The sequence below is a fragment of the Hypanus sabinus genome, unplaced genomic scaffold, assembly GCF_030144855.1.
Source record: "Hypanus sabinus isolate sHypSab1 unplaced genomic scaffold, sHypSab1.hap1 scaffold_605, whole genome shotgun sequence".
In the NCBI taxonomy this organism is placed as follows: domain Eukaryota; kingdom Metazoa; phylum Chordata; class Chondrichthyes; order Myliobatiformes; family Dasyatidae; genus Hypanus; species Hypanus sabinus.
In genome coordinates, this window is record NW_026781461.1 from 1,029 (window position 1) to 145,207 (window position 144,179).

Here is a 144,179-nt window from a genome sequence, read left to right on the forward strand (position 1 = left end):
GGAAAAGGGAGAGTCCGAGGGAGACGGGACAGGGTGGTGAGAAGCGGGAAAAGGGACAGTCAATTGAAGAGGAGGGGGGAAGAGGAGCGATATAAGGGAGAGTCAGTTGGAGACGGGAGAGGGGGGAGAGAAGCGGGAAAAGGGAGAGTCAGTTGGAGACGGGAGAGAGGGGGGAGATGTTGGAAAAGAGAGAGTCAGTGGGAGACGGGAGAGAGGGGGAGAGAAGCGGGAAAAGGGAGAGTCAGTTGGAGACGGGAGAGGGGAGAGAAGCGGGAAAAGGGAGATTCAGTGGTAGACGGGAGAGAGGGGGGAGAGAAGCGGGAAAAGGGAGAGTCAGTTGGAGACGGGAGAGGGGAGAGAAGCGGGAAAAGGGAGATTCAGTGGGAGACAGGAGAGAGGGGGGAGAGAAGTTGGAAAAGGGAGAGTCAGTGGGAGACGGGAGAGGGGAGCGAAGCGGGAAAAGGGAGAGTCAGTTGGAGACGGGAGAGGGGAGAGAAGCGGGAAAAGGGAGATTCAGTGGGAGACAGGAGAGAGGGGGGAGAGAAGTTGGAAAAGGGAGAGTCGAGGGAGACGTGAGAGGGGGGAGAGAAGCAGGAAAAGGGACAGTCAGTTGTAGACGGGAGAGATGCGGGAAAAGGGAGAGTCAGTGAGAGACCGGAGAGGGGAGAGAAGCAGGAAAAGGGAGAGTCAGTGGGAGACCGGAGAGGGGAGAGAAGCGGGAAAAGGGAGAGTCAGTTGGAGAGGAGGGGGGAAGAGGAGCGATATAAGGGAGAGTCAGTTTGGGACGGGAGAGGGGGAGAGAAGCGGGAAAAGGGAGAGTCCGAGGGAGACGGGACAGGGTGGTGAGAAGCGGGAAAAGGGACAGTCAGTTGAAGAGGAGGGGGAAGAGGAGCGATATAAGGGAGAGTCAGTTGGAGACAGGAGAGGGGAGAGAAGCAGGAAAAGGGAGAGTCAGTTGGAGACCGGAGAGGGGAGAGAAGCAGGAAAAGGGAGAGTCAGTTGGAGACGGGAGAGGGGAGAGAAGCGGGAAAAGGGAGAGTCAGTTTGGGACGGGAGAGGGGGAGAGAAGCGGGAAAAGGGAGAGTCCGAGGGAGACGGGACAGGGTGGTGAGAAGCAGGAAAAGGGAGAGTCAGTTGAAGAGGAGGGGGAAGAGGAGCGATATAAGGGAGAGTCAGTTGGAGACAGGAGAGGGGAGAGAAGCAGGAAAAGGGAGAGTCAGTTGGAGACCGGAGAGGGGAGAGAAGCAGGAAAAGGGAGAGTCAGTTGGAGACCGGAGAGGGGAGAGAAGCAGGAAAAGGGAGAGTCAGTTGGAGACGGGAGAGAGGGGAGTGAAGCGGGAAAAGGGAGAGTTTGTTGGAGATGGGAGAGGGGAGAGAAGCGGGAAAAGGTAGAGTCAGTGGGAGACGGGAGAGAGGGGGGAGAGAAGCGGGAAAAGGGAGAGTCAGTTGGAGACGGGAGAGGGGAGAGAAGCGGGAAAAGGGAGAGTCAGTTTGGGACGGGAGAGGGGGGAGAGAAGCGGGAAAAGGGAGAGTCAGTGGAAGAAGGGAGAGGGGAGAGAGATGCGGGAAAAGGGAGAGTCTGTTGGAGACGGGAGAGAGGAGAGAAGCGGGAAAAGGGAGAGTCAGTTGGAGACAGGAGAGGGGGTGAGAGAAGCGGGAAAAGGGAGATTCAGTGGGAGAAGGGATAGGGCGGAGAGAAGCGGGAAAAGGGAGAGTCAGTTTGGGACGGGAGAGGGGGGAGAGAAGCGGGAAAAGGGAGAGTCAGTTGGAGACGGGAGAGATGGGGGAGAGAAGCGGGGAAAGGGAGAGTCAGTTTGGGACGGGAGAGGGGGGAGAGAAGCGGGAAAAGGGAGAGTCAGTTGGAGACGGGAGAGGGGAGAGAAGCGGGAAAAGGGAGAGTCCGAGGGAGACGGGACAGGGTGGTGAGAAGCGGGAAAAGGGACAGTCAATTGAAGAGGAGGGGGGAAGAGGAGCGATATAAGGGAGAGTCAGTTGGAGACGGGAGAGGGGGGAGAGAAGCGGGAAAAGGGAGAGTCAGTTGGAGACGGGAGAGGGGAGAGAAGCGGGAAAAGGGAGAGTCAGTTGGAGACGGGAGAGGGGGGAGAGAAGCGGGAAAAGGGAGAGTCAGTTGGAGACGGGAGAGGGGAGAGAAGCGGGAAAAGGGAGAGTCAGTTGGAGACGGGAGAGGGGGGAGAGAAGCGGGAAAAGGGAGAGTCAGTGGGAGACGGGAGAGAGGGGGGAGAGAAGCGGGAAAAGGGAGAGTCAGTTGGAGACGGGGGAGGGGAGAGAAGCGGGAAAAGAGAGAGTCAGTTGGAGAGGAGGGGGGAAGAGGAGCGATATAAGGGAGAGTCAGTTGGAGACGGGAGAGGGGAGAGAAGCGGGAAAAGGGAGAGTCAGTTTGGGACGGGAGAGGGGGAGAGAAGCGGGAAAAGGGAGAGTCAGTTGGAGATGGGAGAGGGGGGAGTGAAGCGGGAAAAGGGAGAGTTTGTTGGAGACGGGAGAGGGGAGAGAAGTGGGAAAAGGGAGAGTCAGTGGAAGAAGGGAGAGGGGAGAGAGATGCGGGAAAAGGGAGTGTCTGTTGGAGACGGGAGAGGGGAGAGAAGCGGGAAAAGGGAGAGTCAGTTGGAGACGGGAGAGGGGGTGAGAGAAGCGGGAAAAGGGAGATTCAGTGGGAGAAGGGAGAGGGCGGAGAGAAGCGGGAAAAGGGAGAGTCAGTTTGGGACGGGAGAGGGGGGAGAGAAGCGGGAAAAGGGAGAGTCAGTTGGAGACGGGAGAGATGGGGGAGAGAAGCGGGAAAAGGGAGGGTCAGTGGGAGACGGGAGAGAGGGGGGAAGAGGAGCGGTAAAAGGGAGAGTCCGAGGGAGACGTGAGAGGGGGGAGAGAAGCAGGAAAAGGGACAGTCAGTTGTAGACGGGAGAGATGCGGGAAAAGGGAGAGTCAGTGAGAGACCGGAGAGGGGAGAGAAGCAGGAAAAGGTAGAGTCAGTTGGAGACGGGAGAGAGGGGAGAGAAGCGGGAAAAGGGAGAGTCAGTTGGAGACGGGAGAGGGGAGAGAAGCGGGAAAAGGGAGAGTCAGTTTGGGACGGGAGAGGGGGAGAGAAGCGGGAAAAGGGAGAGTCAGTTGGAGACAGGAGAGGGGAGAGAAGCAGGAAAAGGGAGAGTCAGTTGGAGACGGGAGAGAGGGGAGAGAAGCGGGAAAAGGGAGATTCAGTGGGAGAAGGGAGAGGGCGGAGAGAAGCGGGAAAAGGGAGAGTCAGTTGGAGAGGAGTGGGGAGAGAAGCGGGAAAAGGGAGAGTCAGTTGGAGACGGGAGAGGGGGGAGTGAAGCGGGAAAAGGGAGAGTTTGTTGGAGACGGGAGAGGGGAGAGAGATGCGGGAAAAGGGAGTGTCTGTTGGAGACGGGAGAGGGGAGAGAAGCGGGAAAAGGGAGAGTCAGTTGGAGACGGGAGAGGGGGTGAGAGAAGCGGGAAAAGGGAGATTCAGTGGGAGAAGGGAGAGGGCGGAGAGAAGCGGGAAAAGGGAGAGTCAGTTTGGGACGGGAGAGGGGGGAGAGAAGCGGGAAAAGGGAGAGTCAGTTGGAGACGGGAGAGATGGGGGAGAGAAGCGGGAAAAGGGAGAGTCAGTTGGAGACGGGAGAGGGGAGAGAAGCGGGAAAAGGGAGAGTCAGTTGGAGACGGGAGAGGGGAGAGAAGCGGGAAAAGGGAGAGTCCGAGGGAGACGGGACAGGGTGGTGAGAAGCGGGAAAAGGGACAGTCAATTGAAGAGGAGGGGGGAAGAGGAGCGATATAAGGGAGAGTCAGTTGGAGACGGGAGAGGGGGGAGAGAAGCGGGAAAAGGGAGAGTCAGTTGGAGACGGGAGAGAGGGGGGAGATGTTGGAAAAGGGAGAGTCAGTGGGAGACGGGAGAGAGGGGGGAGAGAAGCGGGAAAAGGGAGAGTCAGTGGGAGACGGGAGAGAGGGGGGAGAGAAGCGGGAAAAGGGAGAGTCAGTTGGAGACGGGAGAGGGGAGCGAAGCGGGAAAAGGGAGAGTTTGTTGGAGATGGGAGAGGGGAGCGAAGCGGGAAAAGGGAGAGTCAGTGGGAGACGGGAGAGAGGGGGGAGAGAAGCGGGAAAAGGGAGAGTCAGTGGGAGACGGGAGAGAGGGGGGAGAGAAGCGGGAAAAGGGAGAGTCAGTTGGAGACGGGAGAGGGGAGCGAAGCGGGAAAAGGGAGAGTCAGTTGGAGACGGGAGAGGGGAGCGAAGCGGGAAAAGGGAGATTCAGTGGGAGACGGGAGAGGGGAGAGAAGCGGGAAAAGGGAGATTCAGTGGGAGACAGGAGAGAGGGGGGAGAGAAGTTGGAAAAGGGAGATTCAGTGGGAGACAGGAGAGAGGGGGGAGAGAAGCGGGAAAAGGGAGATTCAGTGGGAGACAGGAGAGAGGGGGGAGAGAAGTTGGAAAAGGGAGGGTCAGTGGGAGACGGGAGAGAGGGGGGAGAGAAGTTGGAAAAGGGAGATTCAGTGGGAGACGGGAGAGAGGGGGGAGAGAAGTTGGAAAAGGGAGATTCAGTGGGAGACGGGAGAGAGGGGGGAAGAGCAGCGGGAAAAGGGAGAGTCCGAGGGAGACGTGAGAGGGGGGAGAGAAGCAGGAAAAGGGACAGTCAGTTGTAGACGGGAGAGATGCGGGAAAAGGGAGAGTCAGTGAGAGACCGGAGAGGGGAGAGAAGCAGGAAAAGGTAGAGTCAGTTGGAGACGGGAGAGAGGGGAGAGAAGCGGGAAAAGGTAGAGTCAGTTGGAGACAGGAGAGGGGAGAGAAGCGGGAAAAGGGAGAGTCAGTTGGAGACGGGAGAGAGGGGAGAGAAGCGGGAAAAGGTAGAGTCAGTTGGAGACAGGAGAGGGGAGAGAAGCGGGAAAAGGGAGAGTCAGTTGGAGACAGGAGAGGGGAGAGAAGCGGGAAAAGGGAGAGTCAGTTGGAGACGGGAGAGGGGAGAGAAGCGGGAAAAGGGAGAGTCAGTTGGAGAGGAGGGGGGAGAGAAGCAGGAAAAGGGAGAGTCAGTTGGAGACAGGAGAGGGGAGAGAAGCGGGAAAAGGGAGAGTCAGTTGGAGACAGGAGAGGGGAGAGAAGCGGGAAAAGGGAGAGTCAGTTGGAGACAGGAGAGGGGAGAGAAGCGGGAAAAGGGAGAGTCAGTTGGAGACAGGAGAGGGGAGAGAAGCGGGAAAAGGGAGAGTCAGTTGGAGACGGGAGAGGGGAGAGAAGCGGGAAAAGGGAGAGTCCGAGGGAGACGGGACAGGGTGGTGAGAAGCGGGAAAAGGGACAGTCAGTTGAAGAGGAGGGGGGAAGAGGAGCGATATAAGGGAGAGTCAGTTGGAGACAGGAGAGGGGAGAGAAGCAGGAAAAGGGAGAGTCAGTTGGAGACAGGAGAGGGGAGAGAAGCAGGAAAAGGGAGAGTCAGCTGGAGATGGGAGAGGGGAGAGAAGCGGGAAAAGGGAGAGTCACTGGGAGACAGGAGAGAGGGGGGAGAGAAGCGGGAAAAGGGAGATTCAGTGGGAGACAGGAGAGAGGGGGGAGAGACATTGGAAAAGGGGGAGTCAGTTGGCGACGGGTGTGGGGAGAGAAGCGGGAAAAGGGAGAGACAGTGGGAGACGGGAGAGGGGAGAGAAGTGGGGAAAGGGAGTGTCAGTTGGAGACGGGAGAGGGGAGAGAAGTGGGAAAAGGGAGAGTCAGTGGAAGAAGGGAGAGGGCGGAGAGAAGCGGGAAAAGGGAGAGTCAGTTGGAGACGGGAGAGGGGGTGAGAGAAGCGGGAAAAGCGAGAGACAGTGGGAGGGGAGAGGGGAGAGAAGCGGGAACACGAGAGTCAGTGGGAGACGGGAGAGGGGAGAGAAGCGGGAAAAGGGAGAGGTCATGGGAGACGGGAATGGGGGAGAGAAGCGGGAAAAGGGAGAGTCCGAGGGAGACGGGACAGGGTGGTGAGAAGCGGGAAAAGGGACAGTCAGTTGAAGAGGAGGGGGGAAGAGGAGCGATATAAGGTACAGTCGGTTGGAGACGGGAGAGGGGGGAGAGAAGCAGGAAAAGGGAGAGTCAGTGGGAGACGGGAGAGGGGAGAGAAGCAGGAAAAGGGAGAGTCAGTGGGAGACGGGAGAGGGGAGGGAAGCGGGAAAAGGGAGAGTCAGTGGGAGACCGGAGAGGGGAGAGAAGCGGGAAAATGGAGAGTCAGTGGGAGACGGGAGAGGGGAGAGAGATGCGGGAAAAGAGAGAGTCAGTGGGAGACGGGAGAGGGGAGAGATGGGGGAAAAGGGACAGTCAGTGGGAGATGGGCAATGGGAGAGAAGCGGGAAAATGGAGAGACAGTTGGAAACGGGCAAGGGGGGAGAGAAGCAAGAAAAGGGAGAGTCAGTGGGAGACGGGAGATGGGGGAGGAGCGGGAAAAGGGATCGTCACTGGGAGACGGGTGAGGGGGGAGAGAAGTGGGAAAAGTGAGAGAGTTGGAAACGGGAGAGATGAGGGAAAAGGGAGAGGCAGTTGGAGATGGGAGAGGGGAGAGAAGAGGGAAAAGGGAGAGTCAGTTGGAGACGGGAGAGGGGAGAGAAGCGGGAAAATGGAGAGTCAGTTGGAGGGGAGTGGGGAGTGGAGCTGGAAAAGGGAGAGAGTGGGAGACGGGAGAGGGGGGACAGAAGCGGGAAAAGGGAGAGAGATGGAGACGGGAGTGCGAGGAGAGAAGCGGTAAAAGGGAGAGTCTGTTGGAGACGGGAGAGGGGAGAGAAGCGGGAAAAGGGAGAGAGTTTGGGACGGGAGAGGGGGGAGAGAAGCGGGATAAGGGAGAGTCAGTTGGAGACGGGAGAGGGGAGAGATGTGGGAAAAGAGTAAGTCAGGGGAATACGGGAGAGGGGGGAGTGAAGCGGGAAAAGGGAGAGTCAGTTGGAGACGGGAGAGGGGGTGAGAGAAGCGGGAAAAGCGAGAGAGTGGGAGACGGGAGAGGGGAGAGAAGTGGGGAAAGGGAGAGTCAGTGGGAGACGGGAGAGGGCGGAGAGAAGCGGGAAAATGGAGAGTCAGTGGTAGATGGGAGAGAGGGGGGAGAGAAGCGGGAAAAGGGAGAGTCAGTTGGAGACGGGAGAGGGGAGAGATGTGGGAAAAGGGAGATTCAGTGGGAGACAGGAGAGGTGGGGGAGAGACATTGGAAAAGGGGGAGTCAGTTGGCGACGGGTGTGGGGAGAGAAGCGGGAAAACGGAGAGTCAGTTGGAGACGGGAGAGGGGGGAGAGCAGTGGGAAAAGGGAGATTCAGTGGGAGACAGGAGAGAGGGGGGAGAGACATTGGAAAAGGGGGAGTCAGTTGGCGACGGCTGTGGGGAGAGAAGAGGGAAAAGGGAGAGTCAGTTGGAGACGGGAGAGGGGGGAGAGCAGCGGGAAAAGGGAGAGTCCGAGGGAGACGGGAGAGGGGGGAGAGAAGCGGGAAAAGGGACAGTCAGTTGAAGAGGAGGGGTGGGGGAGGAGCGGGAAAAGGGATAGTCAGTTGGAGACGGGAGATGGGAGAGAAGAGGGAAAAGGGAGAGTTCGTGGGAGACGGTAGAGGGGGGAGAGAAGCGGGAAAAGGGAGAGTCAGTTGAAGAGGAGGGGTGGGGGAGGAGCGGGAAAAGGGATAGTCAGTTGGAGACGGGAGATGGGAGAGAAGAGGGAAAAGGGAGAGTCACTGGGAGACGGGTGAGGGGGGAGAGAAGCGGGAAAAGTGAGAGTCAGTTGTAGACAGGAGAGATGCGGGAAAAGGGAGAGTCAGTGAGAGACCGGAGAGGGGAGAGAAGCAGGAAAAGGTAGAGTCAGTTGGAGACGGGAGAGAGGGGAGAGGCGGGAAAAGGGAGAGCCAGCTGGAGACGGGAGAGGGGAGAGAAGCGGGAAAAGGGAGAGTCAGTGAAAGACCGGACAGGGGAGAGACATTGGAAAAGGGAGAGTCAGTTGGAGTCGGGAGATGGGGGAGGGAAGCGGGAAAAGGAAGAGTCAGTGGGAGACGGGAGAGGGGACAGAAGCGGGAAAAGGGAGAGCCAGTGGGAGACGGGAGAGGGGAGGGAAGCGGGAAAAGGTGAGTCAGTTGGAGACGGGAGAGGGAAGGGAAGCGGGAAAAGGGAGAGCCAGTGGGAGACGGGAGATGGGGGAGGGAAGCGGGAAAAGGAAGAGTCAGTGGGAGACGGGAGAGGGGAGAGAAGCGGGAAAAGGGAGAGCCAGTGGGAGACGGGAGAGGGGAGAGAAGCGGGAAAAGGGAGAGCCAGTGGGAGACGGGAGAGGGGAGGGAAGCGGGAAAAGGTGAGTCAGTTGGAGACGGGAGAGGGAAGGGAAGCAGGAAAAGGTGAGTCAGTTGGAGACGGAGAGGGAAGGGAAGCGGGAAAAGGGTAAGTCAGGGGAATACGGGAGAAGGGGAGTGAAGCGGGAAAAGGGAGAGTCAGTGGGAGATGGGAGAGGGGAGAGAAGCGGGAAAAGGGAAAGTCTGTGGGAGATGGGAGAGAAGCAGGAAAAGGGAGAGTCATTGGGAAGCGGGAGAGAGGGCAGAGAGAAGCGGGAAAAGGGAGAGTCAGTGGGAAGCGGGAGAGATGGGAGAGAGAAGCAGGAAAAGGGGGATTCCGTGGGAGACGGGAGACAGGGGAGAGAAGCGGGAAAAGGGAGAGTCAGTAGGAGACGGGAGAGGGGGGAGAGAAGCGGGAAAAGGGAGAGTCAGTAGGAGACGGGAGAGGGGGGAGAGAAGCAGGAAAAGGGAAAATCAGTGGGAGACGGGAGAGGGGGGAGAGAAGCGGGAAAAGGGAGAGTCAGTGGGAGACTGGAGAGGGGGGAGAGAAGCGGGAAAAAGGAGAGTCAGTAGGAGGGTGGAGAGAAGCGGGAAAAGGGAAAATCAGTTGGAGACGGGAGAGTGGGGAGAGAAGCGGGAAAAGGGAGAGTCAGTGGGAGACGGGAGAGGGGGGAGAGAAGCGGGAAAAGGAAGAGTCAGTTGTAGACGGGAGAGGGGAGAGAAGCGGGAAAAAGGAGAGTCAGTAGGAGGGTGGAGAGAAGCGGGAAAAGGAAGAGTCAGTTGTAGACGGGAGAGGGGAGAGAAGCGGGAAAAGGGAGCGTCAGTGGGAAGCGGGAGAGATGGGAGAGAGAAGCAGGAAAAGGGGGATTCCGTGGGAGATGGGAGAGGGTAGAGAAGCATGAAAAGGAAGATTCAGTGGGAAGCGGGAGAGAGGAGGGAGAGAAGCAGGAAAAGGGGGATTCCGTGGGAGATGGGAGAGGGTAGAGAAGCATGAAAAGGGAGATTCAGTGGGAGACGGGAGACGGGGGAGAGAAGTTGGAAAAGGGAGAGTCAGTTCGAGACGGGCGTAGGGAGAGAAGCGGGAAAAGGGAGAGTCAGTAGGAGATGGGAGAGGGTAGAGAAGCATGAAAAGGGAGATTCAGTGGGAGACGGGAGACAGGGGAGAGAAGTTGGAAAAGGGAGAGTCAGTAGGAGGGTGGAGAGAAGCAGGAAAAGGGAAAATCAGTGGGAGACGGGAGAGGGGGGAGAGAAGCGGGAAAAGGGAGAGTCAGTGGGAGACTGGAGAGGGGGGAGAGAAGCGGGAAAAGGAAGAGTCAGTTGTAGACGGGAGAGGGGAGAGAAGCGGGAAAAGGGAGCGTCAGTGGGAGACGGGAGAGAAGTGGGAAAAGGGAGAGTCAGTGGGCGACGGGAGAGGGGAGAGAAGTGCAAGGGGTATTATGAACATTGCGGATGAGCTTAGAGCGTGGATCAGTAATTGGAACTATGATGTTGTGGCCATTATAGAGACGTGGATGGTTCAGGGGCAGGAATGGTCACTTCGAGTGCCAGGCCTTAGATGTTTCAGAAAGGACAGGGAGGGAGGCAAAAGAGGTGGGGGCATGGTAGTGTTGTTTAGGTATAGTGTCACAGCCATAGAAAAGGAGGTGGACATGGAAAGATTGACTATGGAGTCTCTTCATGTGGAAGGTAGGAACAGGAAGGGGTCAATAAGTCAAATGGGTGTTTTTTATAGACCACCTAATAGTAATAGGGACATTGAAAAGCAGATAGGGAGACAGATTCTGGACATGTGCAATAATAGCAGGGTTGTTGTAGTGGGAGATTTTAATTTCCCAAACATTAATTGTCATCTCACCAGAGCTAGGGGTTTAGATGGGGTGGAGGTTGTTAGATGAATTCAGGAAGGTTTCTTGACAGAACATGTAGATAAGACTAGAAGAGGAGGGGCTGTAATTGATCTGGTACTTGGAAATGAATTTGGTCAGGTGTCCGATCTCTCAGTAGGAGAGCATTTTGGAGATAGTGATCACAATTCTAACTCCTTTACCATAGCATTAGAGAGGGATAGGAACAGACAAGTTAGAAAAATGTTTAATTGGAGTAAGGGGAAATATGAGGCCATCAGGCAGGAACTTGGAATCATAAATTGTAAACAGATGTTCTCAGGGAAAAGTACGGAAGAAATGTGGCAAATGTTCAGGGGATATTTGTGTGGATTTCAGCATAGGTACGTTCCAATGAGACAAGGAAAGGATGGTAGGGTACAGGAACTGTGACGTACAAAGGTTGTTGAAAATCTAGTCAAGGAGAAAAGAGCTTACGAAAGGTTCAAAAAACGAGATAAGGATCGAGATCTAGAAGACTATAAGGCTGGCAGGAAGGAGTTTAAGAAGGGGCCATGAGAAGGCCTTGACGGACAGGATTAAGGAAAACCCCAAGGCATTCTACAAGTATGTGAAGAGCGAGAGAATAATACGTGAGAGAATAGGACCAATCAAGTGTGACAGTGGAAAAGTGTGTATGGAACCGGAGGAGATAGTGGAGGTACTTAATGAATACTTTACTTCAGTATTCACTATGGAAAAGGAGCTTGGCGATTGTAGGGATGACTTGCAGCAGACTGAAAAGCTTGAGCATGCAGATATTAAGGAAGAGGATATGGTGGAGCTTTGGGAAAGCATAAGTTGAATAAGTCGCCAGGACCAGATTAGATGTACCCCAGGCTACTGTGGAGGCGAGGGAAGAGATTACTGAGCATCGTCAATGGGGACGCGAGAGGTTCCAGAGGATTGGAGGGTTGCAGACCCTTTTATCCAAGATAGGGCATAGAGATAGCCCAGGATATTATAGATCAGTGAGTCTTACTTCAGTGGTTGGTAAGTTTATGGAGGTGATCCTGATAAAGAACACATGCCTCATAAGGGGTGGAGAGAGGGAGAAAGAGGGGAAAAGGGGAGAGAGTGGGGGAAATGCGGAGAGAAAGATTATGGAATCATTGGCTTTATGGCAAAGTTTGCAGATGAGTCAAAGATAGGTGGAGGGGTAGGTAGTGCTGAGGAAGCAATGTGATTCCGTAAGTCTTGCAGCAAGACTTAAACAAGTTGAAAGAATGGGCAAAAATTGGCAGATGGAATACAGTGTTGGAGAATGTATGATAATGCATTTTGGTAAAAGGAACAATGCAGTGTACTACTATCTAAACTGGGAGAAAATTCAGAACATCAGAGGTGCCGTGGGACTCCCAAGAAGTTATTTTACAGTTTGAGTCTGAGTGAGAGGGCAAAAGACATGAGGGGAAGTGGAGAGGGAGAAGAAAGGGCAGAAAAGGGAGGAAGTGAAGGGGAGAGAGAGGGGGAAGGGAGAGGGAGGGGAAAGTGGAAAACGAGGAGAAAGGGAAGAAGGAGGGGGAAGGGGAAAGAGACAGAAGTAAAAGGGGGATAGAGGGGAAAGGAAAGAGGGGGTGGAAAATGAGAGGAACAAGAAGAAGTTTGAGAGTGGAGAGAGAGATGACGACGTGGACCAAGGGGAGATGGTGGGTCATTATGAGCAGTGATGTGAGTAGTGTGGGAGGGCAGATGGTGGGGTAATGTCACCCGGGAAGGAGGGGATTGATGAGGTGCAGAAGGGGTAGAGAGGGAGGGCAGACGAGATGAGGGGGGCACATGGCGAGATGCTGCTGGTGGGGACAGTTTTGAATTGGGCTCTCACTCAGTCAGAGCCCCCTTCCACAGGACCGGCGTTCCCAGCCGATGGTGCTGGACAGAGTGGGGTCCCAGGAGGACGAGGAACGTGGACCAGGAGATCCTGGGATTGAATGCAGCCTCCCCTTTCCCTTACCAGGGTGGATCACTCTGCCCTGTAAATAAATCTCAGTATTTGGTGTTAGCAGTGCCTTTCTCTCTCTGACTACACAGGGAAAATCACCTTAGCGAAGGGTCTGTACTACGGCGAACAATCACACCATCCCTCCCAATTGTGGCAGTTGCATTCCAACGGAGATTACAGACGAGACCAGCTCCCCCTTCCCTTAACAATCTCAAATTCCCTCTGTATCTCTTCTTGTGTTTACTCCTCCCCTCTCCACCTTTCCCACTCCCTACACTCTCCAACATCCTTCACTCCAACTCCCCTCTGCACCTTCCTTCTCTACATCCTCTCCACCTTCCTCTCTCCCCATTTTCCCACTCTCCTACTCCCCTTTCCACCCTCCATCGCCTCCTTCCTTCTCTCCCTCCCTTTTCCCTTCCCTCTGACCATCTACCTTCTCCAACATACTTCTCTCCAATTCCCTTCTCCACCTTCCCTCCAACTTCTCTACCGTCCCTCTCCACCTTCCTACTATCCAACTCTTTCCATTCTCCCTCTCTCAAACTGTACTCTCAATCTTCCCTCACACCAACTCCTCATTCCACTTTTCCTCTCTAACTCCTGTAAGTATCTCCCTGCTCCGTCATCGCTATCTCCCACTCACTTCTCCAGCATCCCACTCTCCTCTCCAACACCCCTTGAACCTTCTCTCTCAATTCCTCTCCACATTCCCTTGCTCCCATCTCCAACTCTCCCTTCCACCATACCTCCCTCCATCTCCGCTCTCTAACTTCTCTCTCCACCATCACTATCTCCCACTCACTTCTCCACCATCCCACTCTCTGACTCCCCTCTGAACCTTCCCTGTCTCCACCTTCCAAATGTCCTCTCCACCTCCCCTCTCACCATCTTCCTCTCTCCAACTCCAATCTCCACCTTCCCTCTCCAAACTCCACTTTAGCTCTCTTCACCTTCTCTCTCCCTCCCAAATCCAACTCCCCTCTCTCCAACTCTCCTCTCCAGTTTCCCTCCCTCCACCTTCCCTCTCTCCCTCCCATTTCCAGTTTCCCTCACACCACTTTCCCCCCTCCCCTCAACCTCTCCAATTTGCCATTCTCCTACTCCCCTTTGTCTTCCCTCTCTCCCTGATCTCTCCAGTTCCATCACTCCCTCCACTCTTCACCTTCCCTCTCTCCATCTTCCCTCCAACTCCTGTCCAACTGCCCTAACTCCACTCTCCACCATCACTATCTCCCACTCCCCTTTCCACAATCGTGCTCTCCGAATCCTCTAAATCTCCCCTCCATCATCCAACTCTCCAAATCCCCTCCACTGCCCACTCTCCCCTCCTCTACACCTTTTATCTCTCCAACTCCAACTTCCCTCTCTTCACAATCCACTGTCCATCTCCCCCTCCACGTTGCCTTTCCACATTCCCTTTTCTTTGCAGCTTCCGTTTCTCTCTCAACCTCTCCACCTTCCCTCTCCACATTGTCCCTCAACTCCCCTTTCCATCTTCGCTCTCTCCACTTCCATCACTCACTCTACTCAACTTTCCTCTCTGCAACTCTTTCCACATTCCCTCTTCAATTTCACTCTCCCTCCTCTCTACAAATTCCCCTTTCCCTCAGATTCTTCAGCTTCCCTCACTGCTCTCCAGCTTCCTCTTTCCGTGTCTTCTTTCCATTCTCCATCTCCCCCTCAACATCATCTATCCCACCTCTCTCCACACCATCTATCCCTCTCTCCATTTCCCCTTAACAACTCTTCTGTAACTCCACTCTTCACCTTCCCTCTCTCCAGCTCTGCTTTGTAGCTTCCTATGCCCCCACCCCTTCTCTCCCTCCCATTTCCACCCTCTCTCCAACTTCCCACGTTCAATCTTCGCTCTCTGTAACTCCTGTATCCAACTTCCCTCTCCACCATTGCTACCTCCCACTCCCTTCTCTACTATCCCACACTCCAACTTCCCTCTTTTCCTCCCCTCTGAATATTTCCTCTCCAACCCCCCTTCACTCACCCCCTTCAAATCCCTTCTTCACCTCCCCTCCCCTCACCTTCTCTCCCTGTCTATCTACCTTCCGTCTCACCAACTGCCTTCCCCACCTTTCCTCACTCCCTCCACCCTCACCCTTCTCTCTCCACTTTCCATTTGCTCCAACACCCCTCTCCACATTCTGTCTCCCCATATCCTCTGTTCACCTTCCCTCTCCACAACTTGTCTCTCCTCCTTCCCTCATTCCAACTCCCCTCTCCTCCTTGCATCTCTCCCTCTCCTCACCCCAATTCCTTCCTCCACTGACCCTCCTCCTTCCCCCTCTCCAACTCCACTCTCCTCCTTCTGTCTCTCCAACTCCCCTCCACATCGGAATGACAGCACAATCCTGCTCCTATGTCTTCTGGTCTTATCAGCAGTCCATCTTCCATCTCTACAAATCACCTCTCCACCATCCCACTCTCCCCTCACTACCTTTCCTCTACACTCCACCCCTCATTCTCCCTCCGCCTTCCCACTCTGCCATCTCCTTCCCTCTATCATCCCTTTCTCTCGCCCCTCCGTCTTCCCTCTCTTCCTCTGAACTCCGCCTTCACTCGCTCCCTCCTCTCTACAAATTCCCTCTCCCCTTCAGGCTCTGCAACTCCCCATTCCACCTGCCCTATCTCTACCATCTCTTTCAAACTCCCCTATCCACCTTCACTCTCTCCCTCCTCTCTACAAATTCCATCTCTCCCTCAAGCTGTACACCTTCTCTCTGCCTCTCCACCTTCCCTCGTTCCAGCTCCCCTCTCCACCTTCCCTCTCTCCACCCTCCCTCACTCCGCTCTCCACCACCCTCTTTCCCTCACCCCCACCGCCATCAATCTCACCCTCCCATCTCCACCTTCCCTCCTCAATCCCTCTCTCCAATCCGTGATACCTCCAACACCCCTCTCCACATTTTATCTCTCCATTTTCTGTTTATCTTCCCTCTCCAAATCTCCCTCCTCTCAGCCCCCGTCAATTACCCTCGATTTCCCTCACTCCCCCTCCACCTTCTCTCTCTCCTTCCCATCTTCACCTCTCTCCCATTATGCTTGCTCCAACTTCTCTCCCTCCAACACCACTCTTCAACTTCACTCTCTCCCTCCTCTGCAAATTTCCTCTCACAGGCTCTTAACCTTCCCTCATTCCAATGCCCCTCACCACCTTCTGTTTTCCCCAACTCCCCTCTGCACCTTCCCTCTCTCCAACCGTCTTCCTCCTCTCTAAAAAATGCCTCTCTCCCTCAGGCTCTCCAGCTCCCCCTTCGACCTTCCCTCTCTCCAACTCCCCTCTCCCTCCTATCTCCACTTCCATCACTCCCAACTCCCCTCTGCACCTCCCCTCTCTCCCTCAGGCTCTCCAACTCCCCTCTCCCTCCTATCCCCACTTCCATCACTCCAACTCCCCTCTCTAAAAAATCCCTCAGGCTCTCCAACTCCCCCTTTGACCTTCCCTCTCCCTCCTATCTCCACTTCCATCACTCCAACTCCCCTCTAAAAAATCCCTCTCTCCCTCAGGCTCTCCAACCTTCCCACTCTCCAACTCCCTCCTATCTCCACTTCCATCACTCCAACTCCCCTCTAAAAAATCCCTCTCTCCCTCAGGCTCTCCAACTCCCCCTTCGACTTTCCCTCTCTCCAACTCCCCTCTGCACCTCCCTCTCTAAAAAATCCCTCTCTCCCTCAGGCTCTCCAGCTCCCTCTTCGACTTTCCCTCTCTCCAACTCCCCTCTCTAAAAAATCCCTCTCTCCCTCAGGCTCTCCAGCTACTCCTTCGACCTTCCCTCTCTCCAACTCCCCTCTGCACCTCCCCTCTCTAAAAAATCCCTCTCTCCCTCAGGCTCTCCAGCTCCCTCTTCGACTTTCCCTCTCTCCAACTCCCCTCTGCACCTCCCCTCTCTAAAAAATCCCTCTCTCCCTCAGGCTCTCCAGCTCCCTCTTCGACTTTCCCTCTCTCCAACTCCCCTCTCTAAAAAATCCCTCTCTCCCTCAGGCTCTCCAGCTACTCCTTCGACTTTCCCTCTCTCCAACTCCCCTCTCTAAAAAATCCCTCTCTCCCTCAGGCTCTCCAGCTCCCTCTTCGACTTTCCCTCTCTCCAACTCCCCTCTGCACCTCCCCTCTCTAAAAAATCCCTCTCTCCCTCAGGCTCTCCAGCTACTCCTTCGACCTTCATTAGGCTCTCCACCTGGTTTGTCTAACTGCTCTCTCCATCTTCCCTCTCTCACTGCTCTCTGCACCTTCCATCTTTGCCTCCACTCTCAACTCTCCCTCTCCTCCTTCCCCTTCACCCTCCCTCTCTACATTCCCTCTTTCCAATCCCCTTTCCAGCTCTCCCCAACTTGTCTATCCCTCCTTTCTACAGCCCTCTCCCTCACCCAACCCCCCTCTTCATCTTCTTTCTCTTCAACTGCCCATCCACCTCCCCTCTGCAACTTACCTCTCTCCACTCTCTCCCTCCTCTCTGCCTTGGGTTCCTTCCCTCTCTCAAACTCCTTTCTCTTGTTTTCCACTCTCCAACTCTCCTCCATCGCTCTTACCTTGCATTCCTCCTTCCCTCTCTCCCTCCCATCTGGACCTTCCAACTCTTTAAAACCCCTTTCTCCATCTCCCCTCACTCCAAACCCCTTCTTCAATTTCACTCTCATCCTCCTCTCTACAAATTCCCTCTCTCCCTCAGGCTCCAGCTTCCCTCACTCCCTCTCCCTTCTGCACCTTGTTTTTTCCAATTCCCCTCTGCACCTTCCCTCTCTCTAACTCCCCTCTCCACTGTCACTCTCTCTCCTCTACAAATTCCATCACTCCCTCAGGCTCTCTTCCTTACCTCTCGCACTCATCCTCCACCTACCCTCTCTCATTGCACAGCCTATCTCCACCTTCCCTCTAACTCCTTTCTCCTCCATCTCTCCAATTTCCCTCTTCCTCCCCCCATCTCACTGTTTTCCCCCTCCACTTCCCACCCCCTCGTGGTCTGGCAGAGCGCATTGCTCTGTAATAACCCACTTCCCAACTACCTACTCTTTTCAAAAGTCCGATATTCAATCTTCTCCAACTCCCCTCGACACTTTCACCCCTACTCTCTCTGCCTCTTCCCCACTTCACACCTCTTTCCATATAACCATATAACAATTACAGCACGGAAACAGGCCATCTCGGCCCTTCTAGTCCGTGCTGAAGCTTACACTCACCTAGTCCCACTGGCCTGCAATCAGCCCATAACCCTCCATTCCTTTCCTGTCCTTATACCTATCCAATTTTACTGTAAATGACAAAAATTAAATGACTCTTTCCCTATCCTTTCCCTCCATCATTCCCTTTTCCTTCCATTCTCCCCTCTCTGCTCCAATCTCTTATCCCTTTCCTCACTGCTTCGTTCCCCCCTTCCTCCCTTCTGTTCCTCTCTTTCCCTCTCCCTCCCCCTTGGTTGGGTGGGGGAGAAGATGAGGGGGGGGGGGTACCTTGCCGAAACTCAGTCAAGTGCAAGAGCCACTCAAAGGTTTGCAACAGCTCCTGGCTGTGGAATGTGCTGACCGGTCTGAGAGCCACAGCAGGAAGGGAGGGAGATGGGGCAACCAGGAGGAATGGTGAGAAGCAGCAAGAAGGGAGGCTGATGGGTGGAGGGATATGGGGCAACCAGGAGGAATGGTGAGAAGCAGCAAGAAGGGAGGCTGATGGGTGGAGGGATATGGGGCAACCAGGAGGAATGGTGAGAAGCAGCAGGGAGGGAGGCTGATGGGTGGAGGGAGATGGAGCAACCAGGAGGAATGGTGAGAAGCAGCAAGAAGGGAGGCTGATGGGTGGAGGGATATGGGGCAACCAGGAGGAATGGTGAGAAGCAGCAGGGAGGGAGGCTGATGGGTGGAGGGAGATGGGGCAACCAGGAGGAATGGTGAGAAGCAGCAGGGAGGGAGGCTGATGGGTGGAGGGAGATGGGGCAACCAGGAGGAATGGTGAGAAGCATTAGGGAGGGAGATGGGGCAACCAGGAGGAATGGTGAGAAGCAGCAGGGAGGGAGGGAGATGGGGCAACCAGGAGGAATGGTGAGCAGCAGGAAGGGAGGGATATGGGGCAACCAGGAGGAATGGTGAGAAGCAGCAGGAAGGGAGGCTGATGGGTGGAGGGAGATGGGGTAACCAGGAGGAATGGTGAGAAGCAGCAGGGAGGGAGGTTGATGGATGGAGGGATATGGGGCAACCAGGACGAATGGTGAGAAGCAGCAGGGAGGGAGGCTGATGGGTGGAGGGAGATGGGGCAACCAGGAGGAATGGTGAGAAGCAGCAGGAAGGGAGGCTGATGGAGGGAGGGAGATGGGGCAACCAGGAGGAATGGTGAGAAGCATTAGGGAGGGAGGGAGATGGGGCAACCAGGAGGAATGGTGAGAAGCAGCAGGGAGGGAGGGAGATGGGGCAACCAGGGGGAATGGTGAGAAGCAGCAGGAAGGGAGGGATATGGGGCAATCAGGAGGAATGGTGAGAAGCAGCAGGAAGGGAGGGATATGGGGCAACCAGGAGGAATGGTGAGAAGCAGCAGGAAGGGAGGCTGATGGGTGGAGGGAGATGGGGCAACCAGGAGGAATGATGAGAAGCAGCAGGAAGGGAGGCTGATGGGTGGAGGGAGATGGGGCAACCAGGAGGAATGGTGAGAAGCAGCAGGAAGGGAGGCTGATGGGTGGAGGGAGATGGGGTAACCAGGAGGAATGGTGAGAAGCAGCAGGGAGGGAGGTTGATGGATGGAGGGATATGGGGCAACCAGGAGGAATGGTGAGAAGCAGCAGGAAGGGAGGCTGATGGGTGGAGGGAGATGGGGTAACCAGGAGGAATGATGAGAAGCAGCAGGAAGGGAGGCTGATGGGTGGAGGGATATGGGGCAACCAGGAGGAATGGTGAGAAGCAGCAGGAAGGGAGGCTGATGGGTGGAGGGAGATGGGGCAACCAGGAGGAATGGTGAGAAGCAGCAGGAAGGGAGGCTGATGGGTGGAGGGAGATGGGGCAACCAGGAGGAATGGTGAGAAGCAGCAGGAAGGGAGGCTGATGGGGCAACCAGAAGGAATAGACAATAGACAATAGGTGCAGAAGTAGACCATTCGGCCCTCGAGTCTGCACCGCCATTCTGAGATCATTGCTGATCATTCACTATCAATACCCAGTCCCTGCCTTGTCCCCATATCCCTTGATTCCCCTATCCATCAGATATCTATCTAGCTCCTTCTTGAAAGTATCCAGAGAATTGGCCTCCACCGTCTTCCGAGGCAGTGTATTCCACACCTCCACAACTCTCTGGGAGAAGAAGCTCTTCCTCAACTCTGTTTTAAATAACTGACCTCTTATTCTCAATCCATGCCCTCTGGTACTGGACTCTCCCAACATCTGGAACATATTTCCTGCCTCAATCCTATCAAATCCTTTAATTATCTTAAACGTTTCAATCAGATCCCCTCTCAATCTCCTCAATTCCAGTGTGTACAAGCCCAATCTTTCCAATCTCTCTGCGTAAGACAGCCCTGCCATCCCAGGAATCAACCTAGTGAATCTACGCTGCACTTCCTCAATTGCCAGAATGTCCTTCCTTAAACCTGGAGACCAAAACTGTACACAATATTCCAGGTGTGGTCTCACCTGGGCCCTGTACAAATTCAAAAGGACATCCTTGCTCTTGTACTCAATTCCCCTTGTAACAAAGGCCAACATTCCATTTGCCCTCTTCACTGCCTGTTGCACTTGCTCATTCACCTTCATTGACTGGTGAACTAGGACTCCTAGGTCTCTTTGCATTTCTCCCTTACCTAACTCTACACCGTTCAGACAATACTCTGCCCTCTTGTTCCTGCTTCCAAAGTGGATAACTTCACATTTATTCACATTGAATGACATCTGCCAAGTATCTGCCCACTCACCCAGCCTATCCAAGTCTCCCTATATTCTCCTAATGTCCTCTTCGCATGTCACACTGCCACCCAGTTTAGTATCGTCAGCAAACTTGCTGATATAGTTTTCAATGCCCTCATCTAAATCGTTGACATAAATTGTAAAGAGCTGTGGTCCCCAATACAGAGCCCTGTGGTACCCCACTAGTCACCTCCAGCCAGTCCGAGAAACACCCATTCACTGCTACCCTTTGCTTTCTATGTGAGAAATATGTGAATGGTGAGAAGCAGCAGGAAGGGAGGCTGATGGGTGGAGGGAGATGGGGCAACCAGGAGGAATGGTGAGAAGCAGCAGGAAGGGAGGCTGATGGGTGGAGGGAGATGGGGCAACCAGGAGGAATGGTGAGAAGCAGCAGGAAGGATTGCTCCCCAAGAGCCACGCTGAAACAGTTCAGCAGAGGATCCCCATGTGGGGGCGAGGTAGTGCTAATCGGAGCAGGAGGAGGCAGAGGAAGAGAGACAAAGATGACAGAGTGAGAGAGGGGAGAGAGAGAGGGAGAGAGACAGACAGAGAAGAGAGAGGAAAGGGAGAGGGGGGAGAGAGAGAGAGAGGGGGGAGAGAGAGAGGGGGGGGGAGAGAGAGAGAGGGGGAGAGAGAGGGGGGGGAGAGAGAGAGAGGGGGGGAGAGAGCGAGAGAGAGAGAGAGAGGGAGGGAGGGAGGGAGGGAGGGAGGGAGGGAGGACTGGGAAATAAAATGGGGAACTCGTCAATTCTGTGGCCTGGTTTAATACAGGTGCCCACTATAATATCTGTTTTTGAGCGACGTTAAGGGGGTAGGGATGACAGAGGGAGGGGGAAAGAAATGGGCGGAGAGAGGCGGGAATGGGAGAGGGGAGAGGGAGGATGAGGGAGAGGGCGAGAGAATGAAATGAGTGGGATGGGGGTGGGAGGAAGAGCAGATTCACAGGCTGCAACAATGAATACACAACGCCCCACCCACCATCATATCCATAGTGGACCCCCCCAGGGGAAGACGGACTGAGGGAGATGATGTGAGGACGAGCTCTGTCTCTCTCACAGAGGTCACTTTATTAAACAGAGCAGAAAGTCAGATTACAAAGCAACACAATCTGTCAGTCGGGGGCTGGGGAGGGTGTGGGAATTAGAAGAAAGGAAAAGGACTGGGAGGAACAGAGAGAAAGGCAGGGGAGTGGAGAGAGGGATAGTTTGGAGGGAACAAGGGGAACAATGGAAGGAGAGGTAGGTGAGAGGAACGACTGACTCACAAACAGCAAATCCTATACACATGGCATCTCATCCCTTCCCCACTCCACCCTGCTCCCCCACTCCCCAGACCTCTCCTCCCTCCAAAAACATACACCCTTGCTCTGCCTGGGACGGGGCTGTCGTTGACCTCGGGACCATTCTCCTCTTCCCGAGGAGCCAGGGAGGGACAGTTGACATGTCGAATGCCCTCTTCACTTCCCTCCCTCCTACAAGGCCCTTCTGCCTGGGAAGGGATAGGTGGTTGACGTCAGGCCTGTTTCCTCAGCCTGGCCCTCTAACCCAGAGACAACGGAGCTCAGCCCACTCCCCCACTCCACAGCAGTCTGTAAAGGGCCCACTGAGGGGCAATGGGAAGTTGGGAGAGGGACAATTGACCTCAGGACCCCCAGTGGAGGCAGTGAGAAGCACCACAGCCTGGTAATGGGGGCAACTAGCCTTGGGCCCCTCAGCGGTGCGCTCCCCTCTGGCCAGCGTGGCAGGGCAGGTGGGTGGCGAGCTCCAGGGCACGGGCAAAGGCGCGTGGGCAGTGGGGGCAGATGAAGGCCGGGCTTTGGCCCTGAGGCAGGGCACACTGGTGTTTAAGGAGCTGCACCAGATAGGGGAAGGCCCGCCGACACTGAGGGCAGTCGTAGGGGAGGCCGATGGCACCCCTGGGTTGTCCATCGTCTTGGGCCGGTTCAGACTCAGAGGGCTTCGACAGGCAATGTTCTCCATCCCACTTGGACACGTGACGGCTCTCCGTTCCAACCTGTCCTAGTTCCAAGGTCCCAGGGAGACTATCAGCTCTGTCCTGGGGTGGTTCAGACTCCCCGGAGAGTCTGCAAGCAACGTTACCAGCTGTGTCTGTGGTGTGGGGGAGCTCGAAGGCCTGAGAGAGGCCATGGCCTCCATCCCTCTGCAACTCAGGGTCCCGGAGCATCTCCAAGGCCCCGTCCTGGGGCAGTTCTGAGGCCTGAACAAGGCCAATGGCTCTGTCCTGTAGCAATCTGGGGTTCTGGGATGTCTCCAAGGCCTGAGTGTGGCTGAGGGTGCTGTCCCACTCTGATACCGGGTCCCGGTGTGTCTCCAAGGCCTGAGTGACATCGAGGACACCATCCCACTTTGACCCTAGGTCCAGGGGTGTCTCTGAAGCCTGGGACACATCGAGAGCAGCAGGTTCGGAGGCTTGAAAGAATTCTGAGGCCCAGGAGAGCCCCCTCCCCACTGCTGACCCCCTTACTCTCCCTCTCCCACGCCCCGTTCCCTCTTCACTGCCAAGTCTCTCCCGATGGGCAGTGCGCCGGTGCCTACCCAGCATGGAGGAGCGGGTGAAGGCCTTCCCACAGGCTCCACACGCATAGGGCCTCTCGCCCGTGTGGAGGCGGGCGTGCTGGTCACGGTCCTGGCCACTCTTGAAGCGTCTCCGGCAGGCTGGGCAGGAATAAGGGGCCCGGTCTGAGTGCCGGCGCCCATGGCGGGCCAGTTCATATGGGTAGCGGAAGGCCTTGCCGCAGGCTGAACAGGCGTGGCGGAGAGTGGGGTCAGTACTGCCGCCAGATGCCTGCAATTCAGAGGGCGGGTGGCGACGGGCCTGGTGCTTGAGGAGGTAGGCGGTGGTTTTGAAACGACGGCCACATTCCGGGCACGGATAGGGCAGGCCGGCAGCATGTGTTCGCCGGTGCTGCGCCAGGTAATGGGGCCGCTTGAAACGTTTGTCGCACTGTGGGCAGGCGTAGGGTGCCTCAGCGCTGTGCGTCAGGCCATGGCGCAGCAGCTCATAAGCATTGACGAAGGCCTTGCCGCAGGCCAGGCAGGCGTGGGGACGTTCGCCCGTGTGCGAGCGCTGGTGCCGCAGGAGGTGTGAGGCCCGGCCGTAGACGCGCCCACACTCAGTGCAGGTGAAGCCCCGAGAAGGGGAGCAAGGCGAGGATGGGGACGGGTGCCAGCGCTCCTGGTGGGCCTGCAGCTCGGCCGAGCGTGGGAAGGCCAGCCGGCACAGTGGGCAGGCGTAAGGCCCGCGGGACGGCGGGTGGCCCTGGCCGTGGTGGCGGGCCAGTGCGGCGCTGTCAGCGAAAGCTTTGCCGCACACCACACACTTGGGCCGACGGGGAAGGGCCGGGGCGCCTGCCTGCTCGTCACTGGCTTCGGAGCGAGCCACTGCAAGGTGGCCGGTGGAAGTCACTTCCGATGCTGCTGAGGGGCAGGGGCCCACTGTTGCTACGACACTGCAACCTGTTACAGTAGCAGTTGCTAGGGGACTGGAATCAGACCCCGTCTTGGATGCTAAGGAACCAGAAGCAGGCCCAGTGGTGGTTCCTAGGGAACTGGAAAGGGGTCCGGGGGTGGTTTTTAAGAGACCATGACCAGGCCCAGCATCAGTTGTTAGGGGACGAGGCTCAGATCCGGTAGTTACTAAAGACCTGGAATCGGGCCCAGTGGTTGCCAGGGGACCAGAAGCAGCCCCGCGAGAGGCCGTCGCTGGGACACAATGAAGACGGCGGTGCCGGCGCAGGGTGCCAGGGTCGCGGAAGGCCTTGCCACAGCCAGTGCAAGGGTATGGCCGCTCGCCGGTGTGGCCATACTGGTGACGAAGGAGGTGGGCTGAGCGGGCGTAGCCCTTGCCGCAAAGCGGGCAGCGAAAGGGGCGTCGGCGGGGCGGCCCATGCTGGCCCCGCAGGTGGAGGGCCAAGCCCTGGGGCCGGGCAAAACGCCGGGGACAGGCTGGGCAGCAGTGGGGCCTGCCCGGATCGTGCACCAGCCGGTGACGGGCCAGCTCATAACGCTCCTTGAAGGCCCGACCACACTCAGCACAGGCGAAGGACGGCGGGCGTGAATGGCGCCGACGGTGCTTCTGCAGGTACCAGGGGGTGGCAAAGCGCTTGGGGCAGAGAGGGCAGCTGTATGGCCGTGCTGGGTCACACTCATGGGACGCCAGCAGCTCAGGCCGGGCAAAGGCCCGGCCACAGGCCTCACACCGGTGGGGCACAGCTCGTTCCAGTGCCTGGGCCCCAGCTGAGGGGTCGGGCTCCGACTCCGGATCCCACGGGTCTGGTTCTGGGCCTGCTGGGCTTCCAAAGCCTGGGGCTGCATCTGCTGGGCCTCCCAACCCTGGGATTGGGCCCACTGGGCTTTGAGAGTTTTGGATCTGTTCTACTTGAACTCTCCAGCTTGGGACTGGGTCTGCTCGTCCTCCCTGACATGGAGCTGTGGCTATTGAGCCTGCCACTGGTTCTGCTGGGCCTAATAGACCTGAGAAGCCTGTTTCTGGCACTGCTTGGCTTCCCAGTCCTGTAGCTGATGAACGTAACGGTTCTCCCAGGCTTGAAGGTAGGTCTGTCGAGACTGGGATTGGCCCTGTTGGGTTAGCAGGGAGTCCCAGGCTGGCAGGTTGGCCTATTGTGCCTGGGGTTGGCCTTGTTAGACCAGTGGGGCCTCCTGTGCTTAGAGCATCACCCATCAAAGCTGGGAATGACCTTGTTGGGCCTGTGGGATGTCCTAAGTCTGGAGGTGAGCTAGTGGAGGTTGGGATTGGCTCTAATGGGCCTGTGGAAGCCCCAAGGCTCAAAGACGGGCAGCAGTGGCCTGTCAGGAGGCGGAAGAAGGAGAAGGCGCGGCCGCAGCAGGAGCAGATGAAGGGGGGCCGGGACGGGTGGGACAAAAGATGCCAGCGCAGGGTCCACAGACGGCGGCAGCGGCGTCTGCACTCCCGGCAGCGGTGGGTAGCACGGGACGGCAGGTGAGAGGCCCAGGGAGAGGGGTCCGTCTTTGCAGCCTCTTCTGCTTCCTCCTCCTCCGCCTCCTCTGGCACTGGCTTCCATCTACCCCTCCTCCACCTCCTCCGCCTCATCTTCGTCTCCATGGCGACCAGGGCCTCAGTGGGGAGGGAAGAGGGATGGGAGGGCGTCTGGAGAAAGAGAGGATAGGGGGAGGAAGGGAAATGAAGTGGGGAGGAGTGGGTTAGTATGGAGGAGATGGCAAAAAGGAGGGAGGAGGACAATAGAGAGAGAGGAAGGACAGAGGTAAGAGGAGGCAAGGATGGGAAGGGGAGGGAGAGAGAGAAAAGAGAGAGAGCATTGAGAAACACAAGAGGTACACTCTGGGAAAGATGGCGGTGGGGATAAATCGCGGTTGACAAATGGGACCCGGAGGAAGGAGGGACAGGATACAACCACCTAGCCGTACAGTGTAGGGATGGAAAGGGCAGAAGGGTTTGGACTGACTAGGAGAATGAGCAATGAGATGGCAGTGTTGGGAAGTCTGTGCTCACGGACATTGGTAGAGTAATAAAGGCACAGAGTATTTTCTAAACAGGGAGGAAATTTCCAAACAGGATCTCCGAAAGGTTAACTTGCAGGTTGAGTCAGTGGCGAGGAAGGCCAATACAATGTTAGTGTTCATATCAAGAGGACAAGAATATAAAAGCAAGGATGTAATGTCGAGGCTTGAAAAAGCTCTAGTGAGGCCTCACTTGGAGTATCGTGAGCAGTCTTGGGCCCCTTATCTCAGAGAATGATTCTGGGAATGAGTGATTGATGGCTCTGGGCCTTTACTCGCTGGAATTTATACGATTGAGGGATGAGAGGATGTAGAGAGAATATTTGCATCATCAGGAACGTCTGAGATCAAAAAACAGAATTTAGAGCACAGATCACACAGCACAGTCCTGGCTATTCAGCCCACAATATTATGCTGACCCTCTAACCTACTCTAAATTCAATCTCACCCTCCTACACAGCCCTCTATTTTTCTACCTGCTAAGAATGTGCCTATCTAAACAGTTTCTTAAATGCCCCTAATGTATTAGTCTCTAGCACCAGCCCATACAGGGTGTTCCACAGTCCCTACTACCTACTCTTTCTTCCAATCACCTTACAATGATGCTCCCTCATGTTAGCCATTCCACCTGGGAAAAAGTCTCTGGCTGTTCACTCTATGCCTTTTCCCTTGTACACCTTTATCAAGCCACCTCTCATCCTTCTTCCAAAGAGAAAAGCCCCAGATCACTCAGCCTAAACCAGACAGCATCCTGGTAAATCTCTTCTGCACCCTCTCTAAAGCTCCCACGTCCTTTGTATGTTGAGGTGATCAGAACCGAACACAATTCCAAGTGTGGTCAAACCAAGGTTTTTAAAAAATTTCTTTTTATTTCCAGATAGAAAGGGTTTACACAATACTCCAAGTGCGGCCTCACCAACGTCTTGTACAACTGCAACACAACATCCCAACTCCTGTACTCCTCTTCTCTATTCTCTCACCTCTGTGTGGCCAAGACCTTCCCCTCTAGGCAATCAAACTCAGGAAGGGTTCTCGAACAAAGACAATGATCATCTCTCTGCCCCTGAAGATGATGATGGTCCTACCCAGCAGTTCATCTTTCAATGAAGGTCCCAGCGTCTTGGCCCTCTCGTGCTGACAGATTGATCCCTGGATCAAGACAAAACGTTAACACAAAGATCCAAGTGAAATAAGGTCCATCACCTTTCCACTGCCTACGGGTCAGGAGAGTGAGGGATGGGGTTAGTCCATACACACAACATCCGCCACATCATCCTTCCACTGCCTACAGGTCAGGAGAGTGAGGGATGGGGTTAGTCCATACACACAACATCCGTCACATCATCCTTCCACTGCCTACAGGTCAGGAGAGTGAGGGATGGGGTTAATCCATACACACAACATCCGCCACATCATCCTTCCACTGCCTACAGGTCAGGAGAGTGAGGGATGGGGTTAGTCCATACACACAACATCCGCCACATCATCCTTCCACTGCCTACAGGTCAGGAGAGTGAGGGATGGGGTTAGTCCATACACACAACATCCGCCACATCATCCTTCCACTGCCTACAGGTCAGGAGAGTGAGGGATGGGGTTAGTCCATACACACATCTGCCACATCATCCTTCCACTGCCTACAGGTCAGGAGAGTTGGGATGGGGTTAGTCCATACACACAACATTCGCCACGTCATCCTTCCACTGCCTACAGGTCAGGAGAGTGAGGGATGGGGTTAGTCCATACACACAACATCCGCCACATCATCCTTCCACTGCCTACGGGTCAGGAGAGTGAGGGATGGGGTTAGACCATATATACAACATCCGCCACATCATCCTTCCACTGCCTACGGGTCAGGAGAGTGAGGGATGGGGTTAGTCCATACACACAACATCCGCCACATCATCCTTCCACTGCCTACAGGTCAGGAGAGTGAGGGATGGGTTAGTCCATATACAAAACATCCGCCACATCATCCTTCCACTGCCTACAGGTCAGGAGAGTGAGGGATGGGGTTAGTCCATACACACAACATCCGCCACATCATCCTTCCACTGCCTACAGGTCAGGAGAGTGAGGGATGGGGTTAGTCCATACACACATCTGCCACATCATCCTTCCACTGCCTACAGGTCAGGAGAGTGAGGGATGGGTTAGTTCATATACACAACATTCGCCACATCATCCCACACTAATAAACAACATACAGAGGAATCTCAGGGTCCAAGCCCGTGGCTCCCTGAATGTGGCCCTGAAAGAAGACTTGCCTTCACCAGCTGGGATGTTGAGTATAAGAGTCGGGAAGTCACTTTACGAATGAATAAAACTCTGGTCAGGCCACACTTGAAGCATTGAGTGCAGTTCTGGTCCTCCCGTTACAGGAAGGGTGTGGGGGCGTTGCTAGGGTGCTGCCTGGATTAGAGTGCACGTGATATATGAGAGGTTATTTTCTCTGGAGTGGCAGAGGCTGAGTGGCGGTCTGACTTACAAGATTATGAGAGGCACAGATAGCGTAGACGGCTGGTATCTTTATCCCTCAAGTGGAAAGTCTAATACCAGAGGGCATGTGCTTAGTGTGAGAGGGGAGTTCAAAGGAGATGTGAGGGGCAATTTTTTTTTTTATTTTTTTTACACAGATAGCAGTGGGTGCCAGGGATGGTGGTGGAGAAGTATGATAGAGGTGCTTAAGAGGATGTTCAGGAAAGGGGTGGGGGGAAGATGGAGATTGTGTATGGGGAACATCAGATGGTGGAGAGCACCCCTGTGGCTGCCCCCCCACAACAATAAGTGTGCCATTTTGAGTACTGCTGGGGGGGGGGGTAGAAACGACCTACCTGGGGAAGCAACAGTGTCTGACCCCGTGAAGGGAACTGAAGAGAGTGGCAGCAGTGATAGAGGACTCTACAGACAGGTGATTCTGTGGACATGAAAAGGAAACACGGGTGGGAGTTTGCCTCCCAGGTGCCAGGGTTCGTGATGTTTCTGAACGCATCCACAATATCCTGAAAAGGGAGGGTGAGCAGCCAGAGATCATGGTACATATTGGTACCAACGACATAGGTAGAAAAAGGGAGCAAGTCCTAAAAAAAGACTACAGGGAGTTAGGAAGGAAGCTGAGAAGCAGGACCACAAGGATAATAATCTCGGGATTACTGCCCGTGTTATGCGACAGCGAGGACAGGAATAGGATGAGGTGGCAGAGAAATGTGTGGCTGAAGAATTGGAGCGGGGGCAGGGATTCAGATTTCTGGATAATTGGAACCTTTCAGTGATGGGACAAGCAAAGTTATCCCCCTTGGTTCAAGAGGCTGCTGGTTGAGGGGCACTTCCTCTTGAAGGCAGCAGTGAGAAAAGAGTGTGTCCTGGGTGGGGTGTTCCTGATGTTGAGGCGAGGGAAATTGTCCATGCTGGTTTAACAGATAGAGAATTGTTCAGGTGAGATCACTGGTTGAAGGAACATCTCAAAGGATGGGCATGTGAGTGTAGTTGTCCCCTTTTGTTCAAGAGCTTGATGGTTGTTCCTGATGCAGCAGCGAGAAGAGAGAATGGCCTGGGTGGTGGGGGTCCCTGAGGACGCCTGCTGCTTTCTTGTGGCAGAGCTCAATGGCGGGACATTTCGGAATATCTCACCACTGTGACTGTGTGTATATTTACAAGGGGGACATGCTTCGATGTAAATACACCGATTATTAATCTCTGAATCTCCCCTTCAATGTGACCCAGTGTGTATATTTACAGATGGATTGCTACTGTTGGAAATGCAATAAAAATATTAATGCAATCGTGACCACTCCCTGCATTAATTTGCATATTGTCAGACGGATATTTCTTGTATATAACTGCATTACTTTAGTCTTCCCTGTGCTGTGCATCCTGCTCTACTTGCATTTCGCGGATTGCATGCACTGCTGCTTGCATTGTTGCTGTCTACGTTGCATTTGAAGTGTTTTTTTTCTTACCTTCGCTGCAGCCGCCTTCGATTTGCAGCCCGTTCCCAGGACGACTTCCGGTCCTTAAGCAACCCCTGACCCACCGCCGTGCCCGGCCAGCCGTAAACTTCCGGGTGTGGCGCCGCGGCAGAAGCCATCTCGGGAAGGTGAGGGCGCCGGACCTGCACCATGCTGTTGGTCCAGCGCCGGCTTTCGTCCGGCTGAAGCGCGATAATTGAAATCATTAGTTCCATTTCCAAGTGTGGAATACAGGAGGGGTTGTAAATTAGAGAGGCAGAGGACAGGGAGCATGGGGGTAAATGAGGATGAGAGAGAGCCCGGGGACATGTCCTCTTCTCATTGTTACCATCAAGGTGGAGGTACAGGAGCCTGAAGATAGAGAGTTGTTCAGGTGAGATCACTGGTGAAGGAACATCTCAAAGGATGGGCATGTGAGTGTAGTTGTCCCCTTTGGTTCAAGAGCCTGATGGTTGAACAATTCAGGAACAGATTCTTGCCATCAGATTTCTGAATGGACATTGAATCCACGATCACTACCTCATTACTGTACTTTATATTTCTCTCTTTTTTGCACTATTTATTAGTTTATCTTTAAATCTCTCTCTATATATATATATATATACACACACACGTCATATTGCGTTTAGCTATTTTGTATTGTATTTGTTGTGTATAATTTTCACGACAAATGCCAGTCATATTAAATCTGATCCTGATTCACAGCTCTTTTTAAAATTGCACAGAAGCTTGCAGAGCAAAAAGCAGACTTTGCACTTTGCTCAAAAATGCTGAGGTGGTGAGACCTCTGTTGGTCGGGGTCGACCACGGACGTTGCGTTCCGGCTGTCTACCTGACAGCACAGGCATCGCAGTTGCTGGTCAGATCTGAACTCAATGTACGACTGCCTTAGCAATTCCAGCTCTGCATTTTCCCTCAGGGATTACTCCCAAAGCTTCCCCCATGAGTGGGTATAGCCACAAGGCATTGAAAGATCAGTTTTCCTTCTGCTGTATGAGCTGCCGATCGCAGCTGATGAGCCCCAACTGCCCGAAGCGACTGGTTTTAAGGTGCCAGTATCAGGAGGATGGGGAGTGTAGGAGTTACAGAAATAGGGAGGGGTTTGAACAGGAGGACGGGGAGTGTAGGGTTACAGAGATAGGGAGGGGTTTGAACAGGAGGACGGGGAGTGTAGGGGTTACAGAGATAGGGAGGGGTTTGAACAGGAGGACGGGGAGTGTAGTGGTTACAGAGATAGGGAGGGGTTTGAACAGGAGGACGGGGAGTGTAGGGTGACAGAGATAGGGAGGGGTTTGAACAGGAGGATGGAGAGTGTAGTGGTTACAGAGATAGGGAGGGGTTTGAACAGGAGGACGGGGAGTGTAGGGTTACAGAGATAGGGAGGGGTTTGAACAGGAGGACAGGCAGTGTAGGGGTTACAGAGATAGGGAGGGGTTTGAACAGGGAGTGTAGGGGTTACAGAGATAGGGAGGGGTTTGAACAGGAGGACAGGCAGTGTAGGGGTTACAGAGATAGGGAGGTGGAAGGAGAATAAGACCAAGAATGGTCAACATCTAAGAAGAGAATACAAATTTTATTCAGAAACACTCTTCCCCCCCCCCCCCAAACATCACTGAGAGATTTCCAGCCTTTCCCAGACTCGTGCCATGATCCGCCATGGGGACAGCATTCTCAGATTTCGCTCGTTCTGTCTTGTGTCCGTTGGTCCCGGAGGAATGGCTCCCGGAGGAGATCGTGGATTCTCTGAGCCTGTGGAACAGACGTGAGATGGATCAGTCTCTGTGTGGGTATTTCCAGCATTGAGGTGAAGCAATCACAAATACAGCACCGAATAAAGGCTTAGATTTAAACCTACCTATTGAGATACAGCACAGAACAGACCCTTCTGGCCTTCCAGCAACCCCCCTCCCCCCTCCAATTCTTTCCCAGCCTAATCACAGTGCTTTGCACGACACTGTACAACATGGTGCAATGGGAATCAATCCTGTGCTAACCACTACACTACCGTGTGATAGGAATCGAACCCGGGTCACTGGTACTGTAAACATTGTGCTAACCACTACACTACCGTGTGATGGGAATCGAACCCGGGTCACTGGTACTGTAAACACTGTGCTAACCACTACACTACCGTGTGATGGGAATCGAACCCGGGTCACTGGTACTGTAAACACTGTGCTAACCACTACACTACCGTGTGATGGGAATCGAACCCGGGTCACTGGTACTGTAAACATTGTGCTAACCACTACACTACCGTGTGATGGGAATCGAACCTGGGTCACTGGTACTGTAAACATTGTGCTAACCACTACACTACCGTGTGATGGGAATCGAACCCGGGTCACTGGTACTGTAAACATTGTGCTAACCACTGCACTACCCTGTGATGGGAATCGAACCCGGGTCACTGGTACTGTAAACATTGTGCTAACCACTACACTACCGTGTGATGGGAATTGAACCCGGGTCACTGGTACTGTAAACATTGTGCTAACCACTACACTGCCGTGTGATCGGAATTGAACCCGGGTCACTGGTACTGTAAACATTGTGCTAACCACTACACTACCGTGTGATGGGAATTGAACCCGGGTCACTGGTACTGTAAACATTGTGCTAACCACTACACTACCGTGTGATGGGAATTGAACCCGGGTCACTGGTACTGTAAACATTGTGCTAACCACTACACTACCGTGTGATGGGAATTGAACCCGGGTCACTGGTACTGTAAACATTGTGCTAACCACTACACTGCCGTGTGATCGGAATTGAACCCGGGTCACTGGTACTGTAAACATTGTGCTAACCACTACACTACCGTGTGATGGGAATTGAACCCGGGTCACTGGTACTGTAAACACTGTGCTAACCACTACACTACCGTGTGATGGGAATTGAACCCGGGTCACTGGTACTGTAAACATTGTGCTAACCACTACACTGCCGTGTGATCGGAATTGAACCCGGGTCACTGGTACTGTAAACATTGTGCTAACCACTACACTACCGTGTGATGGGAATGGAACCCGGGTCACTGGTACTGTAAACACTGTGCTAACCACTACACTACTGTACCAGCTCAGAAGGGCACCAAAAGAGACAAAGTGCTGTGTAGCCTGCAACAAGCTTCAAGGACCACGCTGAGGTAGATTGTACTGGATACCTGTCTTATCGTACTGGGGGACCGTTCAATAGTCTGATAACAGCGGGGTAGAAGCTGTCTTATCGTATTGGGGGACCGTTCAATAGTCTGATAACAGCGGGGTAGAAGCTGTCTTTTTCCCTTGAAGTTTACTCATAAGGCTTTCCCCAAGAGTGGGTATAGCCACAAGGCAGTGGAGGTTTGAGATCAGAGTTTTCCCTTTCCTGGAATGGCTGACCATACGTCCAAAGTGACTGGTTTTAAAGCTCCAGTTACCTGCCTTTGCCCCTTCTCCTGTCTGTGCAAACGGTTCCATCAGGCCTAGTAGCTAAGCCACTTGGTTGTCAGAGGCTATTTGGGGAGAACATCATTGAGGGCATTTAATAGGTAATGGGAGCTCGTCCCACGACCAGACCGGCTATAACAACCTTATGAGTGATTAAAACAAAAAGGCCCAGGATTAATGCAAGAGACCAGAAGAGGTTAAGATTAAAGGAGGCATACTGAGAGTCTGTAGCTCCCTCGATGTTGCTGCACAAGCTGATTGGGTGGTTTGCAGGTGTATGGTGTGTTGGCCTTCAGTCATCGGGGGGCTGAGTTACAGAGCCGTCAGGTAAAATGTTCCGCTGATTCGTCCACGTTTGAAGTATTGTGTTCAGTCCTGGTCACCTCATTACAGGGAGCTTTAGAGAGGGAGCAGAGGAGGTTTACCAGGGAGCTGCCTGGATTAGAGAGCATGTCTTACGAGGATAGGTTGAGTAAGTCAGGGCTTTTCTTGCTGGAACGGAGGATGAGCCATGTTTGATAGAGCTGTACAAGATCAAATGGTATAGATCAAATGGACATTCAGAGGCTTTTTCCAAGGGTGGAAATGGCTAATACCAGCAGGTATGACATAGAAACATAGGAAACCTACAGCACATTACAGGCCCCTTCAGCCCACAAAGCTGTGCCTAACATGTCCTTACATTAGAAATTACCTAGGGTTATACATACCCTAGCAGACATACATAAGCACAACTTACCAACCCATCCCTCCACTTCCTCATCCAGGTCATTTATAAAAATCACAGAGAAGGGGTCCTAGAACAGATCCCTGAGGCACTCCACTGGTCACCAACCTCCATGACCCATCTACAACCACTCTTTGCCTTCTGTGGGCGAGCTATTTCTGGATCCACAAAGCAATGTCCCCTTGAATCCCATGCCTCCTTACTTTCTCAATAAGCCCTGCATGGAGTACCTTGTCAAATGCCTTGCTGAAATTCATACATACTGCATCTTGTGCCAAGATAAAGGCACCCTGAAGGAGCAACATCTGGGTAACCTCCAACCTGATGGCAGGAATATCGATTCCTACAGGCATATAGATGAGGGCAGAGCAGTGGATGTGATCTACATGGATTTGACAAGGTACCACACGGTAGGCTTATTTAGAAAGTCAGAAGGCATGGGATCCAGGGAAGTTTGGCCAAGTGGATTCAGAATTGTCTTGCCTGCAGAAGGCAGAGGGTCATGGTGGAGGGAGTACATTCAGATTGGAGGGTTGTGACCAGTGGTGTCCCACAAAGATCTGCTCTGGGACCTCTACTTTTTGTGATTTTTATTAACGACCTGGATGTGGGGGTAGAATGGTGGGTTGGCAAGTTTGCAGACGACACATAGGTTGGTGGTGTTGTAGATAGTGTAGAGGATTGTCAAAGATTGCAGAGAGACATTGATAGGATGCAGAAGTGGGCTGAGAAGTGGCAGATGTTCAACCCGGAGAAGTGTGAGGTGGTTCACTTTGGAAAGACAAACTCCAAGGCAGAGTACAAAGTAAATGGCAGGACACTTGGTAGTGTGGAGGAGCAGAGGGATCTGGGGGTACATGTCCACAGATCCCTGAAAGTTGCCTCACAGGTAGATTGGGTAGTTAAGAAAGCTTATGGAGTGTTAATTTTCATAAATCGAGGGATAGAGTTTAAGAGTTGCAGGGTAATGTTGCAGCTCTATAAAACTCTGGTTAGGCCACACTTGGAGTACTGCGTCCTGTTCTGGTCACCTCACTATAGGAAGGATGTGGAACCATTGGAAAGGGTACAGAGGAGATTTACTAGGATGCTGCCTGGTTTAGAGAGTGTGCATTATGATCAGAAATTAAGGGAACTAAGACTTTACTCTCTGGAGAGAAGGAGGATGAGAGGAGACATGATAGAGGTGTACAAGATATTAAGAGGAATAGACAGAGTGGACAGCCAGCACCTCTTCCCCAGGGCACCACTGCTCAGTACAAGAGGACATGGCTTTAAGTTAAGGGGAGGGAAGTTCAATAGAGGAAGGTTTTTTACTCAGCGAGTGGTTGGTGCGTGGAATGCACTTGCCTGAGTCAGTGGTGGAGGCAGTGAAGTTTAAGAGACTACTAGACAGGTATATGGAAGAATTTAAGGTGGAGGGTTATATAGGAGACAGGGATTAAGGGTCAGCTCAGCATTGTGGGCTGAAGGGCCTGTACTGTGCTGTATTGTTCTACGTTCTTTTGGTAAACAAATTACATCCCCCCCCCCCCACCTTCCTCGATTCCCCACTCTGACCTTTCGCTTCTTCTCATCTGCCTATTACTTCCCCCGGGTCCCCTCCTCATTCCCTTTCTCCTATTCTCCACTCTCCTCCTCCATCAGATTCTTGCTTCTCCAGCCTTGAACTTTTCCCACTCACCTGGCTTCACCTATCACCTTCCAATTAGCCTCCTTCCCCTCCCACCTCTTTATTCTGGCATCTACCCCCTTTCTTCTCAGTCCCGAAGAAGGGTCTCAGAATGAAACCTTGACTGCTTATTAATTTCAATAAAAGCTGCTGGCCTGCTGAGTTCCTCCAGCATTTTGTGTGTGTTACTCTGATCATAGACACTGTCTGACCTGCTGAGTTCCTCCAGCATTTTGTGTGTGTTACTCTGATCATAGACACTGTCTGACCTGCTGAGTTCCTCCAGCATTTTGTGTGTGTTACTCTGACCATAGACACTGTCTGACCTGCTGAGTTCCTCCAGCATTTTGTGTGTGTTACTCTGACCATAGACACTCTCTGACCTGCTGAGTTCCTCCAGCATTTTGTGTGTGTTACTCTGACCATAGACACTCTCTGACCTGCTGAGTTCCTCCAGCATTTTGTGTGTGTTACTCTGACCATAGACACTCTCTGACCTGCTGAGTCCCTCCAGCATTTTGTGTGTGTTACTCTGACCATAGACACTGTCTGACCTGCTGAGTTCCTCCAGCATTTTGTGTGTGTTACTCTGACCATAGACACTCTCTGACCTGCTGAGTTCCTCCAGCATTTTGTGTGTGTTACTCTGACCATAGACACTCTCTGACCTGCTGAGTTCCTCCAGCATTTTGTGTGTGTTACTCTGACCACAGACACTGTCTGACCTGCTGAGTTCCTCCAGCATTTTGTGTGTGTTACTCTGACCATAGACACTGTCTGACCTGCTGAGTTCCTCCAGCATTTTGTGTGTGTTACTCTGACCACAGACACTGTCTGACCTGCTGAGTTCCTCCAGCGTTCTGTGTGTGTTACTCTGACCACGGACACTGTCTGACCTGCTGAGTTCCTCCAGCATTTTGTGTGTGTTACTCTGACCACAGACACTGTCTGACCTGCTGAGTTCCTCCAGCATTTTGTGTGTGTTACTCTGACCACGGACACTGTCTGACCTGCTGAGTTCCTCCAGCATTTTGTGTGTGTTACTCTGACCACGGACACTGTCTGACCTGCTGAGTTCCTCCAGCATTTTGTGTGTGTTACTCTGACCACGGACACTGTCTGACCTGCTGAGTTCCTCCAGCATTTTGTGTGTGTTACTCTGACCACAGACACTGTCTGACCTGCTGAGTTCCTCCAGCATTTTGTGTGTGTTACTCTGACCACAGACACTGTCTGACCTGCTGAGTTCCTCCAGCATTTTGTGTGTGTTACTCTGACCACAGACACTGTCTGACCTGCTGAGTTCCTCCAGCATTTTGTGTGTGTTACTCTGACCACAGACACTGTCTGACCTGCTGAGTTCCTCCAGCATTTTGTGTGTGTTACTGTGACCATAGACACTGTCTGACCTGCTGAGTTCCTCCAGCATTTTGCGTGTGTTACTCTGTCCATAGACACTGTCTGACCTGCTGAGTTCCTCCAGCATTTTGTGTGTGTTGCTCTGGATTTCCAGCATCTGCAGACTTTCTCATGTTTATAATAGGTCTTTTGTGGAAAGTATTGGGGAGATAAATCAATGGTAGATTTTTTTTTTACAGGGAGTGGTGGGCTCATGAAACACGCTGCCAGTGGTGGTAGAGCCAGACACATTAGGGACTTTTAAGAGGCTCTGAGGTAAGTGGATGACAGGAAAATGGAGGGTAATGTTGGAGGGAAGGGTTAGATTGATCTTGGAGTAGGTTAAAAGGCAAGCACAACATTGTGGGCTAAAGGGCCTTCTCCAAGTTCTATTTTGAACGAGCTGCTAGAGACGGTGTTCGAGGTGGCTACCTGAGCAATGTTTAAATACAGGTTGAAAACTTGTTACCAGCAGTGTATCCATAATGAGATAGCCTGGGATCACTGTCATTCCCGACTCTGAATTTATGTGCTCCTGGTAGGACCCCGACGGCCCAAACGATATTTGGACCGGAGATGAATGACGCCACATCTGTTCATGCAATTTCGTTGAAACTGCCAAGCTTCTGGACGCTGCGACCTCATCTATGGTTCCAGCAAGCAGAGGCCCAATTCTGCATTCGGCAGATAACCCCGGATGCCACATGTTACTACTACGTGGTGAGCTCCCTCGACCAGGAGACAACCACCCAGGTTGAGGAGTTCATACAGTCGCCCCCAGCAGACGGCAAATACACAGAATTCAAAGCCCTGCTCATAAGGACTTTCGGACTTTCACGGCGCGAGTGAGCTGCCCGCTTACTGGACCTGGATGGTTTGGGGGACAGGCTGCCGTTGGCTTTGATGAACAAGATGCTGTCCCTGGCTGGAGGACACAAGCCCTGCCTCATGTTTGAGCAGGCATTCCTGGAGCAGCTGCCCGAGGACATACACCTGCTGCTGTCCGACGTGGATTTCAGCAACCCCCGGAAGGTGGCAGCCCGGGCGGACTTGCTGTGGAAAGCCAAGAAGGAGAGTGGGGCGTCCGTCGCACAGATCACCAGGCCATGCTCCCAGCAGCAGGCCAGACCAGGCCCGGCTGCAGAGCCCGCTAACCCCAGAGGCAGGGGTGAGGAGACCAACGAACAATGGTGCTTCTACCACCAGCGGTGGGGCGCAGAAGCCCACCACTGTAGCCCGCCCTGCAAGTTCCCGGGAAACGCCAGGGCCAGCCGCCGCTGATGGCTACGGCGGCTAGCCATTGGGATAGCCTCCTGTATGTCTGGGACAAGCATTCGGGACGTCGCTTTTTGGTTGACACTGGAACCGAGATCAGCATCTTACCTCCGACGAGCTATGACACCCGCAACAGAGAACCGGGTCCCACCCTGAGGGACGCAAACGGCAGCACAGTAAGGACCTACAGCACCTGTACAGTGCGGCTACATTTCGCCTCCAGCCGGTTCACGTGGGACTTCACACTGGCCGCCGTAGCCCAACCGCTCCTGGGAGTGGATTTATTGCGAGCTCACAGCCTACTGGTTGACCCGCCAAGGAAGAGACTGGTCCACGCCGAGACCTTTCAAACATTCTCCCAGTTGCCGGCCCCACACCTAGACTCCATCACGCTGTCCGACAACGACTTCACTAGAGTCGGAGCTTGTCCAGGGGAAGCCTTCGAGCACGGGCGTACAGCACCACATCCCGACACAAGGACCACCCGTGCTCGAAGGCTTCCCCCGGACATGCTCCGACTGGCGAAGGAGGAGTTCAAGAGGATGGAGGAATTGGGGATCATACGGAGGTCCGACAGCCCATGGGCCTCCCCCCTGCCCATGGTGCCCAAAGCGACGGGGGGCTGGAGACCGTGCGGCGACTACCGCAGGCTGAATGAGGCTACCGCACCGGACCGCTACCCTGTGCCGCACATTCAGGACTTTGCAGCAAACCTACACGGCGCACAGATCTTCTCCAAGGTAGACCTCGTCCGGGGATACCATCAAATCCCGATGCATCTGAACGACGTCCCCAAAACGGCACTCATCACCCCGTTCGGCCTTTTCAAGTTCCTCTGCATGCCGATCGGCCTGAAGAATGCCGCACAGACGTCCCAGCGGTTAATGGACGCGGTGGGATGCGACCTGGACTTCGCATTCATCTATTTGGACGACATCCTCAGAGCCAGCAGCAGTCGTCAGGAGCATCTGTCCCACCTCCACCAACTCTACGCCCGACTGAGTGAAAACGGCCTGACAATCAACCCGGCCAAATGCCAGTTTGGGCTCGACACCATCGACTTCCTGGGCCACAGGATCACTACAGACGGGGCAACACCTCTGCCCGCTAAGGTAGACGCAGTCCGCCATTTCCCCCGACCCACCACAATCAAAGGCCTTCAGGAATTCGTGGGTATGGTAAATTTCTACCACCGCTTCCTCCCTTCAGCGGCCCGAATCATGCGCCCCCTGTTCGCCCTGATGTCGGGTAAAGGCAAGGACATTACCTGGGATGAGGAGTCCGCCGCCGCTTTCATTAAAACTAAAGAAGCCTTGGCAAACGCTGCGATGCTAGTGCACCCCAGAATGGACGTCCCTACCGCCCTCACAGTGGACGCATCTAACACGGCATCAAACACCTATGACCACCTGAGCTCAATACAGAGCTTTCGACCAGGAACTGTTGGCGCTATACCTGGCAATCTGGCATTTCAGGTACTTCTTAGAAAGGCCCTTCACCGCGTTCACGGATCACAAACCTCTTACCTTTGCGTTCACGAAAGCATCCGACCCCTGGTCGTCCCGCCAGCAGCGACATCTGTCCTACATCTCCGAATACACGACGGATGTCCGGCATGTCTCAGGAAAGGACAATGTCATAGCCTAACATCCAAGCCCTGTCCCAGGGGGTAGACTATGAAGTGCTGATGGAGGCGCAGCAGGCAGACGAGGAGATCCCTAGTTACAGAACCGCAGTCTCTGGTTTGCAGCTCCAGGACCTCCCCGTAGGCCCAGGTGAGAGGACCCTACTCTGTGGTGTCACCACCTGCCATGGTAGCCAACAGGTTTGTTTGGCACGGATTCTGCACGCAGATCAGCGAACGGACCAAAACGTGCATGCACTGCCAAACAGCCAAGGTGCAGCGGCACACCAAAGCCCTGCCACAGCAGTTCCACCCCACCCGCCAGTGTTTTGACCACATTCATGTGGATATCGTGCCCCCCCCGCCAGTGTCGAGAGGAGCGCGGCACCTCCTGACTTTCATGGACCGGTTCACAAGATGGCCAGAGGTGGTCCCGCTCACCGACACCACCTCCGAATCTTGCGCCTGAGCACTGATTGCAACCTGGGTATCTCGCTTTGGTGTACTGGCCCACATTACCTCCGACAGAGGCACCCAGTTCACCTCCAGCCGGTGGTCAGTTATGGCCAGCCTTTTGGGGACTCAGCTGCACCACACAACTGCCTACCACCCACAGTCGAACGGACTAGTGGAGCGTTTCCACCGTCACATGAAGTCGGCTCTCATGGCCCGCCTCAAAGGGCCTAACTGGGTGGATGAGCTTCCCTGGGTCCTGCTCGGAATCCGCACGGCGCCCAAAGAGGATCAGCACACCTCGTCAGCCGAGTTGGTGTACGGCGCACCCCTGGTCGTCCCAGGAGAGTTCATACCAGCCCCAAGGGGGCAAGAGGAAGAACCTGCAGCAGTCCTGCGAGAGGCTCGGTAACCTGGCCCCCATACCCATTTCACAACATGGACAGAACCTGACCTGCGTACCCAAAGACCTGCAAAAGTGTAAGTTCGTTTTTGTACGACAGGGCGGACATCGGACACCGCTACAGTGGCCCTACGAGGGGCCGTTTACGGTGATCAGAAACAACGGGTTCACATTCGTGCTGGACATTGGGGGGGAAAGAGGAGGTTTTCACAGTGGACCGACTCAAACCGGCCCACGTGGACTTGGCGCAGCCGGTCGAGGTTCAGGCACCGCGGCGCAGAGGCAGACCTCCCAAACAGAGTCCGACCCAGACTGAGGACATTGAGGGGTGAATCACCAGTTCCGGGGGGGGGTTATGTGGCGACCCACTTCCCAGCGCACTCGAACCGGCTCACAAAGTGGCATGCGCCGGCATTGAGGCCGGTCCCAAAGAGGGCGCCAAGCCTGCTTCACCAGCAAGGGGAAAAGCCCACGCAGGGGACGGGACTGTGAGTGCTACAGTATTCCCACCCGGGGAGGGCGAGATCAGGAAGGCTTTAAAGTGAGGTTGCGAAGTTTGAATAAACCCCTTTTGCAACTGTAGCTCACCGACTATGTGTCGTTATTTCAGCGCTGCGTGTAGCACACTGCTACAAGACCATATATTTTGGGTAGATACCTCAAGGATGGTTGAAAAGAGATAAATATTTAATGAATATACTGCTGGTGGTTGGTAAAAATACTCTTACTAGGAAATGGTTATCACAGAAGAGCCCAACTTTAAATGCATGGATGGAAATTACAATGGACATTTACAAAATGGAGAAGATAACAGCATCTGTTAATCATAAGTTGGAACAAATTGATTCATACTGTGAAAAATGGTTTAACTACATAATGCCTCATAGGCCTAATTTTATTCTCACAAATCAATGAACATGTTGTAAAAAAAAAGATCACTCCCTACTTGTACATAGTTTTCTCCTTTTGCTTGTTCTTTCTTTTCTCTTTTCCATAAGTGTATAGCTCAGATAAATATTATGTGGAGATTTGTGGCATATATTACTATATGATATATATGTACAATATCTGAAATACATCTTATGGAAATGTTTGTTTGTTGATGAATTTCAATAAAAAAAATTACAAAAAAAAAATTTAACCCAGGCAAGTGTGAGGTGTTGCCATTTGGGAGGTGAGGGTCAGGACACAGTAAATGGCTGGACCATTAACAGTGTTGATGTACCAAGGAATCTTGGGTCCCACAAATACACAGGGCAGTAAAGAAGGCTTGCTTCATTGGTCAGGGTGTTGAGTACAAGAGTTGGAAAGTCACGTTGCAGCCGTATAAAACTCTGATCAGACCCCGCTCGGAGGATTGTGTGCAGTTCCGGTCACCCCGTTACAGGATGTGAGGTTCACCAGGATGCTGCCTGGATTAGAGAGCACGAGCTACGTGGAGAGGGTGGACAAACTTGGGTTGTTTTCTGTGGAAGCTGACAGAGGTTTGTAAGATTACGACAGACGGTATCTATTCCCCCAGGGTGGAGATGTCTAACCCCAGAGGACATGCACTTCAGGTGAGCGGGGAGAAGTTGATGTTGATGCTTTTAAACAGAGAGGACTGGTTGCCTGGAATCACCTTTCTCTCCCCTTCCCGCGCACTCCACTTCTACTGAGAAGGGTGTATACTCACCTTCTGGGGACCTAGACCAGGGCAGAGGGACAGCTCCTCTGTAGGGGCCTCAATAATCCCTGAGAGAGTCTGGCAGAGAGAGAGGGAAGAGTTAGTGTGATGAACATGGGAGAGGGGAAGAGATGGGGAGAAGGGAGAGAGGGAAGGGCGGGGGGAAGAGTTGCTATTAGTCTGACCTTAAACGTGCTGATGAGAGTGATGCAATCAGTCCGGTTCACAGACTTGACAGTGGTGAGGCAGTCGGTGATCTGTGGGAGAAGAACAGGGTTTAGTGGAGATCACGGCCAGGAGATGTTAGTGAGAGAAAGAGAGTGAAAGGGTGAGATAGTGAGAATGAGTGAGCAAGAAAGGGAGAGGGAAGGAGGGTGATGGAGGGGGAGGGGGAATGAATGTGCTCAGAAGAGTGTGTGGCAGATTGAGAATACAAAAGGAGGGCATGAGTGTCAGAGAGAGTTTGTGCTTGAGTGTTTATGCGAGAGAGAGAATTCATGTGAAAGCGTATAACCAAGAGAGTGTGCAAGACAGAGTCTGTGTTTCACGATGTGTGAGTGTACAAGACAGAGTCTGTGTTTCACGATGTGTGAGTGTGCAAGAGACAGGGAGAGAGTGTGTGCATCAAACTCTAAGAGTCTGTAAGGAGAGTGCACGAGAGAGCATGACAGAGAGTGAAAGGGTACGTGCGGGGAAGTGTGTGAGAGTGTGGGGAAGGGATGGAATCAGGTTTACTATCACCGACATATGTGTAGTGTAATAGAAGCAGTAGTGTAATACATAATAATAAAACTATAAACAGCAGTAAGAAATTTTATAATTGTACATGCACACACACATCCTGTACATGCCCACGTACATATAGTAGATTCCAGTTAATTTGGCCATCAGTTAATCAGGACAGCCACCTATTTAGGACAACTCCTAAAGAACAAAAAACTAATCAACAAAATATCCCGATTCCCTGCATTTATTTGTGACACTACTCTGCTTACATGGGACAGCAGACTGTTGCCACACAGTTTCTAAGTAGCATCAGACACATGCACTTGTGTAGCTGTTAGATGCTACACCGTGTTTAGAGCAAACTGTTTTTAAACAGTCAAGTGCGTGTGTTTATGTTCAAAAAGCAGTGATTTTTGTCTTGAATATCACAATGAAAATGAAGATTTGGAGGATGCAAATGTCAAAAGGATTGTATGACGGCATTCTAGTATATGCACTTGGTGTACCTGTTCCGACTTTGTTCATTTACAGTCAATTCAAGGAACACACCAGCAAACACTATTAATTGTTGTCAACTATTAGGAACTAATACACAGTTTTATAGTACTGGAGTAGTATTGGTAAAATTCTAATTTGTTCTGTACTTCACTTAAATACAACATTTGTTACTGAGTTAAACAGCAGTTTATCTCTTTTTTATAAAGCGTTTTAACTATTTCCATGAAACTTCAGCTTATTGGGACAACCGTTTAATTGGACCAAAATGTTCTCATCCTGATGTGTCCCAATTAACCGGGATCCAGCGTATATAAACATATTGCAAAAAGAGAACAATAAAAGAAATTAAAATAGTGACGTATTCTACATGGATTCATTATCCATTCAAAAATCTGATGGTATGGGGAAGAAGTTGTTCCTGAATCATTGAATGTGTGTCTTCAGGCTCCTGTACCTCCTCCCTGATGGTAAAAATGAGAAGAGGGCAGGTCCATAAGACCATAAGACAAAGAAGCAGAATTAGGCCACCTGGCCCATTGAGTCTGCTCTGCCATTCAATCATGACTGATCTTTTTTTCTATCTCCTCCTCAATCCCAGTTCCTGGCCTTCTCTTCGTAACCTTAGATGCCCTGACCAATCAACAAGATTGATAAATCTCTGCCTTAAGTACAGCCAATGACCTGGCCTTGCACAGCTGCATGTGGCAACAAATTCCACAAATTCATCACCCTCTGGATAAAGAAATGTCTCCGCAGCTGTTTTAAATGGACGCCCCTCTATCCTGAGGCTGTACTCATTTGGCCTAGACTCTCCCACCATGGGAAACATCCTTTCCACATCTACTCTGTCTAGGCATTTCAACATTCAAAAGGTTTCATTAAGATCCCTCCTCATCCTTCTGAATTCCAGCGAGTACAGACCCAGAGCCATCAAATGTTCTTCGTATGATAACCCTTTCATTCCTGGAATCATCCTTGTGAACCTCCTCTGGACCCTCTCCAATGCCAGCAGATCTTTTCTAAGATGTTCACAATACTCAAGGTGAGGCCTCACCAGTGCCTTATAAAGCTTCAGCATCACATCCTTGCTCTTGTATTCTACATCTCTTGAAATAAATCCTAACATAACATTTGCCTTCCTCACTACCGACGCAACCTGCAAGTTAACCTTTAGGATGTTCTGCACAAGGACTCCAAAGTGCCTTTGCTCCTCAGATTTTTGGCTTTTCTCCCCGTTTAGAAGATAGTCTGCACATTTATTTCTACTACGAAAGCGCATTATCATGCATTTTCCAACACGGACACAATCCTTTCCAGCATTGAAGACACCTTCAAAAGGTGATGCCTCAAAAGGACGTAATCTATCATTAAGGACTCCTTTCTCCCAGGACATGCCTTCTTCTCATTGCTACCATCACAGCCCACCTCTAACACACACACAGTCCCTCTCTCTTACACACACACCCACACTACCCCATCTGTCCCCAGTCTCATGCATAGAACATTACAGCACAGAAACAGACCCTTCTTGGCTGTGCCAAACCATTTTTCTGCCTAGTTCCACTGACCTGCACCTGGACCATATCCCTCCAAACCCCTCTCATCCAAGTACCTGTCCAAGTTTTTCTTAAATGTTTTCTTAAATGAGCCCGCATTTACCACTTCATCTGGCAGCTCATTCCATACTCGCACCACTCTCTGTGTGAAGAAGCCCCCCCCACAATGTTCCCTTTAAACTTTTCCCCTTTCACCCTTAACCCATATTCTCTGGGTTTTTTTCTCCCCTGGCCTCAGTGGAAAAAGCCTGCTTGTATTCACTCTATCGATACCCATCATAATTTTATATACCTCTACCAAATCTCCCCTCATTCTTCTACGCTCCGGGGAATAAAGTCCTAACCTATTCAACCTTTCTCTGTAACTCAGTTTCTCACGTCCCAGCAACATCCTTGTAAACCTTCTCTTCACTCTTTAAACCTTATTAATGTCCTTCCTGTAATTAAGTGACCAAAACTGCACACAATACTCCAAATTCGGCCTCACCAATGTCTTATACAACCTCACCATAACATTCCAACTCTTATACTCAATACTTTGAGTTATAAAGGCCAATATACCAAAATCTCTCTTTATGATCCTATCTACCTGTGACACCACTTTTAGGGAATTTTGTATCTGTATTCCCAGATCCCCTTGTTCTACTTTGTTACTTCATTCTGTAAAAGGGCTGGATGGTTTAGAGTTTGTGAAATGTGTGCAGGATAGTTTTTTGCAACAATACATAGAAGTACCGACTAGAGATGGGGCAGTGTTGGATCTCCTGTTAGGGAATGCGATAGGTCAGCTGACAGATGTATGTGTTGGGGAGCACTTCGGGTCCAGTGATCACAATAGCATTAGCTTCAATATAATTATGGAGAAGGACAGGACTGGACCTAGAGTTGAGATTTTTGATTGGAGAAAGGCTAACTTTGAGGAGATGCGAAGGGATTTAGAGAGAGTGGATTGGGTCAAGTTGTTTTATGGGAAGGATGTAATAGAGAAATGGAGGTCATTTAAGGGTGAAATTATGAGGGTACAGAATCTTTATGTTCCTGTTAGGTTGAAAGGAAAGGTTAAAGGTTTGAAAGCTCCATGGTTTTCAAGGGATATTAGAAATTTGGTTCGGAAAAAGAGGGATGTCTACAATAGATATAGGCAGCATGGAGTAAAGGAATTGCTCGACGAATATAAAGAATGTAAAAGGAATCTTAAGAAAGAGATTAGAAAAGCTAAAAGAAGATACGAGGTTGGTTTGGCAAATAAGGTGAAAGTAAATCCGAAAGGTTCTACAGTTATATTAAAAGCAAGAGGATAGTGAGGGATAAAATTGGCCCCTTAGAGAATCAGAGTGGTCAGCTATGTGTGGAGCCGAGGGAGATGGGAGAGATTTTGAACGATTTCTTCTCTTCGGTATTCACTAAGGAGAAGGATATTTAATTGTGTAAGGTGTCGGAAACAAGTAAGGAAGTTATGGAACCTATGACAATTAAAGAGGTGGAAGTACTGGCGCTTTTAGGAAATTTAAAAGTGGATAAATCTCCAGATCCTGACAGGATATTCCCCAGGACCTTGAGGGAAGTTTGTGTAGAAATAGCAGGAGCTCTGACGGAGATCTTTAAGATGTCATTAGAAACGGGGATTGTGCCGGAGGATTGGCGTATTGCTCATGTGGTTCCGTTGTTTAAAAAGGGTTCTAGAAGTAAGCCTAGCAATTATAGACCTGTCAGTTTGACATCAGTGGTGGATAAGTTAATTGAAAGTATTCTTAGAGATAGTATTAATAATTATCTGGATAGACAGGATCTGATTAGGAGTAGCCAGCATGGATTTGTGCATGGAAGGTCATGTTTGACAAACCTTATTGAATTTTTTGAAGAAGTTATGAGGAATGTTGACGAGGGTAAGGCAGTGGATGTAGTCTATATGGACTTCAGCAAAGCCTTTGACAAAGTTCCACATGGAAGGTTAGTTAAGAAGGTTCAGTCGTTAGGTTTTAATGCTGGAGTAATAAAATGGATTCAACAGTGGCTAGATGGGAGATGCCAGAAAGTAGTGGTGGATAATTGTTTATCAGGATGGAGGCCGGTGACTAGCGGGGTGCCTCAGGGATCTGTTTTGGGCCCAATGTTGTTTGTAATATATATAAATGATCTGGATGATGGGGTGGTAAATTGGATTAGTAAGTATGCCGATGATACTAAGGTAGGAGGTGTTGTGGATAATGAGGTGGGTTTTCAAAGCTTCCAGGGAGACTTATGCCGGTTAGAAGAATGGGCTGAACGTTGGCAGATGGAGTTTAATGCTGAGAAGTGTGAGGTTCTACATTTTGGCAGGAATAATCCAAATAGAACATACAGGGTAAATGGTAGGGCATTGAGGAATGCAGAGTAACAGAGAGATCTAGGAATAACAGTGCATAGTTCCCTGAAGGTGAAGTCTCATGTAGATAGGGTGGTGAAGAAGGCTTTTGGAACGCTGGCCTTTATAAATCAAAGCACTGAGTACAGAAGTTGGAATGTAACGTTAAAATTGTACAAGGCATTGGTAAGGCCAAATTTAGAATATTGTGTGCAGTTCTGGTCACTGAATTATAGGAAAGATATCAATAAATTAGAGAGAGTGCAGAGATGATTTACTAGGATGTTACCTGGGTTTCAGCACTTAAGTTACAGAGAAAGGTTGAACAAGTTAGGTCTCTATTCATTGGAGCATAGAAGATTGAGGGGGGATTTGATCGAGGTATTTAAAATTTTGAGAGGGATAGATAGAGTTGATGTGAATAGGTTGTTTCCATTGAGAGTAGGGGAGATTCAAACGAGAGGACATGATTTGAGAGTTAGGGGGCAGAAGTTTAAGGGAAACACGAGGGGGTATTTCTTTACTCAGAGAGTGATAGCTGTGTGGAATGAGCTTCCTGTAGTAGTAGTAGAGGCCAGTTCAGTAGTGTCATTTAAGATAAAATTGGATAGGTATATGGACAGGAAAGGAGTGGAGGGTTATGGGCTGAGTGCAGGTAGGTGGGACTAGGTGAGATTAAGAGTTCGGCAAGGACTAGGAGGGCCGAGATGGCCTGTTTCCGTGCTGTGATTGTTATATGGTTATATGGTTACTGCACTCCTCAGTGTCCTACCATTTACCTTGTATGTTCTACCTTGGTTTTTCCTTCCAAACTGCAATACCTCACACTTGTCTGTATTAAACTCCATCTGCCATTTTTCAGACTATTTTTCCAGCTGGTCCAAATCCCTCTGCAAGCTTTGAAAATCTTCCTCACTGTCCACTACAGCTCCAATCTTTGTATCATCAGCAAATTTGCTGATCCTATTTACCACATGTGCATTCCTTCTCTCTCTCTCTCATACACACAAACTTGTACCCACCTCTCTCACGCACCCAGGCAAATATTTTCTCTCTCTCTCTCATACATACACTCACCTTAGAGAGAAAGTCTTGCTCCACTCTCTCCTTCAGAATGTCGGCTGGTTTGTTCTCATACACTTTATAACTCTCCAGATATCGTCCTGCCTCTTCAGCGCTGGGGAAATGGGTACAGTGAGGAGGGAGCTTTACTTTGTCTGACTCCAGGAGTGTATGATGGGACAGTGTGGAGGGAGATTCACTCTGTGTCTGACCCTGGGAGTCTGTGATGGGATGGTGTGGAGGAAGCTTCACTCTGTGTCTGACCCCGGGAGTCTGTGATGGGATGGTGTGGAGGAAGCTTCACTCTGTGTCTGACGCTGGGAGTGTGTGATGGGATGGTGTGGAGGGAGCTTCACTCTATGTCTGACCCCGGGAGAGTGTGATGGGACAGTGTGGAGGAAGCTTCACTCAGTGTCTGACCCCAGGAGTGTGTGATGGGACGGTGTGGAGGGAGCTTCACTATGTGTCTGACGCTGGGAGTGTGTGTTGGGATGGTGTGGAGGGAGATTCACTCTGTGTCTGACTCCAGGAGTATGTGATGGGACGGTGTGGAGGGAGCTTCACTCTGTGTCTGACCCCGGGAGTGTGTGGAGGGAGATTCACTCTGTGTCTGACCCCAGTAGTGTGTGATGGGACGGTGTGGAGGGAGATTCACTCTGTGTCTGACCCCGGGAGTGTGTGATGAGGCGGTGTGGAGGGAGCTTCACTCTATGTCTGACCCCGGGAGAGTATGATGGGATAGTGTGGAGGGAGATTCACTCTGTATCTGACACTGGGAGTGTGTGATGGGACGGTGTGGAGGGAGGTTCACTCTGTATCTGACCCCGGGAGTGTGTGATGGGACGGTGTGGAGGGAGATTCACTCTGTGTCTGACCCCGGGAGTGTGTGATGGGACGGTGTGGAGGGAGTTTCACTCTGTGTCTGACCCCGGGAGTGTGTGATGGGACGGTGTGGAGGGAGTTTCACTCTGTGTCTGACCCCGGGAGTGTGTGATGGGACGGTGTGGAGGGAGATTCACTCTGTGTCTGACCCCGGGAGTGTGTGATGGGACGGTGTGGAGGGAGTTTCACTCTGTGTCTGACCCTGGGAGTGTGTGATGGGACAGTGTGGAGGGAGATTCAGTCTGTGTCTGACCCCGGGAGTGTGTGATGGGACAATGGGGAGGATGATCTTTTACCTCCAGGCCAGAATCAGGGTGCAGTCAGCCAGGATACTGATGCGTGCCAGCTCCTTGAGGATATCATGGGGGTTTTTCTGAAATATGGAACATTTGTTTGAGGTAAGATCTTTCTGACTGATCCATGTAGTTCACTTTAGTCTGTGACAGTAATCTCTCTGTCTCTCTACTTACCCCCCCCCCCACCACTCTCCCCCATAACTTCCTCTCTAAATGTAGAGGTTCAGAATTTTGAACTTGAGGAGAAGGTGGAGTCAGACGTAGACAGGTCAGTGAAGAAGGTGTTTGGCACACTGGCCTTCATCAGTCAGAGCTCTGAGTACAGCCAGTGGGAATAAAAGGATCCTTTTCTGTTTGGCTGCCAGTGACTTGTGTGGTTCTGCAGTGGTCAGCGTTGAGACCGCTTCTTTTTATGCTGCTTATCAATGATTTAGATGATGGAATGGAAAATCCAAAAATCTGAGATGTAAAGGGACTTGGGAGTGTTTATGCAGAACACTCTAAAAGTTAACTTGCAGGTTGAGTAGGGAGTGAGGAAGGCAAATGCATTTATTTCAAGAAGTGTAGAATACAAGAGCAGGGATGTGATGCTGAGGCTTTATAAGGCACTGGTGAGGCCTCACATTGAGTATTGTGAACAGTTTTGGACTCATCTTAGAAAAAATGAGCTGGCATTGGAGAGAGTCCAGAGAAGGTTCACATGGATGATTCCGGGAATGAAAGGGTTATCATATGAGGTACATTTGATGGCTCTGGACCTGTACTCACTGGAATTTAGAAGATTGTGAGGGATGACCTTTTGAACGTTGAAAGGCCTCGAAAGAATAAATGTGCAAAGGGTATTTCCCTGATTTGGGGATCCTAGGACAAGAGGGCACAGCCTCAGGATAGAGGGGTGTTTATTTAAAACCGAGATGCTGAGAAATTTCTTTAACCAGACGGTGGTGAATTTGTGGAATTTATTACCACAGGCAGCTGTGCAGACCAGGTCATTAGCTGTATTTCAGGCAGATCTTGATTGGACACGACACAGACACGTACACATATACGCACACACAGGCAGACACATACAGACATACACACGAAGAAACACAGACAGACAGAGACACACACACACACACACACACGCATGAATGCGTACACACACTCGGACACACAGGCAGGCACACATATAAAGGCACCCACACATATGCACAAACACACATGCGCACAGTCAGACACACACACATGGACAAACATACACAGACACACCCACATATATGCAAACAGACACAGACAGACATACATACAGTCACACATATATAGACAGACAAATACAAACATACACAGACCCACACACAGCCAAACATAAACATATACACACAAGGACACACACAGGCATTTAGACACACACATATGGACAAACACAAACATACAGACACACACACAAACCCCACATATATACACACACAGACACATACACACAGAGATAAACAGACATACACAAACAGACACATGCATACATACACACAGACTCACACACGTACACATAAACAGATGAGAGGCAAACACAAACAGCCACATACAGACACAGACACAGAGTCACAACCACAGATTCAGCAGCACAGTAGATACAGCAATTGTGCTTGAATTTGCACGTGTCAGCTAATTATTATTTACTGGTGATAGCATTTAACTCCATACTTGTCGAGACTTGGAGAGAGCACAGCAACGCTTTGCTGCCTGTTTGTTTTCGGCCTTCCCTGAGAAATTGGACCTTTCAGTCACCTGACTCTGAAGACTAGCAATATTCGTTTAATGTCTAGATTTTCCACTGCATAGGCTCTCATTGTTCCTCTGCCTTGGCGCAGGTCCAAGAGTCAGTGGGCAGCCTCCTGACCCCGTACTGGAAGATCAAAAACCCTCCTCAACGCCGCCATGAAATGTTAGAACAACTAGGTTGTGGGGTATAAAGCGTTGAACAGGATGAGTGGAGGTTCCGACAAATTGGTACACCAATTTTCCCGCATCATCACCAAAATGACCAGGCTGAGCTTGGAAAGTCAGCTCGCATTGGGTAATAAAATTCCTGTAACCGTCGGGATCACCAGAATATCTGCCTGGTGGTGGAATACTCCGTTCCTGAATGGTTGTGGGAGTCAGCTCTGATCTGGGCATGGAAGTGGGACTGAAGCGGCATGAAGCTGCTGAATTGAGTTGGCAAGAACATTAATGGCTGTCAGCTGATGCTGGCTGTTCACAGTAAGTTGGTGGACGGCGGCCACGAGTGCGGAAATCGCAGACACCTGAGTCCGATTGACTGTGGTGAGCTGTTGAACAGTTGCGGCTACGGACGATACCTGTTCCTCCAAGTGAGACTGGGCTTAATTATCTACCTCATTGCCTCTGAAACTTCACTGAGAACAGATTCCATTGCCTGTAGCTTGACTCCTATCTGACCAATGAATCTTATGACCAAGGTCAGCTGCTCTCTCTCTGCTGGGTCCATCTTTGTGTGCTCGAGACTTGCTGTTACCAGGTTCAGATATGGCCCAAGTGTGGAGTGAGAGAAACTGGCAGGTCAATAGTTCACAAACTTTAATGCAAAGTGTTAAAGGGAAAATAATCAATAAACGCTAGGCTAAATAGGGCCGTTAGCTAAAACTCTCGAATGGGAAATGAAGCTTACACTACAGCTGAAAAGATAATCTAAACATTAAACGAGTACTGCTGGTCTTCAAAGGTCCAATTTCTCAGGGAAGGCCGAAAGCAAACAGGCAGCGAAGCATGGCTGTGCTCTGTCCAAGTCACGACAAGCACTACGATGACAAGTATGGAGTTAAATACTATCACGAATAAACAATAATTAGCTGATACATGCAAATTCACAAGTGCAATTGGCGTATCTACTGCGCGGACGAATCCGTGGTTGTGAAAGACAGTGCACACACACACAGACTCACAGAAATAAACACACAATACAGACACACACACACATGCATATACGTGCGTGCACACACACAGAGAGACAGACAAGCATATACACACACAGAATCACAGACATGAACACACAAGGACACACACACACAACCACATACATACATAAAGACAGACACATACAAAAAAAGCCCACAAACATACGAACACAGACACGCAGACACACACAGATGCAGAGACATACACACAAAGACACACACACACTCATACAGATACACACACACAAGGACACACACTCACAGACTGACACAAAGACACTTTCACAAACAAACACACAAACATATGGACAAACACACATACATGGACACACAGACAGGCACACACATATACACAGACACAGGCACACACATACACACAGACAAGACAGACTGATAACACTGACACACACACAGACGTACAGAGAGACACAGCCAGACACACACACACATACATACAGACACACACACAAATGGATGGACACAGACATGCAGACACACACAGATACAGATACATGCACATACAGTTGAAGTCAGAAGTTTACATACACTTAGGTTGAAGTAATTAAAACTCTTTGTTTAACCACTCCACAGATTTCATATTAGCAAACTATAGTTTTGGCAAGACAGATTATTTCACTTTTAATTGACTATATCACAATTACAGTGGGTCAGAAGTTCACAAACAAAATCAAACCAGCCAAGACCTCAGAAAAAAAAATTGTGGACCTCCACAAGTCTGGTTCATCCTTGGGAGCAATTTCCAAACGCCTGAAAGTAACACGTTCATCTGTACAAACAATAGTACGCAAATAAAAACACCGTGGGACCATGCAGCCGTCATTCTGCTCAGGAAGGAGACTCGTTCTGTCTCCTCTGGTCTGATGAAACAAAAATTGAACCGTTTGGCCATAATGACCATCATTATTTTTGGAGGAAAAAGGGTGAGGATTGCAAGCCGAAGAAAAGCATCCCAACAGTGAAACCTGGGGGAGGCAGCACCACGTCGTAGGGCTGATAGGCAGAGGGAAGAAGCTGATAGGCAGAGGGAAGAAGCTGCGAGGCAGAGGGAAGAAGCTGCGAGGCAGAGGGAAGAAGCTGCGAGGCAGAGGGAAGAAGCTGCGAGGCAGAGGGAAGAAGCTGATAGGCAGAGGGAAGAAGCTGATAGGCAGAGGGAGGAAGCTGATAGGCAGAGGGAAGAAGCTGATAGGCAGAGGGAAGAAGCTGCGAGGCAGAGGGAAGAAGCTGATAGGCAGAGGGAAGAAGCTGCGAGGCAGAGGGAAGAAGCTGCGAGGCAGAGGGAAGAAGCTGCGAGGCAGAGGGAAGAAGCTGATAGGCAGAGGGAGGAAGCTGATAGGCAGAGGGAGGAAGCTGATAGGCACAGGGAGGAAGCTGATAGGCAGAGGGAAGAAGCTGATAGGCAGAGGGAAGAAGCTGCGAGGCAGAGGGAAGAAGCTGATAGGCAGAGGGAAGAAGCTGCGAGCCAGAGGGAAGAAGCTGATAGGTAGAGGGAGGAAGCTGATAGGCAGAGGGAGGAAGCTGATAGGCAGAGGGAAGAAGCTGTGAGGCAGAGGGAAGAAGCTGATAGGCAGAGGGAAGAAGCTGCGAGGCAGAGGGAAGAAGCTGATAGGCAGAGGGAAGAAGCTGATAGGCAGAGGGAAGAAGCTGCGAGGCAGAGGGAAGAAGCTGATAGGCAGAGGGAAGAAGCTGATAGGCAGAGGGAAGAAGCTGATAGGCAGAGGGAAGAAGCTGATAGGCAGAGGGAAGAAGCTGCGAGGCAGAGGGAAGAAGCTGATAGGCAGAGGGAAGAAGCTGAGGCAGAGGGAAGAAGCTGCGAGGCAGAGGGAAGAAGCTGATAGGCAGAGGGAAGAAGCTGATAAGCAGAGGGAGGAAGCTGATAGGCAGAGGGAGGAAGCTGATAGGCAGAGGGAAGAAGCTGATAGGCAGAGGGAAGAAGCTGCGAGGCAGAGGGAAGAAGCTGATAGGCAGAGGGAAGAAGCTGCGAGGCAGAGGGAAGCTGCGAGGCAGAGGGAAGAAGCTGCGAGGCAGAGGGAAGAAGCTGCGAGGCAGAGGGAGGAAGCTGATAGGCAGAGGGAAGAAGCTGATAGGCAGAGGGAAGAAGCTGCGAGGCAGAGGGAAGAAGCTGATAGGCAGAGGGAAGAAGCTGTGAGGCAGAGGGAAGAAGCTGATAGGCAGAGGGAAGAAGCTGCGAGGCAGAGGGAAGAAGCTGATAGGCAGAGGGAAGAAGCTGATAGGCAGAGGGAAGAAGCTGATAGGCAGAGGGAGGAAGCTGATAGGCAGAGGGAAGAAGCTGCGAGGCAGAGGGAAGAAGCTGCGAGGCAGAGGGAAGAAGCTGCGAGGCAGGGAAGAAGCCGATAGGCAGAGGGAAGAAGCCGATAGGCAGAGGGAAGAAGCTGATAGGCAGAGGGAAGAAGCTGATAGGCAGAGGGAGGAAGCTGATAGGCAGAGGGAGGAAGCTGATAGGCAGAGGGAAGAAGCTGCGAGGCAGAGGGAAGAAGCTGCAAGGCAGAGGGAGGACAGAGAGAAAGAGAGGCAGTTTGCGCTTGTATTGATGCGGTTGAAGGCATCGCAGGGAAGAGACCGGGGTTCAAGATTGGTCAGGAGTTCCAGTTAGTACCTCCATTGGAGGAGATGGATGTTGATAGGTTCTTCCTTAATTTTGAGAAAGTGGCTGTGAATCAGAACTGGCCTAAGATGAAATGGGCTGTTCTGTTACACAGCGTACTTAGGGGGAAGGCTCAACAAGCATATTCGGCATTGTCTATGGATGAGTGTAAGGATTACGAGGAAGTAACAAGGGCTGTATTGAGGAGTTACGAGTTGGTGCTAGAGGCATTCCGGCAGAAGTTCCGGAACTTGAGAAATCCGTGGAACCACACGTATTTAGAGTTTACCCGTGAGGTGCAAATGAATTGTTAGCGTTGGTCCGCCTCAAAAGGCGTCGTTGGAGATTATGATAAACTATTACAGTTAATACTGATGGAGCAATTTAAAAGTTGTATCCCTGAGAGTATGAAGACGTATTTGGATGAGAAGGAGACAGAGACTCTGTCTGCGAGTGCCAAATTAGCAGATGAGTATGTCTTAACCCACAAAACAAAGTTTTCCCTAAATAAGTGCTACCAGAGAGGCAGTAGGGACGGTACAGAAAGCCCACCGGCTAAGGCAGAGAATAAGCCGGGAGCTCGTGGAAAAGGTAAGGAGGAGGAAAAGCAGGCTTGCAGGAAGTTTCCCAACTTTACGTGTTATAATTGTGGGAAAGCTGGTCATATAGCATCTAAGTGCTTTGCTCCAAAGAAGGAGACAGGAAAAGGGAAAACGGCAGTCCCGAATGGTTGCATTGAGTCGGTCAACAGATCGATGGGGAAGGCAAAGGTAGATAGAGCACAAGAGGGGCATGGGAAGTTTATCTCGGAAGGGACGGTGTCTGTGAAGGAAGGAGAAACCCCAGTTCCAGTGCGGATCTGGAGGGACACTGGGGCTGGACAGTCACTGATTTTAAGGAAGGTGTTAGACTTCAGTCCTGAGTCTGAGATGGGGGAGGTTGTGTGAAGAGGTGTCGGGAAAGGGACCGAGGTCGTACCTTTGCATAGGATGTGTCTGAAATGTGACCTGGTATCTGGACCAGTCGAAATAGGGGTGCGGTCGGAACTACCGATGGACGGCGTTGACGTCCTACTTGGTAACGATCTGGCAGGTAGTGACGTGTATTCAGCAGTGAAGCTGACAAGTAAGCCAGTAAACGCCCATAGATTCCAAGATTTATCCCGCAAGCGCAATCACTCGCAGCCTGTCTAGAAAGGCGGCTGAGAAAGGAGACAGTTTAAATGAGTCCAGTATTGATTTAGCAGAGACGTTTTTACCAGCCCTGTACCAAGAGGGGTTAGAGGATGGTAAAACGGAGGATAGTGGAGCTAAGGAAAGTAAGGGAGACTAAGCAGATTTAGTGTTGTCAAGGAACGAAATTTCGAACCTTGCTCACAGGATACCCCTAGGTGGACACTTAGGAGGCACAGAGTAAAGATGAGAAACAGATGAGGCAGTTAGAAGGTCCAGGGATGGAAACGGATGATCTACCTTGTTTGACAGAGCTGTTTTCAGTTGAAGAATTTAAGAGTGTTCCTGATGATATAAGGGCATGATGAAAAGATGAAAAGGATGCCGCTACCTTGGGGGAATCTGCTGGGTTAGCAGATGAGGTTGTTTTAACCCGCAAGGTTGAGTTTACTCCGAAGGGGAGTTGCCCAGAGAGTAACTGGGAGGATCAGGGGAACTTAGAATTTGAAAAGTCTCATGTAGATAGGGTGGTGAAGAAGGCTTTTGGAACGCTGGCCTTTATAAATCAAAGCATTGAGTACAGAAGTTGGAATGTAATGTTAAAATTGTACAAGGCATTGGTAAGGCCAAATTTAGAATATTGTGTGCAGTTCTGGTCACCGAATTACAGGAAAGATATCAATAAATTAGAGAGAGTGCAGAGACGATTTACTAGGATGTTACCTGGGTTTCAGCACTTAAGTTACAGAGAAAGGTTGAACAAGTTAGGTCTCTATTCATTGGAGCGTAGAAGGTTGAGGGGGGATTTGATCGAGGTATTTAAAATTTTGAGAGGGATAGATAGAGTTGACATGAATAGGCTATTTCCATTGAGAGTAGGGGAGATTCAAACGAGAGGACATTATTTAAGAGTTAGGGGGCAGAAGTTTAAGGGAAACACGAGGGGGTATTTCTTTACTCAGAGAGTGATAGCTGTGTGGAATGAGCTTCCTGTAGAAGTAGTAGAGGCCAGTTCAGTTGTGTCATTTAAGGTAAAATTGGATAGGTATATGGACAGGAAAGGAGTGGAGGGTTATGGGCTGAGTGCAGGTAGGTGGGACTAGGTGAGATTAAGAGTTCGGCACGGACTAGGAGGGCCGAGATGGCCTGTTTCCGTGCTGTGATTGTTATATGGAAAAGGGGCCTGGTATTGAAAGCCTAGGAGAGGCAGATGTCCCGTTTGCTTGTGTTCAGGATGTGAAGGATGTGGAGTCACAGGGTACTGAACCTAGTGTTGAAGCTCAGGGAAAGTCTGATGTATCTGATTTAGTTGAAAAGGAATGCAATCCTTTTGGGTCAGATGGACTTGGTTCAGTGAAGAAAGGGTTAACCGTGGCACCCGAAGAAAGCAAGAATTCTCAGTCACTTGTGTTAAAAGTTAGTAATGAGACGAAAGTTGGTGATGTGAATATTATTGAAGGGAAAGGGAAAAGTATTGTTCCTAAACTTTTGAATAAAGAAAATTTAAAGTTGAGTTTGGTGTCAGAACTGTTGACAAAAGTGAAGGGGCCGTTAACTAAACAGTGGCTTGTTAACAAGTTGCTTGCAGATCAATTACAGCTTGTTTTGGAATTTAAAAATAAACAACTTGGTGATGTTGTTCAAGGATGTGATTTGGAGAGGCAGAACTTAAAGTGTTGTTTTGACCAAGAGGGATCACCTGCAGATGTTAAATGAGAAACTAACAGAATTAAAGATCCTGAAGATAAAATTAATGACCTGCTTAAAATTAATGAGTGGTTTGGAAGTTCAGCAAATGGGCCTAGTTTGGAAAACATTGGTGATAAGATAGCTCCTGTGAAAGAAGTCTGTGAAGGCCTGTTCCAAGCTGGTGAGCAAGCTAACCACGTGAGAGCAAATGCAGGATCTGGTTTTGCGGGAATTTGATTTTTTTTGAACAAAGCATGTGAATAATAAAGACAACATCATGGAAGATTGAATGTTAAGTTTAAAAATAAAATAGAGATTAGTAATTGCACAAACTTCTGTAATGTACCACAGTATAATCACACATGTATTGGTTCACACTTTGTAATATACACCTAAGCTAAGAACACAATCCCTGGGTATTTTTGGCTAACATGAAAAATAAAAATAGGAGGTTATTAAGTTGTTACAGGAATTCGATATTAAAATGCAACATGTAAAGGGGAGTGACAATGTAGTTGCTGATTGTTTATCCAGATGTTAATTTGAAAGTGTATCTGTATTATTCTTGTAGTTAAGACCACATTTGTATTTTGTTAAACTCTGTAATTCAGTAATATGTTTTATTAGTTAATTTTCACCCTGGCGGATGTCATGAGTGATGGACAGACCTGATGGACAATGGGGTGCAGAGTTAACCATTTCCCCCCCCCCCCCCCGAGAACTACGAACTATTGCTGTTGTTATGCTGCTCATGAGAGAGAGAGAGATAAAGCCCAGGCAAGAACATTTGCTACAGATAAGAGAGGGAGAGAGACTGCTGATTTACTGTATTATGACTCTTCCTGGATTATTTACCTTCTACTACAAGGACTGTACTTTGCTCGTTAACATTCCTCAGGAGACAGCAGGAGTGGCTTGATTTGATAGACACAGTCATTCAGAGTTGATGGATAGCTGAGACCCCGTGAGTGGGGATAAAAGACAGGTCTGGAGAGACACCCTTCAGACACACCAGTGGACACTGACTGAGTGTTGGGAGCCCACAGAAAGGTGGGGGTTTTGGAGACTGAATCAGGAGATCGGTCAGTAAAGCTCACAGTGTTACAGCAGGGCCGGTGGGGACTTGTGTGTGTGTCCACTCATGCCAGAGTGACGAGTCCACCACAGAACGGTCTAGCTGAAGACCAGAGGGCACATAACTGAATGGCCACAACGATACGACGGATTAAGAAAGCCACGAAAAGGTTTGCCTGCCGCAGCAGTTACTGTTACATCTCACTTGCTCTCTCTAACGATTTCAATATAACAACCATAACTACTTCAGCATTTATGAGCTGAACTTTATACTTTTCTATGACAATTCATTTACCCCTAGACATTGATAGAGCTTGTTTATTATTATTATTATTATTCCTACACTTTTAGGTTTATTACTGCTAACTTTATATGTATTTTGCATTTTTGATATTGTATTGTGTAGTTTACTAATAAACACCTTTAGTTTGGTACCACCAGACTCCAATGGATTCTTCTTTCTCTGCTGGTCAGACACACAGTTACGGGGTACGTAGCAGTGGGCAGAACTGAAAGAGCTTGTGCGAGCAAGGAGGCCTACAAACCTGACTCAGTTCCACCAGTTCTGTCTGAAGAAAAGGAACAGTTCCAGCAACTTATTGCGGAAGGCTACCAAAATGTTTGACCCAAGTTAAACTATTTAAAGGCAATGCTACCAAATACTAACAAAGTAACTTCTAACCCACTGGGAATGTGATGGAAGAAATAAAAGCTGAAATAAATCATTCTCTTTACTATTATTCTGACATTTCACATTCTTAAAATAAAGTAGTGATCCTGACCTAAGACGGGGAATGTTTTCTAGGATTAAAAGTCAGGAATTGTGAAAAACTGAGTATAAATGTATTTGGCTAAAGAATATGTAAACTTCAGACTTCAACTGTACTTTCACACAGACACACAAACATACAGACAGACAAACACACACAACGTACAAAAGCTGGAGGAACTCAGCAGGTCGGGCGGCATCATTGAAATGAACTGTCAACATTTCAGGCCAAGATGTTGACTGCTCATTTCAATGATGCTGCCCAACCTGCTGAGTTCATCCAGCTTTTGAACATGTTGATTTGACCACAGCATCTGCAGTATACTTTGTGTTCACCACAAACATACATGGGCACACAGACAGACATATACACAGACACACACACATACACACACCGACACAGACATACATATACACACGCAAACACACATAGACACAACACACATACAGACACATACAAACACACACAGGCACAGAGACAGACACATGCACACATACACATAGATGCAGAGACAGACAGACGTATGCATACACTCAGGCACAGCCACACACACACACAGACACGCTCAGAGAAATACACATAAAGGCACACACCGACAGACACGTACGGACAAACATACACGGACAGACACATTATATGTACACGGAGGCACACACACCACACATAGACACATACATGTAGACACACACACAGACTCACAGAAATAAACACACAATACAGACACACATGCACACACATATGGACAAACACAAACATACATGGACAGAGAGACACACACACTCACACACAAACCAACAAAGCCCCACTCTCACCGTGTCGACATGCACCAGCAAAAGGCGTAGAGTGAAGTCCTTCCCGAGTAGACGGAGACGGTGGTGAATATAATCCGGTTTTAGACAGTGGTAACGCACACTGTGGGGGAGGGAGAGAGAGCGTGAGTGATGGAAGTCACAGGGAGAGGGATGAGTGAGAAGGCACAGGGGTGGGAGGGAGGGTAAGAGATGAACCGATGAAAGCGAGTTGGAGGAAAGGGAGCTGCAGGAAGAGTAGAAGGGAGGGTTTTGGGGATGTTGAAGGGTGGAATCCCTACCTGAGATAGAGGGCACACGTGCAGGGTCCCAGGACGTAGTCCGCATTCACCTCCCCGAACTCCCAGGGGACGTTACGGATGAACTTGAGGACAGGGTTCCCTCGCTGGAGGAGGGAGAAGATCAGTGCCAGCCCCTGGAAGGTCCCTCACCATCTCTTCCCCTTCTCATTTCCGTCTGCTTTGTCCTCCATCCTCCCTTCGCTATCCCCCTTCGGCAATCCACTCACCGTCCTGTACATCTTCTCTTCCCTTCCTCCCTCCACTCAACTCTCCTCCATATCCCTTCCTCCCCTACCTTCCCGCTCCCTCCCACTGCGTCACCTCCACCTTCACTCCCTCATGCCACTCTTCCCTCTGCTCGCCCTTACCCCCTCCTCCCTCACCCCCCCTTTTCTCTCTCTGACCCCTTCTCTTCATCCTTCCCCTTTCCTCCCTCCATGACCTACCTGTCGAGGGCTGACGACAATGCTCCCCGTCCGGCCCCCGCCTCCTCTCAATCCACCTTCTGAGGCGCCAGCCCGTGTCCCCACAGCACCCTCCAGGGGCACTTGGGGGCCTTCTTGGCCAAATTCACTCCCCGCAACCCTTCCCCCTGGGAGAACCTGTGAGAAGAGAGGAGCCAGGGGAAACAGGGGTAGAGAGAGGGGGGCAAAAGGGAGATGAGAGAGAGAGAGAGAGAGAGAGTGGGAGACAGAGGGGAGAGAGAATGGGGTAGAGGGGGTATAGTGAGGGGAGGAGATAAGAGGGGGAGAGAATGGGGAAATAGAAGAGGCAGAGTGAGAGGGGAGGAGATAGAGAGAGGGGGAGATAGATGGGGAAGAGAATTGGAGAAAGGGGAGAAAGAGGGAGGAGAGAGGGAAACAGAAGAGAGGTGAGAAAGAGAGAAGAGGGAGCGAGGAGGAAGAGAGAGAAAGAGGGGAAGAAAGGGAGAGAAAGGAAGGAAGAGAGGTGATGGGGGGTGGAGAGTAGAGATAGATAGGGGAGAAAGAGGTGGGGTAGAAAGAGAGAGGGGGAGTGAGTCTTACTTCAATGTTGATGCAAGTTGATGGAAAAGATCCTGAGAAGCAGGATTTATGAACAAGAGAGGTGTATGATTAGGAATAGTCAGCATGGCTTTGTCAAGGACAGGTTGTGCCTTACGAGGCTGATTGAATTTTTTGAGGATGTAACTAAACACATTGATGAAGGAAAAGCAGTAGATGTAGTGTATATGGATTTCAGCAAGGCAATTGACAAGGTACAAGACACTCCCCCCCCCCCCCCCCCCGGGGTGCTCCGTGATGGGGCGCCTCTCTCTCCCCTCATCCCCCCAGGGTGCTCCGTGACGGGGTGCCTCTCCCCTCACCCCCTGGGGTGCTCCGTGACGGGGTGCCTCTCCCCTCACCCCCTGGGGTGCTCCGTGACGGGATGAATCTCTCTCTCCCCCCCCCCCCCCCGGGGTGCCTCTCTCTCCCCTCACCCCCCCCCGGGGTGCTCCGTGACAGGGTGCCTCTCCCCTCACCACCCCGGGGTGCCTCTCTCTCCCCCCCCACCCTTGGGTGCTCCGTGACGGGGTGCCTCTCTCCCCCCACCCCGGGGTGCTCCGTGACGGGATGAATCTCTCTCTCCTCCCCCCCCGGGGTGCCTCTCTCTCCCCTCACCCCCCCCCCCGGGGTGCTCCGTGACGGGGTGCCTCTCCCCTCACCCCCTGGGGTGCTCCGTGACGGGATGAATCTCTCTCTCCCCCCCCCCCCGGGGTGCCTCTCTCTCCCCCCCCCCCCCCCCGGGGTGCCTCTCTCTCCCCTCACCCCCCCCCGGGGTGCTCCGTGACAGGGTGCCTCTCTCTCCCCCCCACCCTTGGGTGCTCCGTGACGGGGTGCCTCTCTCCCCCCACCCCGGGGTGCTCCGTGACGGGATGAATCTCTCTCTCCTCCCCCCCCGGGTTGCTCCGTGACGGGGTGCCTCTCTCTCCCCCCCCCCCACCCCGGGGTGCTCCGTGACGGGGTGCCTCTCTCTCCCCCCCCCACCCCGGGGTGCTCCGTGACGGGGTGCCTCTCTCTCCCCCCCCCCCCACCCGGGGTGCTCCGTGACGGGGTGCCTCTCTCTCCCCCCCCCCCCACCCGGGGTGCTCCGTGACGGGGTGCCTCTCTCTCCCCCCCCCCCCCACCCCGGGGTGCTCCGTGACGGGGTGCCTCTCTCTCCCCCCCCCCCCACCCGGGGTGCTCCGTGACGGGGTGCCTCTCTCTCCCCCCCCCCCCCACCCGGGGTGCTCCGTGACGGGGTGCCTCTCTCTCCCCCCCCCCCCACCCGGGGTGCTCCGTGACGGGGTGCCTCTCTCTCCCCCCCCCCCCACCCCGGGGTGCTCCGTGACGGGGTGCCTCTCTCTCCCCCCCCCCCCCACCCCGGGGTGCTCCGTGACGGGGTGCCTCTCTCTCCCCCCCCCCCCCACCCCGGGGTGCTCCGTGACTCACGGGCAGCGATCGACCGGCCATGAGCCGGTAAAAGAGGGAAACCGCTCTCGCCGCTCCCGACGTAACGTCTTTTACGTGCATGGGCGGGAGCTGGGCGCTGATTGGTCGGCATCCGTGACGTCGGCGACGGTTAACGCGAGAGCAGACGTATGACGTACACGCGATGGGAGGAGTCATGTGGCCGCGTGAAGATGGCGGGCGTGAAGGACCGGGACGCGATGCTGAGGGTCAACTTCCTGTATCAGGTGAACCCCGACCGCAAAAACATACTCCCGTGATCGTTCCCGGAACCCTTTGGCACTTCGCTTTGAATCCTGACCCCTCTTGTGTCTCTCCCCACCGCAGGCAGCCCATTGCGTTCTGGCTGGTAACCCAGACAACTCACCCCTGGTCCGGTTCTACTGCCACACCCAGCGCTCCGTCTGCAAGCGGCTCGTCCTCCGGCAGTGAGTGGTTTGGGTAGCGTGGGGTGGGGGGTTGAATGGGGATGATTCGGGAGACGCAGTTGGAGTTTACCTGGACTAATGGTTAGACAAACACATGTCATATTAAATTCATAGACAATGTATTTATTCCCCTTCCCTCGCTCCCTCATCCCTCTCGCTTTCTCTCTCTCTCTCTGCTCTGTCTTTTTCCCTCCTTCCTACTTCCTTCCTCTGTACCCTTTTTCTCTCTTTCTCCCTCCTTTCCTGTGTGTCCCTCTGTCGCCTTCTCTCCCTCCCTCCTTACCTATACGTCCACCCCTCTCTCCTTCTTTTTCCTCTCTCTCACTCAGACACACACATGTACCACACCTTCCTCTCCCTCATCACACCTCCGGATTTAACTGCATTGACCCCACACCATGTATCTGTGTCCTACTCTGTCCATGGGTCACCCTTTACACTGTCTTCACCTAGTTTTAAGACCTCAGTGGAGTTACAAATCAGAGAACTTGTCAATGAACAAACTGGGGTCATTGTGGACAGTGAGGACCATTGCCAAAAGTTACAGTAGGATACAGATCAGTTACAGATCTGAGTAGAGAAATGGCAGATGAAGTTTAACCCAGACAAGTGGGAAGTGAAATGTAAAGGGTTAGGACCCAGTTAATGGCATGACACACAACTCCCTGAAAGTGGCCCCACAAGTAAGCAGGGCAGTAAGCGTGTTGTCTTCATAGTTCGGGAAGTCACGTTGCAGTGTGTAGAACTCTGGTCAGGCTGCACTCTGAGTACATCGGCCCTCCTTATCCGCAAGGGATTGGTTCCGGCTCCTCCCGCAGATACCAAAAAACATAGATGCTCAAGTCCCTTATATAAAATGGCATAGTATTTGCATATAACCTACGCATATCCTCCTGTATACTTTAAATAATCTCTAGATTGCTTAACGTACCTAATACAATGTAAATGCTATGTAAATAGTTGTTGTACTGTAATATTTAGGAAATATTGACAAGAAAAAATCTACATGTTCCCCTCACAACACAAGCAGTGAACGAACGAGACGCGAGGCGAATAATGATCAAACAACGAGTAAAACTTGTAATACCTGTGCAGTAGTTGTTACACTGTCTTGTTTAGGGAATAAGGACGCTTTGGAGGAGGCTCAATATAAAGTCAGGAACTGTGGAGGTTGAGGGCTGAGGATCTTCAAGCATTGAACATCGGGACTTCAGAATTGCAGATACTTTAGTTAGAAACATTGTTACAGGAAGCTGCCTCTTTTGCTTTGCATCATCAAACAAATCTTGCAAGGTAGTCTTTCTCTTCGATGAGTTTCTTGAGCTCCTCTGGGAACGCTGCTGTGGCCTTGGCATTAGCCAATGCTGATTCTCTCGTGATCTTTACATTCTTGAGGCTGTAGCTCTTTACGTAGCCAGCCAGCCATCCCTTACTAGCCTTAAACTCTTTTCTCTCACCTGGACCAGGTATGTGCTTGGATTAAACCACCATTGAGCACATTTACAGGAGTGCAGCCACAATCAAGCACCATCATCGTCTTCTTGCTGCTGCCATTGGGCAGGACATACAAGAGTCTTGGGTCTCACACCACCAGGTCCAGTAACAGTCATTACTGCTCAACCTTCAGGCTCCTGAACCAGAGTAGATAACTTCACTCACCTCAAATCTGAACTGATTTCACAACCAATGGATTCTTTACAACTTGTGTTCTCAATCACATGAGAAAGTCTGCAGGTGCTGAAAATCTGGAGCAGCACACATAAAATGCTGGAGGAGCTCAGCAGGTCAGGCAGCATCTATGAAAAAGATTAAACAGTCAATGTCTTGGGCTGAGACCCTTTAGGACTGCAAAGGAAGGGGCAAGATGCCAGAATAAAAAGATGGGAGGAGGGGAAGGAGGATAGCTGGAAGATTATAAGTGAAACCAGATGGATGGGAGTGGAAGGAATCTGATAAGAGAGGAAAGTGGACATCTGTGAAAATGTCCTCAGTAGGACGTTCTCTCTTTTCAATATTTTTAATTCTACGTGGAAATATACAGAGTTCAAGAAAATACATATTATAAAACAAAAGAAAGATAAAATACCAGTTCTAACCCCACTACCAAAGCTGAAGCTGTTTGGTAAAGAAAAAAAAGGAAAGAAAAAACCTTATCAGATACACTATTAACCAGCATCTGTACTTTAACGGGAAATCAAAGGTTTTGAAAATAATTCAAAAACAGTCCCCACAAATTTTGAAAATTTTGGTTATGTTCAGAAATTGGACAACGAATCTTTTCTAAGTTTAAGCATGTCATAACGTCCCGTAACCTCTGAGCATGATTAGGCGGAACAGCATCCTTCAAAAATCTCTGCGAACAAGATTTACAGACTTCAATTTCTTAAGAAGCTTGGAATGAAATTTTTAAACTGGTTAATACTTCATCGCTATGTGCGAGTCATTCCCTCCTACAATTTAAAGTGGTCCTTAGGGTTTATATATCTGGTTTTTATATGGATATATCTCCCTACTGTGATAGGCGTAACAATGGAGAAGCTTCATTCATTCATATGTTTTGCACATGCCCAAAATTATTGGAAAATATTGGAAGGAAATATTCCAAACTTCTTCTGTACTTTTTACAGTAAATTTTAACCCTAATCCTTTGACCGCCTTATTTGGTATTGTTGGAGGGGTGGATATCGTCTTGAAGACATCTGACCTGCACATTCTGGCTTTTGTCTCTTATGGAGTAGGACATGAGCTTAGTTATCTTTTTGAAGAATATTTTATTTTCTTTTGGGTTTTTTTTTGTCCATCTTTGGTTGTGTGTAGCTTTTCATTGATTCCATTGTGTTTATTTGTGTCTACCGTGAATGCCCACAAGAAATGGTAGTGTAGTAGTTAACGTGACGCTATTACAGCTCAGGAGTTCAGAGTTCAATTCTGACATCCTCTGTAAGAAAGTTTGTATGTTCTTTATTTGAAACATGCGAGTTTCCTTTGGGAGCTCCAGCTTCCTGCCCCAGTCCAAAAATGTAGCAGGTGGTAGGTCAATTGATGATTGTAAATTGTCCTGTGATGAGGCTACAGGCTGAACTGGTGTAAAAAAATAATTTTGCTGTGATCACTCTTTCCAAGAGGATCCCTAACTACAAGATCGCTAATTTTACCTGGCTCATTGCACGTGACCACATCCAAGATAGCACGTTCCCTTGCGGTTCACATTTTCGAGAAAGCTATCTCGTATGCATTCTATGAAGTCCTCCTCAAGATTGCCTCGACAAACTTGATTCACCCAATTTATGCAAATTAAAGTCCCCCATTCTTACATGCCTCAGATATTTCTTTGTTTATTGCCTGTGCCACTATAATATTATTTGGTGACTGATAGACAACTTCCACCAGTGATTTTTTCCCTAATCTGTACCCAGGTGGATTCAATATTCTGCTGCTTAGTCCTTATAACGTTTCTCACTGTTGCCCTGTTCTCATCTTTAATTAAGAGCGCTACCCCACCTCCCTTACCTTCCTCTCTATGGTTCTGTATTACCTGGTATCCTTGGATATTTAATTCCCAATCCTTTCCAACCTGCAATCATATCTCTGTAATGTCCACTAAATCATACCCATTTGTACTGGTTTGAGCCAAAAGCTCACTGACCTTGTTTTGAATACTTTGGCCATTCAGATAAAGTGCACTTACACTCATTGTACTTTTAAAATCTTGTAAACTTTTACTCTTTTGCACTTGACTTTTCTTCACCCCACTCTCACTTTTCTCTTTTTTATCTTTTGCTTTTTCATCTTTATCTACATTTCTATTTTACTTTATCCATACTTCTCCAATCTGTTGAACCCACCCCCTAAAATTTAGTGCATCTGTATACAACTCTGAAATTTGTCTTCTCCAGGTTGCCACAAAACAAAGAATATAAAAACCATTCAGAGAGAAACATCAACTCCACCCCTCCACAAAAAAGAACTGAACCCAATCATTAACCTCCTAAAGCTCCACTCCCCCGCACAAAACGAAACAGGAACATGGATCCCCAAAGAGCAACTCCTCCCCACACAAAAAGAACTAACAGAACACAACAGCACGTCAACCCACAACTAACCTCCCCTCACACAGCAAAGCAGTAAAGGAACAGGAACACAGAATGCACCCTATCGTCGTTATATGCAGGGATACATATTCCCCCGCATATGTGTCGACGCATAATGTGAAATCGCTTAACGTGAATAATTATTTAAATGGAGAAAATAGAGATACGTTCCAGAGGGCTTCCTAAATATCTTTTATCTGTAATTTATTCATATTTTCATACCAATACGACACAAAAGCAGTACCACAAGGCAACATTTGTAATATATTTAATCAATTTAAGGTAATGTTCAATGTAATCATAGAAAGTTAACATACTAGGGTGTACAGTACTCACCAACAGTGGCAGGTGTGTTCACTCTGGGAGATGAGTGGTTGTTGTGGTGTCTGGCTGCTTTACATGGATGAGGTGGATGGTTGTGGGTCGTCAGGATCATATCAAGCATAGCAAGGGGTGAAGGACTCACAGGACTACCGGCAGCAGGAGATGACACCAGTTTGAAGAAAGTGGTGAGGGTTGTTTGCTTGGCAGCATATTGCTTTTCAGCATAAATTTGCTTGTAGGGAAGAAGGGTTGACGGTAGGGAACGACTGAAATGCTGACTCCGTTCTATGGGTCCATGTCCATCGCCATTTGTGCCAAGTGTTCCGACTTCCACCATTCCCTCACCGTTGGTAAAATCATCTGTTGCTTGCAACATCTGAGAGATAGTTCGCCGTTAAAAAAAAACGCCTTGAATGTGAATCACACCTTGGTCGAGTGGCTGAATCAGCGATGTTATGTTAGGCAGCAGGAATCGCACTGTTATGTTAGGATGAATTCTGTCCACATGCTTAGGATGGGCTGGTGCATTGTCAAGCAACAAAAGAACTTTAAAGGCCAGATTCTGTTCCCGGCAGTAGCGTCCCAGAGCTGTGCTACCTTCACCTGATGCCGCGCTGCTTATACTTTCCAATTTTTTTTCAAGTGATAAAGCGGTTCTCTGCCGCTCGGCTAATGGCCCAGGACATGACATCAGACGCTTAGGAGGGATAGTTAAATATTTCAAGGACAACATCATTGCACCGTAGGTAAAACCAACAAAAGTTTAAGAGCACAAGATCACACATCCACAACCAATGCAAGACTGGTGGGAGTGAGACTGTGAGGCGTGTGCACATGACTTGCATTGGTGGGAAAGCGGTGCTCCTCACTTAACTGTGAGTTTCAGATGCATATAAGGAGACGTTGGTAGAAATAGATTCCTTGCATAACTGTGAATCCGCATTGTCTGAAGATGCATGTAACAAGGGTAGGGTGTGTATAAACAAACAGAATGTTCACAGTCCATGAACTCAATGGTCCAATCTATAAATGCAGAACCGTGGCAGCATAATATAGACACAAATAGAATGCGCACACTCAGGCATGCACACTCACATAGACACAGGCACGCGTGCACACAGACAATACACACATGCAATACATACAGACACATGCACATACACGCAGACATGCAAGACTCACACGGACAGAACACACGCTGAGCCAAGCACATGCGCAGAGATCTCACACACACAAAAAACACTTACGCACATGCATGTGCACACCCAGGCAAAGACACCCATGAACTGACGCACAGACACAAAACAGATAAATGGACACGCACAGACACACTCACTGACCTGGACAGACATTCACTTACGCACAGATACAGAGGCACACAGAGAAGTACACATGATACACACGCAGACAGAGAGACGTAGACACACATACTCACACAGAGACAAACACAGATATACACACACTCCCAGACAAACACTCGCTCACACATACAGGAGTACAGAAAGCAACAAATACTGAAAGTGTTATATTTGCATGCAGCATAAGAAATAAAATGGACAATTTTGACGTTTGGCAAGACGGAGATTGGCAAGTATGACGTTGTGGCCATCTCTGAAACTTGGCCAAAGGATGGCTGCCATTGGGAGCTGAATGTCCAAGGGTATACGGTGTATTGAAAAGATAAGTTAGTAGGTGGTGTGGCCCTGTGTGTAAGAAATAATGTTAAATCATTAGAAAGGGTTGACATAGAATCGGAAAGTGTAGCATCTCTATGGGTTGAGTTAAGAAATGGTTGAAAGGACGCTAATGGCAATTGTATACAGGCCTCCAAACAGCAGCTGGGATGTGGATTACAAATTACAGCAGGAGACAGAAAAGGCGTGTCAGAAGAGCAATGTTATGATAATCGTTGAATTTTAACATGGAAGTGGACTGGGAAACCAGGCCAGTACTGGACCTCAACAGAGAGAATTTGTAGAATGTCTCAGGGATGGTTTTTAGAACAGCTTGTTGTTGAGCCCACCAGGGGATCGCCTATGCTGGATTGGGTGTTGTGCGATGATCTGGAGGTGGTAAGACGGCTTAAGGTTAATGAACCCTTGGGGAACAGTGATCACAATATGATCGAGTTCACTTTGAAATTTGAGAAGGAGAAACTAAATTCCAATGTGTCGGTATTTCAGTGGAACAAAAGGAAATTACAATGGCTTGAGAGGGGAACTGGCCAAGGTTGACTGGAACGGGACACGAGCAGGAAGGACGGCAGAGTAACAATGGCTGGAGTTTCTGCGAAAAATGAGGGAAGTCAAGTCAACTTTTATTGTCATTTCGACCATAACTGCTGGTACAGTGCATAGTAAAAATGAGACATATATTCCAAATAAGAAATTTTCAAATGGAAGTAGGACCCTATCGTGGCTGACAAATGAAGTCAGAGCCAAAGTAAAGGCAAAAGAGAGGGCATACAAGGAAGCCAAAGCTAGTGGGAAGATAGAAGATTGGGAAGCTTTTAAAAACTTGCAGAAGGAAACTAAGATCATTAAGAAGGAAAAGATGAATTATGAAAGGAAGTTGGTGACTAATATGAAAGAAGATACTAAAATCTTTTTTATATATAAAGGTTAAAAGAGAGTTGAGGGTAGATATGGGAACAATAGAAAATGACGCTGGAGATATTGTAATGACAGAGGAACTGAATGTGTATTTTACATCAGTCTTCACAGTGGAAGATGTCTGCAGTGTACCAGATATTGAAGTGTGTCAGGGAAGTGAAGTTTGTGCAGTGAAAATTATGACTGAGAAGCTGCTCGGGAAGCTTAATGGTCTGAGGGTGGATCAATCTCCTGGACCTGATGGAATGAACCCTCGGGTTCTGAAGGGAGTGGCTGGAGAGATTGCGGAGGCATTAACGATGATCTTTCAAGGATGAATAGAATCAGAATCAGCAGTTAACAGTAGCAGCAGTTCACTGCGATACATAATATGGAAAAAAAAGATAATAAGTAAATAATATTCAGTGTGCTTTATACAGTATACGTATATTGAATAGATTAGAAAAAAACAGAAATACTATATTGTAGCGATGTGCTAAACACAGCGCTGAAATAACGACACACAGTCGGTAAGTATTTTCGAGACTAGTTTATTCAAACTTCGTGGCACTGGCATTTAAATCCCTAGCGCCTGCCCTCTTCAGGCAGAAATGACATTAGAGGTGCATTACCAAAGTCTCCCCCCGTGCGCTGGCTATTTGTGAGCCGGTTGCCTGCGCAGAAAGTGGGTCGCCACATAACCCCCCTCCCCCAGAACCGGCAATACACCCCCCCCCAATGTCCACAGTCTGGATCAGCCTCTGTTTGGGAGGTCTGCCTCTACGCAGCGGTGCCTGAACAGTGCTCGGGCGCAGGAATCGGCAGATGTGTCAGTGAGCGGGACCGCCTCTGGCCACCTCGTGAACCCGTGTACCATAGTTAGGAGGTACCGCGCTCCTCGGGACACTGGTAGGGGGCCCACGATATCCACATGAATGTGGTCGAACCTCCGGCGAGTGGGTTCGAACTGCTGCAGCGGGGATTTAGTGTGCCGCTGCACCTTGGCTGTTTGGCACTGTACACTCGTTCTGGCCCATTCACTAACCTGCTTGCGAAGTCCATGCCACTTGAGCTTGCTGGAGACCAGCAGGACGGTTGTCCTGATAGATGGGTGTGCCAAACCGTGTATGGAGTCAAAAACTCACTGCCTCCAGGCTGCCAGGACGATGGGGCGAGGTTGGCCGGTAGCCACGTCGCACAGGAGGGTCCTCTCACCTGGGCCTACGAGAAAGTCTTGCAGCTGCAAACCCGAGACTGCAGTCCTGTAGCTGGGCATCTCGTCGTCTGCCTGCTGCACCTCCGCCAGTGCTGCATAGCCCACCCCCATGGACAGGGCCTGGACAGCTGGTCTGGAGAGTGCGTCCGCCACGATGTTGTCCTTTCCCGAGACATGCTGGATGTCCGTTGTGTACTCGGAGATGTAGGACAGATGTCGCTGCTGGCAAGCCGACCAGGGATCGGACACCTTTGTGAACGCGTAGGTCAATGGTTTGTGGTCCGTGAACGCCTTCTAAGAAGTACCTGAAATGCCAGATTGCCGGATACAGTGCCAACAGCTCCTGGTTGAAAGCACTGTACTTGAGTTCGGGTGGTCGTAGGTGCTTGCTGAAGAATGCCAGGGGTTGCCAGCGCCCCTCGATGAGCTGCTCCAGCTGTGTCAGATGCGTCCACTGTGAGGGCGGTCAGAACGTCCGTTCTGGGGTGCACCAGCATTGCGGCATCTGCCAAGGCTCCCTTGGCTTTAACGAAAGCGGTTGTGGCCTCCTCATCCCAAGTTATGTCCTTGCCTTTACCCGACATCAGGGTGTACAAAGGGCGCATGATACGGGCTGCTGAGGGGAGGAAACGGTGGTAGAAGTTCACCATACCAACGAACTCCTGCAGGCCTTTGACCATGTTGAGCCCGGCAAAGTGGCGGATCGCATCTACCTTGGCGGGTAGTGGTGTTGCCCCGTCTTTGGTAATCCTGTGGCCCAGGAAGTCGATGGTATCGAGACTGAACTGGCATTTGGCCGGGTTGATCGTGAGGCCGAAATCACTCCGGCAGGAGTAGAGCTGGCAGAGGTGGGACAGATGCTCCTGACGACAACTGCTGACTATAAGGATGTCGTCCAAATAGATGAGCGCAAAGTCCAGGTTGCATTCCACCACGTCCATTAGCCGCTGAAACATCTGTGCGGCATTCTTCAGGCCGAACGGCATTCGGAGGAACTCGAACAGGCCGAACGGGGTGATGAGTGCTGTTTTGAGGATGTCTTCAGGGTGCACCGGGATTTGATGGTATCCCCAGACGAGGTCTACTTTGGAAAAGATTCTTGCCCTGTGCAGGTTTGCTGCAAACTCTTGTATATGCAGCAAGGGGTAGCGGTCTGGAGTGGTAGCCTCGTTCAGTCTGTGGTAGTCGCCGCATGGTCTCCAAACCCCCGACTGCTTTGGGCACCATGTGCAGGGGGGAGGCCCATGGGCTGTCAGACCTCCGTACGATCCCCAATTCCTCCATCCTCTTGAACTCCTCCTTCGCCAGGCGGAGCTTTTCCGGGGGGGAGCATTCGTGTGCGGGCGTGGAGGGGTGGTCCCTGGGTCGGAATGTGGTGCTGTACCCCTTGTCTGGGCATGGCCGCCGTGAACTGCGGTGCCAGAATTGATGGAAAGTCCGCCAGGATTCTGGTGAATTCGTTGTCCGACAGCATGATGGAGTCCAGGTGTGGGGCCGGTAACTTGGCTTCACCCAGGGAGAACATCTGGAAAGTCTCAGCATGTAACTGTCTTTTCCCTTGCAAGTCGACCAGCAGGCTGTCAGCTCGCAAGAAGTCCGCCCCCAAGAGTGGTTGGGCCATCGCGGCCAGCGTGAAGTCCCACGTGAGCTGGCTGGCGCTGAACTGGTCCGTATCGTGCTGACGTTTGTGGCCCTCAGAGTGGATCCTGGCTTCCTGTTGCGGGTGTCGTACCCCATCGGGGACAAGACGCTGATCTCCACTCCAGTGTCGACCAAGAAGCGGCGTCCCGACTGTTTGTTCCAGATGTACAAGAGGCTCTCCTGGTGGCCAGCCGCCATAGTCATTAGCAGCAGCTGGCCCTGGCCCTTGCAGGGCGGGTGATAACGGCGGGCTTTTGTGCCCCACCTCTGGTGGTAGAACCACCACTGTTCACTGGCCTCCTCACTCCTGCCTCTGTGTTGTGTGTGCCCCTCTGCCGGGCCTGGTCTGGTCTGCTGTTGGGCGTGTGGCCTGGTAGTCTGACCGACGGACACCATGCTCTCCCTCTTGGCTTTTCACAGCACGTCTGCCCGGGCTGCCACCTTCCGGGGGTCGCTGAGATCTGCGTCAGCCAGCAGCAGATATATGTCCTCGGGCAGTCGCTCCAGGAACGCTTGTTCGAATATGAGGCAGGGCTTGTGTCCGTCAACAGCATCTTGTTCATCAATGCTGACGGCAGTCTGTCTCCCAAACCGTCCAGGTGAAGCAGGCGGGCACCCCGCTCACACCGTGAGAGGCCAAAGGTCCCAATGAGCAGCGCCTTGAATGCTTCATATTTGCCTTCTTCTGGGGGCGACTGTATGAAATCCGCAACCTGGGCGGCCGTCTCCTGGTCAAGGGCGCTCACCATGTGGTAGTAACGCGTGGAATCAGAAGATATCTGCCGAATCTGGAACTGGGCTTCTGCTCGGCTAAACCACACGCAGCGTCCAGAAAGTCGGCAGTTTTAGCGAAACTGCGTGAACAGATGGTTCATCTTTTTTCCAAATCCCGTTTGGACTGTCGGGGTCACCAATGTGGCGATGTGCTACACACAGTGCTGAAATAACGACACACAGTCGGTAAGTCGTTTCGAGACTAGTTTATTCAAACTTCACTGCGCTGGCATTTAAATCCCTAACGCCTGCCCTTTCCGGGCGGAAATGACGTCAGAAGTGCATTACCAAAGTCTCCCCCCACGCGCTGGCTATTTGTGAGCCGGTTCGCCTGCACAGAAAGTGGGTCGTCACAATATATTAAAAAAAGTAAGGTAGTGTCCAAGGGTTCAATGTCCATTTAGGAATTTGATGGCAGAGGGGAAGAAGCTGTTCCTGAATCACTGAGTGTGTGGCTTCAGGCTTCTCTACCTCCTACCTGATGGTAACAGTGAGAAAAGGGCTTGTCCTGGGTGCTGGAGATCCTTAATAATGGACGCTGCCTTTCTGAGACACCGCTCCCTGAAGATGTTCTGGGTACTTTGTAGGCTGGTACTCAAGATGGTGCTGACTAGATTTACAGCTCTCTGCAGCTTTTCTCGGTACTGTGCAGTAGCCCCCTCCCTCCTTCCCTCCCTCCCTGCCCCCGATACCTGTCAGAATGCTCTCCATGGTGCATCTATGGAAGTTATTGAGTGTATTTCCTAACAAATCAAATCTCTTTAAATTCCTAATAAAATATAGCTGCTGTCTTTAAAACTGCATCAATATGTTGGGACCAGGTTAGATCCTCAGAGATCTTGACACCCAGGAACTTGAAGCTGCTCACTCTCTGTACTTCCGATCCCTCTGTGGGGATTGGTACGTGTTCCTTCATCTTCCCCTTCCTGAAGTCCACAATCAGATGTTTCGTCTTACTGACGTAGAGTGCCAGGTTGTTGCTGTAGCACCACTTCAGTAGTTGGCATATCCCACTCCTGTACACCCTCTCGTCACCACCTGAGATTCTACAAATTAACGAATTTAAAGATGGTATTTGAGCTATGCATAGCCACACAGTCGTGTGTGTATATAGAGAGCAGAGCATTGGACTAAGCATACACCCCTGAGATGCGCCAGTGTTAAACATCAGTGAGGAAGATATGTTATCACCAATCTGCACAAATTGCGGTCTTCCAGTTAGGAAGTCGAGGATCCAATTGCAGAGGGAGATACAGAGGCCCAGGTGCTGCAACTTCTCAATCAGGATTGTGGGAATGATGGTATTAACTGTTGAGCTATAGTCGATAAACGGCATCCTGACATAGGTGTTTGTGTTGTCCAAGTGGTCTAAAGCTACATGGAGAGCCATTGAGATTGTATCTGCCATTGACCTATTGTGGCGATAGGCAAATTGAAATGTGTCCAGGTCCTTGCTGAGGCAGGAATTTGGTCTCAGTATTTCATCACAGTTGATGTGAGTGCTACCGAGTGACTCACATTATTCTTCTCAGGCACTGGTATAATTATTGCCTTTTTGAAGCAAGTGGGACCTTCTGCCCATAGCGGTGAGAGGTTGAAAATGCCATTACGTTGGATGACTGGAAAATTGCAAATGTTACTCCGCTATTTAAGAAGGGTGGAGGCAGCAGAAAGGAAACCAGAAACCTGTTAGCCTGACATCAGTGGTTGGGAAGTTGTTGGAATTGATTGTTAGGGATGAGATTATGGAATACCTGGAGGCACATGACAAGATAGACCAAAGTCAGCATGGTTTCCTGAAAGGAAAATCCTGCCTGACTAACCTACTGCGATTTTTTGAGGAAATTACAAGCAGGGTAGACAAAGGAGATGCAATACATGAGGTATACTTGGATTTTCAGAAAGCCTTTGACAAGGTGCCACACATGAGGCTGCTTAGCAAGATAAGAGCCGATGGAACTACAGAGAAGTGACTAGCATGGGTGGAGCATTGGCTGGCTTGCTGAAACCAGAGAGTGGGAATAAAGGAATCCTGTTCTGGCTGACTGCTGGTTACCAGTGGAGTTCCACAGGGTTGGTGTTGGGACCACTGATTTTTACGATGTATGTCAATGGTTTGGACCATGGGATTAATGGATTTGTGGCTAAATTTGACGATGATACAAAGGTAGTTGGGGGAGCGGGTAGTGTTGAGGAAACAGAGAGCCTGCAGAGAGACTTAGATAGTTTAGGGGAATGGGCAAACAAGTGGCAAATGAAATACAATGTTGGAAAGTGTATGGTCGTGCATTTTGATGGAAGATATAAACGGGCAGACTATTATTTAGATGGGGAGAGAATTCAAAATGCAGAGATGCAAAGGGCCTCCCTAAACGTTAACCTCCAGATTGAGTCAGTACAAAAGACGAATGCAATGTTGGCATTCATTTCTAGAGGTATAGAATATAAGAGCAGGGATTTGATGTTGAGGTTTGATAAGGTAGTCATGAGACTACCCTTGGAGTATTGTGTGCAGTTTTGGGCTCCTTATTTCAGAAAGGATATGCTGACATTAGAGAGGGTTCGGAGAATATTCACGAGAATGATTCCAGGTATGAAAGGGTTACCGTATGAGGAATGTCTGGCAGCTCTTAGGCTGTATTCCCTGGAGTTCAGGAGAATGAGAGGGGATCTCATAGAAACATTCCAAATGTTAAAAATTTGGAACAGATTAGATATAGCAAAGTTATAGTAACATAGAAATCCTACAGCACAGTATAGCTGTGCCAAACATGTCCTTACCTTAGAAATTACCTTGGGTTACCCATAGCCCTAAGCTCCATGTACCTATCCAGGAGTCTCTTAAAAGACCCTATTGTATCTACCTCCACCACCATTGCTGGCAGCCCATTCCATGCACTCACCACTCTCTGAGTTAAAAACTTACCCCTGACATCTCCTCTGTACCTACTTCCAAGCACCTTAAAACTGTGCCCTCTCATGTTAGCCATTTCAGCCCTGGGAAAAAGCCTCTGACTATCCACATGATCAATGCCTCTCATCATCTTGTACACCTCTATCAGGTCACCTCTCATCGTCCGTCGCTCCAAGGAGAAAAGGCCAAGTTCATTCAACCTATATGCTCCTCAATCTAGGCAACATCCTTGTAAGTCTCCTCTGCATCCTTTCTATAGTTTCCACATCCTTCCTGTAGTGAGGCAACCAGAACTGAGCACAGTACTCCAAGTGGGGTCTGACCAGGGCCCTATATAGCTGCAACATTACCTCCCGGCTCCTAAATTCAATTCCAAGATTGATGAAGGCCAATGCACCATATGCCTTCTTAACCACAGAGTCAAATTTCGCAGCAGCTTTGAGTATCCTATGGACTCGAACACCAAGATCCCTCTGATCCTCCCACACTGCCAAGAGTCGTACAATTAATACTATAATCTGCCATCATGTTTGACCTACCAAAATGAGCCACTTAACACTTCTCTGAATTGAACTCCATCTGCCACTTCTCAGCCCAGTTTTGCATCCTATCAATGTCCCATTGTAACCCCTGACCGCCCTCCACACTAACCACAACACCGCCAACCTTTATGTCATATAACCATATAACAATTGCAGCACGGAAACAGGTCATCTCAGCCCTTCTAGTCCGTGCCGAACGCTTACTCTACCTAGTCCCACTGACTCGCACTCAGCCCATAACTCTCCATTCCTTTCCTGTCCATATACCTATCCAATTTTATTTTAAATGACAATACCGAACCTGACTCTAACACTTCTACTGGAAGCTCATTCCACACAGCTACCACTGTCTGAGTAAAGAAATTCCCCCTCGTGTTACCCTTAAACTTTTACCCCCTAACTCTCAACTCATGTCCTCCTGTTTGAATCTCCCCTACTCTCAATGGAAAAAGCCTATCCACATCAACTCTATCTATCCTCTTCATAATTTTAAATACCTCTATCAAGTCCCCCCTCAACCTTCTGCGCTCCAAAGCATAAAGACCTAACTTGTTCAATCTTTCCCTGTAACTTAGGTGTTGAAACCCAGGTAACATTCTAGTAAATCTTCTCTGTACTCTCTCTATTTTGTTGACATCTTTCCTGTAATTCGGTGACCAGAACTGTACATAATACTCCAAATTAGGCCTTACCAATGCCTTGTACAATTTTAACATTACATCCCAACTCCTATACTCAATGCTCTGATTTATAAAGGCCAGCATACCAAAAGCTTTCTTCACCACCCTATCCACGTGAGATTCCACCTTCAGGGAACTATGTACCATTATTCCTAGATTACTCTCTTCTACTGCATTCTTCAATACCCTACCTTTTACCATGTATGTCCTATTTGGATTATTCCTACCAAAATGTAGCACCTCACACTTAACTCCATCTGCCATCGTTCAGCCCACTCTTCTAACTGGCCTAAATCTCTCTGCAAACTTTGAAAACCTACTTCATTATCCACAATGCCATCTACCTTAGTATCATCTGCATACTTACTAATCCAATTTACCACCCCATCATCCAGATTGTTAATGTATATGACAAACAACATTGGACCCAGTACAGATCCCTGTGGCACACCACTAGTCACTGGCCTCCAACCTGACAAACAGTTATCCACCACTACTCTCTGGCATCTCCCATCCAGCCACTGTTGAATCCATTTTACTACTTCAATATTGATACCTAACGATTGAACCTTCCTAACTAACCTTCCATGCGGAACCTTGTCAAAAGGCCTTACTGAAGTCCATATAGACAACATCCACTGCTTTACCCTTGGCAACTTTCCTAGTAACCTCTTCAAAAAATTCAATAAGATTTGTCAAACATGACCTTCCATGCTCAAATCTATGTTGACGGTATCTAATCAGACCCTGTCTATTCAGATAATTATATATACCATCTCTTAAGAATACTTTCCATTAATTTACCCACCACTGACGTCAAACTGCTTGGTTTACTCTTAGAACCCTTTTTAATCAATAGAACCACATGAGCAATATGCCAATCCTCCGGCACCATCCCCGTTTCTAATGGCATTTGAAATATTTCTGTCAGAGCCCCTGCTATTTCTACACTAACCTCCCTCAAGGTCTTAGGGAATATCCTGTCAGGAGCCGGAGATTTATCCACTTTTATATTCCTTAAAAGTGCCAGTACTTCCTCCTCTTTAATTGTCATAGTTTCCTTAACTTCCTTACTTGTTTCCCTTACCTTACACAATTCAATATCCTTCTCCTTAGTGAATACCGAAGAAAAGAAATTGTTCAAAATCTCCCCCATCTGTTTCGGCTCCGCACATAGCTGTCCACTCTGATTCTCTAAGGGACCAATTTTATCCCTCACTATCCTTTGCTATTAGTATAACTGTAGAAACCCTTCAGATTTAATTTCACCTTACTTGCCAAAGCAACCTCGTATCTTCTTTTAGCTTTTCTAATTTCTTTCTTAAGATTCTTCTTACATTCTTTATATTCTTCGAGCACCTCATTTACTCCATGCTGCCTATATTTATTATAGATATCTCTCTTTTTCCTAACCAAGTTTCCAATATCCCTTGAAAACCATGGCTCTCTCAAACTTTTAACCTTTCCTTTCAGCTTAACAGGAACATAAAGATTCTGTACCCTCAAAATGTCACCTTTAAATTACCTCCATTTCTCTATTACATCCTTGCCATTAAACAAATTGTCGCAATCCACTCCTTCTAGATCCATTCGCATCTCCTCAAAGTTAGCCTTTCTCCAATCAAAAATCTCAACCCTGGGTCCAGTCCTATCCTTCTCCATAATTATATTGAAACTAATAGTATTGTGATCACTGGACCCGAAGTGCTCCCCAACACATACCTCCATCACCTGACCTATTTCATTCCCTAACAGAAGATCCAACACTGCCCCTTCTCTAGTTGGTACCTCTATGTATGTCATCAGCAAACTTAGGAACCCATCCCTCCACTTCCTTATCCAGAGAAATCACAAAGAGTAGGTGTCCCAGAACAGATCCCTGAGGCACACCACTGGTCACTGGCCTCCATGAAGAATATAACCCGTCTGCAACCACTCTTTGCCTTCTGTGGGCAAGCCAATTCTGGATCCACAAAGCAATGTCCCCTTGGATCCCATGCCTCCTTACTTTCCCAATAAGCCTTGCATGAGGTACCTTATCAAATGCCTTGTTGAAATCCATATTCACAACATCTACGGCTCTACCTTCTGTGCTTAGTCACATCCTCAAAAAATTCAGTCAGGCTCGTAAGGCATGATCTGCCTTTGACAAATCCATACTGATTATTCCTAATCATTTTATGCCTCTCCAAATGTTCATAAATCCTGCTTCTCAGGATCTTCACCATCAATTTACTAACCACTGAAGTAAGACTCACTGGTCTATAATTTCCTGGGCTCTCTCTACTCCCTTTCTTGAATAAGGGAACAACATCGGCAGCCCTCCAATCCTCTGGAAACTCTCCCACCCCCATTGATGATGTGTCATGTCTCAGTGTCAATGTGCGTATTCATGTGTCTGTTCATGCATTTCTCTGTGAGCATGTGTCTATGTCTGAGTGTAAGTGTGTGTGAGCGTGTCTCAGTCTGAGTGTGTGTGATTCTGCACATGTGGGTTTGTCTGTCAGTGTGTAAGGGATGACTTACATCAGACTGAAAAGCTTGTGAAAAGAGGATGTGCTGGTGATTTTGTACATGACACAGTACAAAATCTAGACTGAACTACATAAAAAAACAACAGAGAGAAAAAAAAACTACACTAGACTACAGACCTACCCAGGACTGCAAAAAGTGCACAAAACAGTGCAGGCATTACAATAAATAATAAACAGGACAATAGGGCAAGGTGTCAGTCCAGGCTCTGGGCGTTGAGGAGTCTGATAGCTTGGGGGAAGAAACTGTTACATAGTCTGGTTGTGAGAGCCCGAATGCTTCGGTGCCTTTTCCCAGACGGCAGGAGGGAGGACAGTTTGTTTGAGGGGTGCGTGGGGTCCCCACTCACATGCGCACAGACACACACACATAGACCATCAGATAGTCTCACACACAAAACACAGACACATGTACACACTCACACATAGACAGTCTCGCGCGCGCACACACACACACACGTGTGATACAACTAGCAGTCCTAGTTGCTGTCTAGACAGCCCTGACACTACCCCCCTGTCTCCCAGAGACCCGTCAGTCAAGCGGACAGTGTGCAAGCGATGTTCCTCGCTCCTGGTGCCCGGTATCTCCGCCAAGATTCGCCAGAGAAGTACGTGTCACCAAGAGGGGGGAGGGAGAGAGGGAAGGTGGAGGAAGGGAGGAGGGGATCGGGGAGAGGAAATGAGAGGGGGAAAAGAATGATGGAGACAGGGTATAAGGGGAGGGAGACAGTTGGGGACTAAGGGATGGTGGGAGGAAAATATAGTTGGAAGAGAGAGAGGGTGAGGAGATCAGGAGAGGGAGGGGAGGAAGGGAGGTGGAGGAGGAGAGGGAAAGGGAGGGTATGAGAGGAGGGCTTGTTGAAAGAGAGAAAAAGTGTGAGGGAGGAGGGGAGGCAATGAGAAAGAGGGGAAGGAGAGTGAGAGAATGAGAGGCAGTGGGAGGGAGGCAAGGGCCAACAGGCAGTGAAGACCCCCATATGACACCCCACCACACCAGGGCAGCATGTGGTTGAGGTCTTTCCCAACCACCTACCTCCCTGTCTCCCCCTGTCAATTCTTTTGGGATCAAGGAACCACACAGTGTCACCATCTGTCTGGAATGTCCCGCACTGATGTTGTCACAAACAATAATATAAGCTAACTGGAATAATGGGGCCCAGAACGTGTACTTTTATGACTAAAGTATACTCTCTTTTAGTTGGTGCACAAGAAGAGCCACACTGTTCTGAAGCCAAGGCAGAAAACTGCTATGTTATACAGAATTGACTTATCAGTTATTGACACCTTGTTAAGTGGTTTACCACATCCCTCTGTTGTTCCTATCTTGTCTGTCACACACGACTGCAAAGAGAGGGTCGTCTCACACACGACTGCAAAGGGAAGCTCGTCTGTCACACACGACTGCAAAGAGAGGGTCGTCTCACACACGACTGCAAAGGGAAGCTCGTCTGTCACACACGACTGCAAAGAGAGGGCCATCTAACAGGACTGTGCAAAGGGAAGCTATGTTGAATTTGAGAGGGGATTACACACTGCCACGGTCATTTTCACTGATCTCACCGTGTTGGCTCCCACGGTCTCACATGATGGCAACCATGTCAGGTTATCCTTGCCTGGCCATTTAACCATTGCCTTGCCATAACTTTCAAGCTGGGGGTTAGTGGGGGGAGGTGTAGGATTACACATCTGGGGATCGGTACCTCTCACTCCCTCTCTCTCGGCAGGACGGAGCCAGCGTTTCACCGTGCTCAGCTGCCTGCATTGTGGCATGAGTAGGAGGTTCCAGAATCGGCTTGACTACCTTCTGTGGACAGAACGGCCCGAGGCGCTTCTGACTGGTGAGGGATCTACCCTGAAACCCACCACATCAGCCATACAGAATCTGTGGGCTCCACGCTCTATCAGGAAACTCCGCAGACCTGTTGGTTGGGGCTTTGGGATCTGTCTGTCCAATAGGGAAAGGATTTCTCCCTCTCCCACTCTCTCCACACTGTCTGGGTAAAGGGAAAATCGCAGAATGGGAAAGGGAAGGAGGACCCTAGGTTTTATTCAGCTTCTTGCTCATCTGATACCCCACCTTCACTACCTCCCTAATCTCTACATGCTCCCTTTCTTTCTTACCATGCTCTCCCTCCTCTCAAACCTCCATACCCCCTCCTCCTCTCCCTCCCTCCCTCACCTTCCTCCCAACCTGCTCCACACCCCTACTTCTCTCCCTCACTCATGTTCCTCATCCCTTCTCCCTCTCCCTCCCTGTCTCCATCCACTCTCTGCATCCCCCTCCCCTCCCTCACTCTCCTTCCTCCCCTCCTCCCCTCCCTCGTTCTCCTTCCCCTCCCCTTCCATCCTACTCCTCCCCTCCATTCTCCTTTGCCCTCCATCCTCACTATCCCTCCCCCCTCCTCCCCTTCCCTATCCCCACTACCCTTCTGCAGCCCATTCTCCCTCTCCCGCCATACCCCTCTCCCTCTCCCTCACCCTTCTCCCTCTCCCTTCCCCCTGCCGCTTTGTCATTTCTTTCTTTCTTTCTTTTTAAATCTTTTTATTGTTTTTCAAACAAAACATAGTAACAATAGAAATACAGAGAGATTGGGAATACAGAGTTAATAGAGCAGTGTATACAAGTATAAACTATTGATAACACAAGTGTAACAAATCTCCCAAACTCATCCTGTATTTATACAATTAAAAAAACCCCAAATTGAAAAAGAATTTAACAAAAACAGACTAACTTACAAACTGAACTGAGAAAAAAAAAGCTGGGCTATTATAACGGATATAAACAGTAGTGTCAATAACTCTGCTCCTCTATCCAAATATCTAAAGGTAATAAAAGAGGTTCAGGAAAGGTCGATTTAGCTCATATGAAAGTGTTAAATAAATGGTCTCCAGGTTTCTTCAAATTTAATCAAAGGGTCAAAAATAACACTACAGATTTTCTCTAACTTTAAACAAGATATAGTTTGGGAAAACCACTGGAATGTAGTTGGAGGATTAATCTCTTTCCAGTTCAATAGAATGAATCTTCTAGCCATTAATGTAACAAATGCAATCATTGGACGAGCTGATGGGGATAAAAAACTATTATCCACCATTGGTAAGCCAAAAAATGCAGTAATAGGGTGATGTGTAAGTGTAAAGTAATACTCTAAATTGTTGAAATAATACCAAAAATATCTTTCCAATATTTCTCCAAAAGATGGCAAGACCAGAACATGTGAGTCAAAGGGGCTACTTTGGAATGGCATCCATCACAGATAGGCTTAATGAAGGAGTAAAAACGAGCAAGTTTGTCCTTAGACATACAAGCCCTATGAACCACCTTAAATTGTATCAATGCATGTCCAGCACATATAGAGGAAGAGTTAACTAAATGTAGAATTTTCTCACATTTCTCTATAGGTAATGAAAGTTGAAGTTCTTTTCCCATTCATTCTTAATTTTATTTGATATATCAGGCTGTATTTTCATGATAATATCATAAATGGTTGCTATTAAGCCCTTCTGATAAAGGTTTAAACCTAAATTTTTCTTCCATGATATCGTTTGGGTATGAGTTGGGAAAAGTCTGTAACATATTATTCAAAAAACTTCTAATTTGTAAGTATCTAAAAAAAATGGGATCTGGGTAAATTGTATTTATTAGACAACTGTTCAAAAGACATGAAACAGTTATCCATGAATAAGTTACGAAAGCATGTTATACCATTCGTTTTTCATATCAAAAAGGCTTGGTCCATAACAGAGGCTTGAAAAAAGAAGTTAGATATAATAGGGCTAGATAAAATAAACTTATTCAAACCAAAAGATTTACGAAATTGAAACCATATTCATAATTAATTATTGGATTAACCATTTGTTTATTCAATTTAGAGAAAACAAAGGGAAGCGAGGTCCCTAAAATAGAAACCAATGAGAAACCTTGTACAGATTTACACTCAAGATTTACCCATTGTGGTCTCTGTATGGCTACCAAGTCCTGTGTCCAAAATATTAAATATCGAATATTAATTGCCCAATAGGAAAATCTTAAGTTTGGCAATGCCAAACCACCTTCCATTTTAGACTTCTGTAAATACTTTTTACTCTATCTAGGATTTTTTATTCTGCCATAAATACGAAGAAATTTTCGAGTCAACAATGTCAAAAAAGGATTTAGAAATAAAAATTGGTAACGCTTGAAATAATTATAAAAATTTAGGTAGAATAATCATCTTAACAGCATTGATTCAACCAACCAATGATAGAGACAATGGGGACCATTTAGTAAACAGTTGTTTAACCTGATCAATTAAAGGTAAAAAATTAACCTTAAATAAGTCCTTGTGTTTCTTAGTAATTTTAACATATAAGTAAGTCAAGTTGTCTGTGACTAATTTAAATGGTAAATGTTTATAAATTGGAACTTGCATATTTAATGGAAATAGCTCACTCTTATTACGATTCAGTTTATAACCAGAAAAGCTACTAAACTGAGCAAGCAAAGATGAAACTGCAGGAATGGATCTTTCTGGATTGGAAATATATAGTAATAAATCAATTGCAATAGCTAAAGGTTCTAGAGCAATGTCAAATAGTAAAGGACTAAGAGGGCAGCTGTGCCTAGTACCACAAACAATTGAAAAAGGGAGATATTTGATTATTGGTAGAAACTGAAGCCAAAGGAATATGATATATTAATTTAATCCACAATATAAATTTCAGACTAAAATTAAAATTCTCAAGAGTACTAAATAAATATGGCCATTGGACTCGTATCAAATGCTTTCTCAGCATCCAGAGAAATAACACTTTCTGGAGATCTAGGTGAGGGAGTGTAAGCTATATTAATTAATTTCCTAATATTAAAAGATGAATATCAATTTTTGATAAATCCAGTCTGGTCCTCGTAGATAATTTGAAGTAGTATGTTCTCCAATCTAGTGGCCAAAATTTTGGAAAAAATCTTATAGTCCATATTTAACAGAGGTATAGGCCTATATGATGCACATTCAATAGGATCTTTGTCTTTTTTAAGAATTAGGGAAACGGACGCTTCATAAAAAGATTGTGATAATTTTCCAATGGTTAATGCATCCCTAAAAATTTTACATAACCAAGGAAAAAGTATAGTAGAAAAAGATCTGAAAAATTCCACTGTGTAACCATCCGGGCCAGGAGCTTTACCTGAATTCATCGAAAAAATAGCCTCTTTTATTTCATCTTCCATAATAGATGCATCTAATGTTAAGCATTCATAGGTTGATAACTTAGGAATATTCAATTTCCTTAAAAATTCATGCATTATGGGGTCATAAGGAAATTTTGATTGATATAAAGACTTATAAAATGTCCTTTTGCCACAGCCCTCCAGACACAAGTGTTTAACGCTCCTCTATTCTCTCCCCAGCCCAAAAACAAAGCTGTGTCGAAACAACATCCGAGACAAGCGGGGCTGCATCGACTGGGCAGAGCTGACTCAACTCCGATACAGAAACCTAGAGTAATGAGTGAGCATTATTATAAACAGTGACCCTGTACAGTTACACAATGACCCTCACCCTGAATTAACAGTGATTCTGTACAGTTACATTGACCCTCACCCTGAATAAACAGTGACTGTACAGTTTCATTGACCCTCACCCTGAATAAACAGTGACTCTGTACAGTTACACAGTGACCCTCACCCTGAATAAACAGTGACTCTGTACAGTTACAGTAACACTCACCCTGAATAAACAGTGACTCTGTACAGTTACACTGTGGCCCTCACCCTGAATAAACAGTGACTCTGTACAGATACACAGTAACACTCACCCTGAATAAACAGTGACTCTGTACAGTTACACTGTGGCCCTCACCCTGAATAAACAGTGACTCTGTACAGTTACACAGTGACACTCACCCTGAATAAACAGTGACTCTGTACAGTTTCATTGACTCTCACCCTGAATAAACATTGACTCTGTACAGTCAGTGACCCTCACACTGAATAAACAGTGACTCTGTACAGTTACACAGTGACACTCACCCTGAATAAACAGTGACTCTGTACAGTTACACTGTGGCCCTCACCCTGAATAAACAGTGACTCTGTACAGTTACAGTGACCCTCACCCTGAATAAACAGTGACTCTGTACAGTTACAGTGACCCTCACCCAGAATAAACAGTGACTCTGTACAGTTACACAGTGACCCTCACCCTGAATAAACAGTGACTCTGTACAGTTACAGTGGCCCTCACCCTGAATAAACAGTGACTCTGTACAGTTACAGTGACCCTCACCCTGAATAAACAGTGACTCTGTACAGTTACAGTGACCCTCACCCTGAATAAACAGTGACTGTACAGTTACACAGTGACCCTCACTCTGAATAAACAGTGACTCTGTACAGTTACAGTAACCCTCACACTGAATAAACAGTGACTCTGTACAGTTACAGTAACCCTCACACTGAATAAACAGTGACTCTGTACAGATACACCGTGACCCTCACCCTGAATAAACAGTGACTCTGTACAGTTACAGTGACCCTCACCCTGAATAAACAGTGACTCTGTACAGTTAGTGACCCTCACCCTGAATAAACAGTGACTCTATACAGTTACACAGTGACCCTCACCCTGAATAAACAGTGACTGTACAGTTACAGTGGCCCTCACCCTGAATAAACAGTGACTCTGTACAGTTTCATTGACCCTCACCCTGAATAAACAGTGACTGTACAGTTACAGTGACCCTCACCCTGAATAAACAGTGACTCTGTACAGTTAGTGACCCTCACCCTGAATAAACAGTGACTCTATACAGTTACACAGTGACCCTCACCCTGAATAAACAGTGACTGTACAGATACACTGTGACCCTCACCCTGAATAAACAGTGACTGTACAGATACAGTCTCCCTCAACTTGAATGGGGGAGAGAGACTTTCTGTAGAATATGTAATGGGGGTGAGTCTCACTCTGTCCGGGGGTAATGGGGCGAGACCCACTGTAATGTAGAAGAGACTGCCTCTGTGAAACGTATGATGGTTGAGAGACTCTCTCTGTAACAGAATCAGAACCAAGTGTACTATCACCGGCATGTGACGTGAAATTTGTTAACTTAGCAGCAGCAGTTCAATGCAATAGATGACGTAGCAGAGAGACAGAAAAAATATTAAATAAAATGAAAGGTAACAATAAATAAAGAAATAAATCATTTACGTATATTGAATGGATTTAAAAAATGTACAACCAGAAATACTGTATATTATAAAAAGTGAGGTTGTGTCCAAAGCTTCAATGTCTATTTAGGAGTCGGATAGCAGAGGGGAGGAAGCTGATCCTGAATCACTGAGTGTGTGCCTTCAGGCTTCTGTATCTCCTACCTGATGGTAACAGTGAGAAAAGGGCATGCCCTGGGTGCTGGACGTCCTTATTATTGGATGTTGCCTTTCTGAGACACCACTCCCTAAGGATGTCATGGGTATTTAGGCTAGAGCCAAAGATGGAGCTGACTAGATTTACAACCTTCTGCAGCTTCTTTCAGTCTTGTGCAGAAGCCCCTCCACACCAGACAGTGATGCAGCCTGTCAGAATGCTCTCCATTGTACAACTATATAAGTTTTTGAGTCTGTTTGTTGACATGCCAAATCTCTTCAAACTCCTAATAAAGTATGGCCGTTGTCTTGCCTTCTTTTTAACTACATTGATATATTGGGACCTGGTTAGATCCTCAGAGATCTTGACACCCAGGAACTTGAAGGTGCTTACTCTCTCCAATTCTGATCCCTCTGTGAGGATTAGATTGATGAGTTCTTTCGTCTTACCTTTCCCGAAGTACACAAACAGCTCTTTCGTCTTACTGACGTTGAGTGCCAGGTTGTTGCTGTAGCACCACTGCACTGGTTGGCATATCTCACTCCTGTACACCCTCTCGTCACCACCTGAGATTCTACCAGCAATGGTTGTATCATCAGCAAATTTGTAGATGGTGTTTGAGCTATGCCTAGCCACACAGTGTATATACAGAGTAGAGCAGTAGGCTAAGCACACACCCCTGAGGTACGGCAGTGTTGATCATCAGCGAGGAGGAGATGTTATCACCAATCCACACAGATTGTGGTCTTCCAATCAGGAAGTCAAGGATCTAATCACAGAGGCCCAGGTTCTGCAACTTCTCAATCAGGATTGTGGGAACAATGGTATTAACTGCTGAGCTATAGTTGATGAGCAGCATCCTGACGTAGGTGTTTGTGTTGTCCAGGTGGTCTAAAGCCACGTGGAGATCCATGGAAGCTGTGTCTGCGGTTGACTTATTGTGATGATAGGCAAACTGCAATGGGTCTGGGTCCTTGCTGAGGCATAACTAACTTCTCAGACCACTTCACTGTTGATGTGAGTGCTACCTGGTGATAGTCGTTAAGGCAGCCCACATTAACAGGGATAATGGGGACTGGACTCCCACTGTAATGGGGGAAGGGCTGTTTGTTACAATGGTAATGGGGAAGAGATTCCCTCTGTAGCAGGAGTAATGAGGGAGTAATGACCTTTCTTCTGGGGTCATGGAGTATTGGGGTATTCAGAAATTCAGTATATCCATCGACCTTCACCAGCTTTTACCGATACACCACTGACACCATCCAATCCAGATGCATCACAGCTTGGTACGGCAACTGCTCTGCTGATGTCCGTAGAAAATCCATAGAGAGTTGTGAACACAGCTCCACACATCACAGAAACCAACTTCATGGACTCTGTGTCACTGTAAAGCAGCCAGCAGAATCAAAGACCCCCACCACCCGGGACACTCTGTCTTTCCCCCTCTCCCACTGTAGAAAATACAAAAACCTGAAAGCACATCCCACAGCTTCTACCTTGATGTTATCAGACTATTGAACAGTCCCCTCATACAATGAAATAAGCCCTCAACCTCCTTGTTCGTGTGACACTCCTTCAGAAAATAAACCAAGCCTTATGAGAATTTTTCAGCTGTGATGAAACACTCAGTGAAACTTTATGATGTACACCTGCTTGTTAATGCAAATATCTAATCAACCAATTTTGTGGCAGCAACTCAATGTATAAGAGCATGCAGACACGGTCAAGACATTCAGTTGTTGTTCAGACCAAACATCAGAATGGAGAAGAAATGTGATCTAAGTGACACTGGAATGATTGTTGGTGCCAGATGGGGTGGTTTGAGTATCTCAGGAACTGCTGATTTCCTGGGATTCTCACACACACAACAGTCTCTAGAGTTTACAGAGAATGAAGCAAAAACAAGTGGCAAGTGGCGGTTCCGTGGGTAAAAATGCCTTGTTAATGATACAGGTCAGAGGAGAATGGCTAGACTGATTTAGGCTGACAAAGGGGTGACAGTAAATCAAATAACCACGTGTTATAACAGTGGTGTGCAAAAGAGCATCTCATGTCAAACTGAGCTCCAGCAGCAGAAGGCCATCAGTGGCCACTTCAATTGTGACCAGTACATTTTGGTCCAATTAAGTGGCTGTCCTAATTAGCCAAAGTTTCAAAGTTAAGCAGGGTATAAAAAAGACAAACTACTGTCTAACTGAGTACAAATTCACTATTTAAATTAAATTACATAACAAATATGAACACCACCAAAATTACCACAGTATTATAAAACTGTATTAGTTCCTAATAGCCGTTGACGGAGGAATTCATCCAGTGTTCGCTGGCATGTTTGTTCAATCGACTGTAACTGAACAAAATGAGCACAGTCACCTGGGGCAGATAATGGACTGACTTCATACACAAACGAGAAAATTTGCAGATGCTGGAAATCCAAGCAACGATTAGTGTGGGGAGCAGAGTGTTCGGAAGGACCTGCTGAAGGGTCTTGGCCTGAAACGTCAACTGTACTCTTGTTGTTTTGATGCTGCCTGGCCTGATGAGTTCCACCAACATTTTGTGTGTGTTGCCTGTCTTTATACAATACTTTTGATGATTGTGGCATTTTCATTGCAACATTCAAGATTGTCGATATATTCAAAAATCTTTGTAGCTCCTAACGTTGAAATTACTTCATTTTCATCTCCAGCATTTCTGACGTCTCCAAGCCTGAATGCCTGAAAACGCAGCAAGCAAAACAGATCTAAATTGTCTTTTTGCTTAGGTCTCGCCAACAATTAGTGACAAAAATCACTGCTTCTCAAACACAAACACACGTAACTGACATTCATTCTAAGCATGGTGTAGTGTCTAACACCCATACAAGTGCACACTAGTTAGGTACGGTTCAGCAACAGTCTCCTGACCCAATTAAGTGGCAAATAAACCAAATAAAGGAATCCCAGATATTTTCTCAATTATTTTTCATTCTTTAAGAGTTGTCCTGATTAACTAATGGCCCAATTAACCAGAATCCACTGAACTTTAAAATGCATACATGCCCGAGAGAGAGTCTGCAATTAGTTTCCTGACAAGGAATGACAGCATCGTTTACAGTGGGTGATCGGCCATGAAGTTTTCAATTTTAAATTCCAAACCATTAACATTGTGGTTGATCTCTACTGGATCCACAACATAGACACCATCGCAAGGAAGGAATGCCAACATCTTCACTTTCTTAATGGTTAAGGTGGTTTGGCTTGTCACCAGACACTCCCAACAAAAATTTTTACAGATGCTCTGTTGAGAGTATGTTGACTGGTTGTATCACAGTCTGGTATGTGCAGGAACATAAGAGGCTGCAGTGGTCCAGTACATCACAGGGACATCCCTCCCCACCGTCAGGAGCATCTACATGCAGTGCTGCCTCAGGAAGGCAACGTCCATTGTCAGAGATCAAAGATCCCCATCATCTGGGCCATGCCATCATTTCACAGCTCCCATTGGGCAGGCGGTACAGAAGCCTGAAGTCCCAAACCACCAGTTCCTGAAACAGCGAATTCCCTTCAACCATTTGGTTCTTGAACCAATGGACAAAACTGTGATGCTGTACAGCACTGAGGCAGGCCCTTTAGCCCAACTAGTCCATGCTCAACTGTTTAAACTGCTCATCTGCACTGGGATCATAGCCCTCCATACCCCTACCATACATGTACCTATCCAAACTTCTCTTAAACATTGAAATGGAGCTTGCATGCACCACTCGTGCCAGCAGCTGATTTCACACTCCCACAATGCTAAGTGAAGAAGTTCCCCCAACAGCGCACCCAGCCTGCTTGCATTCACCCTATCTATACCCCTCATAATTCTCTGTATGTCTATCAAATCTCTCCTCAATCTTCTACGTTCTAAGGAATAAAGTTCTAACCTATTCAATCTTTTCTTATAACTTGGTGTATTGTGGACTCAGAGTGGGAAGGCAACAGGGAGAGAGGAATCATGGTTGGGAACTGAGGAAGGAAGAGGGAAGGGAGCAGGAAGCACGAGAGACATTCTATAAAAATAAACAATTGTTTGGAATCAAATGACCTTGCCTGTTGTCTCAGGGCTGGTTGTGTCTGCACATGTGCCACTCCTGACCATGGCACTCCTCTGCCATCTGCCCCACACCATTCCCACTTCACCCTTGCCATTCACAATACCCTTTGCTCCTGCCAGACTTACATCCTCAGTCTCCGCTCCACATTGACTAATACAGTACTGTGCAGACGTCATAGGCACCTTCGTTATATGTATATAAAACCATTTAACAATTACAGCATGGAAACAGACCATCTCGGTCCTTCTAGTCCGTGCTAAAGGCTTACTCTCACCTAGTCCCATTGACCCGCACAGCCCATAACCCTCCATTCCTTTCCTGTCCATATACCTATCCAATTTTACTTTAAACGACAATACCGAACCTGCCTCTACCACTTCTGCTGGAAGCTCGTTCCACACAGCTACCACTCTCTGAGTAAAGAAATTCCCCCCCCCAACTCATGTCCTCTTGTTTGAATCTCCCCTATTCTCAATTGAAAAAGCCTATCTACGTCAACTCTATCTTCCCCCTCATAATTTTAAATACCTCTATCAATTCCCTCAACCTCCTACGCTCCAAAGAATAAAGACCTAACTTGTTCAATCTTTCCCTGTAACTTAGGTACTTAAACCCAGGTTACATTCTAGTAAATCTTCTCTGTACTCTCTCTATTTTGTTGACATATTTCCTATAATTCGGTGATCAGAACTATACATAATACTCCAAATCCGGCCTTGTACAATTTTAACATTACATCCCAACTCCTATACTCAATGCTCTGATTTATAAAGGCCAACATACCAAAAGCTTTCTTCACCACCCTATCCACATGATATTCCACCTTCAGGGAACTATGCATCATTATTCCTAGATCACTCTGTTCTACTGCATTCTTCAATGATCTACCATTTACCATGTATGTCCTATTTGGATTATTCATACCAAAATGGAGCACCTCACACTTATCAGCATTAAACTCCATCTGCCATCATTCAGCCCACTCTTCTAACTGGCCTAAATCTCTCTGCAAGCTTTGAAAACCTACTTCATTATCCACAACGCCACCTACCTTAGTATCATCTGCATACTTACTAATCCAGTTTACCACCCCATCATCCAGATCATTAATGTATATGCCAAACAACAAGTTTTATCAACAACAACAAATAACGGTCCCTACAAAAAGTATTCACCTACCCTTGGAAGTTTTCATGTTTTATTGTTTTACAACATTGAATCACAGTGGATTTAATTTTGCTTTTTCCCCATACCGATCAATAGAAAAAGACTTTAGTGTCAAAGTGAAACAGATTCTACAAAGTGATCTAAATTAATTAAGTATTCACCCCCTTTAATACGACACACCAAATCATTGGTGCTGCCAATTGGTTTTAGAAGTCACATAATCAGTTAAATAGAGATCACTGTGTGAGGTCAAGGTGTTTCAATTGCTTGTAGTAAAATACACCTGTATCTGGATCCAACTGCTGGTGAGTCAGTATCCTGGCAAAAGTTACACCATGAAGACAAAAGCACAAGCAACTCTGTGAAAAGGTTATTAAAAAGCACAAGTCAGGAGATGGATTCAAGAAATGGAAAGAATATGGCACAACTGTAAATCTGCCTGGAACAGTCCATCCTCAAAAGCTGAGTGACTGTGCAAGAAGGCGATTAGTGAGGGAGGCCTCCAAGAGACCTTTATGGGAGAGTGGCAAAGAAAGTCACTGTTAAAAAAAACTCATATGAAATCTTGGCTAGAGTTTGCCAGAAGGCAGATAGGAGTTTTTGAAGTCAGCTGAAAGAAGGTGCTGTGGTTTAATGAAAGCAAAATTGAGCTTTTTGCCTATCAGACTAAATGCTATGTTCATCAAAACACGCCATACCTACTGCGAAGCATGGTGATGGTTGCATCATGCTGTGGGGATGCTTCACTGCAGTAGGCTGTGGAAGGCTTGTGAAGGTAGAGGATACAATGAATGCAGCAAAATCCTGAATACAGAGAGATTCTGAAGGAAAACCTGATGCAGTCTGCAAGAGAACTGCAACTTGGGAAAATATTTATTTTCCAGCAGGACAATCACCCCAATCATAAAGCCAAAGATACACAGGAATGGATGAAAACAACAAAGCTAATGTCCTGAAGCGACCAAGTCAGAGTCCAGATCTCAATTCAATTGAAAATTTGTGACTGGACTTGAAAAGGGCTGTTCACTCACAATCCCCATGCAAACTGACAGAGCTTGAGCAATTTTGCAAAGAGGTAGTCCAGGAAATTATAGACTAGTTATAAACCACTATAAACCACTTACTTCAGTGGTTGGTACGTTGGTGGAGAAGATCCTGAGAGGCAGGATTTGTGAACATTTGGAGAGGCATATCATTAGGAATAGTCAGCCTGATTGAATTTTTTGAGAATGTGACTAAACACATTGATGAAGGTAGATGTAGTGCATGTGGATTTCAGCAAGGCATTTGACGAGGTACCACATTCTTATTAAGAAAATAAGGAGGCATGGGATCCATGGTGACATTGCTTTGTGGATGTAGAACTGGCTTGCCCACAGAAGGCAAAGAGTGGTTGCAGACGGGTCATATTCTGCAAGGAGGTCAGTGACTAGTGGAGTGCCTCAGGGATCTGTTCTGGGACCCCCCACTCTGTGATTTTTATAAATGATCTGGATGAAGAAGTGGAGGGATGGGTTAATAAATTTGTGGATAGTGTGGAGGGCTGTCAGAGGTTACAGCAGGACATTGATAGGATGCAAAACGGCTGAAAAGTGGCTAATGGAGTTCAACCCTGATAAGTGTGAGGTGGTTCATTTTGGTAGTTCAAATATGATGGCAGAGTATAATATCAATGGTAAGACTCTCAGCAGTGTGAAGGATCAGGGTGATCTTGGGGCCCCAAGTCCATAGGATACTCAAAGCTGCTGCGCAGGTTGACTCTGTTGTTAAAGCATATGGTGCATTGGCCTTCATCAATCGTGAGACTGAGTTTAGGAACCAAAAGGTAATTTTGCAGCTATAAAGGACCCTGGTCAGACCCCACTTGGAGTACTGTGCTCAGTTCTGGTCGCCTCACTACAGGAAGGATGTGGAACCCATAGAAAGGGTGCAGAGGAGATTTACAAGGATGTTGCCTGGATTGGGAAGCATGCCTTATGAGAATAGGTTGAGTAAACTCGGCCTTTTTTCTTTGGAGCGACGGAGGATGAGAGGTGACCTGATAGAGGTGTACAAGATGATGAGAGGCATTGATCATGTGGATAGTCAGAGGCTTTTCCCCAGGGCCAAAATGGCTAGCACAAGAGAGCACAGTTTTAAGGTGCTTGAAGGTAGGTACAGACATGTCAGGGGTAAGTTTTTTATGCAGAGAGTGGTGAGTGCTTGGAATGTGCTGCTGGTGATGGTGGTGGAGGTGGGTACAAAAGGATCTTTTAAGAGACTCCTGGAAAGGTACACGGAGCTCAGAAAAATAGAGGGCTATGGATAAGCCTAGGTAATTTCTCAGGTGAGGACATATTCAGCATAACTGTGGGCTGAAAGGCTGGTATTGTGCCGTAGGTTTTCTACGTTTCTAAGAATGGGGAAAAATTGCAGTGTCCAGATGTGCAAAGCTTGTAGAGACTTATCCACACAGACTCAAGGCTGGAATTCTTACCAAAGGTGCATCTACTAAATACTGACTTGAAGGGGATGAATACTTATTCAATTAATTATTTTCTGTTTTATATTTATAATTAATCTAGATCTGTTTTCACTTTGACATGAACGTGTCTTTTTCCGTTAATCAGTGTCAAGAAAAGCCAAATTAAATCCACTGTGACTTAATGTTGTAAAACAATAAAACAGGAGTACTTCTGAGGGGTGAATACTTTTCGTAGGCACTGTATATATTTATTATGCATACTCAGTTCATACTTCCAGCCATGCACATACACAGTAACACCCTCTCTCACACACACGCTGAGACTCACAGACACACACAATCTCACACATACACACACCCACTCCCTCTCCCTCATTCTCAAATATTCTCCGACACAGATACACACCTCTCTTTCTGTCTGTCTCTCCCCTTCTCTCTCTCATACACCTCCCTCTCCCCTCTTTCTCTCTCTCCTCTCTCTCTTCCTGTTTTCTCATGCACACACACACACACACACACACACAATTTCACAGCGACTCCCTCGGTTACACAGGGAGAAGATGAAACTACTCCACAATCTGTGGCCCTGCCACATGCCGAGAAAACCGATACACTTGCCAGCGCAGCAGGTGTGATGGGGGCTGGGCACGCCCAGCAGCTGTGAGAGCTTAAAGACCAAGTGGGAGGGGGTTTGGGAGAAAGAGGGTGGGAGTCAGGGAAAGAGAGGCAGTTTGGTAGCAAGCGAGAGAGAGGGGGCTGGAGGAGGGATTTGGGAGCACACTCACCCTGCACAGGACAGGGCAATGAGGAGGGAGCAGAAGACTTGGTTTTCAACGTCTGAACAGTTTGGGAAACACTGACATTTGTGATCACAGGAAAACGCTCTCCAACTCACTGGGAGAGGGCACAGGCACAGTGTCCTGGAAAGTTTCCTTCCTATCCACAAATACCGGAGTCAGACACAGAGTGAATCTCCCTCCACACCGTCCCATCACACACTCCCGGGGTCAGGCACAGAGTGAATCTCCCTCCACACCGTCCCATCACACACTCCCTCCACACCGTCCCATCACACACTCCCTCCACACCGTCCCATCACACACTCCCGGGGACAGACACAGAGTGAATCTCCCTCCACACCGTCCCATCACACACTCCCGGGATCAGACACAGAGTGAATCTCCCTCCACACCGCCCCATCACACACTCCCGGGGACAGACACAGAGTGAATCTCCCTCCACACCGTCCCATCACACACTCCCGGGGACAGACACAGAGTGAATCTCCCTCCACACCGTCCCATCACACACTCCCGGGGTCAGACACAGAGTGAATCTCCCTCCACACCGTCCCATCACACACTCCCGGGGTCAGACACAGAGTGAATCTCCCTCCACACCGTCCCATCACACACTCCCGGGGTCAGACACAGAGTGAATCTCCCTCCACACCGTCCCATCACACACTCCCGGGGTCAGACACAGAGTGAATCTCCCTCCACACCGTCCCATCACACACTCCCGGGGACAGACACAGAGTGAATCTCGCTCCACACTGTCCCATCACACACTCCCGGGGACAGACACAGAGTGAATCTCGCTCCACACTGTCCCATCACACACTCCCGGGGACAGACACAGAGTGAATCTCCCTCCACACTGTCCCATCACACATTCCCGGGGTCAGACACAGAGTGAATCTCCCTCCACACCGTCCCATCACACACTCCCGGGGACAGACACAGAGTGAATCTCCCTCCACACCGTCCCATCACACACTCCCAGGTTCAGACACAGAGTGAATCTCCCTCCACACTTTTCCATCACACACTCCTAGAGTCAGACACAGAGCGAATCTCCCTCCGCACCATCCCATCACACACTCCCGGGGTCAGACACAGAGTGAATCTCCCTCCACACTTTTCCATCACACACTCCTAGAGTCAGACACAGAGCGAATCTCCCTCCACACTGTCCCATCACACACTCCCGGGGTCAGACACAGAGTGAACCTCCCTCCACACCATCCCATCACACACTCCCGGGGTCAGACACAGAGTGAATCTCCCTCCACACCGTCCCATCACACACTCCCGGGGTCAGACACAGAGTGAATCTCCCTCCACACCGTCCCATCACACACTCCCGGGGTCAGACACAGAGTGAATCTCCCTCCACACCGTCCCATCACACACTCCCGGGGTCAGACACAGAGTGAATCTCCCTCCACACCGTCCCATCACACACTCCCGGGGTCAGACACAGAGTGAATCTCCCTCCACACCGTCCCATCACACACTCCCGGGGTCAGACAGAGAGTGAATCTCCCTCCACACCGTCCCATCACACACTCCCGGGGTCAGACACAGAGTGAATCTCCCTCCACACCGTCCCATCACACACTCCCGGGGTCAGACACAGAGTGAATCTCCCTCCACACCGTCCCATCACACACTCCCGGGGTCAGACACAGAGTGAATCTCCCTCCACACCGTCCCATCACACACTCCCGGGGTCAGACACAGAGTGAATCTCCCTCCACACCGTCCCATCACACACTCCCGGGGTCAGACACAGAGTGAATCTCCCTCCACACCGTCCCATCACACACTCCCGGGGTCAGACACAGAGTGAATCTCCCTCCACACCGTCCCATCACACACTCCCGGGGTCAGACACAGAGTGAATCTCCCTCCACACCGTCCCATCACACACTCCCGGGGTCAGATACAGAGTGAATCTCCCTCCACACCGTCCCATCACACACTCCCGGGGTCAGATACAGAGTGAATCTCCCTCCACACCGTCCCATCACACACTCCTGGGGTCAGACACAGAGTGAATCTCCCTCCACACCGTTCCATCACACACTCCCGGGGTCAGACACAGAGTGAATCTCCCTCCACACCGTCCCGTCACACACTCCCGGGGTCAGACACAGAGTGAATCTCCCTCCACACCGTCCCATCACACACTCCCGGGGTCAGACACAGAGCGAATCTCCCTCCACACTATCCCATCACACACTCCCGGGGTCAGACACAGAGCGAAGCTCCCTCTGCGTATCAGTGGAAGATGTGGGCCATGGGCACGAGCGATAACACTCAGACAACACTCTCTTACTGCAGAGAAATGTGATCCGAAATGTTCACAGATTGCGTGAGAAGGGAAGAGCAGGGACATGGGCTTCCTCTGTTACACAGGATCAAATTTAACAACTTGACAAACAGTGGTCATTTTCTGCATGCCGATAAAACTCCACTGCCTGCTGAGAGAGCGTGAGAGCAAAGCAGAGGGAAGGAGGGGAGAGAGAGAGAGAGAGAGACAGGGAGGGACAGGGATACAACATATGTCGATGATTAGATCTGAGTGAGTAGGTGAATCAGAATTAGAATCAGGATTCATATCATCAGTTTATGTCGTGAAATTTGTTGTCTTTGCGGCAGCTGTACAATGCAATACATGATAAAAGAAAAAAACCTGAATTACAGTAAGTATATATCAAATATATCAAAATAGAAATTAAAAAGTAGTGAGCTAGTATTCATGGGTTCATTGTGCATTCAGAAATTGGGTGGCAGAGGGGAAGAAGGTGTTCCTGAATCATTGAGTGAGTGTCTTTAAGCAGCTGTGAGAAAATGGCAAGATCTGGTTGATGGGGGTCTTTTGAGGATACCCAGGGGGCCGGTGCCCGCAATGGAGCTGACTTAAGATTACAGCTCTCTGCAGCTTATTTTGATCTGTGTATGCAGTATACCCCCCATCTCCCAATGCCAGGCGGTGATGCAGCCGGTCAGAATGTTCTCCAAGCTTTCTGTAGAAATTTGCAAGTGTCTTTGATGGCATACCTCAAACTCATAAGGGAGTGAGAAAGAGGAGAGGGAGAGAGAGGGGGGAGAGGAGGATAGAAGGAGGGAGTGGAAAAAGAGGGAAATATAGATGAGAGGCAGGAAGGACAAAAGATGAACAAGAGTTAGGAAGATTATGATGGAAGTGTGCAGAGTGGTGAGGGAGAGAGAAAAGAAGAGGGAATGGGAGTGGGAGAAAAAGAAGAGAGAGGGATGTAAAGAGGGAGAGAGAGTTGTTAACAGCTCCATCATGGGCACTGGCCTCCACAGTATCCAGGACGTCTTCAAGGATACCTCAGAAAGGTGGCGTCCATCAAGGAACCCCGCCCCCCCCCCCCCCCCCCCCATCACGCAGGTCGTGCCTTGTTTCCATTGTTCTCATCAGGAAGGTGTGACAGGAGCCTGAATTTCATGACGTATGCTGGTGATATTAAACCTAATTCTGATTCTGGGAGAGGGAGGAATCATAGGTAAGAAGGGCAAGAAAGAGGTAGGTAGAGGGCTTCAGTTAACAAGAGAGACTGGACAGAACTGGGATTGTTTTCCCTGGAGTGGATGAGGCTGACGGGAGACCTGACAGAGGTTTATACAGCCTCAAGGGGCATAGATAAGGTTGGCAATCATGGTCTTTCTCTACTATGGATGGGTTCATGGGATCTTTGTCCATTCAGAAATCTGATGACAGAGGGGATTAAGCTGTTCCTGAAATGTTGAGTGTGTCTTCAGGTTCCTGTACCTTCTCCTTGATGGTAACAATGAGAAGAGGACATTACCAGGGTGATAGGGTCCTTAATGATGGCTGCCTCTTTTTTGAGGCATGGCCTTTTGAAGATGTCCTCAGTGCTGGGGAGACCGGTGTCCATGATGGAGATAGCTGAGCTTGCATCTTTCTGCAGACTTTTCCGATCCTGTTCAGTGGTCCCTGCATACTAAGCGATGATGCAACCAGTTAGAATGCTCTTATGGTACATCTGCAGAAATTAGTGAGAGTTTTTAGTGACATATCAAGACCCCCCAAACTCCAAATGAAATATAGCCGCTGTTGTGTCTTCCTTGTCATTTTGTCAGTATTTTGGGCTCAGAATGGATCTTCAGCGATGCATACACTCCAAATGTGTGTGTTCCCTCGATTTCCCCTTCCTGAAGTCCACAGTCAATTCCTTGGAGTGCAAAGTTGTGTTGTGATCTTTAACCTTTGCAGAACCTTCCTGCTTCAAGTAAGTTTCAATAACACTTTTGCCTAAGAAGAATATGGTAATCTGCCTCAATGACTATTATCCAGTAGCTCTCACATCCACTGTGATGGTGTATTGAGAGGTTGGTGATAAAACATATCAACTCCTGCCTGAGAAGTGACTTGGATCCACTCCAATTTGCTGAACTCAGAGCAACAGAGCAAATACCATCTCACTGGCTCTTCACTGAACCATGCAAATTCTGGACAGCAAAAATACATACATCAGGATGCTCTTTATTGACCATAGCTCAGTATTCAATACCATCATCCCCTCAAAACTAATCAATAAGCTTCAAGACCTTGGCCTCAATACCTTCTTGTGCAATGGGATGCTTGGTTTCCTCACTTGCAGAACCCAGTCAGTTTGGATTGGCAACACCATCTCTTCCACAGTCTCCTGTGTGATTAGGCTGTGTGCTTAGCCCCCTGGTCTACTCCCTTTACAATTTTGACTGTGTGGCTAATGCTGTATACAAGTTTTCTGATGACACAGGCTGAACCAAAGGTGATGATGGATCAGATTGGAAATCTGGCTAAGTGGTGTTGTAGCAGCAACCTGTTATTCAATGTCAGCAAGACCAAGCAGCTGATTATTGATTTCAGGAAGAGGAAACCAGAGGTCCACGAGCCAGTCCTCATCAAAGGATTAGAGGTGGAGAGGGTCGGCAGCTTTCAGTTCCTCTGTGTTAACATTTCAGAGGGCTAATCCTGGGCCCAGCGCAAAAGTGCAATTACAATGAAAGCATGGCAGCACCTCTACTTCCTTAGATGTTTGTGAAGTTTCATCTCAAACTTTGACAAACTTCTGTGGATATGTAGTGGAGAGTATATTGACTGGCTGCATCACTGCCTGCTATGGAAACATTGAAGCCCTTGAATGGAACAATCGTACAAAAAGTTCTGGACACAGCCTATCCATCATGAGTAAAGCCCTCCCCTCCACTGAACATATCTACATGAAATGTTGCTGCAGTCATGACTCCCAGCACCCAGGACATGCTCTGTTCTCACTGCTGACATCAGGGAGAAGGTACAAGAACCTAGGACTCGCACCACCAGAGACAGGAACATTTATTACCCCTCAACCATCAGGCTTTTGAACTAGAGGGGATAACTTCACTCAACTTCACTTGCCCGATCTTTGAAATGTTCCCACAACCTATGAACTCATTTTCAAGGTCTCTTCATCTCATGTTTTTGATATTTATTATTCATTTATTATTATTATTTATTTCTTTTTGTATCTGCATATTTTGTTGTCTGGTTGAATGCCCAGTTTAGTGAGGTCTTTCATTTATTCTGTTAACGTTATTATCCTATTATGGATTTATTGAGTATGCCCAGAAGAAAATGAATTTATATGGTAATGTATATGTACTTTGATAATAAATTTACTTTGAACTTTGACAGCCCTCAACCAATTAATCTGTAGCGCTCTTGTACTCTTCCTCGTCACCATTTGAAATTCTACCAACAATGGTTGTGTCCTCAGCAAGTTTGTTTCAGCTGTGCCTAGCCACACAGTCACGGCCAGGGAGAGAGAAGAGCAACAGGCTGAGCACACATTCCTGAGCTGCACCAGTGTTGATTGTCAGCAAGGAGCAGATGTTATTTCCAATCTGCACAGACTATGATTTCCCGGTGAGGAAGTCGTGGATCCAGTTGCAGAGGGAGGGACATAAGCCCAGGGTTTGGACTTTGTTCGTTAGAACTGAGGGTATGATTGTTGAACGCTGAGCTGTAGTCAATCAACAGCAGCACTCAGATGAGTGGAGAGCCAATGGGACCTTTTGTGACAATAGGCAAGATACAGTCAGTTTAGTTCCTTGCTGAGGCAGGAGAAGAACCTAGCCATGAACAATCACTGAAAGGACTTCATCACATGAGATGTGAGTGCCACTGGGTGATAGTCATTAAGGCAGCTCACCCTGCACTTCACGGGCACTGGTATGATTGATGCCCTTTTGAAGCAAGTGGGGAACTCTGACTGCAGCAGTCAGAGATTGAAGATGTCCTATCAGTTGGTTGGCACAGGTTTTCAGTGCTTTACCCTATACACCAAGCATCATAGGAAGTTATAGCTTGCCAGAGCCAATGTGCATTAAAACTGCAGGACCTGGGACTGAGAGCGAGGAACAACCTGAGGTTTGGACAATTTAAATGCCGGGCCAGATTGAGAAGTCAGGATATAGGGGCAGGGCCAGTGTTTAGCTTGCTGCTTCGCCAGGTTTACACGATTCTGCGCTGGATCGAGGCTGTGGCCTGCAACTACTGGGTTACTGAATCAGCTGCAGGCTTCGTGTCTGTGGACTTCAGTTCTGAATTCTATTTCACAATTTGCTTTTTTCCTGCACGTTGGGTCTTCTTTTTATAATGGGTGCTATTGGGTTTCTGTGGCTGCCTGTAAGGAGACGGCAAATCTCAAGGTTTGTTATTATCACACACTTTGATAATAAACGTACTTTGAACTGTGATCTTTAATCGGAACAACTAATTTTTCACTCTTGAAACAGCCCTCTGTAGATCATACCTGGAAACTGTACAAGAAGTGTACAGGGAGTCAGAGGGCACAAGTTTAAGGTGAACTGGGAAAGACTTAATAGGGACCTGAGAGGCAACTTTTTCACCTGGAGGACGGTCCATCTATGGAAGGAGCTGCCGAGGAAGTGGTTGAGGCATTTTGACAGGTACAGGGTTATGAAAGGTTTAGAGGAATGTGGGGCAAATGTGCGTACATGAGACTGGCTAGGTTAGCATGGGCTGGTTTGGCCAAAAAGCGTTCAGCTCAAACATAGGAGGCAATAGTTTCGTATTACAATTTATTCATAAGAAATTAACAAACACACTGGGAAAAGCATCAAATTACAACAAAACTCCGATGAGCCACAATCCCAAAATCCCTAAGTTTCAGGCAGCAGTTTCCCTGACTGATGTTTAGGGCCCACCGGGACCCATCTTCTTTTAAAGTCAAACCCCCTGGCCCTTCAACCCTGTCTCAATTCAAAATCATTGAGACCCCATCTTCCTTTAAACACACCAGGATCCCATCTCCCTTTAAACTAACCAGGACCCCTTCTTTCTCTAAACCCACTGAGACCTTGTTTCACACTCCCTTAAACCCACCGGGACCCATCTTCTTTTAAAGTCAAACCCCCTGGCCCTTCAACCCTGTCTCAATTCAAAATCATTGAGACCCCATCTTCCTTTAAACACATCGGGACCCATCTCCCTTTAAACTAACCAGGACCCCTTCTTTCTCTAAACCCACTGAGACCTTGTTTCACACTCCCTTAAACCCACCGGGACCCATCTTCTTTTAAAGTCAAACCCCCTGGCCCTTCAACCCTGTCTCAATTCAAAATCATTGAGACCCCATCTTCCTTTAAACCCACCGGGACCCATCTTCTTTTAAAGTCAAACCCCCTGGCCCTTCAACCCCGTCTCAATTCAAAATCATTGAGACCCCATCTTCCTTTAAACACACCAGGATCCCATCTCCCTTTAAACACACCAGGATCCCATCTCTCTTTAAACTAACCAGGACCCCTTCTTTCTCTAAACCCACTGAGACCTTGTTTCACACTCCCTTAAACCCACCGGGACCCATCTTCTTTTAAAGTCAAACCCCCTGGCCCTTCAACCCTGTCTCAATTCAAAATCATTGAGACCCCATCTTCCTTTAAACACACCAGGATCCCATCTCCCTTTAAACTAACCAGGACCCCTTCTTTCTCTAAACCCACTGAGACCTTGTTTCACACTCCCTTAAACCCACCGGGACCCTTTATGGGCCCTTTCTACGGATGTGCAGTAGAAAGCTTTTTAACAAGCTGCATTTCTGCTTGTTACAGAAACTGCTCTGCGACTGACATGACGGTTTTACAATGGATAATCAAAACTGCCCAACACGTCACTGGCACCAGCCTACCCACCATCAGGAACATATATACAGAAAGGTGCCGGAAAAGGGCCAGCGACGTCAGGAAGGATCCCACACGCCCTGCTCATGGACTGTTTGTCCCACTCCCATCAGGGAGGAGGCTGCATAGCATTCACACCAAGACATCCAGACTCAAAAAACAATTTCTTTCCCCAAGCAGTGAGGCCGATCAACACCTCCACCCACTAACCCACCCCTCCACACCCCCAATCACCACTACATTATCATTTCCTGTCAGTCACCTTATATACAGACACTCCTGTGTCTGGTGTCACTTTATGGACATACAATCAATCTGTGTATGTCAGCTATCTTGTGTTCTTTATCTTATTGTGTTTTTTATATGCTGCATTGGATATGGAACAACAATTATTCTGTTTTCTGTACATTAAACTATCTTTGAAGCCACCAGGACCCTCTCTTGCTGCCCTGAAACCCACCATGATCCCATCTCCGATTTGTTTTCGCATCTTGGGTAGAGAGAAGGTTGGGAAGGAGAGAGGAGAGGGTGGGAAAAGGGAGAGGTAGGAAAAGGGGAGAAGGAGGAGGTGGGGAGAGAGGTAGGAGGTTGGGTGCAGGAGGTAAGTAGAGCAGAGAGGAGAAAGGGAAGAGGGAGGAGAGAGGGAGGGAAGGGAATAGGGAAAGTGGAAAGGGGATGGAAGAGGGGAAGGAGCTAGGGAGGAAGAGGAAGAGGTAAGGAGAGAAGAGATGGAGGGAGAAGAAGTTAGACAGAGAAGAGTGAGGAGAGGAAGAGGGAAGAGGGGAGATGGAGGTAGGGAGAGTGAGGAAGGGTGGATGCTAGTAAGCTAGTAACATCCCTTCCCACTCCTCTCTCATCCCTCCTTGGGACTGCTCCCTGCTGCTGACCTGTTGCCCTGGCTGGCCTCCCCCTCCACCTCATCCCGGCGCCAGCGCTGCCTCAGCTGGTCCCGCACTGCCCCAACTGAAGCCCTCTCTTCTGGCCGGAGTGCCAACAGGCCACGGAGCAACAGGAGGGCAGCTGGGGCGATCCCACGCCAATGCGATGGGAGAGCCGGAGGAGGAGGAAGGAGCTTCCCCTCAGCCCCTCCCTCTCCCCCTGCGGCTGTCCCTTCCCGCCAGCGGCGGAAGGCGCAGAAGGCGGAGTCAGAGGGCGAGGCCCTCCACCAGGGGAAGGCGCCGGTCAGCAGGCCGAAGAGAAGGACACCCAGGGCCCAGGCATCCTCGGGCCGGCCAAGACGCCTGGCCGGGGCCCCGCCTCCCGCTTCAGGGGCGTCATAGGGCCCCCCGTCTGAGTCACTCATTCCCTCAGCCTGAAGCCTGAGGCCCTCGGCACGCGCCCGACCAAAGTCGGCTAGCTTGATACGGCAGCAGGCTCGGTCGAAGAGGAGGACGTTTTCGGGCTTGAGGTCACGGTGGACCACGCCACGGCTGTGAAGGTGCTCCAGGGCCAGGCTCAGCTGCAGGGCCACTCGCTTGGCTGAGGCCTCCGGGACGCCCACCTAAAGCATCGAGAGTGGATGTGGAGTGGTGGGTTGGGAGGGAGCAAGGAGGGGGAGAGGGATGGAGGAGGGAGAAGGTTGAGGTTTGGAGGAGAGGACACAGGAGTAGAGAGAAGGAGAGGTGGCCGTCATCTCTGAGTATCTGAACTGCCCATTAGAAAACATGAATGAGGATTGAGCACCTCTCCCCATTTTCTTCCTTCCCTCCTTCCTTCTCCCCTTCCCTCTGCCTCTCCCCTTCCCTTTCCCCTCTCTTCCTCCCTATTCTGTCCCTGTGCTCCCTTTTTCTCCCACTCCCACTTCCCATCCCTCACTCATGACCCATTCCCCTCCCTCCCTTCTCCCTCTCCCTTCCCCTCCCAATCTGTCTCCCACTCTCCCTCCTAACCTCTCCTCAAACATTCCCACTCTCTCTCCTTCACCTCTCCCCTGTTCTCACTCCTCTCTTTCTCCCCTCCCCCTCCTTCCCTTCCTCTCTCTTCCTCTACCCTCCCTGTCCCTCCTCCTCTCTTGTCCACTCCTCTCTACCCTCCCTTCCTTCTACCTCTTTCCCTCCTTCCTCTCCCCTCCCCTTCCCTCTCTCTCCCCCCTCCTTACCATAGGCTGGATCACCTCGAAGAGGTCCCCAATGGGGGCGTACTCCTGCACGAAGACGTAGTGCTGCGGGGATTCGAAGGCAATGCCGAGGGCAGACGTGATAAAGGGGTGTGGAGACAGGAAGAGACCAGTGCTGTATTCCCGGAGGAAGCAGCGTACCCCCGTCCTCCTCTTCTCCATCAGCTTCAGGGCAAGCAGCGTTCCTGAGGGAGAGGGGTGATGGCAGGACTATCAGTGTGGGTGCCAGGCATTCTGCTGGTCAACACCTACAAACAAGCTGGATGGTCAGGCAGAATCTGTTAAGATGAGCAGGCAACATTTCGGGCCAAAACCCTTCGTCAATTCTGCTGGTCTCTGCCAGGCTCTGGGACAACTCTGCTAGGCTGTGCTAGGCTCTGGGACTCTTTGCTGGCGCCTGCATTATGCTGATCTCCACTGTGCACTGGGATACTGCTGGGCATCGGGAGATCATGCTGGGACAACTCTGTAGGAGAGCTCTGTTAATGTGGACTGGGCAATAGAACACTACTGGTCTCTGCTGAGCACCAGGACAGCTCTACTGATGTTTGCTAGGCAATGGAACACTACTGGTCTCTGGGACAACTGTGCTGGCCTTTGCTAGGCACTGGGACAGCTCTGCTGGTCTCAGCTTAAGTCTCCTGGACTATTTCACCCAATAGGGGTTCCTGCATGTGTCTGGGATCCTCTGCTGCTCTCTGTGGGTACCTTCTTGGACCTGATCACTCTGATAGTTCCTGCAGGTCTTCTACCATTGTTTGTGGGTCTGATGGGAAATAAGAGGATCTCGGTTGGTCAGTTAGAAACTCCAATGGCCAATGAGGATTTCTATTGGACAGCAAGGATCCACATTGTTCAGCCAAGGCAGCTGTGGCAGCGAGCGAATATTCTGATTGATGAACACTAATCTCTATTGGTCCGTTAGGATCACTATTGTCCAATGAGAATCTCCCTTGGTCAGTCAGCATTCCCATCAGTTCGTGATGACCCCTATCAGCCAATGAATATGCCTGTGGCCTACTGTGGAATTTCATTGGTTGGTTAGGACACCCACCAGTTAATGATAATCTTTATGGGACAATGAGGTGCTCAATTGATCAATTGAGAATATTCTGCCAACGAGAATATTACAGAGAGGAGCTCTATTGGTCAAGAAGGATTCCCAATGGCCAATGAGAATCTCCAGGGGCCATTGAGGTGTTGTGAATCACCCTTGGTTGTTGATCGTACAAACTGCTCTGTAACCACTCAGTTGGCTGGTGATGTAGCCTCAAGCCCCCAGTGATCTCCCCACCACCCCATCCCCTCCTCACCTTGGACCCTGTGGCGGACTAGCTGGACAGTGCCAAAGGCACCAGCTCCCAGTTCACGGATCACCTCATAGTGTTCAGACACCTCCATCCGGGCAAGAGTCTGCGATACCAGTGCCATCATCTCTTCAATGAAGACCTCAGCACCTGACTTGGCCGAGGGCTCCATCTCCACCTGTGGGAAGGAAAACGGGACCATGACCGGGGTGGGCAGTATTCACCCCACCTCCCTTGGTTCCTCAACACCATGGACAGATCTTCTGAAATCCACCCCCCCCCCCCCCCACCACCACAGCCCTATTCAACTCGGTATAATAACGTACAAATATTGTAAGCAGATGTGCTGACGTTGGAGACGGTCCAGAGGATCCTCGGAATGAAATGGTTAACGTAGGAGAAGCTTTGATGGTTCTGGGGTTTAGAAGAATGAGTAAGGGGGTCTTATTGAAAGCTTTCGAATATTGAATGACCTAGGTAAGAGTATGTTACCTATAGTAGGAGAGTCTAGGACAGAGGGCATAGCCTCAGAATATAGAGGAACCCCATCTGTTCTGAACAGAACTGAGGAAGTACTTTCTTATCCAGAGAGTGATGAATCTGTGGAATTCATTGACAAAGACGGCTATGGAAGCCAAGTTATTGGGTATATTTAAAATGGAGGTTGATAGGTTCTTGATTAGTCAGGGCATCAAAGGTTACAGGGATGGAGTGGGGTTAAGAGGGATAATAAATCAGCTATGGTGGAGTGATACAGGAGATTTGAGGGGCCAAAAGGCCAGATTCTGTCATGTCTTGTGGTCATCCACTGACAGATTTATCCTGGTCCCGACTCTTGCCACCCCCCCCCTCCGCCCATCATATTCCCTCATCTCTCCTCCAGGGATTACTGTTGAAGATGGGGGGTGTGTATAGGTGTTGGTATTAGTTCTGCCCACCTCACACCACTTGTTCTGCACCCTTCCCACCTACACCACTCTCCCCACACATTTGCACCCCACAACGTCCCTTCCTCTTCCAACACGCTCCCTCATCTTCCATGCCATCCCAACCTTCTGCCTTTCCCTCCCAATTCAACCCCTTCGTTCTCCCTTCCTTCTCCTTCTCCCCGCCCCTGTAACACACTCACCATCAGGGACAGTCCAGTATCAGCCCCTGACCCAATGACATTTTTCAGTGTGCATGTGTCTGTTAGTCCGCATCACTCACTTGCCCTCCTCCCTTTCTCTGCTCCACTCTCTCTCTCCACCCACTCTCTACCTACCTTTCTCTTCTCCCTCTTTCTTGCTCCCCTTTCTCCCCTCCCTCTTACTCTCCCCTCTTCCTCACCCTCACCCTGTGACCTCTCCCTCCCTCTTACTCTCAGCTTTCATCTGCCCCTATTTTCTCTCACCCCATCTCTCCCCATCTCTCTCTCCTATTTCTCACCCTCTCCCCTTTTCCCTTTGTTTCCCCACCTCTCTGCTTTCTCTTACTCTTTCTCTCCTCTCACACCACATCTCCCCCTTTCCCCCTCTCTCTGCCTGTCACTCCCCTCTTTCTATCTGCCCTCTCCACTCATCCCCCTTCCTCTCTCATTTCACCCACTACCCGTCTCTCCCATCTCTCCCTCCCACACTCACCCCACTATCTCCATCCCTTTATACCCCCTTCCACTCTCTCCCCCTCACAGACTGCTCCCTCCCTTTCCTCTCTCTACCCTCGCTCTCCCCCACTCTTACCCTTTCTCTCCCCTCCCTCTCATTTCACCCACTACCCCTCTCTCCCCCACCCTTATATATCTCTCACCCATCTAAGGCCCTCTCCCTCTCTCACCCCTTTCACTCTCCATCTCTCTCTCTCCCCGCCTCTCTCCCCTCACCTCTGCCCCTCTTTCTCTAACCTCACTCTTTCCCTCCATCTTACACTCCATCCTCTCCCCTCATACACTACCCCTTTCCCCCTCTCTTTCCTCTCCTCCTCCTTCACTCTCCACTATATTACTCCCCCCTCTCCACCCTTTTGTCAAATGCCTCTCTCACTACCATCCCAACATTCTGCCTTTCCCTCCCAATTCAACCCCTTCGCTCTCCCTTCCTTCTCCTCACCCTCTCTCTCCTCTCTCTCCCCGCTCAATTCTCCCTCTCCTCCCTCTTACGCCTCTCCCTCCCCCCTCACTCTGCCCCTCTCTTTTTCTCTCCCCTCAATCTCTTTCCCATCTGTCCCCCATCGCTCTCACCTTCTCTCTCTTTCCCACCTGTCTCTCCCCACTCTCGTTCCCCCTCACCCTCTCTCCTTCTCACTTCTCTCCCCACCAAATCACTCCACCTTTTCTCACTCCCCCTCTCTCCTTTTTGCTCTCACACATTCCTCCTTACCCTCTCCCCACACTCTACCCCTTCTCTCTCCTGTCTGTCTGCCCAAACTCTCCCATTTTTTTTCTCTCCTCACTGACCCTCTGTCTCTCTTTCGCTTTCTTTTTCTCACCCCACTCTCCACCTAAATCTCTCTCCTCTCCCACGCTCTCACCCGCTCTGTCTCTCACCTCCTTCCCCCACCCACGCTCTCCCTCATTTCTTCTTCTCCCTCTACCCTTCTTTCATTCCACACCCCTCTTCCCTCTTGTCACCCCCTCCCTTTCCCCCTTTTCTTCCCCTTTCTCTACCATCTCTCTCCCACTCTCTCTCCACCAGTCTCCTCCTTTTCTCTGTCTCACTTTCTCCCCATTTGCCTTTGCCACCCATTTTCTATCTTTCATCCTCTCTTTTCCCCACTCTCCCTCCTCTCTCCACCCTCTCTCTTTGTTCTCTCTCCTTATGCACCCCCTCTCTACCCACTCTCCACCCTCTGTCTCTTCGTTCTCCCTCCTTATGCACCCTCTCTCCACCCTCAGTCTCCCCATTCTCCCTCCTTATGCACCCTCTCTCCACTCTCTGTCTCCCCATTCTCCTTCCATATGCACCCTCCCTCCACCCTTTGTCTCCCTGTTCTCCCTCCCTTCCTCCATCGTTCCCCCTCTGTTTCCTCTCCCCCTCTCTCTTTCTCTCCCCCTCACTCTCTAGCTCCCGATCTCGCGTTTTTGCCTCCCCTGTGCCTCACTTCTCCCCCCACCTTCATCACGCGCCCACTCGTCCATCTCACCTTCAGCGGATCTGTAGGGAAGGTGTTGATAAACGGCGAGCAGGACGGGAATGAGCTTGTACCTGGCAGAACATCCCAGTGCTATAAATAAGGCTGAGGGAATGTGCTGCAGAGGCAGGAGAGTGGACTCGGCCAGTTTCCCAGATCCAGACAGGGTCCGTCCTCCCTGTGGGACGGCAGACTGAGTGGAACATTCGCAGCGGTTCCCACACCTCAGCCACTCTCTACACTGCTAGGGAGAGAACAGAGAGAGTGACAGTGAGTGAGAGAGAGAGAGAGGGAGTGAGACAGAGGGAGAGAGAGGGAGACAAAGAGAGAGAAAGAGAGAGAGTGTGAGAGAGAGTGGGGGAGAGAGGGGAGAGAGACAGAGAAAGAAAGAGAGAGAGGGAGGCAGGGGAAGAGAGAGAGGGAGAGAGACAGAGAGAGAGAGCAAGAGGGAGAGAGACAGAGAGAGTGTGCAAGAGAGGGAGAGAGAGAGAGAGCGAGAGGGAGAGAGACAGTGAGAGAGAGAGTGAGACAGAGACAAAGAGAGAGAAAGAGAGACTGAGTGAGAGGGGGGAGGGAGAGAGACAGAGAGATGTGGGTGTGGAGACAAAGTCGGGGTGAGAGAGATAGGGAGAGAAGGAAGGCTGCGAGAGAAGAGAGGCTGAGGGAGGGGTGGGAGGGTAAGAGGGGAGAGAGGGTGAGAGGGGAGAGAGGGGAGGGAGGTTGAGGGAGGGGAGAGAGGGGAGAGAGGGTGAGGGAGAGAGGGTGAGTAGGGAAATTTGTGTTTTCCTCTCACACACAAATATTCTCTCTCTCATAGATATGCTCCCTCTCTCTCACACCCACACACACCCTCTGTCTATCTCTCTCCCCGCTCTGTCCCTCTCCCACACACACTCTCTCTGTCACGCACTCTCTCTCACACTCTCACTCAAACGCTCTCACACGCACTTTCACTCTCACATGCTTTCTCACACACTTTCTCTCACACTCATACACACTCACACACAAACTCTCTTTCACACACACACATACACTCTTCCTGACTCTTTTTTCCTCTCACACCTCTCTCTTTCTCTCTATTTCTCCCTGTACCTCTCTCTTTCCACTGTCCATCTGTATCTCACACTCAGCCTCTTTCTCTCTGTTTGTCTCTCTGTTTCTCTCTTTCAGTCTGTCTCTTACACTCTCTGTGTCTCTGTCTCTCTCTTGCACGTACAAACTCCTCACCCCCCCCCCCCCCCGGGAATGCACACCTCTCCCTACCCACTCCATGGTGCCCTCTCCTGTGTTTCAGTGTAAATAACTGCCCTCCCATTCCTACCCCCGCTGCAGCTGCAAACACTTCCGCTTGTTCCTTCCTTGGCTCAGGGTCCCGACTACTGCAGGTCCCATGATGGAACTTGGCTGGCTTCCCACAGTCTGGACCTTCAGGGAGAGTGTGAAATTGTTGGACACGGATGCAACATTTGTCCGGCATCTTTGAAGAGCTTTCCCTCCAGATCAGTCTCCTGGCAACCGTTACCCTGTTTGCAAAACACTGAGATGGGTCGGCGAGCAAGCATTTAAAGGGGGCAGCATTTCCTCATCTCCACCTCTGGAAAGAGAGAAAGAGTCATTCTGAAGTTGCTTCATTGACCCACATGTTTTGGTCTTGTCCCTGCTTGCAAAATTATTGGAAAGATATTTTCGATATTATTTCAAAAGTTCTGAATATTAAATTGCAACCGCATCCTATTACTGCAATTTTCGGTTTACCAACGGTGGATAATAGTTGTTTATCCCACGGATGGCGGATTTCGCCAGCCCCAGGAGCAAGTTGACCTCATCCCTCCATGCCCCCTTCCTCACTGGATGACCATATATAAACAGGGTGGGACTAAAATGCAGCCAGAAGGCGAGAAGCAGCCCACGCAAATATGCAAAAAGAGGCTGCAGCCTCACACACTATTGACGCTGCTGTGTATATTTGGTTTGAGGTGTGGAGTTATGGACGCTGCTGTGTATATTTGGTTTGAGGTGTGGAGTTATTAACGCTGCTGTGTATATTTGGTTTGAGGTGTGAATTTATTGACGCTGCTGTGTATATTTGGATGGATGTGCGGAGTTATTAACACTGCTGTGTATATTTGGTTTGAGGAGTGGAGTTATTGACACTGCTGTGTATTTTTGGATGGAGGTGTGGCGTTATTGACACTGCTGTGTATATTTGGATAGAGGTACGGAGCTATTGACATTGCTGTGTATATTTGGATGGAGGTCTGGAGTTATTGACACTGCTGTGTATATTTGGATAGAGGTGTGGAGTTATTGACACTGCTGTGTATATTTGGATAGAGGTGTGGAGTTATTGACGCTGCTGTGTATATTTGGATGGATGTGTGGAGTTATTGATGCTGCTGTGTATATTTGGTTTGAGGAGTGGAGTTATTGACACTGCTGTGTATTTTTGGATGGAGGTGTGGCGTTATTGACACTGCTGTGTATATTTGGATAGAGGTACGGAGCTATTGACATTGCTGTGTATATTTGGATGGAGGTCTGGAGTTATTGACACTGCTGTGTATATTTGGATAGAGGTGTGGAGTTATTGACACTGCTGTGTATATTTGGATAGAGGTGTGGAGTTATTGACGCTGCTGTGTATATTTGGATGGAAGTGTGGAGTTATTGATGCTGCTGTGTATATTTGGTTTGAGGTACAGAGTTATTAACACTGCTGTGTATATTTGGATGGAGGCGTGGAGTTATTAAAACTGCTGTGTATATTTGGATAGAGGTGTGGAGTTATTGACACTGCTGTGTATATTTGGTTTGAGGTGTGGAGTTATTGACACTGCTGTGTATATTTGGATGGAGGTGTGGAGTTATTGACGCTGCTGTGTACATTTGGATGGAGGTGTGGAGTTACTGACACTGCTGTGTATATTTGGATGGAGGTGTGGAGTTACTGACACTGCTGCGTATATTTGGATAGAGGTACAGAGTTACTGACACTGCTGTATATATTTGGATGGAGGTGTGGAGTTATTGATGCTGCTGTGTATATTTGGTTTGAGGTACGGAGTTATTGACGCTGCTGTGTATATTTGGATGGAGGTGTGGAGTTATTGACACTGCTGTGTATATTTGGATGGAGGTGTGGAGTTATTGACACTGCTGTGTATATTTGGATGGAGGTGTGGAGTTATTGACGCTGCTGTGTATATTTGGATGGAGGTGTGGAGTTATTGACGCTGCTGTGTATATTTGGATAGAGGTGTGGAGTTATTGACACTGCTGTGTATATTTGGTTTGAGGTGTGGAGTTATTGACACTGCTGTGTATATTTGGTTTGAGGTACGGAGTTATTGACGCTGCTGTGTATATTTGGTTTGAGGTGTGGAGTTATTGACGCTGCTGTGTATATATGGTTTGAGGTACGGAGTTATTGACGCTGCTGTGTATATTTGGTTTGAGGTACGGAGTTATTGACGCTGCTGTGTATATCTGGTTTGAGGTACGGAGTTATTGACGCTGCTGTGTATATTTGGTTTGAGGTGTGGAGTTATTGACGCTGCTGTGTATATTTGGTTTGAGGTACGGAGTTATTGACGCTGCTGTGTATATTTGGTTTGAGGTACGGAGTTATTGATGCTGCTGTGTATATTTGGTTTGAGGTGTGGAGTTATTGACGCTGCTGTGTATATTTGGTTTGAGGTTTTTTTTTAATTACAAAATCCTTTATTACAAATTTCATTGCTATACAATATATACAAAACAGTGGCAAGCACAATTACTGCACTACAAATAGACAATAGACATGACACCAGAATGTTGCCATCCCTATCTACGATGGCATTTACACCCCGCGTAGCCCAACGGTCTCGAAACTCCTCCAAGGCCGCTGTGGCCTGCGCGAGTTCTTTTTCAATAGTTACCCGGGCACGAACATACCCGCTAAACATTGCCAGGCAGTGTACCCGGGGAGATCCTCCCGCCACCCGTTTCCAAGACCCACGGATGGCGGATTTCGCCAGCCCCAGGAGCAAGTTGACCTCATCCCTCCATGCCCCCTTCCTCACTGGATGACTATATATAAACAGGGTGGGACGAAAATGCAGCCAGAAGGCGAGAAGCAGCCCACGCAAATATGCAAAAAGAGGCTGCAGCCTCACACACTATTGACGCTGCTGTGTATATTTGGTTTGAGGTGTGGAGTTATGGACGCTGCTGTGTATATTTGGTTTGAGGTGTGGAGTTATTAACGCTGCTGTGTATATTTGGTTTGAGGTGTGAATTTATTGACGCTGCTGTGTATATTTGGATGGATGTGCGGAGTTATTAACACTGCTGTGTATATTTGGTTTGAGGAGTGGAGTTATTGACACTGCTGTGTATTTTTGGATGGAGGTGTGGCGTTATTGACACTGCTGTGTATATTTGGATAGAGGTACGGAGCTATTGACATTGCTGTGTATATTTGGATGGAGGTCTGGAGTTATTGACACTGCTGTGTATATTTGGATAGAGGTGTGGAGTTATTGACACTGCTGTGTATATTTGGATAGAGGTGTGGAGTTATTGACGCTGCTGTGTATATTTGGATGGAAGTGTGGAGTTATTGATGCTGCTGTGTATATTTGGTTTGAGGTACAGAGTTATTAACACTGCTGTGTATATTTGGATGGAGGCGTGGAGTTATTAAAACTGCTGTGTATATTTGGATAGAGGTGTGGAGTTATTGACACTGCTGTGTATATTTGGTTTGAGGTGTGGAGTTATTGGCACTGCTGTGTATATTTGGATGGAGGTGTGGAGCTATTGACACTGCTGTGTATATTTGGATAGAGGTGTGGAGTTACTGACACTGCTGTGTATATTTGGTTTGAGGTGTGGAGTTATTGACACTGCTGTGTATATTTGGTTTGAGGTACGGAGTTATTGACGCTACTGTTTATATTTGGTTTCAGTTACGGAGTTGTTAACACTGCTGTGTATATTTGGATGGAGGTACGGAGTTGTTAACACTGCTGTGTATATTTGGTTTGAGGTACGGAGTTATTGACGCTGCAGTGTGTATTTGGTTTGAGGTACTGAGTTATTGACGCTGCTGTGTATATTTGGATGGAGGTGTGGAGTTATTGACACTGCTGTGTATATTTGGATAGAGGTGTGGAGTTATTGACACTGCTGTGTATATTTGGATGGAGGTGCGGAGTTATTGACACTGCTGTGTATATTTGGATGGAGGTCTGGAGTTATTGACACTGCTGTGTATATTTGGTTTGAGGTGTGGAGTTATTGACACTGCTGTGTATATTTGGTTTGAGGTGTGGAGTTCTTGGCACTGCTGTGTATATTTGGATGGAGGTGTGGAGTTATTGACACTGCTGTGTATATTTGGATGGAGGTGTGGAGTTATTGACACTGCTGTGTATATTACGATGGACGTGTGTTATTGACGCTGCTGTGTATATTTGGATGGATGTGTGGAGTTATTGATGCTGCTGTGTATATTTGGTTTGAGGTACAGAGTTATTAACACTGCTGTGTATATTTGGATGGAGGTGTGGAGTTATTGACACTGCTGTGTATATTTGCATAGAGGTGTGGAGTTATTGACACTGCTGTGTATATTTGGTTTGGGGTGTGGAGTTATTGGCACTGCTGTGTATATTTGGAAGGAGGTGTGGAGTTTTTGACACTGCTGTGTATATTTGGATGGAGGTGTGGAGTTATTGACACTGCTGTGTATATTTGGATAGAGGTGTGGAGTTATTGACACTTCTGTGTATATTCGGTTTGAGGTACGGAGATATTGACGCTGCTGTTTATATTTGGTTTGAGTTACGGAGTTGTTAACACTGCTGTGTATATTTGGATGGAGGTACGGAGTTGTTAACACTGCTGTGTATATTTGGATGGATGTGTGGAGTTATTGATGCTGCTGTGTATATTTCGTTTGAGGTACAGAGTTACTAACACTGCTGTGTATATTTGGATGGAGGTGTGGAGTTATTGACACGGCTGTGTATATTTGGATAGAGGTGTAGAGTTATTGACACTGCTGTGTATATTTGGATGGAGGTGCGGAGTTATTGACACTGCCGTGTATATTTGGATGGAGGTGTGGAGTTATTGACACTGCTGTGTATATTTGGTTTGAGGTGTGGTGTTATTGACACTGCTGTGTATATTTGGATGGAGGTGTGGAGTTATTGATACTGCTGTGTATATTTGGATGGAGGTGTGGAGTTATTGACACTGCTGTGTATATTTGGATGGAGGTGTGGAGTTATTGACACTGCTGTGTATATTTGGATGGAGGTGTGGAGTTATTGACACTGCTGTGTATATTTGGTTTGAGGTGTGTAGTTATTGACACTGCTGTGTATATTTGGATGGAGGTGTGGAGTTATTGACACTGCTGTGTATATTTGGATGGAGGTGTGGAGTTATTGACACTGCTGTGTATATTTGGATGGAGGTGTGGAGTTATTGACACTGCTGTGTATATTTGGTTTGAGGTGTGGAGTTATTGACACTACTGTGTATATTTGGATGGAGGTGTGGAGTTATTGACACTGCTGTGTATATTTGGATGGAGGTGTGGAGTTATTGACACTGCTGTGTATATTTGGTTTGAGGTGTGGAGTTATTGACACTGCTGTGTATATTTGGATGGAGGTGTGGAGCTATTGACAATGCTGTGTATATTTGGATGGAGGTGTGGCGTTATTGACACTGCTGTGTATATTTGGTTTGAGGTACGGAGTTATTGACGCTGCTGTGTATATATGGTTTGAGGTGTGGAGTTATTGACGCTGCTGTGTATATTTGGTTTCAGGTGTGGAGTTATTAACACTGCTGTGTATATTTGTTTTGAGGTGTGCAGTTATTGACGCTGCTGTGTATATTTGGTTTGAGGTGTGGAGTTATTGACGATGCTGTGTATATTTGGTTTGAGGTGTGGAGTTATTGACGCTGCTGTGTATATTTGGTTTGAGGTGTGGAGTTATTAACACTGCTGTGTATATTTGGATTGAGGTGTGGAGTTATTGACGCTGCTATGTATATTTGGATGGAGGTGTAGAGTTATTGACACTGCTGTGTATATTTCGATGGAGGTGTGGAGTTATTGACACTGCTGTGTAAATTTGGATGGAGTTGTGGAGTTATTGACACTGCTGTGTATATTTGGATGGAGGTGTGGAGTTATTGACACTGCTGTGTATATTTGGTTTGAGGTGTGGAGTTATTGACACTGCTGTGTATATTTGGTTTGAGGTGTGGAGTTATTGTCACAGCTGTGTATATTTGGATGGAGGTGTGGAGTTATTGACACTGCTGTGTATATTTGGATGGAGGTGTGGAGTTATTGACACTGCTGTGTATATTTGGATGGAGGTGTGGAGTTTTTGACACTGCTATGTTTATTTGGATGGAGGTTCGGAGTTATTGACAATGCTGTGCATATTTGGTTTGAGGTGTGGAGTTATTGACACTGCTGTGTATATTTGGATGGAGGTGTGGAGTTATTGACACTGCTGTGTATATTTGGATGGATGTGTGGAGTTACTGACACTGGTGTGTTTATTTGGTTTGAGGTACGGAGTTATTGACGCTGCTGTGTATATTTGGATGGAGGTGTGGAGTTATTGACGCTGCTGTGTATATTTGGATAAAGGTATGGAGGTACTGACACTGCTGTGTATATTTGGATGGAGGTGTGGAGTTATTGACACTGCTGTGTATATTTCGATGGAGGTGTGGAGTTATTGACGCTGCTGTTTATGTTTGGTTTGAGGTACGGAGTTATTAACACTGCTGTGTATATTACGATGGACGTGTGTTATTGACGCTGCTGTGTATATTTGGATGGATGTGTGGAGTTATTGATGCTGCTGTGTATATTTGGTTTGAGGTACAGAGTTATTAACACTGCTGTGTATATTTGGATGGAGGTGTGGAGTTATTGACACTGCTGTGTATATTTGGATAGAGGTGTGGAGTTATTGACACTGCTGTGTATATTTGGTTTGAGGTGTGGAGTTATTGGCACTGCTGTGTATATTTGGAAGGAGGTGTGGAGTTTTTGACACTGCTGTGTATATTTGGTTTGAGGTGTGGAGTTATTGACACTGCTGTGTATATTTGGATGGAGGTCTGGAGTTATTGACACTGCTGTGTATATTTGGTTTGAGGTGTGGAGTTATTGACACTGCTGTGTATATTTGGTTTGAGGTGTGGAGTTCTTGGCACTGCTGTGTATATTTGGATGGAGGTGTGGAGTTATTGACACTGCTGTGTATATTTGGATGGAGGTGTGGAGTTTTTGACACTGCTATGTTTATTTGGATGGAGGTTCGGAGTTATTGACAATGCTGTGCATATTTGGTTTGAGGTGTGGAGTTATTGACACTGCTGTGTATATTTGGATGGAGGTGTGGAGTTATTGACACTGCTGTGTATATTTGGATGGATGTGTGGAGTTACTGACACTGGTGTGTTTATTTGGTTTGAGGTACGGAGTTATTGACGCTGCTGTGTATATTTGGATGGAGGTGTGGAGTTATTGACGCTGCTGTGTATATTTGGATAAAGGTATGGAGGTACTGACACTGCTGTGTATATTTGGATGGAGGTGTGGAGTTATTGACACTGCTGTGTATATTTCGATGGAGGTGTGGAGTTATTGACGCTGCTGTTTATGTTTGGTTTGAGGTACGGAGTTATTAACACTGCTGTGTATATTACGATGGACGTGTGTTATTGACGCTGCTGTGTATATTTGGATGGATGTGTGGAGTTATTGATGCTGCTGTGTATATTTGGTTTGAGGTACAGAGTTATTAACACTGCTGTGTATATTTGGATGGAGGTGTGGAGTTATTGACACTGCTGTGTATATTTGGATAGAGGTGTGGAGTTATTGACACTGCTGTGTATATTTGGTTTGAGGTGTGGAGTTATTGGCACTGCTGTGTATATTTGGAAGGAGGTGTGGAGTTTTTGACACTGCTGTGTATATTTGGTTTGAGGTGTGGAGTTATTGACACTGCTGTGTATATTTGGATGGAGGTCTGGAGTTATTGACACTGCTGTGTATATTTGGTTTGAGGTGTGGAGTTATTGACACTGCTGTGTATATTTGGTTTGAGGTGTGGAGTTCTTGGCACTGCTGTGTATATTTGGATGGAGGTGTGGAGTTATTGACACTGCTGTGTATATTTGGATGGAGGTGTGGAGTTATTGACACTGCTGTGTATATTACGATGGACGTGTGTTATTGACGCTGCTGTGTATATTTGGATGGATGTGTGGAGTTATTGATGCTGCTGTGTATATTTGGTTTGAGGTACAGAGTTATTAACACTGCTGTGTATATTTGGATGGAGGTGTGGAGTTATTGACACTGCTGTGTATATTTGCATAGAGGTGTGGAGTTATTGACACTGCTGTGTATATTTGGTTTGGGGTGTGGAGATATTGGCACTGCTGTGTATATTTGGAAGGAGGTGTGGAGTTTTTGACACTGCTGTGTATATTTGGATGGAGGTGTGGAGTTATTGACACTGCTGTGTATATTTGGATAGAGGTGTGGAGTTATTGACACTTCTGTGTATATTTGGTTTGAGGTACGGAGATATTGACGCTGCTGTGTATATTTGGTTTCAGGTGTGGAGTTATTAACACTGCTGTGTATATTTGTTTTGAGGTGTGCAGTTATTGACGCTGCTGTGTATACTTGGTTTCAGGTGTGGAGTTATTAACACTGCTGTGTATATTTGTTTTGAGGTGTGCAGTTATTGACGCTGCTGTGTATATTTGGTTTGAGGTGTGGAGTTATTGACGCTGCTGTGTATATTTGGTTTGAGGTGTGGAGTTATTGACGCTGCTGTGTATATTTGGTTTGAGGTGTGGAGTTATTAACACTGCTGTGTATATTTGGATTGAGGTGTGGAGTTATTGACGCTGCTATGTATATTTGGATGGAGGTGTAGAGTTATTGACACTGCTGTGTATATTTCGATGGAGGTGTGGAGTTATTGACACTGCTGTGTAAATTTGGATGGAGTTGTGGAGTTATTGACACTGCTGTGTATATTTGGATGGAGGTGTGGAGTTATTGACACTGCTGTGTACATTTGGTTTGAGGTGTGGAGTTATTGACACTGCTGTGTATATTTGGTTTGAGGTGTGGAGTTATTGTCACAGCTGTGTATATTTGGATGGAGGTGTGGAGTTATTGACACTGCTGTGTATATTTGGATGGAGGTGTGGAGTTATTGACACTGCTGTGTATATTTGGATGGAGGTGTGGAGTTTTTGACACTGCTGTGTATATTTGGATGGATGTGTGGAGTTACTGACACTGGTGTGTTTATTTGGTTTGAGGTACGGAGTTATTGACGCTGCTGTGTATATTTGGATGGAGGTGTGGAGTTATTGACGCTGCTGTGTATATTTGGATAAAGGTATGGAGGTACTGACACTGCTGTGTATATTTGGATGGAGGTGTGGAGTTATTGACACTGCTGTGTATATTTCGATGGAGGTGTGGAGTTATTGACGCTGCTGTTTATGTTTGGTTTGAGGTACGGAGTTATTAACACTGCTGTGTATATTACGATGGACGTGTGTTATTGACGCTGCTGTGTATATTTGAATGGATGTGTGGAGTTATTGATGCTGCTGTGTATATTTGGTTTGAGGTACAGAGTTATTAACACTGCTGTGTATATTTGGATGGAGGTGTGGAGTTATTGACACTGCTGTGTATATTTGGATAGAGGTGTGGAGTTATTGACACTGCTGTGTATATTTGGTTTGAGGTGTGGAGTTATTGGCACTGCTGTGTATATTTGGAAGGAGGTGTGGAGTTTTTGACACTGCTGTGTATATTTGGATGGAGGTTTGGAGTTATTGACACTGCTGTGTATATTTGGATAGAGGTGTGGAGTTATTGACACTTCTGTGTATATTTGGTTTGAGGTACGGAGATATTGACGCTGCTGTTTATATTTGGTTTGAGTTACGGAGTTGTTAACACTGCTGTGTATATTTGGATGGAGGTACAGAGTTGTTAACACTGCTGTGTATATTTGGTTTGAGGTACGGAGTTATTGACGCTGCTGTGTATATTTGGTTTGAGGTACGGAGTTATTGACGCTGCTGTGTATATTTGGATGGATGTGTGGAGTTATTGATGCTGCTGTGTATATTTGGTTTGAGGTACAGAGTTATTAACACTGCTGTGTATATTTGGATGGAGGTGTGGAGTTATTGACACGGCTGTGTATATTTGGATAGAGGTGTAGAGTAATTGACACTGCTGTGTATATTTGGATGGAGGTGCGGAGTTATTGACACTGCCGTGTATATTTGGATGGAGGTGTGGAGTTATTGACACTGCTGTGTATATTTGGTTTGAGGTGTGGTGTTATTGACACTGCTGTGTATATTTGGATGGAGGTGTGGAGTTATTGATACTGCTGTGTATATTTGGATGGAGGTGTGGAGTTATTGACACTGCTGTGTATATTTGGATGGAGGTGTGGAGTTATTGACACTGCTGTGTATATTTGGTTTGAGGTGTGGTGTTATTGACACTGCTGTGTATATTTGGATGGAGGTGCGGAGTTATTGACACTGCCGTGTATATTTGGATGGAGGTGTGGAGTTATTGACACTGCTGTGTATATTTGGTTTGAGGTGTGGTGTTATTGACACTGCTGTGTATATTTGGTTTGAGGTGTGGTGTTATTGACACTGCTGTGTATATTTGGATGGAGGTGTGGAGTTATTGATACTGCTGTGTATATTTGGATGGAGGTACGGAGTTATTGACACTGCTGTGTATATTTGGATGGAGGTGTGGTGTTATTGACACTGCTGTGTATATTTGGATGGAGGTGTGGAGTTATTGACACTGCTGTGTATATTTGGTTTGAGTTGTGTAGTTATTGACACTGCTGTGTATATTTGGATGGAGGTGTGGAGTTATTGACACTGCTGTGTATATTTGGATGGAGGTGTGGAGTTATTGACACTGCTGTGTATATTTGGATGGAGGTGTGGAGTTATTGACACTGCTGTGTATATTTGGTTTGAGGTATGGAGTTATTGACGCTGCTGTGTATATTTGGTTTGAGGTGTGGAGTTTTTGACGCTGCTGTGTATATTTGGTTTGAGGTGTGGAGTTATTAACACTGCTGTGTATATTTGTTTTGAGGTGTGCAGTTATTGACGCTGCTGTGTATATTTGGTTTGAGGTGTGGAGTTATTGACGCTGCTGTGTATATTTGGTTTGAGGTGTGGAGTTATTGACGCTGCTGTGTATATTTGGTTTGAGGTGTGGAGTTATTAACACTGCTGTGTATATTTGGATTGAGGTGTGGAGTTATTGACGCTGCTATGTATATTTGGATGGAGGTGTAGAGTTATTGACACTGCTGTGTATATTTGGATAGAGGTGTGGAGTTATTGACACTGCTGTGTATATTTGGTTTGAGGTGTGGAGTTATTGACACTGCTGTGTATATTTGGTTTGAGGTGTGGAGTTATTGACACAGCTGTGTATATTTGGATGGAGGTGTGGAGTTATTGACACTGCTGTGTATATTTGGATGGAGGTGTGGAGTTATTGACACTGCTGTGTATATTTGGATGGAGGTGTGGAGTTTTTGACACTGCTATGTATATTTGGATGGAGGTACGGAGTTATTGACAATGCTGTGCATATTTGGTTTGAGGTGTGGAGTTATTGACACTGCTGTGTATATTTGGATGGAGGTGTGGAGTTATTGACACTGCTGTGTATATTTGGATGGATGTGTGGAGTTACTGACACTGCTGTGTTTATTTGGTTTGAGGTACGGAGTTATTGACGCTGCTGTGTATATTTGGATGGAGGTGTGGAGTTATTGACGCTGCTGTGTATATTTGGATAAAGGTATGGAGTTACTGACACTGCTGTGTATATTTGGATGGAGGTGTGGAGTTATTGACACTGCTGTGTATATTACGATGGACGTGTGTTATTGACGCTGCTGTGTATATTTGGATGGATGTGTGGAGTTATTGATGCTGCTGTGTATATTTGGTTTGAGGTACAGAGTTATTAACACTGCTGTGTATATTTGGATGGAGGTGTGGAGTTATTGACACTGCTGTGTATATTTGGTTTGAGGTGTGGAGTTATTGGCACTGCTGTGTATATTTGGAAGGAGGTGTGGAGTTTTTGACACTGCTGTGTATATTTGGATGGAGGTGTGGAGTTATTGACACTGCTGTGTATATTTGGATAGAGGTGTGGAGTTATTGACACTTCTGTGTATATTTGGTTTGAGGTACGGAGATATTGACGCTGCTGTTTATATTTGGTTTGAGTTACGGAGTTGTTAACACTGCAGTGTATATTTGGATGGAGGTACGGAGTTGTTAACACTGCTGTGTATATTTGGTTTGAGTTACGGAGTTATTGACGCTGCTGTGTATATTTGGTTTGAGGTACGGAGTTATTGACGCTGCTGTGTATATTTGGATGGATGTGTGGAGTTATTGATGCTGCTGTGTATATTTCGTTTGAGGTACAGAGTTATTAACACTGCTGTGTATATTTGGATGGAGGTGTGGAGTTATTGACACGGCTGTGTATATTTGGATAGAGGTGTAGAGTTATTGACACTGCCGTGTATATTTGGATGGAGGTGCGGAGTTATTGACACTGCTGTGTATATTTGGATGGAGGTGTGGAGTCATTGACACTGCTGTGTATATTTGGATGGAGGTGTGGAGTTATTGACACTGCTGTGTATATTTGGATGGAGGAGTGGAGTTATTGACACTGCTGTGTATATTTGGTTTGAGGTGTGTAGTTATTGACACTGCTGTGTATATTTGGATGGAGGTGTGGAGTTATTGACACTGCTGTGTATATTTGGATGGAGGTGTGGAGTTATTGACACTGCTGTGTATATTTGGATGGAGGTGTGGAGTTATTGACACTGCTGTGTATATTTGGTTTGAGGTGTGGAGTTATTGACACTACTGTGTATATTTGGATGGAGGTGTGGAGTTATTGACACTGCTGTGTATATTGGAATGGAGGTGTGGAGTTATTGACACTGCTGTGTATATTTGGTTTGAGGTACGGAGTTATTGACGCTGCTGTGTATATTTGGTTTGAGGTGTGGAGTTATTGACGCTGCTGTGTATATTTGGTTTAAGGTGTGGAGTTATTAACACTGCTGTGTATATTTGTTTTGAGGTGTGCAGTTATTGACGCTGCTGTGTATATTTGGTTTGAGGTGTGGAGTTATTGACGCTGCTGTGTATATTTGGTTTGAGGTGTGGAGTTATTGAAGCTGCTGTGTATATTTGGTTTGATGTGTGGAGTTATTAACACTGCTGTGTATATTTGGTTTGAGGTGTGGAGTTATTGACGCTGCTGTGTATATTTGGTTTGAGGTGTGGAGTTATTAACACTGCTGTGTATATTTGGTTTGATGTGTGGAGTTATTGACACTGCTGTGTATATTTGGATGGAGGTGTGGAGTTATTGACACTGCTGTGTATATTTGGATGGATGTGTGGAGTTATTGATGCTGCTGTGTATATTTGTTTTGAGGTACAGATTTATTAACACTGCTGTGTATATTTGGATGGAGGTACGGAGTTATTAACACTGCTGTGTATATTTGGTTTGAGGTACGGAGTTATTGCCGCTGCTGTGCATATTTGGTTTGAGGTGTGGAGTTATTGATGCTGCTGTGTATGTTTGGTTTGAGGTACAGAGTTATTAACACTGCTGTGTATATTTGGATGGAGGTGTGGAGTTATTGACACTGCTGTGTATATTTGGATGGAGGTGTGGAGTTATTGATGCTGCTGTGTATGTTTGGTTTGAGGTACAGAGTTATTAACACTGCTGTGTATATTTGGATGGAGGTGTGGAGTTATTGACACTGCTGTGTATATTTGGATGGAGGTGTGGAGTTATTGACACTGCTGTGTATATTTGGATGGAGGTGTGGAGTTATTGACACTGCTGTGTATATTTGGATAGAGGTGTGGAGTTATTGACACTGCTGTGTATATTTGGATAGAGGTGTGGAGTTATTGACACTGCTGTGTATATTTGGATGGAGGTACGGAGTTATTGACGCTGCTGTGTATATTTGGTTTGAGGTGTGGAGTTATTGACGCTGCTCTGCATATTTGGTTTGAGGTGTGGAGTTATTGATGCTGCAGTGTATATTTGGATAGAGGTGTGGAGTTATTGACACTGCTGTTTATATTTGGTTTGAGGTGTGGAGTTATTGACGCTACTGTTTATATTAGGTTTGAGGTGTGGAGTTATTGACACTGCTGTTTATATTTGGTTTGAGGTGTGGAGTTATTGACGCTACTGTTTATATTTGGTTTGAGGTACCGAGTTATTGACACTGCTGTGTATATTTGGTTTGAGATACGGAGTTATTGACGCTGCTGTGTATATTTGGATGGATGTGTGGAGTTATTAACACTGCTGTGTATATTTGGTTCGAGGTACGGAGTTATTGACGCTGCTGTGTATATTTGGTTTGAGGTACGGAGTTATTGACGCTGCTGTGTATATTTGGATGGATGTGTGGATTTGTTGACACTGCTGTGTATATTTGGAAGGAGGTGTGGAGTTATTGACACTGCTGTGTATATTTGGTTTGAGGTACGGAGTTATTGATGCTGCTGTGTATATTTGGTTTGAGGTGTGGAGTTATTGACACTGCTGTGTATATTTGGATGGAGGTGTGGAGTTATTGACACTGCTGTGTATATTTTGACGGAGGTGTGGAGTTATTGACACTGCTGTGTATATTTGGATAGAGGTGTGGAGTTATTGATACTGCTGTGTATATTTTGACGGAGGTGTGGAGTTATTGACACTGCTGTGTATATTTGGATGGAGGTGTGGAGTTATTGACACTGCTGTTTATATTTGGATGGATGTGTGGAGTTATTGACACTGCTGTCTATATTTGGTTTGAGGTACGGAGTTATTGACACTGCTGTGTATATTTGGATGGAGGTGTGCAGTTATTGACATTGCTGTGTATATTTGGATGGAGGTGTGGAGTTATTGGCACTGCTGTGTATATTTGGATGGAGGTGTGGAGTTATTGACACTGCTGTATATATTTGGATGGAGGTGTGGAGTTATTGACACTGCTGTGTATATTTGGTTTGAGGTGTGGAGTTATTAACACTGCTGTGTATATTTGGTTTGAGGTGTGGAGTTATTGATGCTGCTGTGTATATTTGGTTTGAGGTGTGGAGTTATTGACGCTGCTGTGTATATTTGGATGGAGGTGTGGAGTTATTGATGCTGCTGTGTATATTTGGATGGATGTGTGGAATTATTGATGCTGCTGTGTATGTTTGGTTTGAGGTACAGAGTTATTAACACTGCTGTGTATATTTGGATGGAGGTGTGGAGTTATTGATGCTGCTGTGTATATTTGGATGGAGGTGTGGAGTTATTGACACTGCTGTGTATATTTGGATAGAGGAGTGGAGCTATTGACACTGCTGTGTATATTTGGATAGAGGTGTGGAGATATTGACACTGCTGTGTATATTTGGATAGAGGTGTGGAGTTATTCACACTGCTGTGTATATTTGGATGGAGGTGTGGAGTTATTGACACTGCTGTGTACATTTGGATAGAGGTGTGGAGTTATTGACACTGCTGTTTATATTTGGTTTGTGGTGTGGAGTTATTGACACTGCTGTGTAAATTTGGATGGAGGTACGGAGTTATTGACGCTACTGTTTATATTTGTTTTGAGGTGTGGAGTTATTGACGCTACTGTTTATATTTGGTTTAAGGTGTGGAGTTATTGACACTGCTGTGTATATTTGGATAGAGGTGTGGAGTTATTGACACTGCTGTGTATATTTTGACGGAGGTGTGGAGTTATTGACACTGCTGTGTATATTTGGATGGAGGTGTGGAGTTATTGACACTGCTGTTTATATTGGGATGGATGTGTGGAGTTATTGACACTGCTGTCTATATTTGGTTTGAGGTGTGGAGTTATTGACACTGCTGTGTATATTTGGATGGAGGTGTGCAGTTATTGACATTGCTGTGTATATTTGGATGGAGGTGTGGAGTTATTGGCACTGCTGTGTATATTTGGATGGAGGTGTGGAGTTATTGACACTGCTGTATATATTTGGATGGAGGTGTGGAGTTATTGACACTGCTGTGTATATTTGGATGGAGGTGTGGAGTTATTGACACTGCTGTGTACATTTGGATAGAGGTGTGGAGTTATTGACACTGCTGTGTATATCTGGTTTGAGGTGTGGAGTTACTGACACTGCTGTGTATATTTGGATAGAGGTGTGGAGTTATTGACACTGCTGTGTATATTTGGATGGAGGTGTGGAGTTATTGACACTGCTGTGTACATTTGGATAGAGGTGTGGAGTTATTGACACTGCTGTTTATATTTGGATAGAGGTGTGGAGATATTGACACTGCTGTGTATATTTGGATATAGGTGTGGAGTTATTCACACTGCTGTGTATATTTGGATGGAGGTGTGGAGTTATTGACACTGCTGTGTATATTTGGATGGAAGTGTGGAGTTATTGACACTGCTGTGTACATTTGGATGGAGGTGTGGAGTTATTGACACTGCTGTGTATATTTGGATGGAAGTGTGGAGTTATTGACACTGCCGTGCATATTTGGTTTGAGGTGTGGAGTTATTGATGCTGCTGTGTATATTTGGATAGAGGTGTGGAGTTATTGACACTGCTGTGTATATTTGGATGGAGGTGTGGAGTTATTGACACTGCTGTGTACATTTGGATAGAGGTGTGGAGTTATTGACACTGCTGTTTATATTTGGTTTGAGGTGTGGAGTTATTGACACTGCTGTGTATATTTGGTTTGAGGTGTGGAGTTATTGACACTGCTGTGTATATTTGGATGGAGGTGTGGAGTTATTGACACTGCTGTGTATATTTGGTTTGAGGTGTGGAGTTATTGACACTGCTGTGTATATTTGGATGGAGGTGTGGAGTTATTGACACTGCTGTGTATATTTGGATGGAGGTACGGAGTTATTGACGCTACTGTTTATATTTGTTTTGAGGTGTGGAGTTATTGACGCTACTGTTTATATTAGGTTTGAGGTGTGGAGTTATTGACACTGCTGTTTATATTTGGTTTGAGGTGTGGAGTTATTGACACTACTGTTTATATTTGGTTTGAGGTACCGAGTTATTGACACTGCTGTGTATATTTGGTTTGAGATACGGAGTTATTGACGCTGCTGTGTATATTTGGATGGATGTGTGGAGTTATTAACACTGCTGTGTATATTTGGTTCGAGGTACGGAGTTATTGACGCTGCTGTGTATATTTGGTTTGAGGTACGGAGTTATTGACGCTGCTGTGTATATTTGGATGGATGTGTGGATTTGTTGACACTGCTGTGTATATTTGGAAGGAGGTGTGGAGTTATTGACACTGCTGTGTATATTTGGTTTGAGGTACGGAGTTATTGATGCTGCAGTGTATATTTGGTTTGAGGTGTGGAGTTATTGACACTGCTGTGTATATTTGGATGGAGGTGTGGAGTTATTGACACTGCTGTCTATATTTTGACGGAGGTGTGGAGTTATTGACACTGCTGTGTATATTTGGATAGAGGTGTGGAGTTATTGACACTGCTGTGTATATTTTGACGGAGGTGTGGAGTTATTGACACTGCTGTGTATATTTGGATGGAGGTGTGGAGTTATTGACACTGCTGTTTATATTTGGATGGATGTGTGGAGTTATTGACACTGCTGTCTATATTTGGTTTGAGGTACGGAGTTATTGACACTGCTGTGTATATTTGGATGGAGGTGTGCAGTTATTGACATTGCTGTGTATATTTGGATGGAGGTGTGGAGTTATTGGCACTGCTGTGTATATTTGGATGGAGGTGTGGAGTTATTGACACTGCTGTATATATTTGGATGGAGGTGTGGAGTTATTGACACTGCTGTGTATATTTGGTTTGAGGTGTGGAGTTATTAACACTGCTGTGTATATTTGGTTTGAGGTGTGGAGTTATTGATGCTGCTGTGTATATTTGGTTTCAGGTGTGGAGTTATTGACGCTGCTGTGTATATTTGGATGGAGGTGTGGAGTTATTGATGCTGCTGTGTATATTTGGATGGATGTGTGGAGTTATTGATGCTGCTGTGTATGTTTGGTTTGAGGTACAGAGTTATTAACACTGCTGTGTATATTTGGATGGAGGTGTGGAGTTATTGATGCTGCTGTGCATATTTGGATGGAGGTGTGGAGTTATTGACACTGCTGTGTATATTTGGATAGAGGAGTGGAGCTATTGACACTGCTGTGTATATTTGGATAGAGGTGTGGAGATATTGACACTGCTGTGTATATTTGGATAGAGGTGTGGAGTTATTCACACTGCTGTGTATATTTGGATGGAGGTGTGGAGTTATTGACACTGCTGTGTACATTTGGATAGAGGTGTGGAGTTATTGACACTGCTGTTTATATTTGGTTTGAGGTGTGGAGTTATTGACACTGCTGTGTATATTTGGATAGAGGTGTGGAGTTATTGACACTGCTGTGTATATTTTGACGGAGGTGTGGAGTTATTGACACTGCTGTGTATATTTGGATGGAGGTGTGGAGTTATTGACACTGCTGTTTATATTTGGATGGATGTGTGGAGTTATTGACACTGCAGTCTATATTTGGTTTGAGGTACGGAGTTATTGACACTGCTGTGTATATTTGGATGGAGGTGTGCTGTTATTGACATTGCTGTGTATATTTGGATGGAGGTGTGGAGTTATTGGCTCTGCTGTGTATATTTGGATGGAGGTGTGGAGTTATTGACACTGCTGTATATATTTGGATGGAGGTGTGGAGTTATTGACACTGCTGTGTTTATTTGGTTTGAGGTGTGGAGTTATTAACACTGCTGTGTATATTTGGTTTGAGGTGTGGAGTTATTGATGCTGCTGTGTATATTTGGTTTGAGGTGTGGAGTTATTGACGCTGCTGTGTATATTTGGATGGAGGTGTGGAGTTATTGATGCTGCTGTGTATATTTGGATGGATGTGTGGAGTTATTGATGCTGCTGTGTATGTTTGGTTTGAGGTACAGAGTTATTAACACTGCTGTGTATATTTGGATGGAGGTGTGGATTTATTGACACTGCTGTGTATATTTGGTTTGAGGTACGGAGTTATTGACGCTGCTGTGTATATTTGGTTTGAGGTGTGGAGTTATTGAAGCTGCTGTGTATATTTGGTTTGAGGTGTGGAGTTATTAACACTGCTGTGTATATTTGTTTTGAGGTGTGCAGTTATTGACGCTGCTGTGTATATTTGGTTTGAGGTGTGGAGTTATTGACGCTGCTGTGTATATTTGGTTTGAGGTGTGGAGTTATTGACGCTGCTGTGTATATTTGGTTTGAGGTGTGGAGTTATTAACACTGCTGTGTATATTTGGTTTGAGGTGTGGAGTTATTGACGCTGCTGTGTATATTTGGTTTGAGGTGTGGAGTTATTAACACTTCTGTGTATATTTGGTTTGATGTGTGGAGTTATTGACGCTGCTGTGTATATTTGGATGGAGGTGTGGAGTTATTGATGCTGCTGTGTATGTTTGGTTTGAGGTACAGAGTTATTAACACTGCTGTGTATATTTGGATGGAGGTGTGGAGTTATTGACACTGCTGTGTATATTTGGATGGATGTGTGGAGTTATTGACACTGCTGTGTATATTTGGATGGAGGTGTGGAGTTATTGACACTGCTGTGTATATTTGGATGGATGTGTGGAGTTATTGATGCTGCTGTGTATATTTGGATAGAGGTGTGGAGTTATTGACACTGCTGTGTATATTTGGATAGAGGTGTGGAGTTATTGACACTGCTGTGTACATTTTGACGGAGGTGTGGAGTTATTGACACTGCTGTGTATATTTGGATGGAGGTGTGCAGTTATTGACATTGCTGTGTATATTTGGATGGAGGTGTGGAGTTATTGGCACTGCTGTGTATATTTGGATGGAGGTGTGGAGTTATTGACACTGCTGTATATATTTGGATGGAGGTGTGGAGTTATTGACACTGCTGTGTATATTTGGTTTGAGGTGTGGAGTTATTAACACTGCTGTGTATATTTGGTTTGAGGTGTGGAGTTATTGATGCTGCTGTGTATATTTGGTTTGAGGTGTGGAGTTATTGACGCTGCTTTGTATATTTGGATGGAGGTGTGGAGTTATTGATGCTGCTGTGTATATTTGGATGGATGTGTGGTGTTATTGATGCTGCTGTGTATGTTTGGTTTGAGGTACAGAGTTATTAACACTGCTGTGTATATTTGGATGGAGGTGTGGATTTATTGACACTGCTGTGTATATTTGGTTTGAGGTACGGAGTTATTGACGCTGCTGTGTATATTTGGTTTGAGGTGTGGAGTTATTGAAGCTGCTGTGTATATTTGGTTTGAGGTGTGGAGTTATTAACACTGCTGTGTATATTTGTTTTGAGGTGTGCAGTTATTGACGCTGCTGTGTATATTTGGTTTGAGGTGTGGAGTTATTGACGCTGCTGTGTATATTTGGTTTGAGGTGTGGAGTTATTGACGCTGCTGTGTATATTTGGTTTGAGGTGTGGAGTTATTAACACTGCTGTGTATATTTGGTTTGAGGTGTGGAGTTATTGACGCTGCTGTGTATATTTGGTTTGAGGTGTGGAGTTATTAACACTGCTGTGTATATTTGGTTTGATGTGTGGAGATATTGACGCTGCTGTGTATATTTGGATGGAGGTGTGGAGTTATTGATGCTGCTGTGTATGTTTGGTTTGAGGTACAGAGTTATTAACACTGCTGTGTATATTTGGATGGAGGTGTGGAGTTATTGACACTGCTGTGTATATTTGGATGGATGTGTGGAGTTATTGACACTGCTGTGTATATTTGGATGGAGGTGTGGAGTTATTGACACTGCTGTGTATATTTGGATGGATGTGTGGAGTTATTGATGCTGCTGTGTATATTTGTTTTGAGGTACAGATTTATTAACACTGCTGTGTATATTTGGATGGAGGTACGGAGTTATTAACACTGCTGTGTATATTTGGTTTGAGGTACGGAGTTATTGACGCTGCTGTGCATATTTGGATGGATGTGTGGAGTTATTGATGCTGCTGTGTATGTTTGGTTTGAGGTACAGAGTTATTAACACTGCTGTGTATATTTGGATGGAGGTGTGGAGTTATTGACACTGCTGTGTATATTTGGATGGAGGTGTGGAGTTATTGACACTGCTGTGTATATTTGGATGGAGGTGTGGAGTTATTGACACTGCTGTGTATATTTGGATAGAGGTGTGGAGTTATTGACACTGCTGTGTATATTTGGATATAGGTGTGGAGATATTGACACTGCTGTGTATATTTGGATATAGGTGTGGAGTTATTCACACTGCTGTGTATATTTGGATGGAGGTGTGGAGTTATTGACACTGCTGTGTATATTTGGATGGAGGTGTGGAGTTATTGACACTGCTGTGTATATCTGGTTTGAGGTGTGGAGTTACTGACACTGCTGTGTATATTTGGATAGAGGTGTGGAGTTATTGACACTGCTGTGTATATTTGGATGGAGGTGTGGAGTTATTGACACTGCTGTGTATATTTGGATAGAGGTGTGGAGTTATTGACACTGCTGTTTATATTTGGTTTGAGGTGTGGAGTTATTGACACTGCTGTGCATATTTGGTTTGAGGTGTGGAGTTATTGACGCTGCTGTGTATATTTGGATAGAGGTGTGGAGTTATTGACACTGCTGTGTATATTTGGATAGAGGTGTGGAGTTATTGACACTGCTGTGTACATTTGGATAGAGGTGTGGAGTTATTGACACTGCTGTTTATATTTGGTTTGAGGTGTGGAGTTATTGACACTGCTGTGTATATTTGGATGGAGGTGTGGAGTTATTGACACTGCTGTGTATATTTGGATGGAGGTACGGAGTTATTGACGCTACTGTTTATATTTGTTTTGAGGTGTGGAGTTATTGACGCTACTGTTTATATTAGGTTTGAGGTGTGGAGTTATTGACACTGCTGTTTATATTTGGTTTGAGGTGTGGAGTTATTGACGCTACTGTTTATATTTGGTTTGAGGTACCGAGTTATTGACACTGCTGTGTATATTTGGTTTGAGATACGGAGTTATTGACCCTGCTGTGTATATTTGGATGGATGTGTGGAGTTATTAACACTGCTGTGTATATTTGGTTCGAGGTACGGAGTTATTGACGCTGCTGTGTATATTTGGTTTGAGGTACGGAGTTATTGACGCTGCTGTGTATATTTGGATGGATGTGTGCATTTGTTGACACTGCTGTGTATATTTGGAAGGAGGTGTGGAGTTATTGACACTGCTGTGTATATTTGGTTTGAGGTACGGAGTTATTGATGCTGCTGTGTATATTTGGTTTGAGGTGTGGAGTTATTGACACTGCTGTGTATATTTGGATGGAGGTGTGGAGTTATTGACACTGCTGTGTATATTTTGACGGAGGTGTGGAGTTATTGACACTGCTGTGTATATTTGGATAGAGGTGTGGAGTTATTGACACTGCTGTGTATATTTTGACGGAGGTGTGGAGTTATTGACACTGCTGTGTATATTTGGATGGAGGTGTGGAGTTATTGACACTGCTGTTTATATTTGGATGGATGTGTGGAGTTATTGACACTGTTGTCTATATTTGGTTTGAGGTACGGAGTTATTGACACTGCTGTGTATATTTGGATGGAGGTGTGCAGTTATTGACATTGCTGTGTATATTTGGATGGAGGTGTGGAGTTATTGGCACTGCTCTGTATATTTGGATGTAGGTGTGGAGTTATTGACACTGCTGTATATATTTGAATGGAGGTGTGGAGTTATTGACACTGCTGTGTATATTTGGTTTGAGGTGTGGAGTTATTAACACTGCTGTGTATATTTGGTTTGAGGTGTGGAGTTATTGATGCTGCTGTGTATATTTGGTTTGAGGTGTGGAGGTATTGACGCTGCTGTGTATATTTGGATGGAGGTGTGGAGTTATTGATGCTGCTGTGTATATTTGGATGGATGTGTGGAGTTATTGATGCTGCTGTGTATGTTTGGTTTGAGGTACAGAGTTATTAACACTGCTGTGTATATTTGGATGGAGGTGTGGAGTTATTGATGCTGCTGTGTATATTTGGATGGAGGTGTGGAGTTATTGACACTGCTGTGTATATTTGGATAGAGGAGTGGAGCTATTGACACTGCTGTGTATATTTGGATAGAGGTGTGGAGATATTGACACTGCTGTGTATATTTGGATAGAGGTGTGGAGTTATTGACACTGCTGTGTATATTTGGATGGAGGTGTGGAGTTATTGACACTGCTGTTTATATTTGGATGGATGTGTGGAGTTATTGACACTGCTGTCTATATTTGGTTTGAGGTACGGAGTTATTGACACTTCTGTGTATATTTGGATGGAGGTGTGCAGTTATTGACATTGCTGTGTATATTTGGATGGAGGTGTGGAGTTATTGGCACTGCTGTGTAAATTTGGATGGAGGTGTGGAGTTATTGACACTGCTGTATATATTTGGATGGAGGTGTGGAGTTATTGACACTGCTGTGTATATTTGGTTTGAGGTGTGGAGTTATTAACACTGCTGTGTATATTTGGTTTGAGGTGTGGAGTTATTGATGCTGCTGTGTATATTTGGTTTGAGGTGTGGAGTTATTGACGCTACTGTGTATATTTGGATGGAGGTGTGGAGGTATTGATGCTGCTGTGTATATTTGGATGGATGTGTGGAGTTATTGATGCTGCTGTGTATGTTTGGTTTGAGGTACAGAGTTATTAACACTGCTGTGTATATTTGGATGGAGGTGTGGAGTTATTGATGCTGCTGTGTATATTTGGATGGAGGTGTGGAGTTATTCACACTGCTGTGTACATTTGGATAGAGGTGTGGAGTTATTGACACTGCTGTTTATATTTGGTTTGAGGTGTGGAGTTATTGACACTGCTGTGTAAATTTGGATGGAGGTACGGAGTTATTGACGCTACTGTTTATATTTGTTTTGAGGTGTGGAGTTATTGACGCTACTGTTTATATTTGGTTTAAGGTGTGGAGTTATTGACACTGCTCTGTATATTTGGATAGAGGTGTGGAGTTATTGACACTGCTGTGTATATTTTGACGGAGGTGTGGAGTTATTGACACTGCTGTGTATATTTGGATGGAGGTGTGGAGTTATTGACACTGCTGTTTATATTTGGTTTGAGGTGTGGAGTTATTGACACTGCTGTGTAAATTTGGATGGAGGTACGGAGTTATTGACGCTACTGTTTATATTTGTTTTGAGGTGTGGAGTTATTGACGCTACTGTTTATATTTGGTTTAAGGTGTGGAGTTATTGACACTGCTCTGTATATTTGGATAGAGGTGTGGAGTTATTGACACTGCTGTGTATATTTTGACGGAGGTGTGGAGTTATTGACACTGCTGTGTATATTTGGATGGATGTGTGGAGTTATTGACACTGCTGTCTATATTTGGTTTGAGGTACGGAGTTATTGACAGTGCTGTGTATATTTGGATGGAGGTGTGCAGTTATTGACATTGCTGTGTCTATTTGGATGGAGGTGTGGAGTTATTGGCACTGCTGTGTATATTTGGATGGAGGTGTGGAGTTATTGACACTGCTGTATATATTTGGATGGAGGTGTGGAGTTATTGACACTGCTGTGTATATTTGGTTTGAGGTGTGGAGTTATTAACACTGCTGTGTATATTTGGTTTGAGGTGTGGAGTTATTGATGCTGCTGTGTATATTTGGTTTGAGGTGTGGAGTTATTGACGCTGCTGTGTATATTTGGATGGAGGTGTGGAGTTATTGATGCTGCTGTGTATATTTGGATGGATGTGTGGAGTTATTGATGCTGCTGTGTATGTTTGGTTTGAGGTACAGAGTTATTAACACTGCTGTGTATATTTGGATGGAGGTGTGGAGTTATTGATGCTGCTGTGTACATTTGGATGGAGGTGTGGAGTTATTGACACTGCTGTGTATATTTGGATAGAGGTGTGGAGCTATTGACACTGCTGTGTATATTTGGATAGAGGTGTGGAGATATTGACACTGCTGTGTATATTTGGATAGAGGTGTGGAGTTATTCACACTGCTGTGTATATTTGGATGGAGGTGTGGAGTTATTGACACTGCTGTGTACATTTGAATAGAGGTGTGGAGTTATTGACACTGCTGTTTATATTTGGTTTGAGGTGTGGAGTTATTGACACTGCTGTGTAAATTTGGATGGAGGTACGGAGTTATTGACGCTACTGTTTATATTTGTTTTGAGGTGTGGAGTTATTGACGCTACTGTTTATATTTGGTTTAAGGTGTGGAGTTATTGACACTGCTGTTTATATTTGGTTTGAGGTGTGGAGTTATTGACACTGCTGTGTATACTTGGATATAGGTGTTGAGTTATTCACACTGCTGTGTATATTTGGATAGAGGTGTGGAGTTATTGACACTGCCGTGTATATTTGGATGGAGGTGTGGAGTTATTGACACTGCTGTGTATATTTGGTTTGAGGTGTGGAGTTATTGACACTGCTGTGTATATCTGGTTTGAGGTGTGGAGTTATTGACACTGCTGTGTATATTTGGATAGAGGTGTGGAGTTATTGACACTGCTGTGTATATTTGGATGGAGGTGTGGAGTTATTGACACTGCTGTGTATATCTGGTTTGTGGTGTGGAGTTATTGACACTGCTGTGTATATTTGGATGGAGGTGTGGATTTATTGACACTGCTGTGTATATTTGGATAGAGGTGTGGAGATATTGACACTGCTGTGTATACTTGGAAATAGGTGCTGAGTTATTCTCACTGCTGTGTATATTTGGATGGTGGTACGGAGTTATTAACACTGCTGTGTATATTTGGTTTGAGGTACGGAGTTATTGACACTGATGTGTACATTTGGATGGAGGAGTGGAGTTATTGACACTGCTGTGTATATTTGGATGGAGGTGTGGATTTATTGACACTGCTGTGTATATTTGGATAGAGGTGTGGAGTTATGGAAACTGCTGTGTATATTTGGATAGAGGTGTGGCAATATTGACACTGCTGTGTATACTTGGATATAGGTGTTGAGTTATTCACACTGCTGTGTATATTTGGATGGAGGTGTGGAGTTATTGACACTGCTGTGTATATTTGGATGGAGGTGTGGAGTTATTGACACTGCTGTGTATATTTGGTTTGAGGTGTGGAGTTATTGACACTGCTGTGTATATCTGGTTTGAGGTGTGGAGTTATTGACACTGCTGTGTATATTTGGATAGAGGTGTGTTGTTATTGACACTGCTGTGTATATTTGGATGGAGGTGTGGAGTTATTGACACTGCTGTGTATATTTGGATGGAGGTGTGGAGTTATTGACACTGCTGTGTATATTTGGATGGAGGTGTGGAGTTATTGACACTGCTGTTTCTATTTGTATGGATGTGTGGAGTTATTGACACTGCTGTCTATATTTGGTTTGAGGTACGGAGTTATTGACAGTGCTGTGTATATTTGGATGGAGGTGTGCAGTTATTGACATTGCTGTGTATATTTGGATGGAGGTGTGGAGTTATTGGCACTGCTGTGTATATTTGGATGGAGGTGTGGAGTTATTGACACTGCTGTATATATTTGGATGGAGGTGTGGAGTTATTGACACTGCTGTGTATATTTGGTTTGAGGTGTGGAGTTATTAACACTGCTGTGTATATTTGGTTTGAGGTGTGGAGTTATTGATGCTGCTGTGTATATTTGGTTTGAGGTGTGGAGTTATTGACGCTGCTGTGTATATTTGGATGGAGGTGTGGAGTTATTGATGCTGCTGTGTATATTTGGATGGATGTGTGGAGTTATTGATGCTGCTGTGTATGTTTGGTTTGAGGTACAGAGTTATTAACACTGCTGTGTATATTTGGATGGAGGTGTGGAGTTATTGATGCTGCTGTGTACATTTGGATGGAGGTGTGGAGTTATTGACACTGCTGTGTATATTTGGATAGAGGTGTGGAGCTATTGACACTGCTGTGTATATTTGGATAGAGGTGTGGAGATATTGACACTGCTGTGTATATTTGGATAGAGGTGTGGAGTTATTCACACTGCTGTGTATATTTGGATGGAGGTGTGGAGTTATTGACACTGCTGTGTACATTTGAATAGAGGTGTGGAGTTATTGACACTGCTGTTTATATTTGGTTTGAGGTGTGGAGTTATTGACACTGCTGTGTAAATTTGGATGGAGGTACGGAGTTATTGACGCTACTGTTTATATTTGTTTTGAGGTGTGGAGTTATTGACGCTACTGTTTATATTTGGTTTAAGGTGTGGAGTTATTGACACTGCTGTTTATATTTGGTTTGAGGTGTGGAGTTATTGACACTGCTGTGTATACTTGGATATAGGTGTTGAGTTATTCACACTGCTGTGTATATTTGGATAGAGGTGTGGAGTTATTGACACTGCCGTGTATATTTGGATGGAGGTGTGGAGTTATTGACACTGCTGTGTATATTTGGTTTGAGGTGTGGAGTTATTGACACTGCTGTGTATATCTGGTTTGAGGTGTGGAGTTATTGACACTGCTGTGTATATTTGGATAGAGGTGTGGAGTTATTGACACTGCTGTGTATATTTGGATGGAGGTGTGGAGTTATTGACACTGCTGTGTATATCTGGTTTGTGGTGTGGAGTTATTGACACTGCTGTGTATATTTGGATGGAGGTGTGGATTTATTGACACTGCTGTGTATATTTGGATAGAGGTGTGGAGATATTGACACTGCTGTGTATACTTGGAAATAGGTGCTGAGTTATTCTCACTGCTGTGTATATTTGGATGGTGGTACGGAGTTATTAACACTGCTGTGTATATTTGGTTTGAGGTACGGAGTTATTGACACTGATGTGTACATTTGGATGGAGGAGTGGAGTTATTGACACTGCTGTGTATATTTGGATGGAGGTGTGGATTTATTGACACTGCTGTGTATATTTGGATAGAGGTGTGGAGTTATTGAAACTGCTGTGTATATTTGGATAGAGGTGTGGCGATATTGACACTGCTGTGTATACTTGGATATAGGTGTTGAGTTATTCACACTGCTGTGTATATTTGGATGGAGGTGTGGAGTTATTGACACTGCTGTGTATATTTGGATGGAGGTGTGGAGTTATTGACACTGCTGTGTATATTTGGTTTGAGGTGTGGAGTTATTGACACTGCTGTGTATATCTGGTTTGAGGTGTGGAGTTATTGACACTGCTGTGTATATTTGGATAGAGGTGTGTTGTTATTGACACTGCTGTGTATATTTGGATGGAGGTGTGGAGTTATTGACACTGCTGTGTATATTTGGATGGAGGTGTGGAGTTATTGACACTGCTGTGTATATTTGGATGGAGGTGTGGAGTTATTGACACTGCTGTGTACATTTGGATAGAGGTGTGGAGTTATTGACACTGCTGTTTATATTTGGTTTGAGGTGTGGAGTTATAGACACTGCTGTGAATATTTGGATGGAGGTACGGAGTTATTGACGCTACTCTTTATATTTGGTTTGAGGTGTGGAGTTATTGACACTGCTGTTTATATTTGGTTTGAGGTGTGGAGTTATTGACACTGCTGTGTATATTTGGATGGAGGTGTGGAGTTATTGACACTGCTGTGTATATTTGGATGGAGGTGTGGAGTTATTGACACTGCTGTGTATATTTGGTTTGAGGTGTGTAGTTATTGACACTGCTGTGTATATCTGGTTTGAGGTGTGGAGTTATTGACACTGCTGTGTATATTTGGATAGAGGTGTGGATTTATTGACACTGCTGTGTATATTTGGATGGAGGTGTGGAGTTATTGACACTGCTGTGTATATCTGGTTTGAGGTGTGGAGTTATTGACACTGCTGTGTATATTTGGATGGAGGTGTGGATTTATTGACACTGCTGTGTATATTTGGATAGAGGTGTGGAGATATTGACACTGCTGTGTATACTTGGATATAGGTGTTGAGTTATTCACACTGCTGTGTATATTTGGATGGTGGTACGGAGTTATTAACACTGCTGTGTATATTTGGTTTGAGGTACGGAGTTATTGACACTGCTGTGTATATTTGGATGGAGGTGTGGAGTTATTGACACTGCTGTGTATATTTGGATGGAGGTGTGGAGTTATTGACACTGCTGTGTATATTTGGATGGAGGTGTGGAGTTATTGACACTGCTGTGTATATTTGGTTTGAGGTGTGGAGTTATTGACACTGCTGTGTATATCTGGTTTGAGGTGTGGAGTTATTGACACTGCTGTGTATATTTGGATAGAGGTGTGGAGTTATTGACACTGCTGTGTATATTTGGATGGAGGTGTGGAGTTATTGACACTGCTGTGTATATCTGGTTTGTGGTGTGGAGTTATTGACACTGCTGTGTATATTTGGATGGAGGTGTGGAGTTATTGATGCTGCTGTGTACATTTGGATGGAGGTGTGGAGTTATTGACACTGCTGTGTATATTTGGATAGAGGTGTGGAGCTATTGACACTGCTGTGTATATTTGGATAGAGGTGTGGAGATATTGTCACTGCTGTGTATATTTGGATAGAGGTGTGGAGTTATTCACACTGCTGTGTATATTTGGATGGAGGTGTGGAGTTATTGACACTGCTGTGTACATTTGAATAGAGGTGTGGAGTTATTGACACTGCTGTTTATATTTGGTTTGAGGTGTGGAGTTATTGACACTGCTGTGTAAATTTGGATGGAGGTACGGAGTTATTGACGCTACTGTTTATATTTGTTTTGAGGTGTGGAGTTATTGACGCTACTGTTTATATTTGGTTTAAGGTGTGGAGTTATTGACACTGCTGTTTATATTTGGTTTGAGGTGTGGAGTTATTGACACTGCTGTGTATACTTGGATATAGGTGTTGAGTTATTCACACTGCTGTGTATATTTGGATGGAGGTGTGGAGTTATTGACACTGCCGTGTATATTTGGATGGAGGTGTGGAGTTATTGACACTGCTGTGTATATTTGGTTTGAGGTGTGGAGTTATTGACACTGCTGTGTATATCTGGTTTGAGGTGTGGAGTTATTGACACTGCTGTGTATATTTGGATAGAGGTGTGGAGTTATTGACACTGCTGTGTATATTTGGATGGAGGTGTGGAGTTATTGACACTGCTGTGTATATCTGGTTTGTGGTGTGGAGTTATTGACACTGCTGTGTATATTTGGATGGAGGTGTGGATTTATTGACACTGCTGTGTATATTTGGATAGAGGTGTGGAGATATTGACACTGCTGTGTATACTTGGAAATAGGTGCTGAGTTATTCTCACTGCTGTGTATATTTGGATGGTGGTACGGAGTTATTAACACTGCTGTGTATATTTGGTTTGAGGTACGGAGTTATTGACACTGATGTGTATATTTGGATGGAGGAGTGGAGTTATTGACACTGCTGTGTATATTTGGATGGAGGTGTGGATTTATTGACACTGCTGTGTATATTTGGATAGAGGTGTGGAGTTATTGAAACTGCTGTGTATATTTGGATAGAGGTGTGGCGATATTGACACTGCTGTGTATACTTGGATATAGGTGTTGAGTTATTCACACTGCTGTGTATATTTGGATGGAGGTGTGGAGTTATTGACACTGCTGTGTATATTTGGATGGAGGTGTGGAGTTATTGACACTGCTGTGTATATTTGGTTTGAGGTGTGGAGTTATTGACACTGCTGTGTATATCTGGTTTGAGGTGTGGAGTTATTGACACTGCTGTGTATATTTGGATAGAGGTGTGTTGTTATTGACACTGCTGTGTATATTTGGATGGAGGTGTGGAGTTATTGACACTGCTGTGTATATTTGGATGGAGGTGTGGAGTTATTGACACTGCTGTGTATATTTGGATGGAGGTGTGGAGTTATTGACACTGCTGTGTACATTTGGATAGAGGTGTGGAGTTATTGACACTGCTGTTTATATTTGGTTTGAGGTGTGGAGTTATAGACACTGCTGTGAATATTTGGATGGAGGTACGGAGTTATTGACGCTACTCTTTATATTTGGTTTGAGGTGTGGAGTTATTGACACTGCTGTTTATATTTGGTTTGAGGTGTGGAGTTATTGACACTGCTGTGTATATTTGGATGGAGGTGTGGAGTTATTGACACTGCTGTGTATATTTGGATGGAGGTGTGGAGTTATTGACACTGCTGTGTATATTTGGTTTGAGGTGTGTAGTTATTGACACTGCTGTGTATATCTGGTTTGATGTGTGGAGTTATTGACACTGCTGTGTATATTTGGATAGAGGTGTGGATTTATTGACACTGCTGTGTATATTTGGATGGAGGTGTGGAGTTATTGACACTGCTGTGTATAT

General features: G+C 47.6%; 4 protein-coding genes across 6 annotated transcripts; 1 reads left to right on the top strand and 3 right to left on the bottom strand.

Moving 5' to 3' along the window:
- Window positions 1-20,998: 20,998 nt before the first annotated feature.
- Window positions 20,999-31,033, bottom strand: LOC132389579 (zinc finger protein 628-like). Of its 3 annotated transcripts, none has more exons than XM_059962058.1 (3): window positions 29,434-31,033; window positions 26,557-26,620; window positions 20,999-25,100 (listed from the first exon to the last, which is right to left on the bottom strand). In XM_059962058.1, the coding sequence occupies exons 2-3, from the start codon at window positions 26,566-26,568 to the stop codon at window positions 21,663-21,665; spliced, it is 3,450 nt and encodes a 1,149-aa protein (XP_059818041.1). In that variant the 5' UTR covers window positions 26,569-26,620; window positions 29,434-31,033; the 3' UTR covers window positions 20,999-21,662. The 3 variants fall into 3 exon arrangements, with proteins under 3 accessions (XP_059818041.1, XP_059818042.1, XP_059818043.1); XM_059962059.1 differs by having other exon boundaries at window positions 26,452-26,620; XM_059962060.1 differs by lacking the exon at window positions 26,557-26,620.
- Window positions 31,034-31,039: 6 nt separating this feature from the next.
- ercc1 (excision repair cross-complementation group 1) lies at window positions 31,040-63,369 on the bottom strand. Its single transcript, XM_059962061.1, has 9 exons — window positions 63,281-63,369; window positions 61,277-61,432; window positions 60,831-60,934; window positions 60,553-60,652; window positions 49,459-49,535; window positions 48,296-48,395; window positions 42,280-42,351; window positions 42,104-42,172; window positions 31,040-31,191 (listed from the first exon to the last, which is right to left on the bottom strand). The coding sequence occupies exons 1-9, from the start codon at window positions 63,359-63,361 to the stop codon at window positions 31,114-31,116; spliced, it is 837 nt and encodes a 278-aa protein (XP_059818044.1). The 5' UTR covers window positions 63,362-63,369; the 3' UTR covers window positions 31,040-31,113.
- Window positions 63,370-63,442: 73 nt separating this feature from the next.
- Window positions 63,443-88,689, top strand: rpp21 (ribonuclease P 21 subunit). The gene is made up of 5 exons (XM_059962062.1): window positions 63,443-63,525; window positions 63,626-63,726; window positions 81,556-81,638; window positions 82,755-82,868; window positions 86,420-88,689. The coding sequence occupies exons 1-5, from the start codon at window positions 63,472-63,474 to the stop codon at window positions 86,485-86,487; spliced, it is 420 nt and encodes a 139-aa protein (XP_059818045.1). The 5' UTR covers window positions 63,443-63,471; the 3' UTR covers window positions 86,488-88,689.
- Window positions 88,690-105,940: 17,251 nt separating this feature from the next.
- LOC132389577 (serine/threonine-protein kinase SBK1-like) lies at window positions 105,941-113,095 on the bottom strand. The gene is made up of 4 exons (XM_059962057.1): window positions 112,940-113,095; window positions 108,517-108,688; window positions 107,186-107,388; window positions 105,941-106,588 (listed from the first exon to the last, which is right to left on the bottom strand). Exons 1-4 carry the CDS (start codon window positions 113,093-113,095, stop codon window positions 105,941-105,943), a joined length of 1,179 nt encoding a protein of 392 aa, XP_059818040.1.
- Window positions 113,096-144,179: the final 31,084 nt, after the last annotated feature.

What these genes read in the sequence shown, in the direction of transcription:
- ercc1 (XM_059962061.1), bottom strand. Translation starts at nt 63,361, where the DNA reads ATGCACGTAAAAGACGTTACGTCGGGAGCGGCGAGAGCGGTTTCCCTC. An exon ending in ACGTGTGCCCTCTATCTCAG is followed by an intron (nt 60,653 to 60,830) that starts GTAGGGATTCCA and finishes CCTCCCCCACAG; the next exon opens with TGTGCGTTACCACTGTCTAA. An exon ending in CTGGTCTAGGTCCCCAGAAG is followed by an intron (nt 31,192 to 42,103) that starts GTGAGTATACAC and finishes TCTGTTCCACAG; the next exon opens with GCTCAGAGAATCCACGATCT.
- LOC132389577 (XM_059962057.1), bottom strand. Translation starts at nt 113,095, where the DNA reads ATGCCGGACAAATGTTGCATCCGTGTCCAACAATTTCACACTCTCCCT. An exon ending in AGTCCGCCACAGGGTCCAAG is followed by an intron (nt 107,389 to 108,516) that starts GTGAGGAGGGGA and finishes CCTCTCCCTCAG; the next exon opens with GAACGCTGCTTGCCCTGAAG. An exon ending in TCGAGGTGATCCAGCCTATG is followed by an intron (nt 106,589 to 107,185) that starts GTAAGGAGGGGG and finishes TCGATGCTTTAG; the next exon opens with GTGGGCGTCCCGGAGGCCTC.
- rpp21 (XM_059962062.1), top strand. Translation starts at nt 63,472, where the DNA reads ATGGCGGGCGTGAAGGACCGGGACGCGATGCTGAGGGTCAACTTCCTG. An exon ending in AAGCGGCTCGTCCTCCGGCA is followed by an intron (nt 63,727 to 81,555) that starts GTGAGTGGTTTG and finishes CCTGTCTCCCAG; the next exon opens with AGACCCGTCAGTCAAGCGGA. An exon ending in CGCCAAGATTCGCCAGAGAA is followed by an intron (nt 81,639 to 82,754) that starts GTACGTGTCACC and finishes CTCTCTCGGCAG; the next exon opens with GACGGAGCCAGCGTTTCACC.